The sequence below is a fragment of the Mesocricetus auratus genome, unplaced genomic scaffold, assembly GCF_017639785.1.
Source record: "Mesocricetus auratus isolate SY011 unplaced genomic scaffold, BCM_Maur_2.0 Super-Scaffold_100676, whole genome shotgun sequence".
Classification (NCBI taxonomy): domain Eukaryota; kingdom Metazoa; phylum Chordata; class Mammalia; order Rodentia; family Cricetidae; genus Mesocricetus; species Mesocricetus auratus.
The window spans coordinates 121,987,490-122,131,668 of NW_024429266.1; the positions used below are offsets into that span (position 1 = coordinate 121,987,490).

At 41.3% G+C, this 144,179-nt stretch overlaps 1 protein-coding gene across 1 annotated transcript; it reads right to left on the reverse strand.

Moving 5' to 3' along the window:
• Positions 1 to 5,807: 5,807 nt before the first annotated feature.
• Positions 5,808 to 96,149, reverse strand: Fam13a (family with sequence similarity 13 member A). The gene is given in 24 exon segments (XM_005076051.3): positions 5,808 to 7,957; positions 10,248 to 10,349; positions 11,154 to 11,350; positions 14,967 to 15,050; positions 16,838 to 16,933; positions 23,886 to 23,969; positions 24,656 to 24,876; positions 25,653 to 25,734; positions 26,351 to 26,489; positions 27,168 to 27,372; positions 35,387 to 35,534; positions 43,353 to 43,395; positions 44,523 to 44,599; positions 55,075 to 55,261; positions 59,409 to 59,585; positions 62,757 to 62,798; positions 76,109 to 76,150; positions 91,658 to 91,971; positions 95,539 to 95,635; positions 95,637 to 95,886; positions 95,889 to 95,951; positions 95,954 to 96,014; positions 96,017 to 96,085; positions 96,087 to 96,149. Coding segments are annotated over 24 exon segments (2,970 nt in total). The 3' UTR covers positions 5,808 to 7,830.
• Positions 96,150 to 144,179: the final 48,030 nt, after the last annotated feature.

Consider the following 144,179-nt stretch of genomic DNA (forward strand, 5'->3'; position numbering starts at 1 on the left):
GTTCAAGTCACTGTCAGAGTAGAGACCCGGGGCTTCTAAATTTCTGAGGTAACGGTAGTGGTGGGAATGGACAAGCATTGTGGAATATTTTAATCTGGAGTCTGCCTTGGTCCTGGCCTCAGCCAGGCATGGGCTCCATTCAGCTGGTTCTTGTTTCATATGGTGGAAAAGTGGGGGACCCCAAGCACTCTCCCCTACTCAGTCATGGCCACAGGCTGTGGAATTTAGCAGCTTGGCAAAAACGACAGCAACTCCTCCTCCTCCCTAGGGTACATTTAGTTTTAAGTTTAAAAATACACCTCGAGATAAACTTCAGGTCATCTAAGTCATCCAGAAATCGGCTCAAAGGTTATTCTTTGCCTTCATGCCAGACTCGAGCGTTTGTTTCCACACTGATATCAGTGGCTATCCCAGTTCATTCTTCTGATGTGTCTGAACACATCTGGACCTCCCAAAATGTTCTAGAGAGAAGTATAGTTAGAGGGTTTTCCCTGCCCTGTGAGGGAATTTAGCGAGGATTAATCCTTCTGAGAAAGCACCCGAGACGTTTGAGAATAGTGATAGTCACCATTTGTTTTTCTCCCAACAGAATAGGGTAACTGCTTCCATAAAATCTTGCTCATTCTCACATCCTGAAGTTGATCTCTGGTCTACACACACATGTATGTGTACACGCATGTACACATGCACACACATGCATGATCACACTCATACACATACACTTGTCCACACACACAACACACACACACGTACAGTGCTCACACACACTCAAACACATGAACACAGACCTGCACACACATTCCTGCACACAATTCTTACTTATCTTACTGGCACTGACCCGTACTTAAAGTGTTGGCGCCATATTCTATCTCTGACGCGTGCAAACATGGAATGAGAGAGAGGGAATGTGATGGGAGTGGGATGGAGAATGACCTTGGCAATCACAGTGCCTGCTCTGAAAGACTTCAGGGTGTGTTCCTGGACTATTAAAACACCCTTTATTTCAGTGTGGAGACAGCATTGAGCCTACAACAGCCTATAAAGCAAGTACTGTAACTCTTTACGCTTTTCCATATGAGGAAACAGAGCCTCTGGGAGGATAAATACTGTGCCCGGACCATTCAGTGGGGCCTTCAAGCACCTTCTTGGTTCTGGCTCTGGGTGTTTGGCCAGTGGGCCTTGTCTTGTTACGTGGGAGATTGGATTAGTTGTGGAACTGTTCATTTCTTTAGATGCACAGCATACAGTCTGCACCCACCTTAACATTGGCCAAGCCGTGTGGAACAAACCGAAAAGCATTAATACACAGCTGAATCCTGAGGCCCTTTCTGAGTTGCAACAGTCATCCCCGAAAGCCCTCACCAAGGTGGCAATCCAGTAGCCCAGCCACATGTTTGTCCAGAGAAACATTCTCTTTCCTGCGGCCACTCTCCCTACCCTCGCCATGCCTAAAATATATAGTGATGGTCAATGCAGTTAAAGAGAAATGTCGGTGTCTCAAAATGCCTTACCAAGTCTTTTTTTTTTAATTTTAGAAGCACTTTTATTTACATATCAATCCCCCCATTCTCTTGCCCTCCCAACCCACCCCCACCCACTCTTCACCCACTCCCCGAGGATAGTGTGGCCCTCCATGAGGATCATCAAAGTCCATCACATCATTTGGAGGAGGGCCTAGGTCCTCTTTGTTGTTTGTGGGCTGCAATGGTATCCTTCCATAGGGAATGGGCTCCCAAAGTCCATTTGTGCACTAGGCATAAACACTGGCTCCACTGTTAGAGGTCCCATAGACTGCCCAGGCCTCCTAGCTGACACGGATATTCAGAGGGCTTGATTCGGTCCAACGCTGGTTCCCCAGCTTTACGACTAGGGTCTCTGTGTCCTCGCTAGGTCAGGGTTTCTGTGGGTTTCTCCAGCACAGTCTTGGCTCCTTTGCTCATTCCAGCTCAGGATTCCAGGAGTCTGGCTAGTGACTGCCTTACCAACTCTTATGCAGAACGGCAGGCTGGGAAGGATGGTCTAAGGATTGATGCATATCTTTGAATGACTTTTGAGAAATCAAATTCAGCATGTAAAAGAAACCGAACTTCAGAATTCAACGTATGGTTTAAAGACACATAGGCTTCGCTGGGAGTCTGAGTCAAGGGATTTGTTTCTCACCATGTTTTGTGCCATGCTGCCCTCGTGATAAGCCTTGTTGCTGGAGAAGAAAGTGAGAACCAAGCTGTCAGCACCTCCAGGTCCTGCCAAATCCCTCCCCCGCCCCCTTCCACATGCCAGGGCTCTGAAATGCACTTGGGAATTTTGACTTGGCTTAGTGGGGCTATGATTCTACTGTGTAAGCTCAGCCTTGGCAAGCTGACCTAGTTTAGAGATTACACTGGTAAATTTTGTCTTACAAGACGCTGAATGCATTCCAGAAAAGCAATGATGAAGCCTCTGAGGTCTTGCATCCTTCCCCAGTGTGCCCTGCCACCACTTACGGGTCTCATTGCTACATTGTATTCAGGCTGCCAGCTCTACAGACCAGTGTAGGAGAGAAGCAAAAGTACTACGCGGCTGGGGCACAGGACAGGGTGCACATCTGAATGCATCTGGCACTTGACCAAGCTGTAGACCTGTGTGAATTTGAGTTCACAACTTTTCCTAATGCTGTGAGCCTTTAACACAGTTCCTTGTGTTGTGGTTATCACCAACAATAAATTGTTTTTATTGCTACTTCATAACTACAATCTTGCTACTGTTATGAATTACGATGTAAATGTCTGTGTTTTATGATGCTTTGGGGGTGATCCCTGTGAAAGGGTCAGGTTGTTCAACCCCAAGGGGTCTCGACCCATAGGTTGAGAACCATTGATTTAGATACCTTTTGTAAAGGTAATAAGGCAGAGAATGCTAGGACGCTTCCAGTATCCTATCCTGTTATGCCCTTTGTTCATGTGAACACACAGTGTCCTTCATTGTTATAAGTGTAACAGTGTGTGTACCACATATAACAACACATGCATGTACACACAAAGCAACATCAAAACTCTAGAAGGAAACAGGCTCACTAATTGCCACCTGCCACTTCTTCCACATTTATTACCTTGGACCCCTTGGCAGAAAAACTAAAGTACTCCAGGTTGACCTCAGTTTGGGAAGGTTGGAACTAAATAAATATCATCTCCGTACCCTGAAGTCACTCACTCTTGAGCAATAGGACAAAGTTCTTCCAACCTAAATAATTTTCAGTCGCTTGGAGTACATTCAAAAGGAGCAGTTTGAAGGCCACAAGCATAGCTTCTAGCACGGGAGTACTGTGTCCCTCAGCTACGGTGCTTGAGTCCTCTGCCTGCACTTGAGGCTAGACCCTTCGCGGAGCAGGCGCTGTGTGACACCTGGCCTGACAAGTGACTCTGAAGGCTGCAGTGTTTTTTCTCCAGTCATTTATTGTCCTTGTTTACTTTCAGAACAGTAAACGCCTGAAATACGGACCTAAGGTGGCCTCGGAGACCTCAGAAATGTACTTAACTAAAGAGAACTCTGCTTGAGGTCTTTGTTCCTGCATCCCTCAGTTCTGCTACGAACAGTTTCAAGGCAGCTGGTGCAGAGTGCAACCTGCCTTTCTGGTTTCTACTCGGACGACCACACATGTGCACAGTTGGCTTCACCTTGCAATGCCCTCCTTCTCTGGAGCAAAAACCTAATCCCCACGAGGGTTTGGCAGGGCTCAAGTGAGCCAGTGCTGGATCCTACGAGAAGGGAAAGGTCACACTCCACCTACAGCTCAGTCCTGTGGTGTTGACACAAACCCCAGAGTTTCCACAGTTAAAAAAAACTTCATTTCTTAATATAAAATGCAGTTGTAAAAATTGTACATAATGGCTTGCATTCAGTTTCTATTTTTCTTAAAGGACATTGGTAATTTAAGTAGTTTCTGCTGATATATTTTTTTTATAAATATTGCTTTGGGTCCATATCAGAAACCTTTTATCCAGTTCTGGTTATTTTCATGCTTTCAAATGGAGAGTTAGATCTGTCAACAAACTGATTTTTGAACCATGTACTTGACCATGGCTGACCCCATTCTGGGAAAGGTGAGACTTTTTAGAGTCATGAACCTTCAAAATAATATGAAATTGTAAATGTACATAGATATTTTTCCCTCTCACATACACATCTATGTGCATCTGCAATTCTGGCCTTGAACTATATCCACACGTGTTATGCTCATATGGCAGTGGCCAGTGACATGTTCAGTGTTGGGTATATACATATTACTCTTCTTTGGAATATTCCAGGTTGGCTAGAATGTCTAGCCATTCTGGTGTGCACAGTGTAAATATAGCAATTTGAAAAACATATTGACTAGTTTTTCAGTACATTTTAGGGTCAACAGGACAAAGTATGTCAATGGAGGAAATTAAAACCCATTCTAGCTTCTGCTAAACATACATGTGCTTTAGGGGAAATGTGGCCCCAACATTCAGGATACATTTTTGTCCCTCTTTACTGCTTTAATCAAGTGGACACTGAGAAGTTATCACATGGCACTGACCTCAGCACAGAGTCTACCTTGCCACACCAGGGGAAGAAAATTCTGGATGCAATACAGGTGTTGGGAAAAACATTGATGAAAACAAACAAAACTTAGACTTTAATTAGCTTTTCACAGAACCCTCTGTGGCACACATACGGTTGGCAACAGAAAAATACCATCTTACTCGAGTTTAGATCTGATTTGAAAACCAAGTTTAAATATGTAGCATTCCTTGTAAATGTGTGATGGCTGCTGCACCCTGGTTTCTTTACGGAAAGCCTCAGACAGACTAAAGGGTATGGTAACCATTTTTTGTTCTTTCCTTCTGAGTCTTTACCTCACAACAAATTCCAAGTTCAACCAGCTTACAGCTTAGTCAGCCCTCAGGGCTCTAAGACTCTAAGACTAATCCAGGACATTTCCTGATGTGTTTTGGAAGCAGGCACAAACTAGCTGGATTGGTCCTGGTCTAGGTAAGGAGAACAGAACCAGCCTGCAAGAGGCTTTTCCTGCTGTGTAAGTATTACATCAGAAAGAGACAGAGGGAAAATTGCTCTCTGCTATAGTCATGACTGATGGCAACTCTGTAGTGACTAATAATCTTGTGACTCAGAGCCACAACCAAGGGACAGAAACCTAGGATTCACAGTGAAGACTAGCAATAAACAAAACCAAACAGAACAAAAAACCCTAACTTTTTAATTTGAAATCTGACTTGATCTTTCATGGAGACCACTAAGCTTGTGGGAAAACATCTACAAAAGTTTTTAGAACTTCAAAGCAAATCTTTATCTGAATCATTGTACCACCATGTCTTAAAAAGTAAAGATGAAATGCTGTAATGACAGCATACTTAGCAATATAAAAACCCACTTCCATGTTTACTGCAGACTGTATACAAAAAAGCAAGTATTTACAAACATTACATGCCTTTGCCACCCCATTAGTCCTCGCGATCATATAGTCTAGCTTATTCTTACATAACCCTTGATATTTTTGTTGCTATGCACTAATATACATTCCTGTCCCCAAGAGAGCAAAGAGAATCCCTAGCCTACAGCATTCTGTTTGTGTGAAGCCAATTAAGATGCTGCCTCTGATGCTGGGAGCCGCAGAGCTGCAGAGACAGTTGCCATGGAAACAAACTTCCCCCACACTTCTAGCAGAGCCAGAAACCGCTGAGTAATGTGCCTGCAGAGAAGACCTGGTATAAACAGAGCTTTCACCTTCGTTCAGGCTCCATCTTATGAGGAAAACAGATAAGAAATTATGAAGGAAACCATGATATTCTATACATGATTTATTTTCCAATAACTTGGTATTTTATTGATCATATAAAACTGAATGGGAGCCCTGATAAGTCTTTTCATTCATTTACCTTTGGCGCAAACAATGGATTTCAAAACATCTAGTAGCTTCTCATTTATATGCATCTTAAGAAGAAAAATCTCTAGTGTATTTTTTTTTCAAAGCAGTACTTCTGAGCCCATGTGCTTTAAACATTCACTGGTACTGATTTGAGATATTCCACAGTTTACTTGGGAGAATAAGTATTTAAAAATTATAGACTAGATATGGATCTCTTTTTAAAAATACAATTTTTGGTCACGTGAATGATTGATGTTCATCTTTCAAAGATAGAAAACAGTCCTACATTTCATAATTTTATTTATGATACAGCTTCTGGAAATCATAGCAAATGTAAACAGCAGAGCAAAGAACATCAAACTACATTTTTATGTATACTGAAATTTGTAGGATTATGTACCATCTTTAATTGTGTGGAGAAAAACAGAGTATTTCCAACACATAGCTCATGCTTCTATGTGATTATTTGTAAAAGCAAAACTGAAGGAAGGAATTCTCCACCCCACTCCCATTACTGAAAGAGTCTCCAGAGCTACAGTGAGGAGAGCAGTTCTGAAAATCGTCTGACTGGAGAACCCCAGACCGGTTTTATCATTGCGACTGGTGATAAATTTTTCCATTCTCCTCCTTAACACTGCACCCTGTAGAAGGTGACTCTGGAAACAGAACACGGTCTCCCTGCTGCCTGCCCAGCCTGTGCTGCAGTCTTCCAGAGGCAAGGCTGCACATGCTTGCAAAACTAAGCCAGCATCTTCAGACAGACACAGTAGACAAAAAGAAAGAAGACATCATCGAGTGACAGCAAGCACACAGAGGAGATGAATGATTGGGTGTCTTAAGTTCCCTGGTCCCTCCAAAATGTCTAATATAGACAGCTTTGTGACATAGACTTTAGGGGGAAAAAAAGGAGCATCCAAATTGGCCACATACCATTTTGTTCATGTATCATCTTGAAAACTGTGATCTAGATTCTGCCTTCAAAATGAGCTGAGTTCCAAGGGCTACATCTTCTTACCCATCCATTTAGGGATTTTAGTGCAGGTTTACTTTCGTAGAAAAATTAAACTCTGGGAAGTCCAGGAGCCTGATACAGACTCCTCTCTCCCATGCTATTCCATACCTAGTCTAAAAATTAAGCAAGACCCCTTTGTTTGGCTAGTGCAACAACGAAATTGAGCCCCAAACAGGTTATCATAGGAACACTGGCCTCATTTTGTGTTCAACATCAATGTCTGAGACTGAAAAGTGCAGTCAGTGTCTTGAAGAGTTTTCAGGCTCTTCAGCTGTCACCTGATTTTAAAAGAGTATCTGCATAGCTACCTCTGTAGATGCGCTGTCCTTGGCATACACAAGTCTGAGGCAGCCGAGCGAGCGCATCAACGAAAAGTCTGCCCTGCCACCTCAGGCAGGCACAGCTTCCATCTACCTGAGAGCTAATGGGAAATGGATTGATGGGAGTGAATAAGTACAGCTTGGGGAAACGGCCAAGGCAGCAAATGGTATGCAATGCACGGTGTCACCATGTGGCGGGGCCAGTGAGAGCACAGGCCCCCACAACAAGCAGGCTCTGGGAGGGAAGTCCTGAGCTTGGGTTTGTCACAGTTTTAGAATGGCCTCGTATTTCTCAGTTGTCAGGGAAGAACAGCAAGTTAGCTGGAGATGGGGGTGTCTGATGGTGTGTCTTATCACTGCTCATGTCAGTGCCGCTCCTGCTGCAGTGTGTGTTGACATGCGTAGGAGACTTGACGCTCCCATTATAAAATTCCCAAGTCAGGTCACACTGTCATCTTCCAGGCAGGCAGTTTCTAAGGTAGACAATGGAAGCAGGAGCCAATCTGATGGTTCAGAGGCAGGAGATTGCCTGCTTTGCAGACACAGCTCCAAGGCTGCCTTCCAGAGCTGTCTTTCTTGGGAGAGCTGTCATCCGCACCGCCAGTCCTTCACATGGACTTGGAATCAGCATCTCTTTTGCTGATAAGTACCTCCAGCAGCCGTAACTTTGCCTTTATGTGCTTGTATTCGTTGTATTCCTCGGCCATTGGAGTACGGTCTTCCTTTTGGACATTTCTAGAGGCAACAAGGAGGGGTTGAGGATCACTTTCTACATGTTCTACAGGAGAGCATGCATCAGGAGTTAGCATTTGGAAACTTCATATTTTATCAACCTGCAGAATCACTGTTGATAATTGTGTCCTGGTACCTAGATGGGCTGGACTTAGACAAGGGAAAAGTGTTTTTTTCCTCTGGAGGTACCATGGCACTTGAGGGTCTATAAAGTTAATCTCGGATCTAATAGAAGATCATAAGCAACTAAGGCATGCAGGAGTTTTCTACTGATTAGAAATTAGTATGATTTCACAGTAATAGTTTAGTCAGAATAAACAGATTTTTGTTTGTTTGTTTTTTGGTTTTGTTTTTTGAGACAGTGTTTCTTTGTGTAATATCCCTAGCTGTTCTGGAACTTGCTCTCAGCCTTACAGAGCTCTACCTTCCTCTGCCTCTCAAGTACTAGGATTAAATATGTGCCTAGAAAACAGAAATATTTTATTCATTCTTCACTTTCTTAGGGTTTCTATTGCTGTGATAAAACACCATGACCAAAAGCAACTTGACAAGGAAAGGTTTTATTCAGCCCATCATGAAGGGGAGTCAGGTAGGAACCAAAGGCAGGAATCTAGAGGCAGGAAAGGAAGAAGAGGCCATGCATGGAGGACTGCGGCTTAGTGGCTTGCTCCTCATGACTTGCTCAACCTGATTTCTTATAACACCCAGGATCACCAGCCCAGGGGCAGCATGTCCATATTGGTCCAGACTCTCTCGTACCAATAATCAATCAAGGACATGCATTACAGTCTTGCTTAGAGGCCTGGTAGGGGCATTTCTCAGTTGAGGTTCTCCCTTCTCAAATAGCTCTAGCTTGTATCAAGTTGACATAAAACTAAACTACACAATTCTTAATACTTTCTCATTTTGTGTCTTTTATATAATGAGCCATTACATTTCTCTTGTTAAGGTTTATTTATTTTTATTTTACATGCATGAGTGTTTTTGCCTGTAGACATATATACACACATGAGTGTGCTTCTGGCATGTGCAGTACTCACAGGGGTCCAGAGAGGAAGCTGGATCCCCTACAACTGGAATCATGGATGAATATGAGCTGCCATGTGAGTGCTGGGAACCAGACCTGAGTCCTCTGCAAGGCAGCAACTGCTCTTAACTGCTTACTACATTTCCAATCAGTAATCTGCATACCCACCATTTGCAGATATGTCAAGAACAGTTAATATTCCTACTTAGAGACTTGCTTTTGGAATTCAGCAACTCGTCATGTAGTGCTAAGTCTTTACAGTTTACTAGGTAATTTTATATGCAAATTATAGGCACTAGTATGGGCTTAAAAGCTTACTCTGAGGTCCAACACAGTACTTTATATCCATGATCTGATACAACTCTCAGAACAACTTGACCAAAAGGAGCTACTGTCTACATCTTGTATGTTGTAGTCAGGACAGGCAGTGACGTTCCTGGAAGAGTAGCTGCTCCAACATAGCAGTCACTATGAAATATATGGAGAAAGTATTCAACCACCCATCATTACTTTTAACTTTATTACAGAGTAAAAATAGGCAAAGAGGACAGAAGGAGCCTTCCTTAACAAATGAAGCTGATTTTATTCCTGTCTGCCTTGCTTTGGTGAAGGATTCTAAATGGCTCCTTAGCCGAAGGAAGCGACAGAGGACTAAAATGAATACCTGCCACCCAGGCACCATCATGGAGGGTTTCTGTGTGTGGGGGGGTTCTCACTGTTGAGGTGTGAAGTAGGCTAGATGTTATGATATCATTAGGCACGCACAGCTCCAAATTTGAGTGATGATGAAATCAATTTCTACCATCCATTGTGGAAATAGCTTCCTTTTAGTTTTTGTAGTACCCTGAGTGAACCCAGCATTTTGTACAAAGTGAGCCATATCACCAGCCCAACTTTGGATTTTATACTGTGGTTGAGTCCCATTATCATTGTTCTCCCTCTTGTTTCCTGAGAAAAACAAACTCAACCCTGTCAGTGCGCAATTCAGCTCCAAGCTACTTGTTTTAGCTAAGAAGCAAATGTGACAGGCTTGTTTTGCATATCAGCTGACTCATTGTAGGTCATGTGCTCTGTTTGAGAGCATTTCTTCAAGTCACAGGTCTCACTGGTAATCTTTGAGGGTCCCTGACATAAATCTGAAGACCTGGTTACAGGGGGAATGTAGCAAAGTGCCTGCTTTGGAAACACTCCCCAGATGGGACCCAAGCAGAGGGCCTGGAATCTGGACCAGGTGATGGAAAAGGAGGGGTAGACACACACACATACCTTCCGTTTTGCTTGAAAAAATTGTCCTCAAAATCATGAAGTTTCTTTCGAATCATTTTCTTTTCTTCTCTCATTTCCTGAAGGTATTCCAAGAGTTCGGGTCTAAAAAGGAAGACAGATTTCAAAAAAATTAAAGATGAGTTGTTATACATGCATTGAGCGTGTGCTTGGATAGGAGTTGTGAAGGAAGAAAACAAAGCAATTTAAAAGTCATTGTGGGTGTTTTCTCTTGAATGCTCACATTCTGAAAGAAGGCGAGGCTCTAGGGGCTCCTGGGAGATCTTGCTACTCATGAAGTATTAGATCTTATGAAACCCTGCAGCACTTTGTGTGTGTGTGTGTGTGTGTGTGTGTGTGTGTGTGTGTGTGTGTGTGTGTCTGTGTCTGTGTCTGTGTATTTGGAAAGAACAAAGTGATGCTTGTACTCAGGGTTAAATGATGAGCTGTGGTGGACAGAGACACAGTGTCATTCGGAGATCTCCTGCTTGTTCAAGCAAGATCTCAGGACCTCCTCAAACAAGCTGGGACAACATACATGCAAAAGCTGATAAACGTACACAGTGTGATTTTCCTCCTTTCTCTCCCTCCCCTTCTCCCTTCCCAGCTCTCCCTTCCTCCTCCTCTTCTCTCTCCCTCCCTCCTGCCCCCCATCTCCCTCACCCTTCCCTTCCCAGAGTAAGGATGTGCTCTGCAGCTCCTTTACTAGGAATTCACTCCTTAGCCCTGGCTCGCCTCAAGCTCACTGACCCTTGTGTTTCAGGCACCGGGCCCATCTCTTTATTTTAAATCGTTACCTTTTGTGTTCACACGCACCCCAGGTAAGCCACTTGTGACTTTTTGGCCAGACTAACATTTATGTCATTATTTGCACTGAGTCACTCCAGTGCCACTGCCCAAACGACGTACATTGAAGCAGAGTGGAGGTTCGAAAGGCCTGAGTCCTGGCTGCATTTTGATGGCATTTTGTCATCCATTGGCGAAATAAATCCATCAGCATCATCTTCAAGTTGGTCCAGAAAGCATTGTGCGCTGCAGTCTGTTTTCAGAGTGACAGTGAAGTCTGGCTTTGTGGAGCTGTCGTCTTCTGACCCCTCCTCTTGTTCCTGGAGAAACACGGCAATCTCAACGAAACTCTGAGCATGTTCTGGAGTACATATCCATTACTTTTACAAGTGTCCCTCAGAAATCTCCTAATTAACTGCATTCACGTGGTTTCCACACCAAGACTGAGTGTGGAGGGCAAAGCTGGATGCAGCCAGACACTTTCCACCTCAACTATGCCTTGTCTCTCATCTCTGCTTGGCCCAAGGAAACAACGCTTCAGCGTTCTTTTCTATTTACATTGTTTTACAACTTCAGGCAACACTTGATTTTTAAATAGACAATTTTAACATTGCTTCTGGTAAATGGAAGTAACAGATCCCCCATGCCAGTTTTACAAAACTTAACTGAGGCAGCACACGCCCAGAACCTGTGAGGCACAGTTGGGAGGCAATACCCGTGAGCCTCCCTCTCCTCCTCCACCTCCCCTGGATGAGGAAGGTGAAGGAGAACAGACCCAGAAGCCCAGGCAGCACTTGGGCCTGTACACTGCTGCTTCCGAGCTTGGCCAAAAACTGTGTAGAACAAATGTCTGGTGAACAGTCTATCCATTCAGATGTAAAAGACAGCTGTGAATGAGCATTTTACAGCTGGATGGGGACACCAAGGAAAGCAACAAGTAAGAATGTAGGATTTCATTTCCCTGAAGTTCTACTAATGGGCTGGAGAGATGGCTCTGTGATGGTTCTTCCAGAGGACCAGGGTTCAATTCCTAGTACCGGCATCTCAGCTCACAACTGTCTGTAGTCTGTTACTTCAGTCACAGGCGATCCTTTGCCTTCTTCAGGCCTCTAAAGACCGACCACACACACACACACACAGACACACACACACACAGAGTGCACAGACATACATTCAGGTAAACACTCATATGCATAAAATAAAAGTAAATAAAATCTCAAAAGTCCCCCTAATTATATTCCAAAGTCTGGAGACAATTTTAAGTACTCTGATATTTTGTCAAACGAACATAACAAAACTACTCTCAGTGGCCTTGGAAAACCATGGGGAAAATTACATACCAAAAAAATGGATGTTGAAATGAACTCATAAATGAGATTAGTACAGTCTCCTAATCATGCATATTTGGGGAAAGAACCAGTTATCAATCCCCTAGCACTGGCTCCCTTAAACCAGTTTTCCTTTTTTTGATAGGACTGATGTGATATCTGGATTTTGATAAAGAACAAGGTACATAGATCCATCAAAAGGAAAGGTGCCTATCGAAGTTTCCGCCTAGGTACTACAACAGTGACATGAACCTGAAGGGAAAAGTTCATAGCAGGCTCTTTGTTTGAAGCCACCAGTCAACAATTATTAGTTATTTAGATGGTGACATCAAAGGGTGCAATTCCCACATGCATCAATGACAGAGTGGACAGGGACACCTGGTTTTCTAGATTACAGAATCTATATTTAGTTTCCTTCAAATAGCTTTAAGGCAACATAAAAAGCAGCTGGAAAGTTCAAGGTTCTATAAGGAGGTTAGGAAAAGAAAAATCTGGGTATGTAGTCAGTCAGAAACCAACCCACAGACAAGCATCATGAGATCACAGGATCTCTCAGGACAAAGGGAATCACAAAGAGGTGGGTCACAGACAGTAAATCTTAATGGTGTGATTATATTCCCTAGGTATTTGCAATACCTAGAGACATTTTGGGCTGTCATAACTAGAGAGGGGATGGTAGCAGCTTGTGGGAAACTTTCCACAGCAGTTATCTGATCCAGGGCTGAGAATCTGACCGGTGAGTGTCTAAAATGAGCTGGTGATAGATTGACAGGCTTTGGAGAATTGAAAGTAAAGTAAGGCCTGGCTCTTGGTCTACTGTCCTGGCTAAAACATCTCTAGGGTAAAACTAGCTCCGGGGAGACACAGAAAAACTGACCTGTGTGATACAGCAGAGTCAGTGGCTGAAGAAGGGCCTAAAACCCACATTCCACGAGGAGCAGTAAGAGCTTGGAGAAAAGGTGTTTAAGGAAAGGAGCAGGGTGGGAGGAAATGGCTTGTGACACTATATGTGTGAAGAGCTATAAAGGGAAGAAGTCATGTGTGTCTTCCCTGGTCTTCCAGGGGTAGGGGGCAAAGCTAAGTGTGTGTGTAGAATGCATTTAGCCATTACAACTACAAAACCATAAGTTTCACTGTGATTAGTTTACATTTATCAAAACAACACATTCTAAAATTACATGTTCCGTAACTGGATTCTATTTTGTCATTAGAGCTCATTAGAAAACAGGTGAGGTGCCAGATGCTCTTGTTACTCAGCTCATGGGACACTCAGCCTCATCCTCCCACTGCTCTGAAAGTGTCTGTCTTGAGAAGAGAACTCTATTCCATCATGTTTTAGAGGGATCCTGGAGTGGTCAGGAAAATTCTCTAGGGCTATTGTGGGCTGAAGATCTTCAGAACCTTCATAACTGAGCTGGTGCTATTGCATACAAGATAGTTTCTTCTGAAAAGCAAGTATAACCACAACTAGAGATAAGTTTTAAAGAAACAACTTAGACTTGGTCTTTTTTTATCTCCAAACACACTAAATTGTAAATTGTATTGGAACTACTATATGTTATCAAGAGCATGTTAATAACCATGTCTGATTAGAAAAAATGAACCAAAAGACAGCAGTATTTACAAAAGCAATGTAACCATTGGAAAATTACTTGTAATTTTGACCATGATGTGAGTCAGTGTGCAATAAGCCACAGACAAAATACTCTTCTAAAAACTTCGCTAAAGAATAAGAACGGATAGAGTGTCATTGTCCACGAGGAGCATCATTAAGATACCTACCATTTACTTAATGAGGCAATTACTAAGTGTCACATCTTGCATGTATTCAGGAGCATGTTTTTACCTGATATTAAGCCCATTGTAAGCTGCTAAGAAAAGCAAGCTAATTTTCATATACAAACTATCAAAATTTGCTCAATTACCAAGATTCAGTTCATCTGTAAAACTACCAGATGGACAAAGCTTGCTGCCTTTCATAGATATCAAAGCGTATTGTAAGAAAATAGCTATAATTTTAAAGATACAATATAGCCCCGATGTTCCAGTACTGCACTCATAATTCTGTTCTATTTAGTAATGTGATTATCAAGCACCATCTGCCTAATACATTAAAATTGGGTATTGTAGTGTGGGTTACCTTATCTCAAGCAAGGAAATGAAGTTTTCAATTGATCACCCTCAGTAGATTATTCTGAGATAATCATTCCTAACCACAGGAAATAAATGACCATTGTCACCTGAGAATGTCACAAAAATATGACAGGCAGGACTCTTAAAACTCACTTCTGCTTTGGGTTTACTTTTCCTCTTTGGCCCTAAGTAACTCCTAAAAAAAAGTGGTCATGATTTAAAAACAAAACAAAAAAAACAAGGTGAGACACAAAACAGTCTCTGTGACTGAAGTAAAAGCAAAACAGAACAAGTTAACAAAGAGGAGAACGGAAGAAAACTTCAGGAACCAGCAAGGCTATAGTAGAAGCAGACCATGAATGTTCACAATTGGCTCAGGTAGCTACTGATTTGTAGGGAATGCTACTAGGAACACTGCTCAAGGACTGTCACTCCAGTGGGGCTAGCAGGGTAGTGTTAGCACCAAGATCTTCACCTTTATCTCCTTGAAGAAGGAAGCAGTTTCGCCCTCGATAATTGGCTGCAGCAAAGGGCTTCTCCGTTTGCTGGAGGGGGAACCCTGTGATAGGCATTGACAAATGGGTTATATTATGAACAGCTTTTCCTTGCCTTATACCTATCAGACTATTTGATTATACACACCAGTATTCACTACTGTATTTTAACTACATTTTATAACCACTTCCCACCAACCCCCCCCCAAATACCTAATACAGTCAAAGTTTTTTTTTTGAAGCTCACAAATACAAATCACAGGACAGAGTACAGTAAGAATGTGCATGCTTTTTAAGCGAAACTCTCAGTAATCCCCCCAAGAAAAGCACTTACCCCCACACCCTCCTCCCTAGCCCCAGCAACTACACCTAACTGCAATTAGCAAAGGACAATAGTTCAAGGTCAAACAAGCACATGAAGGTCATTAAACTTCTCTGTTGTACATTCACTCTATTTAGGAACCCAAGTGTTCTTAACTGTGGAGAGACGATGGCTCCTTATATTAGGTCATTTTATTTGTTAGTTTATTCTGCAGGATAGTTGCAGAAGAGTAACACTCTTTAATTGCACCTGCCCAAAGTCTCTGGATTGCCTCCTATTCATAAAAACAAGTGCGCTATGAAGAGAAATGTGAGAGCACAATCTAGGTCCAGAAACAAAGAAATGAAAAATAAGATTTAATGAAGCACTAGATAACAGTAGCAGCTAAAGAGAGTAAGCCTTTTAGGATTACTTTCAAGCCAAGGTTGTGACAGCAGAAAAGGACACTGAATCATGAAATGCTTCTCTCAGAGATGGGCAGGCACTAATATCCCAACAATATCTAAGCAGGGGAGAGGACTCCCAGACTGGCTAAGGAAAAGTAGAGGTTGTCAGTGCTAAAATATTTCCCATAGCCAGAGATAAGCTGCTACTCTCCCTTGACAAGATGAAACCCAGAAGCCAACAGCAGTTATATCTCAGGATGCTGGCCATGGTAGGCAGCTTCCCAAGCACTAGCTTCCACCAGCCCTCTCTTTCCACTCCCTCTCCACCCTCATAACCTACAAAACAAGGACCTTCTCATTGAAGCTCTTTAGAGGTCCTCCTTGAGTCAAGTGTTTAGAGAGGGGTACCTCAGTGAATGGGGAGAGACAATACCAGACAGAAACTAGAGAGGCACTCTTTGGAATGAAGACCCTGGAGAAGGTCCATCCCTACCTCTTGTACTCTAAGGAATGGGTTTAGGTGCTGGCCCTATGAGTGCCAGAGGATGGTATATGCGATCAATTCTGTAAGGTAAGACATGGATCTAAATGGCTGGTTCAATTACTACAGCTTGATCTTTAATGAGAATGACAGTTAGGATGCTATACACAAAGGTGTGGTTCCTTCAATAGAAAGGGAGGGTTACACTCACAATAGTAGTATTGTTAGGGCATTGTATTGGTTAGTTTTTGTCAATTTAGCACAATCTAGGGTCACCTGAGAGGAAGTAGCTTCAGTTGAGAAAATGCTCCCATTTTGGTCAGGATCATATCTGTGAGGCATTTTCTTGATTAATGTGGGAGAGCCCAGCCTACTGTGGAAAGCACTATACTGAGGCAGGTGGTCCTAGATTATATAAGAAAGGAATAAGCAGTGTTCCCCCTTGGCCTCTGTATTAATTTCTGCCTCCAGGTTCCTTCCTTGAGTCCCTTCCCTTACTTTCCTTCGTGATAGACTATATAACTATAAACTAAAATAAACCCTTTCTTCCCCAAGTTGCTTTTCTGGTAATGTGTTCATCACAGCAGTAGTTGAAACCTAACAAAGAGAGCCCCCCTTAGCACAGCAAGGGACTGCTAGCAGAAAGAGAACAAATACACTCACAATGATGGGGACAGTGCTGGCCCTGGACAGGATCTGTTTGACCAGTCGGTACCTATCATACAGAGGCTTCATAATCTGACGCTCGGTCTTTGTCACCTGAAAAGCAAGGCCAGGACAAGTGAGAACCAGTTCCCAGGTCATGCTGTCCCTCGTCCCAACATGCTTTACACTTGTAGCCCAAAGATGATTCAATTTACAAACTTATTTAAACAGGATAACAATATTTAGTCAATAAATAAAAATACTGCAGATTTACACTGCAGATCAATGGAAAGCACCCCACTAGTATACTTTCTAGACCTTAATAATGTGCTATTTTCTTAGCCCACTATGGTAATTCTAAAACTGTTGTTGTGGTTTTAGAGGTGGATGTAGAGATGGCTCAGTAGTTAGAAGCACTAATTGCTCTTCCAGAGGACCTAGGTACAATTCCCAGCACTCAAATAGCAGTTCACACTCATCTGTAACCAGTTCCAGGGGATCCAATGCCCTCTTCTGGCCTCTGTGGGCTCCAGGTATGCATGCACATGGTGTACAAACATACACACAGGCAAATTACCCATACACATAAAAATAAGTAAATAAAATGTAACCCCCCAAAAAACAAAACAAAACAAAAAACTCCTTAAGGAGTGATGATGTGCGATGACTTAGCAGGTAAAGTGGCACATTTGCTAAGCCTGGTGACCTGAGTTTGACCTCCAGAATCAATATGGTAGAAGAACTGACTCCCATGAGCTGTCTTCTGACCTCTATATGCTGTGTTGTGCCTCCTCCCAATAAATAAGTAAATGTGAAAAATATTCAAGAAACTCAAGGTTCCAAATTTCCTACTGGGAGGTGCATTATCTGGGAGGTGCAAGGAAGAAGGCAAGTGTTTCTTTTATAATGCTTATCCCATGGAAGTCTAATAAACTTATTTGCATGCATTTCTTCCACACGAAACTGCTCCCTCTTAAAAGCATGATTCTGGCACAATCATGCTTTCAAGGAACTTTTGCTGCTGGAATCTATTGGATGATTCATTCTCATTTCCTTCATCTGGCACACTGCTCAAAATATCTACGCAACAAGAAGGAATCCAGTCCAGTTTCCTTGTATAGGATTTGAAACGCTTCGTCATTTATGACTTCCCCCCTCCCCACTATACTACAAACTCTGGAAATAGACTAGGTAATCTCATGCCTAATTCTCTGCCATTCCCTCTGCAAGGAAGGGGCTTTCTTCTTTGTTTGGAAGTAGCGGATCAGAAACCAACTCGGCATAGTCATCCTGAAAGAATGAGTCTGTCCTCCACAGCTCCATGTGTGCTGGCTGCTTTTATGTCATCTTAACACAAACCACAGTCATTTGGAAAGAGAGACCTCAGTTGAGGAAATGCCCTCACCAGACTGGCCTGTGGTGCATTTTCTTGACTGATGATTGATGTGGGAGGGCCAACTCAATGTGGGCAACGCCACCCCCCTGGGGCAGGTGGTCCCAGATGCTATAAGAAAGCAGGCTGAGGAAGCCAGGATGAGCAAGCAAGTAAGCAGCATTCCTCCAAGGCATCTGCATCAGCTCCTGTATCCAGGTTCCTGCCTTACTGGAGTTCTTGCCCTGACCATCCTTCATGACAGATAGTTATAAGATGAAATAAACCCTTTCCTCCCTAAGTTGCTTTTGGTACTGGTGTTTATCACAGCAATAGAAATCCTAAGACAACAAATCCTGTACTTAATGCCTCATAATTTCAAACCCTTTTACAATTTTGTTTTGTTTTCTTCTCTTTCAAGACGGGGTTTCTCTGTGTAACAGCCTCGGCTGTCCTGGAACTCACTTTGTAGACCAGGCTGGCCTCAAACTCACAGAGATCCACCTGCCTCTCTGCCTCCCACCAACACACCTGGATCACTTTTACATTCTATCATAATTGTTCATACATGTATCTTCTGGTCTACAATATAGCCTGTTGAATGTGGGAGCTTATGTTTTCATATCCTGAGTAGATATTTTAGTACTTCACCCAATGGAAACATTATATATATACACATATACCCCTTCAATGTTAGTGAATGACTACTTCAAACTTTTCTACGTATGCCCAATACATACGTATGCATGTATTTCCTTTGATACCTCCATGTACAATGAAGTAAAGTATATTTTTAGATTTGGTTGCTGGGCTTCTACATTCTTTTACTATTCCATGCATGAGAAATCAAGAGTTTCTCAGGTAGGGAATGGCATAAGAAATGCAGTTTTACCATTTCTCCCAGTCTTTGGAAGATTCAGTTTTACAGACACTTCCGGATTATGTGAATATGTTGTCCTATGTGACTTTTGTATCTGTCTTTCTCAACATGATCAGCAGTAAATCACTTTGGATAAATTTCATCAGCTAACAGGGCACTGCAAAACGTTATAGATTTCCTGCTGTTAGCAATAACAATAACAATAATATAATAATAATCTTTCATTTCACTTCTTTTTCAGTTTTAAAGGTTGTTGACATGCTTATAGGCTGTGCCATATGAAATGGAATTTTAAAGTCAGTCATTTCATTAAAAATGATTATCAGGACAGCAAGTCAACTCAGGAGTCATTTCACATGAAATAGCAGATCTTACTGTTACCACAACAAGGGATTACCCTTGAGTTATGACTGCAGGCAAGGGCAACATATTCTGGTGATCCATTTGGCACATGAGTGAAGTTATGGCCTGTTCATCACACTCCTCAGCATATACCAAACACACTGGCCATCGAAATTCTCTGTGCATCACTTTCTTGTGGGAAACTAAAGAGGTCAATTCAGAAAACAGATAATGACTCAAAAGTACTTGAAAATGACTTTAGGCCAAACATGCATATGCTATCTCTTTAAAACCCTTTCTCTACCTTTAAAGCCTTAGTTTACATTTAAGGAGTAGAGCTGAATGGCTTTGCAGTGTGTGGAAACGGAGTTCTCACTATGATGTATTTCTTCTGAAAAAGCAAAATAAACCTAGCCTGTGTGGTAGCACATGCCTTTAATTCTAGAACTCAGGAGGCAGAGGCAGGTGGATCTCTGTGAGTTCAAGACCAGCCTGGTCCACATAGCAAGTTCCAGGTCTACAAAGTGAGGCCCTGCCTTAAAACAAAACAAACAAACAATAAACACCAGACAAGAAGATCAGGGACACAGAAGCATCCCTATTCTGTCTTCAGTGTGACACAGAAACAGTTCTATTGTTCACTCATTACTCTGCTTTTGATCATGCTGTAAGAGCCAGGTGCTGTTTTAAAACCCAAAGGAGACACTTACCCAATAGCGGTTTACTTGTAACTAGAGGCAAGTTCTGGGTAGAAATAAAAAAGCTTGCACAGTCCAATGTGCCTGTCTTTCTGTTATGAGAGTTTTTCTCTTCAAGCAAAACTTTTCTACATTTGGCTAATGCTCTCTGGGTGTAAAGGTGAGTCGTAAAACAAGCGACATATTTACTTGGATGATAAAGACAAAATTAGAGCCGTAGAATCTTAGAGTTAGGCAAGTCTCGTTCTTTAGAGGCTAAAACTGAGCATGGCGGAGAGCAATGATTCCCCAAGGCACCAGAGCTTAGATGAGAACTGGATATACTGACTCCCAGCTCAGGTTTCTCTCTATTCACAAATATGTCAGTGCCAAACGAAGCAGGATCCAGCAGTGGGATAGTGGGCTCTTTGAACTGCTATACTCTGGACCCATTAATTTAGAAAGTGGCAACTCTTTTATAACTTAAGAATAGTAGGATGTCTGTGTAAAGATCAGAAAATCCAAAATAATGACTAACCAGAGGCTAGTGCTTATATATAAACTCATAATTTAAATTTTAACTTGACTGTGATCGTATGAAAGAAAATGACCCCAAAGTGAGTGGCACTATTAGGAGGTGTACTCATGCTGGAGGAAGTGTGTCACTGTGGGGACAAGGTTTGAGGTCTCTTTTCTCAAGCTTCATTCAGTGTGACAGTCAGTCAACTTCTTGTTGCCTCTGAGTCAAGATGTAGGACTCTTAGCTCCAGCACCATGTCTGCCTGCAAGCTGCCACGTTCGCTGCCATGATAATAATGGACTGAACCTCTGAAACTGTAATCATGCCATCCCAATTAAATATTTTCTTTATAAGGGTTGCTGGCTCCTGGTGTCTCTTTACAGCAATAAAAACCCTAACTCAGGTGTTGGCTATACTCAATGCTGTGCTAGTCAACATGTTTTTTGTTTGTTTGTTTTTGGTTTTACGAGACAGGGATTCTCTGTATTGTTTTGGAGGCTGTCGGTCTAGCCTGGCCTCAAACTCACAGAGATCCGCCTGCTTCTGCCTCCCGAGTGCTGGGATTAAAGTAGTCAACATGTTTTAAAGCACAAAGTTGAAATATACCAATGAGGGAAAGAATTGAGAAGAAGCCAGAAGCAGTGATCAAGCAACCTCTTCTCTCCCCCTGCAAATTTATCATGAACGGAGATATGTGGAGAGAGGACTTCAATTGTTTGTTATATTTTTCTGTGACATCACTTTTGAAGACATTCAACACTTGCTGTAAAGGACACACTTTAATAATAGCTCACAGGAAATGATAGGCCCACTTGTTTTTGCATGGTCCATCTACAGCATGCTCGGTTAAAGTAAACAGCTTTGCTGAGAGCTGTGGAGCACATGACTGGCTATTATCTTGATGGTCAACGCCTGTTAAATTGGAATCTGTAGACTTAGGAAAAAGCTACAGCGTTCTGAATGTCTACTTTATGAGATAAAAGGACTTGAAATGACAGTTTAGCATTGGGAATACATATACTTTTGTGTATTAGTGTTTGTGCTTTATTTTAAGAAATAAAAGTTTACTTTGATTTTCAGATTGGCCATCTATCAAGGGAAGTTTGCTTTTTTTTTTTTCCATGAGGAGGTTAGAGCATTGTGTCCCAGACAGAGGAAGAGAGATCGGGATCAGAGATAAATGACACGAATATTTGTTCTACAATTTGTTTTCTATCTTGTGAGATGCTTGAATCTTGATCTATCTGAAAGGGAATAAGGCAAGATAAAGAACTAATACTTTGTATTCTTAACAACAGACAGGCAAGACGAGTAGATGCTTTCCCTCACTGAGGTCATTCCCCATGAGAAGCAGGCAGGAGAGAAAAGAACACGTGATTGTACTAGCAGTGAGAACCGTATTTTACTATGCAACCCAAAAGCTGCTACTTCCCATCCTCTGTTTTGAGCTTACAGGTCAGTATACGCATAAATGTCTCCGTGTGTCTATAATCTCTTTTTCCTGCCACAACAGCCCATAACAGAGATCTATCAACCAAGTGCCAGGAGCTCAAGAGGTTAGTTACTTTAGCAGCCCCAGGTCTCTGCCAAGCTCAGTTCCTACAGTTCTGAGGTTCACTGTGTTTGCACTGTGAAATGAGGTGCAGATGGAATGAAAATCTTAAACTTAAAGCCACGAACAAAACAGCAGCAACAGCAACCAAAACCCCTCCACCACACGAGCTGGTGAGCCAACAGTGAGGTTTGATCTGCTTAGAATGCAGCTGCGTGCTGGTTCACTCAGGTGCGAGGCAGGGGCCAGGAAGCCCTTTGAAGGATTCTGTCAATATTCCAGCTAGAATCATTGCAAGGGAAAGATCTATGCAAAAGGAAAAAACAGTGTCACGAAGCCCCCTGGTGGCCACAAGCTCCACTCTAGGTGTTCTGAGCTTCAGAGGCAAAGGGGCTCTTCTCTGCTCACAACAGTTCACTTCCGCCTCTCATGGTCCCCAATACTCCAGCACAGAAGGACAAAATTTCACAATCTTTGAACTCTGGAGTACTTACTACTTGGTTCAGTGCCTTAAAAAAATCTGAAATCAAACTTGACTGAAACAAGAGCATTATCCCAGAGTTCTAGTATTTTTCCACTGCAGAAAATGGATTAAAAACAAAATCAACAACAAAAAACAACAACAAAACCTGATCTATATTGAGAGCTAAAATGCATGAAGCATGCATGGATACCTTTTGTGGATATCACTCTATGACAAGTTTTGTGCCGGTCACTGAGGATTAGGTTAACTATTAGGTAAACAGCACCCGGAATCCTCACCCCACAAAATCCATGATTGGAGGGATATTTCTGTGGTAGAGGGTTTGCCTGGCCCCTGAAGAACCTGGCTTAATTCTCTGCCATGTTTAAAAGGACGTTTAATATGTCATTCTAGAAGCTCTGTATTGAAGAGAGAGCTTCATTCAGAAGAAAAGATTAAATTTATTCCATTATCTCACTAAATTAGTAGTTAGGAAAGAGTGGATGAAGAGGCCTGTGTTTGTGGGCTTCATAAAAATCCATGACTCTAAACTTCCTTGTATCTGCCAGTAGGAATCGCTGTTGTTATAGCATTTTTTTCTTGTCAACTGTCTGACAAGAAAGTTATGAAGAACAGTGGACAACAACCATGTCTAAGTGCCCCAGGGAAGAGAGCAGAAGCTTGCCTCACTATGGTTTCCCTATAGCTAGCAAGAAACATCCAACACACTCTTGCTAAATACCGAGCCACCTCAGATGCTTTCTGATATGATAACAAGGCAAAGCCACAGTTTGGACTTTTGGTTCTACACATGGATGGAAATCCTTTATACAAGCTGGCTGTGTCCTGCAGTACAGAGTAACTATTTAATGACACACCATTCGAGTTAATCCCTTTATCATGTGACTGTGGAAGCTTAGAGTCACCTGCAGCTTACAGGGCTGACTTGGGCAGGAGGTCTCCTTACTTTACAATTTTATGCACTGTATACTCTATCCTACATCCTTTACCTCTCTTCCCTTTCAGTGGAATACTAACAACTTAAGTTTAGTTGCAGATTTATTTTTGTTGGAATTCAATTAAGTTCAAGATCTAATACTTAACAGACAGAACTCTATTGGCTAAACCTTTGAAACACTTAGAAAAAGAAAAAAGAAAAGGCATGTATTAGGGGCCCTATTTTCTGGATGGCACTAAATTGTAGAAACCCTCCAAAACCAGACAACCGACTGTCATGAAGAGGGTTGGTCCATCACATACCGGCCTCCCGTGGATGCTTTCGTAGTATAGAAGGGCTTTCTGTAGAGCCACTTTCTCGTTAGCAATCTGGTCCTTGGTCATATCCTGTGTAAACACAGAAGTAAGAAATGAAACATGGGAAAAACATTTGTGCATATTCTACCTTCTTCATTTTTTTCAAGTCCATCTAAAGGAAGGGTTAAAACGCTCTGTCCAAAGCTCACATAGTAATGAGAGCCTCTTGACCTCCCACGAGCAACGCAGAGTGCACAGCACCATGGTCATCAGCTACCGGGAATACCCACGTGGCAGGAAAGGCCGCCTGAAGACATAGACTGAGCTTAATGGATCCAGCAATAACTGCAGCTATAGGCTATATGCTCCTAAAGGGTTGTGAATAATCCTTCTACCAGTGAGTCAAGCCATCTATGAGCCTCAGTAAGTTCATTCTACAATAGAGTCAACAGAACAATCTGCTTTCAATTGGTAGACAGAAACCAAGGTACCCAGAGGTGAAACATTACAGCTTTTGTGTGCCTCTGTACATGTGTGGGAAGTTTGAAAAGGTATCATTGTCCTTGCAGGGATTCATGCGACATGCCCTGTGTCCCTTCTACCCGCCTTTCACCGGGCTTAATGTTGTCATGCCAGGGGAGAGCAGAGGAGAGGATATCCTGGTGGGAAAGTGAGCTGAGGAGAAGGTGAATGTGGTAAAGGTGTCAACACCAATCTGCATGATCCGTGTTCTCACTGTGTTGGCTGCACTGGCCACTCCCCTAACGGCATCACACCTTAATGTCCTCAGGACGGCTGGACTCCACTCTCTTCTCCTGGAGTCTCTTCTGAATACCTTCCAGCGTAGCTTCAACGCTGGGCCTGATGGCCTTATCCACCACTTCTTGCTTCTTCTCACCTTCTTTTTCTAGCTGGGAACCAAAGCTCTTGGGGAGTGTGTTGCTTCGTTGCCGTGTCCTGGGGGCGAGGTCCTCCTCAGAGATCTTTAGTTTTGACTCTAGGCAATTAGATTTGGAAACAGAGATACATGAGTATGAGGTTTGCTGAACCCAGATTGCTTTACCTGTCATGTGAATAACTGCTTAGCTATAACTTTTTTTTTTCAGAGAGTATTGAATTATAGAATAAGAGAAAATCCCAGGGTCCTCACATAAACCAAACTAAAAGGCTCTTCCTGGATCTTCAGAAATGTTTTCCAAACTCTAATTCCTGGGAAAGTATTAGCTTTTCATATCTGATTTTTGGCTACACAGGCTTGGGCTCTGATTTCAGAAATGGACAGTTTCAATGCATCCCCTTAGTGCATTTGGTGAGCTGATTGGAAACCAGACACTGACCAGCTTTTTCATCCAACCTACATGCCCCATTTTAGCCGCTCCATTTAGTTGTTTCTGTGACCCGCCCCTAAGTACAGCAAACCTTCTAAGGCAAAGGCCCTCGCCTGTTTCAGACTCATCCCTAGTGAGATGCTTTCTGGCACTCCAGCAAATGAATCTTTAGATTAAACGGGAGTTTTCAAAGTACTGATGTGAAACCATCCTTCTCGGAGAAGTGTGTGGAAATGAAGACATGTTGAGGGATTCATATCTGGTCTGGTCCGGCTTGGTTTGAGACTGTAAGAAGCATTGGGATGGTATCCCATAAGGGACGGGGAGAACTGGGAAGTGTCTTCAGGCCTGGGATACCCAACAGTGACACTCAGAGGACCCAAGGGGTTTGGCTCCTGCTTTACTGCACACCAGGCTATGCCAGTAGGTCCACAACTTCACCAACCTTTAAGCTGTTTCCGGAATTTGGCCAGGTCATTTGTCCACTTCAGAACCTCTGGGTTGGCTGCTTTATCACTGTGGGAGGGCTGAGAAAAGAAAGTCTAGAGTAAATACTTTACTGTTTATTTCTGATATTCCCACAGGTTTTCTGAAGGGCAAATTCCTAGATCTTTATGATCCTGGATTCCTGTGAGGTCCATTTCCCCTTTTCTACTATTTGTATGCCTCAGCTTATGAGGAGCATGGAGTAAAAGGTGGAGGAGTTTGTGGGCTTGTACTGCCACCATCATGAAAAACACCCTCTTGCCACTGGCTTGGGAAGCTAAGACAGGCCGATAGTGGAAGGAACCCACTTGGAAGAAACTGTAGAAGATAATCTTGAATCAAATTTTAGCTCAACAAATAAAATTCCCTTCCTTTATCAGCTTCTGGTACCTTCTGTATCAGTGGTTCTCAATCTTCCTAATGCTGCGACACTTTAATACAGTTCCTCACATGGTGGTGACCCAAGTGTAAACTTATTTCATTGTTACTTCATAACTGGGATTTTGTACTGTTATGAATCATGATGTAAATATCTGATATGCAGGATATCTGGTATGTGGTCCCCAAGCGGGGGGGGGGGTCACCCACAGGTTGAGAGCCACTGCTCTACATGCTGAAAGGGTGTGCTGGGGTGAGGAGAACCTATGGAGAACTCACTCTGTACTTCCTCTCCTCTTCAAACCTGTCCTCAAACTTGCGGATCTTCTTTTTAAGGGTCTGGATCCTTCGGGTGAGCTGCACAGGCGTCAGGTCCTCTTGCTCATCATCGTAGGACCCAAGGGAAGAACTTCTCCGCCTGTGAAGAGCATGGCCTGGGTTAGCAGCCCGGCGGACAACAAGCAGTTATGGGGAGGGGCTTTGGGGTGTGAGAGTCCATGGCACAGAGGAGTGAAAACATCCTCTCCCTCTTGATAAAACCAGGCGGATGGGTGCATTTGCTGACTTGGGGCTCCACATGTGCCACCCATTACATAGGTCTACATTTCTCTCACTCCCACTTACATTATCAGAGCAATCTGAAACTGGCTATAAGCCTGAATGTTAAATCTCACGGAACTTTAGGAAGGGGGCACTAGTTGGAATTAAAAAATGAGATCCGTTAGGACTGGAGAGATGGCTCAGAGGTTAAAAGCATTGGCTGCTCTTCCATAGGTCCTGAGTTCAATTCCCAGGAACCACATGGTGGTTCACAGCCATCTGTAATGAGATCTGGTGCCCTCTTCTGGCATGCAGGCATACAGCCAGGCAGAAAACTATACATAATATAAATACATCTTGTAAAAACAAACAAACAAAAATGAGATCTGCAGTTGGGCCACAGCTCATGTACTAGGATGGAGAATTTCAGATGTGTCTCTCCACAGGTTCCTGACTTAATTACTACAAAAGGGATAGCCATCCATGGACTTAGCCATTGCATCTGTTCCAATGTCACACGGCTGGTGAAGTTGCTCATCAACAGCAGACAACATACCTCATGAAGGAATGGGAATTGGGGGGAGAAGGAGGCACTTCTGTGTCATCCAGGTACTGCCTGCTCTGCCCATAGGCATAGAACCTGGGGGACAGCATGGGGTCACTGTCTTCATCTAGAAGCTGGTGAATCAGGCGCCCGGCCTGTGGGGAGAGGCGAGCTTCATCGGAGTCCACATTCTCTTGCTGCCAGGAAGGGATGGGCTCTGGAAAATAGACATGGTTTCAGAGGTGAACACTGTTCTGAAGAGCTTCATTACCCCAGGTTTCCTGAATGCTTTAGGTTACTACCCTCTGAGTGGCTTCTCACTTCAGAGCCACAGTCCAGAGTAGGCACCATGTCTAACTGAGATCACCACTCTAGCTCATGTCTACCATCTGCCTTAATCTCCATTCTTACCTCCTTTCAAGAAAAAACAGAATTTATTAGGGCAGCCTGTAAGGTGCATATCCAATTGTGTATAGTTTCAATTTCCCAAACAGATGAGTGAAACCTTTTCAATCAGGAGCACCACCAAAAGAGCAATGCGTGTCTGGGAGGGTTCACATACCCTATGGCAATTCTGACAACTAAGGAGCCATGTTAGACTTTTGGGATCCTATTTAATCAAGGTTTATAATCTCTGTGTGGGTCAATTGGTAAGCCCTCTCTTTGTGCCTTTGCCTAGCACATGGGATCAACATGCTTCTCCCTGTGCCTCTGTCTAGTACACAGGACTAGGTATGCTTCTTCCTGTGCCTTTCTACATAGTACATGGGATTAACATGCTTCTCTCTGTACCTCTGTCTAGGATTAGCATGGTTATCCATGTTCATTTCCACCTAGCATGCAGGATTAGCATGCTTTTCCCTGTGCTGTGTACTTGTAACTTCAGAATTTGATGCCTGGAACCCCCACGATGGAAGGAGAAAACCAACTCCCCAAGTTGTTCTCTAAGCTCCATATGCTCACTATACTCCCTGCCCCAGACAAAATAAATACATATTAAGAAAAGCTTCAAAACTGTATCTAAAAGATTTCAAAGTAGATATTGTATGGCATGCTGTTTTCCATGTGTAATACTCTCCATTATAAGTTTCAAATGCACTTGCCATTTGGTGATCCCCATAAGGCTAGTTAGTACTTGTCACGCCCTTAGATTCTGGGATTTCTAGAATTTGAATCAGAGAACACATAGCTGCCCCTTCAACCATGAAGCTTGAAGACATATGCAGCTATATGGAATAGATGTGCTTAAGCTTTGTATCTAGAAAGACAAGATTATAAATCCTAGAATGTCAGATCTAGATTAACTGAGTTCTTAAAACCTCTCAGCCCTGGTACATGTGTAAATTTACCCAGGGAAGCAGGTAGCAAGCGTCAAGATACAAATCACACCCCAGTATATTATAGACAGTGGATTTAAGTGAAGGTTCGGACATGACTGACAAACATGCACACGCATGTACATTACATGTATACACACCAGTGTTACACTTAAAAGCTGCCCAAATGCCTCAAGTGCCCCCATTTGTCATGTTTGAGAACTACTGATTCCAGGCTGCTGAGAGATAAGGCTACTGAGATTTGAAGAAATTAAGCACAAGCCCCTAGTCAATGGGAAGAGAGGGTCTGTCCTCTTTCAGTGGCTGCCTGAAACTCAGGAAGACATCACAGCAAAACAGGAAAGATACATATGCTTACCTAAAGTACTAAATCATAATGAACAAGGTTTAAAAAGTTTAAAGGAACTCAAGTTATCTTGGAACACAGATAACTATTTCGAAAAATAAAAATGTTCAAGGGGAAAAAAAGTCTAGCTTATTGGGGCAATGCATGTGGCTAGGCGTGGAGACAAACATCTCTTTCTTTGGACTAACGGTATCAGTCTGTGTCAGTTAAGTAGCAGGTCTAGGATGGAGCAGCTCTACCAACATAAGGATGAAAAGCACCAGGAAAGGAGAGAGCCAGGAAAAGTGAATCTCTGGAGGAAACGTAAACATTAGTATTACGTTGCTGAAGATGACACTGTTAAACTGACCAGATCGCATCTTCTATTTCCTAAGACATAAATCAACTCCGCGCAGACTGGGGGAGGGTTAAGTCGGCCTAATCAGCCATGCAGCTAGCCATAGCCTCTCCATGGAGGGAGAGCTTGAGGGAAGGGAAGGGAGAGCTGCTTGGGTGGGGGTGTGAAGCTTTGATATAACGAAGTATGGTGTTGACACTGGCATGAGAGCATGCTGGTTACTTTGACATTTTTATTCATCAAGAAAAAGAAATACCCTTTGAAAAGTCTTACTTTTGATCCTGTCACCCTCAATTTGAATTTTAATCCAGCAGAATACATTTTCTAAAACGAAAACATCTTTGAGTCTTCAACGATTCCATCTCTATGATCATGAATTCATTATAAACAGACTGAATTGAGAGTGGTGCTTGCCAGCCAACCCGAAGCCATCTATTCATTCTCATGTGTAACACAGCTTTATCTTGTGTCTCTGTCCTGGAGCAATAATTTCAATGACAAACAAAACGAATAAACAAACAAAAAACAAGCAAACAAATATGACCTTTCCTAGAATTACCAATGCTGAACAGGAAATAAGACAGCTGAGGAAATTCTAGCATTTCCCCACTAAAGCACATATGTAGGGTAGATTAATCCATTATTGAAAGATTAGAGATGGAAAGCCATTGTGAATTTCAGCTTTAACAAAACGAAGAGGAGCGTGGCACCATTGGTCTATAGGTAGGACGAAGTAGAGAGTTCCCCACTTCTACACATGGAACACTTCTACACATGTCTTCCTTTTCTCCCTCTCTACAGCCTCAGTTTAAAGGACCCCATTTAAGAAAGTCACAAACTGATGTAGTATGTACCTCATATACCAAAGAATCAATACAGCCAGTTCCACATTTTAGTCTGAAATGTTGCATTTTTACATTTGCTAATATTCACCCAACTAGGAAGCCAGGAAACTGGCCTGCGTAGGGTGAAGCATAGTATATGCAATTACATGGCTTTATATGATGGGAGATGACATTCTGTAAGTCTGTCTCTTATTGGTTGTTGAATAAAGCACTGTTGGCCAGTACGGAAGCAAGATAGGTAGGACTAGGAGTCAAGGAGGATTCTGGGAAAGTGAGACAGAGTCAGACACGATGTAGACCGACAGAGTAAGAGGTCCGGACCCTTTTCTCTGGTAAGAGAAATACTGAGATTGACAATTATGAGTTAAATACTTAAGTCAGAGCTAGCCAATAAGAAACAAATGGCCAATAGCTTCATAATTAATATAGTGTCCTGTATGTTATTTTGGGACTGCAACAGTGGCAGGGCCCAGGTGGCTGGCAAGGAAGACTACACTCTACATCTATAGAGAGCCAGTTTTGAGGATGTATCACCAGGCATTTCTAACAGCTGCTTGACAAGTGTTTTAGATTTAGTCAGTAACTCTAGAACATTGAAACAAGAATATTGCAAGAAAAGTATTCAAAGGGCAACAGAAAAGATGTAAGGCTTCACATTGGATTCTTCTCCCGCAGCAGGACATAAAATGAGCACATTTTCATTTTCAAATAAAAATCACTTCGGTACACTCACAATGAACTGCAGATATAATCATGACATTTTTTATTAAAAGTTGATTCATTCACATCATTTGACATCGTAGCAGGTCAACAGAAATAACAAATATAAAATCTGTGTTCCCGCTGTCTAAGTGATAAGAATAGGTTCTGAGGAGTTGTAATTTAGATGCCACAGTCCACAGGGTCATGGAGGGAAATCAACCCATCACAGGAAGGACTTCACCTCTGAGCAATGGCAGGGCACGAGACAGCTGCACCATGCTGGAGCCATTGGCTATATAAAAGAAACTGGCTATTGGAATGACTTATTTATAAGAAATCTGGACAAAACTAAGGGAGATGATGTTTTCCTGCTTCTTTTCCAACTAAGTTATTTAGAGCCATTAGTGCTTGGCACAATGTCACATAACTCTCTTCTCAGCTGTTCAAAGATGTGCTTGTACATTTGAGACAATGGAAGGATTACTTCCATTAATTCTTTTTAGTGTCCCAAAATGATAGTCTTACTAAATTGTCCAAAAAGTCTTGCAACTAGAAGATTTATAAGAAACTTTAGCAGTCAGCTCTATCAAGCCTAGGTTTAATTTTTAAGACTCATGCATCTGTTTTGCAAAGTTAAGAAGCAGGTCCCCAGTAGGTTTACTTAAATTATTGAACAGAATAGGGCTGACAACTTCAATCAACAAGAAAAATGCTTTTACACATAGTTTCTTTTGTTTGTTTTTTTCCAGACAGGGATTTTCTGTGTAGCCTTGGCTGCCTTAGATCAGGCTGGCCTCAAACTCACAGAAATCTGCCTGACTCTGCCACCCCAGTACTGGGATTAAAAGAGTGTGTCATCACTGCCCAGCTACACATAGTTTCTTAATCAGTTACTAATGTGCACCCTACTTGTCTTCTATTGCTCACACGCCTCAGGGAAAGCTATCATCAAGACCCTACCAGGTGCCCAGCTGCTCTCTCTTCAAGAGCAGCATTTCCCAATCCAGGATGTAGCTTAGTACAAATAAAGGAATTGAAGTTAGTGTGAATGGGCAACCTTTCGCAAATATGTCGAGGGACTTCCTAGTTTTTTTTTATTTTTCTTCCTTAAAAAATTATTATTTATTTTAGAATTTCATACAAAGTTACAAAGGATTTGCTGACTTCCCCCAAAAGTGTATTTACAGATATTTGTGGAAGAGAAAAGCAGTAATATTTACATTGGTTCCCATAGGATGTGAAAGACAGCAGATATTAGCTCATTTAATCCTTGCTAAACAATGGTTATATTGATTATGTATTATTATTTGCTGTTGTTGCACCTATTTAAGGACAATGGAATCAAGGCAAATGGAGACAGATTTTCTAATTTGCCCATAGAGCTGATCAAGCAACAGAGCCAGGATTTGAACCCAAGAGTTTGATTTTTATCTTCCTTATTTGATGGAATGTCTGATTAGCACAGCTTGGGTATGAGCTAGAAGTTAGGAGATGCTTGACTTTCTTAAATGTATGATGGGAGAGAGGTTCAACTGGATAACTTTAACAATCACTGGCTTCTCCATGATTCATTTAAATACCTTTTTGTAAGCATGGGTCGATTTGTTTTGGTTGTGTTTGTGTGTGCTGTGGTACATATGTGGAGGACAGAGGACAACTTTTGGGAGTTGGTTTTCTACTTCTACAGTGTACGTTCTGAGGACTGAGTCAGGTCATCAAACTTGGTGACAAGTGCCCTTACCCACTGAGCCATCTCGCCAGCCCCTCTTCATGACATTTCTAGAGAATCTCTCTCCAAAATTTTTGTCCATTGTAAATAATAAGTGAGAAAGCTAAGCATTCCCTGACATTTGAAAAATGTCTTGTTAGCAGTTAGTGGGGTGCACAGCTGTAATCCCAGCACTTGGAAGACTGAGATGAGAGGAACTTGAATTTAAGGCCAGCCTGTGCTATAGGGTCTCACTCTGTAGCACAGGCTTACCCCAAAGTTGTGTGGTGATTCTCCTGCCCCGTTTCCTCACAGTGGGATTATAAATGTGGGCTACCATTCTCAGGTCAAAGTGCTCTGTAAACCTAACTTCAGGGCAAATAAAGGATAGAAGTGTGTTTATACCTCATGTAAATCGACACACATGGGACTCAATAATATTTTAATCTCACAGTTCTAATTACCTTTCAAATCAGAACAGTGCCTTATTCTTTGTGTACTCACTTAACTTTAGAGAGTTGAAACCCTAACACCAGGTAGAATAACGACACGACAGATTACATAATGTCCCTTAAAATGTGAAGGCATGGTTGATTCCATGCCAACAAGCAGGAGATGGACCCTGTGTTCACCTTTCAAGGGTTACTTTCTGTAGACTACGGGATCTACTTACTGTTTCAATCTCTTTCGTTGTTCCCTTGATCCTAAGCTTAAGAACTTAAAAAAACATTATTTCCCAGGCTCACACCGCAAGGGCTCCCACCACAGCCTTCATGCCACCCTAAATCAGCTGACCCTTCCTGGCTCCACATCAGGCCAGGAGGCAGGCACGCAAATCCAGAGTGTCCCTCTATGTAGTGGCTTTGGGGTGTTGGTGGCTGAGTGTGGATATTGGTCTCTAATGGTGATCATTGCTTCCGTCTTTGTATGTCGTTGTCTTGCTTTTTGTGTGCACGATATAAACTGGTGTGAAGCTATTTGCTACTAAAAAAAACCTTTGCAATTCTTACTGAAGTTATAAATGAGATGATATCCTAGTCATCAAGTTTATTGTTGTCATCTAATCTGGATTTACACATTCGTTCCTTTATTTTGACTATACTTATGGCCATATTCCTGTTATAAAGCAATTTGGAAATTAAAATGCATAATTTAGAAAAGGTTACTGACAGCAATAAACAAGTAGCCAAAAATGACCTTGAAAAATAAACCCTAGTTAAAGGTGTAGAAGTTCAACAACAAATGCAAATGTAATGGGAAAAAAGGATAGTTGCAGCAATTTGCCAACACGTCTCATCCCCAAAGCAGTCTATAAAGAGTATTTTCCCAATAACCTGCCCAGTCTTCTAAGGAAGATATTGGTATTCTCTGCAGAAAAACTCTTTAAAGTAATGGAATGGTTTTTAAGAAATTCTTAATTGGCTTTTAACCACTCTGGAGGGCATGATCAGTTCATTTTATGCTATGTGTTTTGAGAAAGAAATTTAAATTTATGATTAACCAAGAGAAATAATAAAACCAAGTCCAGTCCATTTCAGGGGAGGAGCAGGAAGTAACTACAGCTCATTTAAATTCTGGTTCCAATTCTTTTTATTTAAGAGCTGTAAGATAGACTGTATTACTGAAACTCAAACACATTTATTTATTTTTGCTTTTGCTCTTATTTAGGCAACAGTGGCCACTCTAGGACTCTTAGGGGTAGAGAAGGTAGGTTGCTGTGAATTTATAGATTAAAAAGACATATGATTATTTCAAAGTGGGCAAAATTGAACGATAAACTAATTGATATCCAGAAATAGATTAGTTAAATTTAACATGAAGCAAATCAACCATGCCCTCTTTTGTTCTCTGAATGTTCTGAGTGGGGATGATGTGACAAAATTTCAAATCTGCTGCCTGATTATATGAAAATAACCAGAACGGGTTTCTTAGATTACAAGAGGGAAAGTGGGAATAAAACAGTCTGTTCTCTCATAAAGCCCTGCATGCCAGGACAATAACTAGGCCAACCTTTCACCATGTGGGCTTTTCAGATGGACTTTCGATCATTAGATGAAAAAGGAGGAGTGGGTGTGGATAGGGGACAGGGAATACAAACACTAGTGGGGCTGATTTTCATAGTTGTGACTCTCTGCTAAGCCATTAGGTTAAGTTACATTGCTGATCTGAAGCCAGGAACCCATTTCCCCCTGGCTGTGGCATTCAGAAACTCACTGTATAGAGAGAGCTCTGACATGCGTTTGAGTGGAGACAGAGGGATAAAGAAGGTAGAGCGATAGAACTTCTGGAGGGCCCTCTCTGACATAGTTTTCATAAAGCTAACTTCTTCCGCAAAGTAAGTGTCTAATGTTTTCACCAGAAGTCTCTGGTAAAACATATAAAACCGTGTCATGGGTTTTCAGCAAAGACGTGCTTTCATTCAGTGTTCTCACTAGCGTGTTAACCTGATTTCTTTTTTAATGCATACCTCAAAAGGTAGAAGAAAAGCAAAGTAAAACATTCTCCTTGAAAATCTGGAAGGTTTGCTGCAGGAAGTGAGGGATGTAGTGGGGTGACTGGTAGGTGGCGGGGGGAGGGGGGGCAGCTGAGGCACAAGGGGTAGTGGGTGAGGTAGTGTGTGTGTGTCTGCTTTTCTGCAGCAAACCACAAGCAGGGGCAGCACTCTTGGGGGGTCAAAATATACTGCAAGGTGACACTAGGACAAAGAGCATGCGTGTTTTCCTTTCTTGTATTGCAACTGCCCTTGGCAACACTAAACACAGTGCGTTCGTTCCTAGGCTGCCTGGTAAGGGATTTTCAGTCTTTTTTTTTTTTAAAATAGAAACCCAGTTTCTTCTGCAAGCATAGCTCTTAACTCTCATCCGCACAGGCAAGGTATGTGGCCACAAGGGTTGTATACGCTTGTCCATATTGCTTTTTCAGTGCAAAACCACCCAGAGGGCAGATGACCACCTACCTTCCCAGTTCTTCTCATCGCACAGTGCTGTCAGGTCCAACTGGGGCATTTCAGGGACAAAGCTCTCCTGCTGATCATCGGCATCTTGATTCCTCTGTTGTTTGGTGTCGGATAGACTGGGGTGCTCCTGAATCTTCATCGTGGGGCTCTGCAATAACAACACAATGTCCTCCAATGTCTGCTGTTCACCAAAATGCAAAAACACTTGCAGTGATTCCACGCCTTCCGAACGTAACCTCCCAAGCCACAGCTGCTAACACTTCCATCGCAGAAATAAAAACCAGGGCTTGATGCCCCCTGGGCACTATCTGGCTACTCTCACGCAAAAAGCCACGGTCCATCTGCCAGCTTTAACTTTTCTTTTTGGGGGGAGAGGCAAGAAGATTTCCTTACGCTGTTCCTCCAGATGACTTCAGGCAGCTGGCAGGTCTTGAGTGATTACTGACTGAGGCCAGGAAGGAGAAGGAGTTTATGTTTCTTAAAGGAGCATGGCCCACCAGATGGTAAACAACAACAAAAAGCTGGCCACGGTTGCTAAGGCTGTGGTGGCACCATGGTGTGTCTGGCAAGCACTGTCTTTGCAGCTTAGGTAAACATTCCTGCAAGGACAGGGGCAGAAGCTGGGGACACCATACTCCTCTGAGCCCTTGGGCTTAGATCAATTAAATGGGGTTGTTTTCTCCAGAGTGTGGGGAGAACAGACTATTTATGGAGGCGCTCTGGGTATTAAAGCATTGTTGCGCAAATTCTAATGGCACGGGTTTGGTGTTTCATCTCAGCTAGCAGTGAGGACTAGACCCTGAAAACAAGCCAAGATTACAGGGAGAACATTCTTCCCCTCCCAGTAAAAAGTAAGAGCCGGCAAGTTGGTGATTTGTAATTTATATCTTACAAATATGCAATTGTCGGTTGTTTTCTATTTATTTACCTACCTTGAGTACTGAAGCTGCATTTGGCTCTGCCATTGGCAGCCCCTACCCCTGGCTAGGACATCTGATGGGAGACAGAGATTTAAGCTAAACACTTCTTTAAACACTTAAATTAATTCTTTTGCATCAAAATTGTCTATTTAGCTTGTTCTCTTGGCATACTGTAAATTAAGTGAGTTTGTACCTTCCTGCTGTCTTGAAATCTCATATGACTGAACTTCAATAGTTTTACTTAAAAATGTACTTTTCAAGTAGCACAGATCTGTACAAAATATTTTCTTTGGGGTAAATGACAGTTTATTTTTAGTTATCCTATTATTAATTGAAGAAAAAACCCACGGACATCTGGAAATCTTAAGTGAAATCACTAGTGTAGGAGATGTTGTTAGCCTTAAAATAAAGAGCTAGTTAAGACTTTCGGCTCCTTTTAGTAGCTGTGCGACCCACTTTGAGATCACCAGGGGAATACTCACTGCTTTTTTACTATTCTGTTTCTACTGAGTGCAGCATGAAGACTGGAACTTTCTTCATATTGGGAACAAAACAAAGCTCCAACAAGGTCGTGGCGAGTAGCAGCATCACATGAAAACACCACAGCAACATTACACCCTAGGATAGTCTAAGCATGTTGTCTGTCTATTGGGAAACAGTCATATTAAAAAAATAATTTGTTCCTTGAGTTTAGCCTCAGTGGACCAAGGTTGAAAGGTTCAATCTGCCACTCAGCTTTTAGATATTTTAGGGACAATCAGTCAAAAGTTGTATGTGAACATGTAAGTTTGTGTGACTATAAGTGTATAACATAGAGAAATGGAACATTTATATAGTAAATAAGTATGTCTTAACAATCTTGTAAAGTTCTGTGATGATCTAAGAGATTACAATCAAAGCCTAAAGCCTACAACAGAAAAAGAAAGAGCTGGACAGATGCCACCATCCTGTCTGTTGTTATAAGACACCACACAAACACCATTGAGCAAAATGCCAGGCCCTCAAACTGCTAGTGAGGGGACTAGGAGACACAGCACGTATGACTGGATTTCAGGTAAAACACACTACATCAAAAGATGGGACACACTTATGCATCATGAAAAGAAAAAAATCAGCAAACAGAGCTGTTTGCCATTAATCAGCAGCAGCTGATGGGAAAGCGGCAGAAGGGGACCACATCACACAGAAGGAAAAGGTGGGTTAGCATGAAGGTAGGCGACACACGGCCAAAGTGAGAGAATGGGTTCTGAGGTGCCGCCCCCAAGGTTGAGAAGGGGGAAGGCAGAGGACCTAAGGGCTAGAAGCAGAGGCAAGGCTGAAAGGCCCCATATGCTGGGCTGAGCACAGCAGCATAATTAAGTGTTTGTTGCCCAACTCAGTGGTTAAGAGCATTGTTGCTCTTGTCGAAGACCCAGATTGCATTCTCCGCATCTACACGGTGGCTCCCACTGTCTGTAACTCCAGCTCAAGGGGATCTGAACTTCTCTGGCCTCCACAGGTACTTCACACACATAGTGCACAGACATACTTGTGGGCCAAAATACCCTTACACATCAAATAAAAATAAATAAGTCACTGAAAGTTTTAAGGACAAAAACATCATTATCTCCATGGGGATAAAACAAGGAAAGATAGTGACAGCGGATGAGATGTCTTACTTTCTACGGAGAGGACAGGGGATGGCCTCTTTTCCACCAAGATACACATGTACAGGTGTGAAGGAAGTGAAATGGGCTGCCACTGGGAACAACATTTCAGGAAGGTGGAAGTGAGCTTGTGAAACTTTGTTCAATGAGGCTTTGCTGCTTTGTATGTGGTTTAGGAATAGCAAGCAGCCACGGCATCTGAAACCCAGTAAGAACAGGCCACCCGGGTGGGCACCACTCAGTGCAGAGCAGGACATACATCCTGCATAGTGAGGCCTGGGTTAACTTAGAGTGATTCTTGGAGCAGCAGTGGGCGCTTCCCTCTGCCCTACACCTATCCCAGCTTGCGAGATCAAGGACATGCTTACACAGCAAACACGTTCTGTTTCGGTGGAACTCAGGCCTAACTTGGCTCTGCCCTGCTGGGCTCTCATCCATGCCTGAGGCTGTTGTTTCACATGTCCTCTGGTCTTAGCACCCTGAGATCTAATTCCTGGCCCAATTGGTCTAGGAAGCTCATGTGCTCTCCTGGCCTAGGGCTGCCCATTTGGCTACTGTACAGGAGTGGGCAGAGATGGTGTTGCTACTCAGTGGCTGCTTAGGCTCTGTAGCCATGAGCAAGCAGAGAAACTGCTCTTCCTTCCCGTGGGTACCTTGGTGGAGGCACCTCGCCAGGTGGGCCACACTCTCTAGGAAAGCTTACCATAGACACGGCAAATACTGCCTGTTTGCTTATCTGTTTCTCCCCTTTGATCATTTGGGTTATCAATGTCCAGGGAAGTCTCAAATATCAAAATATTTTTAGTTTAAACTTTTGTTATTTATATATCTAGTATCTTCAGTTAAAAATAAATTAATGGCAAATCGTCAACTCAGAAATCCTGCTATGATGTGGAAGACGTTGAGTCTCAAAATGCTGCCTCACATGAAAACACCATGAATCTTTGCTTAATGGAATAATGGGTGGCTCATGGAGGATCCAATATAGTAGACAGAGAGGGGTGGATTCCAGAGTCAGAGACCTGAGTTTAAATAGCAGCACTGCTTTGTCAAGACCTGTGAGCCAGCCTCTCCTAGTCTTAGCTTCCCTTCCTCTAACACTGGACTGAGCATCCTAAAGTTAGGAACAAATGGAAAACATGTACAAACAGATCATCCACAGTAAGGGTAAAGAGAGTTCTGTTTCTCCCCCTACTCCTGTCCCCATTCACTTGGTAAATGTTTATTCAGTGGGTAGCATGTTCTGGGCAACAGAATTCACAAGCGTATAAGGTGGAGAATTCTATGTGGAGGAGAAACAGTGAATGTCTGAGTGCTGGTGTCACAGAAGTTACAAAGGGAAAGGGAAGGCTGTCAGAGAGCCAATACAGACAGCCTGTCTCACTGGATCTTAGGTGACATTACATATACAGGTCCAGGCCATTCACTTAAGTCGAGACTTGCCCTTGGCCTGTTTTCTCTGCTCTGCCCCCTTCCTTGGCTTTTGGTGATAGGAGAATTTATGTGCCATCCCTTCTCTTTCCCTGTGCAGGATCTGGTTATGTAGGTGAGGACTTAGTATGATGAGAATACTAGAAGCTTCTGGACAATGCAGCTCTCCCAGGAAAAGCCAGTATTAACTAGCCACAGGAAACCACCAAGATTTACTGTTTGTCCAATAATAAAGGAGTGTAGACACAACACATCCCCAAGGTTTGAATGTGCCACAGGCTCCAATGGCTTGTGGTGAGCACTGATTGTCCTGTTTCTCAGGGTCAGGGAGAGCTTGGACTTGACATAGTGGGACATTCAACTCTCAATCTTGTATGGAAAGCCTCAATTTTTCCCCTTCTCCTCTTTATCTTTTCCTCCCTTTATTTACCTACTTTTTCAAAGCAGGAGGCAAAAAGGGGGAAATGGGCTTTTATGATGAATGTCCTGTTTGTTATCAGAGGCATGCCTCTAATCACTCTTAATCAGTGGGCTTAGAAGGCATAAAGAACATAAAAATATCTTGAAAGAATTTAACATTTCATTGACCTAGAATTCTGAAATAGAATTATCTCTTTCAGATAATGTACTGCTCTTCTACAGTTAATAATTCTTGCTTCTTTTATGTCCGTGGCAAAGAGACTCATAAGTTTATTGTTTGAATATTTCAGGTTTTATGTGAAGTGTAACATTTTCACAATAGAAAATTGCTTTGATTGGGGCTGGAAAGATGGCTCAGTGTTTAAGAGTGCTTACTATTCTTACAGAGACCCCAAGTTAAGTTCCCCGCATTCCCACCAAGCACTTCTCAGCTGCCTGTGATTCCAGCTCTCAGGGAAATCTGATGCATATATACCCACATGCAGATGTAGAATTAAAACGATAAAACTAAAACTTTAAGGAGAAATGCTTAGCTCACAGAAGGCTCCAATGTGTAGGGCACTCCCAGAGTAAACACAAGTCTGAATATGTATCTCAGTTAGACATTTTAGAAGGTGGACATGAATGGTATAGATGCTTTCTCTTTCAGCTACCTGTGCTTTTCAATGAGTTTCAGAAAAAAGAGTAAGTGTTCTAGGTTCCATGTGTCATAAAACACTTGCCACCTCTTCCATAAGTCACTTCCGTTCATACAGTCCAAGGGAGATATTTTATTAATGTGCCAACCTCTCCAAGGCCTGTCTGAAGAAACTCTATTTTCATTTGTAGCATTTTGAAGTGACTCAACTTTTTTTTTAATTGTTGTCATTAAATAAATTTTAATTCAAACCCCAGAAGAAGGGGTGTGTGATTCTTGGTGATCAGTACCTATCTGGAACTCTCAGAGACCCTCCTTTTGGATAAGTTTAGTTGCACAATTAAAACAAAAATTTAAAGAAGGTTATGATGGTTTTCAACACAGGCTTTGGTACAAGGTATGTTTAAAGCTGCCAAATGATAATTGAAAAAACAAAATCACTGTTGTGTCTGCATTTTGACATTAAGAAACAGACTTACAAGTTTCTGTCTACCTGTCTGTCCCAACAATAAGGAGAAGCTTAGAGGCTGAGGATGAGTGTCCCTCATTCTGACAGAACTCTAGTCCCCAAAACACCGTTCCAATATCATATTGAGCTGACAGTTTTCATAAAACCTCTTATTTGTTGTTTTCATTTGTTTGTTTTTCCAGATGGGTTTCTTTGTGTAGCTCTGGCTGCCTTGAATCTCACTCTATAGACCATGGCGGCCTTGAACTCTGAGATTTGCCTGCCTCTGCCTCCCAAATGCTGGGATTAAAGGCATGCGCCACCACAACCTGATCTAAAAGACTCTTAAAGGCCAGTGTTAGTGGGAACAAGATCTTCTTACTGGAAAATGAAATTGCAAAATGAATTCATTGTGGGCATACACATTCTGGCATCTCAACCTGATGCTAAAGGAGACTTGAAACAAAACAAATAATAGTTAATCAGAGTTCTAGAAAGGGGGAACAAAGTGTAGACTTTTCATCTCTGAGATGGAAATGCTACTATTGTTTCAGAAGTTTTAGGAAGTGATATATATGAAATCACAGCATACTGACACAAGGGAAAGTAAGTTAGAAATGGAAAAAAGTCCCCCATTATTTAATGGCTAGCAATTAAATATCCCATCAAAATAGATATAATTCCAATTATGTGAAGTGGTGTCTTTTTCTCCATTGGTGCAGCTATGATTGAGGTGACCTACAGAGCTTAACCTTGGTTTAAACTCACCATCTAATTTCTTCTTCTATCTGAAGTGTCATGACAGTGATATTTATTAATAGTGAATGCCCACAGAGTACCAGCAGCGAGCTGGTTGCAGATTGGTGCTACATATGCATGGCACATGTAAGAAGAGGACCTGGCACTCAGGAGAAGAATTTAAGATCTGCCCCAAAGATTGTGCTATGACCCAGAGACACAGGAAGGCCACTGTGAATTTGCACGCCATTTGAGATTATGATTTACTATCATGAAGTTCACTGACATGACTGTTCTACTCCATTTTATCCCAGAGCAGATAAGAAGACATCTCCAGGAGGCTGGCAAGCTTTAAGCATATGACCAGTGTCAAAGGACTTCCTGTGAATCAACAAGATGGCAGGGAAGAGAGGAGACATGCTCATTGGCACAGTCCCTAGCGACAAGGGAAGCATGTCAGCCTCTTGCTTTGGTCCTGTGGTTACTTGAGTTGAAAATCAGATATGAAGGAATTATCTCAGAAGCAGAAACTTCAAATCAAAAGAAAAAGAAGACACAGTCTCTACCTAGCTCATTTCTGAGGAGACAGTTTTGCTATGTAGCCAGACTATCATTCTTCCTGCATTAGCCTCCTGGGTGCTGGGAATACAGGTACGAGTCATGTCCAGCTCCCTATTGAGGCTGATGAAGAAGCATACATAACAAGACCTGAGTAGAAGAAATATAAGAAGTCTACAGCTTTAGTGGGGAGCGGGGTTCATTAATTTACAATGGTTTCACATGAGTGTGCACTTTCCTAAGGAGAGAGATACTATATTTTCAGATTCCTTTATTTTTCTGGTAGAGACAAAATCTAGGGCATTTTACATGCTAGATACATGATCTACCTCTCAGCTATACATTGACTTCCACCTGGTACAGCTTTTAGATTCTTAATCTGCTAGACTCAGAGCTCTTTGGGGGCGGTGACTCTGGCTGTCATTAAATACCCATTCCTAGCATAGAATATATGAATTTAATATGCAGAATTTAATAGACATTTTTGAATAATTATGTTAACAAATTAGGTCAGCCCTCAGCAAGTATTAAGAGCTACTCAGCTACAGAGACCATTCTCTCTATATTATTATTTTCTCCATAAACACTGAAATGGACACTAGAGTGGGAAGCATTGAATTAGAATATATAATATACATATGTGATTATAAAATTCAGGCACTAAATTGAAGGAAAAATGGGCACAGGAGACAATGAGCACGTGAATCAGTATGGTGTCACGAAGTCACCATGTGCAAAGGCAGGAAAATGAATGAAACTTGGGCAGACAGACATTGGGGAAGTGGAGTTTTCACTCCGTTTCTTACTGAATCTGAGACAATAGGGAACTTCGGTAAGTAACTTAATCTGAACTTATGCTCATTTGAAAATGAGCAAGGCAATCCTTGTGACAGATGAGTTAAAACTCACTGTGTATGCTTCATACACTTCAAGGATGCCTCAAGTCACAGAAGCATCAAATCAATCACTTAGTTTTTTTTAATAGAAAACCCAGGAAGTATCACTACCTATTATAATTTTTACAAGAAGTACAACAATCTACCCTCCATTCTAATCACAGTCCTGTCAATTACTTCACTGGTTCTAATCAACAGACTGGTAATATTTCCCAAACACTCTCAAGAACAAGAGCAAGGTCCCACCCGTTACACTTTTGTTAGCTACTTACCTCATAATGCTGAGTGTCTCCACTACCTCTTTCATTTTCTTTGCTATCAGCAACAACAAAAATACATAAATTGTCATTTATTTGATAATCTCTTTATCTACTCATTATAATCTTCTTTTAAAAGTGCCCAGAGTATCTCTAAACCAAATTCTTATAAAATTCAAAAAAAAATAGAACAGAAAATTAAGATTTAATACTCAGCTCTAATCTATGAGTATAGTCCCACATGTGGGCTCATAGCATTTTCATGACTACACGCACAAGCTCAAGACAGACAAAATCCCAACATAGGTGGGGGTTGTGTGGGGAGAAGGGTGTGGGGGGGCACGTGTCCCACCACTAGCTGAGGTGCTATTGGCATTTGATAACTTCTAGGGAAGGAAGAGTCAGTTTGATTTAAGGTGTGACCCACACTCCAGGGCAGTTCCCACACCCAAGAGTATTTAGACAACCCACTTGGGTTTGTCTGTCTTATTTTAAAAGGTGAACATGACGTTAGATGGGCAAGGGTGAGGGGTGGATCTAGAGAAGTTGGAGAAGAGGAATTGAATATGAGGAAAATAGATTTTATGAAAATTCAAATAATTAATACAAATATTATATCTTGGTTTTTCAAGTTAGGATCTGTCTGTGCAACTCTGGCTGTCCTAGAACTCAGTCTGTAGATCAGGCTGGCTCTGAGCTCAGAGATTCACCTGCCTCTGTCTCCTGAGGGTCAGGATTAAAGGTGTGCACCGCCACTACCTGGCAAACATTATATATATATATATTTTTTTTTTTGTTTGTTTTTTTGAGACAGGGTTTCTCTGTATTGTTTTGGAGGCTGTCGGTCCAGCCTGGCCTCGAACTCACAGAGATCCGCCTGCCTCTGCCTCCCGAGTGCTGGGATTAAAGGCGTGCCCCACCACCGCCCAGCACATTATATCTTAAAAATAATGAATGTAGAGGAAAAAAAACTATAAGAAACCACACAGGGATGTGATGATTAGCCATAATAATAGAGTTTGTATTTCAAATACTCTGTTTATAATAAATAGTGCTGGCCAAATACAATCCAAAGGAAGGTTTTAGTTCTACTGATGTTTTAGTTCTTTCAACTAACACTGCATTTAGTGAAAGAAATGTTTTCATGGCCTTGAAAGTAGAGTGACAAGAAAAATTTAAGATTACCTTTCATTGGCTCTCAGTTCAACAGCTTCAGGTCCTGGTCTTTCAAGCGACGATATGCAACTAAGATTTTCCATGGTCTGTAACACAACAAAAGTTGTTTGCTATGAGGGAAGGTGAGAAAAATTCAACAGCATATCCTCCTTTCTTTAAAATAGAAAACCAGGAAAAAATAGATATGGACACACTCTGTTAAAATGATGATTATTGCCACAAAGGTATATTGGGTCCTGTCATCCCTTTAACACAGACAGCAGATAGCGTTGTGGAAATGGTTGACTGAAACATCCACATTAGATAAAAAAGCTTTTATGGCTAAAGTGCAAAACTCAGGTTGCCAGAAAATCACGATGGTTTGGAAATACAACGGGATTGATCTTGAATCTAATCAGAACTGATGTAAGAGTCACTGCTCATTTAATATCCTTTTCTTTTTGGTCTTCCTTGTTGTTGCTTGAGACAGAGTCTCATGTAATACAGGATGCCCTTGAAGTGATCCTCATACCTCCATCTTGAAAGTGCTAGGATACAGTTGTGTGTCCTCACACCCAGCTTAATTTATTACTGCTATGGAATATAATGCTAACATGACCGTGAGTAAACAATAGGCAATAATGAGTAGAATGGTCTGATTATCAAGCAGTTTGGTCCAAAGGCCATCTGTTGGACTTGGCATGTAGCTCAGCAGTAGAGCAAGGCCCTGGATTCAATTGCCTGCTTAAAAAAAGAAGTGTTCTTTGAATTTCGCATCTGTTATTAGGGGAGTATAAACTAGTAAAACCATAATGGAAAACAGTCTAGAAGATTTTCAAAGAATTAAAAGTAGAACTATCATATGACCCAGCTATGCCATGACACAGGGCATATACCCAAAGCACTCCATATCCTACCACAGAGACACCTACACTTTCATGTTTATTGATGTATATTCAGTGATACAAAGACTCAAGGAGCTGGAGGGGGGCAGGGCACATGGTGTGTTCCTGGAGTATTGCAGGGGCTCAGAACAGCTGCTATTTCCAGCACAAAGCTCTAGGTATGCTCTGGGAGATTTCTTCTTCCTTCCAGCTCACAGGAGGAGGGAGCAAAGGGGAGATTTCACCAGTCAGGCCTGGAAGGCACATATATCACTTCTTACATCATCAGGGGAGGCAGGATATGTGCCATTACTGGGCACATGGCTGCTTCATGACTGGAAGGAAAGGGTGCCTATGGGAAGAGCTGGTGAGCTCTTCATGGTGCCTCTTTATGATATTGGTAGTTCATTGTGTATGTGTGCATGCCTGCATAGTGCACCCACGTATGATTCAGAGGATAACTCTATAGGGCTACTTTTCTCCTGTCATCTTTTGGGATCCAGGGGCCAAACACAAGTTGCCAGGCCATCCATACCTGTTGATCCATCCTGTTGGCCGTAGGCTGTGTATTTTAAGCACTAAAACATGAAATGTACAAAAGTGATAAAAAGGAATTTAAACCTGCCACTTATCCTTTACTAATGAGCCCATGTCACAATCTCCTTTCTTGAACTCAAGGTTGAACTCATAGACTTGTTTTGACTGGCAGTGCTACCATGACCTTCAGGGTGACACGTTTATTCAAAGGAAGTTTTCTGCCCTTGTCCTCCAAAAAGCTCTGTCAGCACGTACAGCTTTTGAAGACAAAGTCATTTTGTCCTCCAGTGTTTAAGGTTTTGACTCTAGTTTTCAATGACAACACTGGGCAGAGAGGGACTTAAAATAATTTCTAGTCGGAAGCTAGCTGTATCAAGGCATTTGTTTGTTTAGACTTAAAGGTTATATTCATAATTGTATCCAAGTTGAAAACATCCACAAAATGGAGTGGGGTTAAGAACCTACCTTTCCTATAGTATCTGACATTAACCTTCATAATAATTAGGAGGACAGACTGTAAGTAGGAACCGTATTTAGCATAGCAGATACTTCAGTCTGACTCAGAGAGTTTAATGTGTATCACAAGGCATGTTTGTAAGGATTTCCCTGCCGCTGTGAATGTGGCCAATGCTTTCCCTCACCGCTGCATCCCCTCTCCTAGACAGTGTCAAGATTTTCCTGCATCAGCATCCCAGGTACTGGGATTATAGGCATTACAGGCCTGTGCCACCATACTTAGCTATGGTTAAAGCCTTCTAAAAAATAATTCAGGAAACTGAGCACAGAATAGGTCATCCTAAAACAAAGACTGAGTGTGCTTTTACTTGCTTATTTGTAAGTTCAGTAGACTCAGTCTTGAAATTTTGACCTAAATTCTTTTGAACTAAAAATTTCTACATCAAAGATGCACAATTACTTGTGTCATGAAAATAAACAAAAGGCAACAAATTAAACAGCATTTATTCATCTACATTTTTTAACTTACTGTGCCAAAAATCCCTTTAGGAAAGAAATCTAACTAAGGTTCACAATAACCTCATCAGCTTACCAAAAGATCTCTGTAAAATAAACAGTAGAAAATAAGGTAAATAAGGTAAATGAATTATTTGCCATGGTTTGGCCTACTTGTCTAGAATTCTGAGTTGATATTCTTGATTCCATCAAGGAGTTGAAACAAAGGGAGACAGTACAATGTATGGTTAGGATGATGGTGTGGGTTAGGATCTTTGGCTTTAAATTCTGTCTCCATCAATTGCCAGCTGTGTCTCTTCCTGAATCTTATTCCTTTTATGGAAAATCACAGTGGCAACACCTCTGAAAGTGATTTACCTACAGGGATCACATGACATGCTAAGCTCTTTTTAAAAGACTGGTCCTTCCCTAAGGTATGATGAAAAAGGACTTCCTCTGATGGCCTCTCATATTCAAAATAAAGTCTTAAAGTTGCTCATAAAGCCTCAAGTGATGGGGGCTCCTCCTACATATCTGATATCATCATCTATCACACTCCCTTCTCAATCCAGACCCAACCACAGATGCTTATCTGCATCATCCATAAGAGAAGGCTGCTGCTCCTATGCCTGGATATGACTGTTCTAGGGATGCCAAGGGCTTATTCCCTCCCCTCGTAGGTCCCTGCATCAGTGTCATTTGCAATGAGTCCTGTCCTGCTGACCCTCTCTTCAGTATCAGTCTTTAGCCTCCCACTGTTTCTTCTCTTTGTCCTAATTTATTGCTTTGCATAGTTGGTAAGTTTTGCATCTGAATGTATTTATGTACCTGTCACCCATCTCATCCTCTGAGAACACGAACCTCAGTAGGCAGAATGTGTGTGCCTGTCCTGGCCACCATTTATGTCCTCAGTACCCACAGTAGTGCTTCTTGGAGGCTGTGTGACTATGTCAGTGTTTCACCGTGGCAGACATGTTCACATGTGGCACTGCATAGAAAACTTGGACAGGATCTCTTGCTGTATTATGCTCCACTCAAGATCAAGTTTGAAAGCACTGTCTGCATTGGGTGGGTGATTTTGTTTTGCAGCAGTCAATGGGATGGTCTAGTGGGGGCAGAGTGGAGGTGTGCAGACATGTTAGCTGACTGTTTTGACTCCAAACTAATTAGAAAAAGGTATCAGCCATGCAATGGCAAGACAAAGGGGAAAGGATTCAAAACAGTTTGTTTCCAAATGACCTTTTACTTTAATGTGCATGAGTGTGTGTGGCATGAGGCATAAGCTTGCCAAGATCTATATGTGAAGGCCAAAGGGCAACTTGCTGGAGTCAGTTCTTCACTTCCATCATGTAGGTCCCTGGAATTGAACTAAGATAGTCAGGCGTGGCAGCAAAATCATATTGCTGATCCAGGAATCAAGCTATTTTGAATACAGAACACTGCATTTGGCAATTAGAAAGTTGGAGGCAGGGCTGAAGATAAGGAAAAGGGAAGGGCTTAGAACAACTAAGGGGATGTGGCTGCATAAGAGGGACAGCCAAGGTGAAAGAGATCACAGAGAAGGAGGAGGGTTGGTTTTACCTTGTTGACTTCAGGTGCTATGTGAGGCAAACCTGATTTGGAAAGCATCTCTAGAGACCTGAGAAGATCATAGGAAAGGCTCTGACAGAGAGGTGTCAAGATTTGGGTCACACTTACATCCAAGCATGGCTTAGGAAGGTGAGCCAGTGAGTCTCCAGCAGAGGAGTAAACAGTCACTCTGAGAAGAGGACACAGAGAGATGGGTGTTGCAAAATGACCAAGAGACAAAAAGACCATGGGTCAAACACAGGGCGCAGCAGACCATGGCAGAAAGGTCTTAAAGGGTTAGTTCATAGCATAGAAAACTTTTCTGCAGAAAAGTGTGGGCAAAATTTGGCTACAGGGTTGGGTAGGTAAAGGACTACGGCAAAAAGCATAGATGGTTGAAGTATCTGAATTTAAACAGATGTGAGGCATGTGAGTATAGGGGCAATTTGAAGCTAAAATCATCATTGTGTCCCCTTTTAGTTATACTTTAGCACATGTATTTGCATTTAGTTCACAAAAAGCCAGAAGATATAATAATCTCCTTATTTTACATAAATAGTAACTAAAGCTTCCTAACATACCTGCCCACTCATGGCAACTTGTTTTAGCAGAGCTGGGGACTGAACCTTCAGCCTTTCGTGTGACAGCCAAGTGCTTTAGCACTGAGCCTTACTACCCTTCTCACTTGCCTTGCAATAAAACGATGAAGCTAAGACTGAAATTAAGATGTAACTAACAGCAAGACCCACTCTCCTCTTTTGAGACTCAACTGAGATTCCAGACATTAGGTGGCAGCTGTTCACAAAGGTGAGATCTAGTAGAGTTTGCTTGTAATTCTTTCAACGAAGTGTTTACTATAGAATTATATATTCTAATAGGATGTATTGAGAAAAGAAAGAAAAGAAATAATTATTTCTAGGAATACCATAATATTATGCAACTACTTTTAGGTAAACATTCTCTTTCAGTCTTTTTCCTAGGAATGAATTCTTAACACACACACACACACACACACACTACTCCACAGTTTACTTTTAATGAGGGACCCCATACTGGAACTGCTGCTCCCTCACTTATGATTTAGGTATTCAAGCACCTATAATTCATGCCTTTGTGTTTAGAATGAAGACAGTAATACTCTCCTATCTACTGGAAGGATTAAAATTATAAAGCACTTCAAATAAAGTATCAACAATTTCTGTTTTATTGGTCTTTGTGACCATAATTTCTAATACTTACATTGTATCTTACTGATTCCACATGCAGATATTACTTATTTCTTTATCATATATTTCTAAACAATAAAGTTGCTTCTAATTTTCCATGACTATGGATAGATTTATAATTAGAGTATTAACATACAAGTTTTCCTCCTATGTTTAGAAGGAAGAAGCATGAGTCAGTGATGACTTTCTAGTCAAACTGTTAGACTGTGTTCTAGAGAGAACATTTTGGGGGGATAAAGAGACTATTTTTCTAGGCCTATAGAGATGAGTTTATGAAAACTGTGTGTGTAAGAGATTGTGTGTGTGTGTGTGTGTGTGTGTGTGTGTGTGTGTGCAGGGCGGGGAGGTTGTTTAGCAAACTGACTTTCCAAAGGAGGTTCTGATATTGTTGTTTTGTTTTTTGCCCTATCAGCTAACATCAGAATTAGAACACAAACATAAGAAATCACTTGTCATTGATTCAGGTAAAAAAGTTAAGTGGCCTTAGACTTAAGATTTCTTTTAGATTAGAATAAGGGAATAGTTAAAACACAGCCCACTGTCTCAGCTCTTTAAATAAAGGGTTATTTTTTCTCCTGAAAGAAAGTAAGGGTACACATAGAGCTACAGCCAAAGAGGGAGGGAAATGGTCACCAGGGGACGATATGGAGCCGAATCAGAGCAACCTATAACTGACTGGCAGCTCACTGCCTCTACTTTCTGTGTCTTAGTGACCTGATCCCTAGACCCTAATGATCTCCATGTCATCACATCCCAGAGAAACCAAGGAAAAAGACCGGGAGTCCTGCTATGTAGACACCAAGCTTGAGAGGGCCTGGTGAGCTCTGCACACAGTTCTCCTCTTTGGTCTATCCGGGTCAGGCAAGCCTCTACAGTGCTTACCACCCGCAGTTGCTCTCTTCCGGTTTACTCTTGGGAATGGGTTCTGCTCTGCCAGTATTTCTCTTCTTACGAGAAACAGTGACTTCACCTTGTGAATTCCAATGGTCAGACCCAGTCCGTTCCTGGCCTCACCTCTGACCCCTTCTTCTTAAGATGCTCAGGTACCTGGTTCCTCAGACACCAAATGGGCCTCATTTTCCCTCTATTTCCTGGCTGTTGGTTATTAAGCCTCTTTTATGGGCTTATTTTCCCATTCTCTAAGTATTAGTGTGCCTTGATGTCTATTATCCGGGTCACTTTCTTACCCAGACTTCCCCCTGGTTATCTTTTTCAATGTGCTGTCTTTAAGAGTCTCTGACTCTGATGGCCATCACATGTGTCTCTAGCCCAGGAGCTTTGCCTGAACTCCAGGTCCAGAAAACCAATTGCCTTTCTGACAGCTCCTTTTCCATATGTATCAATCTTAAGACACCCCGAAGGCAACTTAGGGCATCATTCTTCAAGCTTCTGTCTTCTCCTCATAAATTGGCAGCGCCAATCTCCTGCAGGGCTGGTGTGCTGCCTCTAGTATCCTCACAGTTCAAGTCGTTAGCACAGACCAGGATTATGGCCAAAGCATCTCACTGCTTTTCAGGCTTCTGCCCTTGATCATGTGTGTTCACGTTCTATTTAGAAGTAACACCAAATTTAAGTAATCTACATCCCTGATCAAATACCACTCGACTGGCTTCTCATCTTGCCCAAGGTAAAGTCAATCCTCCTAATGATGTCTGAGAATCCAGTTAATCTGCTCTCCCATTCCCATGGCCTTTCAATCTGCGATCTTTTTTCTTTTCTTTTCTTTCTTTCTTTCTTTTTTTTTTTTTACCATAATGGGCTCTCCACAAGTCCTCGGACTTTCCAGATAAACCATCTGCTCGGGGTCTTTGCACCTGCAGTTTCATTTAGATGTCCTGTTTAATTATCTTTGGGTTTTATAAGCAAAGTCAAATTCGCAGGGAGGTCTTCTCTCACTACTGACAAAGAGAATTATGGTGATTAAAAACCAGAAGCTTGGCTTTATAGCTTGGAAAGAATATACTTTTTAGTCTGAATCCCCTTTTAAAAAAGGCGAGATTAGCCCATCAGCTTTTTCACTGGGAACAGTGTCTTGAGTGTGTGGAGTGGTGAGTGTGAAGAGACGTGGAAAGGAACACGCATTTCTTAAGATACATGTCTGAACTTCGTTTCAAACACTCTGCTGGGAGATCCTTGTCCCAGCTGGGATTACGTGTTCACCCTCTCTTCCAAAATTCCTGTTACCATCCCTTCCACTTTCTTCCCTGGGATTATCATGGTTTTACACTTAGTGCTTTACTTATTATTTTGATTTTTCCTCCCACTAGATTTTAAGCTTAATGAAAGTAGAAATTTTCCTTATTTTTTTGCATCTTGAAGAGCTAGGCTATCTTCTGGCATACAGAAGGGATCCAGTTACTTCCTTTTCCTTCTTTTAGACTTTGTAGAAAAACAAATACCCCCCCCCCAATCCCAAGTGTAAAAACCTTGAATTGGGATGGGGATTTGAACTTGGAGAAGTGAAGTTACGCACATACAAGACCGAGGGGAAACAGGACTCACTGTTGTGCTCTCTGCTCTTTGCACACTTTTGCCTTGAATGTCAGATTTTTAAATTTTGGAAGCACCTGGGAGGCAGAATCAGGAGGACCCCTGTGAGTTCCCGGCCAGCCTGGTTTTCAGGGCGGATTCCAGGCCAGCCAGAACTAGATAGTGAGACGCTGTTTCCAAAAAATATTTTTTAAAAAATGGGGGCTGAAGAGAAAGCTCATTTACTGCTCTTCCTGAGGACCTAGGTTCAAATCCTAGCAGTCACATCAGGCATCTCCCGACTGTCAGAAACTCCATCTCCAGGATGCCTCTGTACTCGTGTGCACACACCCACACTCAGAAGCACACATAGTTAAAAACAAGAAAAACAAAACTTTAAAATTCATGGAACAGGAAAACAGGCAAAGGTCTTTGAGAATAGCATGACTTTGTAGAGAAGCAAGTTTACCTGCCAAGTTTACTGGCAGGATTTAAATTATTAATTGCAGTGAAGTCCACTGAGCTCGTTTGTGTAAATGTGATATGCACAGTCCTTGAATGTAGAAGCCGGTGACTGGGGAGGGGCAAATTCTTTTACACACCAAAACCCAATCGCAACAAGGAATCTCCCATGGAAAATTTTCAACATTCAGACAGGTATCTTAAGAAATGAATGTTCCTCAGAGTCCCACAGCCAAACACTGGGAAGATCATGTCAGGAGTCCTGTGGAGAGAGGAGGAGGAAGGTTCCAGAGGAACCAGAGGGGTCAGGAACATCACAAGAACATGGCCCACACAATCAACGGACTGGTGCTTGTGGGGGCTCCCAGAGATCAGGGAGCATGTAGGGGTCTGGCCTAGTTCCTTTGCATATATATTGCAACTGAGTAGCTTGATGTCCAGTAGGAGTAGGGGGCTACCTCTGAGGTTTTTGCCTGCTTGTGAAAGTCTTTTCCTCCTATTGGGTTGCCTGCTCTTTTCTCAGGGGAGGTGGAGGGGACTGGTTCTGAGGAAGAAAGAGTGGGGAAGGGGAAGGCCGGTGGAGGGGAGGGAGGGAAAACTGCAGGTGGGATGTAATATATGAGAGAATAATAAAAAAAAACTGATAAAAGACCTTATTTCATCACACACACAAAAGAAGAAAGGAGAGAGAGAGAGGGGAGAGAGAGAGAGAGAGAGGGAGAGAGAGAGAGAGAGAGAGAGAGAGAGAGAGAGAGAGAGAGAGAGAGAGAGAGAGAGAGAGAGAGAGAGAGGAATGTTTCTTTCCCCATCTCTTCATAGTTACCGTGTAGCAAATTTACAATACTGTTTCCTGTGGGAAAGTTGAAGGGTTGAAAGCATGTCTTTAAAAAATGACTCAAACTAAGAAGTATATTCTTTCCAAGCTATAAAAGTCAAGCTTTTAATCACCATAAATCTCTTTGTCAGATAAGCCAATCATTGGGTTAAATAAAGATTTAATGAGCTTACTTCATTTAATTATTTACTCTTCAGGGGCTAGAGAGATGTTTCAGTGGTGATACATGTGCTTAACATATGTGAGGACTGGGTTAAATTCCTTGTCTGTATGTCATCTTTGTCTCTCTGTGTCTGTCTGTCTGTCTGTCTGTCTGTCACACACACATATTTTAAGAAAACTTGCTGCTCACTGACGTTAACATAGAGTTAATGTGCAGTGATTGTTCTGAGAGTGCTATTAGACATAAGTTTCTGTTGGGGGGAAGTCCTGTGCATTTGTCAATAAAGCACTGTTGGCCTATAGGGAATCAAGATAGGTGGGACTAGGAGTCCAGGAGGACTCTGGGAAGGAGAAACACAGGAGGGCAAGATGTAACAACATGGGGTAGGAAGCCCGGATACCTCTCCGGTAAGAGAAATACTTAGATTAACAATTATGGGGTAATTACTTAAGTCAGAGCTAGCCAGTAAGAAACAAGTAAGGCCAACAGCTTCATAATCAATATAGCCTCCTGTGTGTTTATTTGGGATTGATGCGGATCTGGAACCAGGCTGACGGGAAGGCTCCTCTCAAGGAAAAAGCTTTTCTTTACAAGTTTCCTCTTTGTATTACGCATGTTTTACTTAGGGGAAAACGTAGAATTTTTTTCTAAACACACATAGAAATTAACAATGGGAAAATATCCAATTTACAATTTTAGTAAATGTATAGAAACCCTAGCACGAAGCATTAAAACAGCTGAGAGACAAGGGAGGCGAATGAATCTACACAGACAGACACTCTATTTCCATCTTCACTGGGGACTCCAATTCTGTTACCCATTTATCTCAAGTGTTGTTGCTGTTAATTTTGTTTTACTAAAAGAAAAAAAAACAGCAAAAAGAAACCACAAGGCAGATTTGGGGTCTCATTTTTCAGAGAAACTGCAGCATAAATAAAAAGGAAGATGAATATTAAATAGCCATACTAATATTGCTACTGACTGAAAGAACTATAACATGCCTCAAAATTCTGGTCTGAGATAACTGTGTTGACCATTAATTCCTTTTTGCTTTTGATTAATAAGGGTTTAGGTTTGATACCAAGTAGGAAAATGTTTCTGAGGACAGCATGGCTGCCTCTCCAACCTTGCTTTGGGTTCATTCATTTTAAGCGTTCATATGGACAAGATTCAATAAGATGGAGGAAAATAAGGGAATGTGCTTTATGAAAACTTTTATTTACAAAAATGTAAAAATGCTTAAAAATTAGACTAAATGCCAGTTTAAACAACACCAAAGCATCATCTCTTGCTCTTTGGGCAGAAAGATGTATTTCTCTGTGTTAATCACTACATGTACTAAGGAGAAACAGAAATGCATGTACTTTCTGGGTTGGAGGTCTTCCTCAGAACTCCTATAATCTTGTGAAACTCCCTCTTTTTTTATTAAGGAAGAGAGATTTTTTTTACACGCTAAAGGAGAGAAGTTACTAAAATCCCCACTTACCAGGAGCCCATCCTGATTTTCACTGAGCTCTGTAAGCCTGGAACTGGATTTCTGACGCTTGGGTTTACTTCTTTCCTCGACATAATCACAAGTATCATCCGGGAATCTTTCTGCTTCCTGGCTGTTCAAAACACACTCATCACAGTTGTTGAAGCCATAGGGAATATTCTCCTTATTGATAAGTTCCCTGAATGAAAAAAAAAGCTTAATCTTATTTTAAAATGTGAAGGGGAAACTTTATAATATAGTCACTATATCATGTCACACAGGAATATCATTATCATGGGCTTGATTCATTTGTACTTCCAAAACATTAGTATTTTAAACACTTCTGTAAGATGTCTTCACAAAATTAATGACTTAGCAAAGTTTTATTTTAATCAATGTCATGAATTAAATAACTACCAGCAGAGCACTATGACTTGGTGAGGTGGGAATGATTGAGACTCTCATAGCATGGTGGAGTTAGTGCAATTTCCTCACCCTAAACCTGCATCTGGAAATAAATTAACTTGACAACCAAGAATAGATACCATGCTTCACTGTCAGCTCACCACACCCTCCAGTGAAAGATAGCATTAAATACTTATTCTTCAATCAATTCATACCCTTCGATTAAAATAGAACGAAACTTATGCATTTAAAACTGCTATCATATTTTCAGAGTTTTATCATCATTAGATATTTTTAGTGCTGTGTAATTTGGTCATTTTGGAATGTAGAATACATATATGTGTTAAAATTGTGTGAGGCTTTATGTACATTTATGAGGAACACCTTAAGGACAAACTGTTGTGGAATACTCCTTTACACTGTGTGAAGATGTGTCATTGTGATTGGCTTAAATAAAAAGCTGAATGGCCAATAGCTAGGTAGGAATATAGACAGGACTTCTAGAAAGAGAACTGCTTTCACTTAGAAATGGTGTCTCGCTTTTAAACAATAATAAAATAGAGGTAAATATGCATATTCTATTTACCTGGAAACCAGCAGATGCTTTAAACAAACAAATTAGATTGAAACTTTTTATATACTAAATATATTCCTTGAACATTTATGCTTAATGATAGCAAACAATTACTTGAGTTTGACTGTTTTATTTCCCTGTAAATTTGACAACAAATCATTTACACCAAAGTGAATGATTCATAGTCTTTGTCTCCCTTCAGTGATACTTATATAAAAAGTTACAATGGCCTCAATAAGACTCTTCTTACAACCAGACTATCACTGGCTGGGGACTGTTTAACTGTCACAGCTGTAAGTAATGAGACACAAGGTAACATAATAAAACAAATGGATTTCCCTAAAACACTTGGCACCTATTCCATGAGGCTCACAGTTTTGGGTACAGTATTAAGAGGTTTAGATTAATTGTGCCTTTTTGAAAAAGTAAAACCTGATGAAAATCTTAGCTAAACTTATTTAATCAGTTATAATTAAACCGTAGGAACAATACACTCCCTACATGCTATAATGACTAGCCTCAGTGTTCTAACAATCAATAAAATAATTATGGCTCCACTGGGGTTATCTGAGAGGACCAAACATTCTGAAGTCATTACAAGAAGGAGGAAGGCAAAAGAAAGTTCTGAGATTGGAGTATAGGTGCAGCTGGAAATTATGCAAAGCAAAAAACGTGAATCTGGGAAAAGACACAGCTGGCAGGGACAGCACAGGTGTGTGACTGAGAGGGTCAGGAGAGCCCGTCAGGAACTAAGGTGGCCATCAGAGACTACAGAATTCAGTAAAAGTTGAGTCAGGTAAAAATCACAGCTCTGGGAGCATGTGAGATAATGACCTTGTTCCTGGGTGTGTGCTGGAAGTTGTAGACTGTGGACTCAGCATATCAGGTGAGATAGGTAGATGCCTTTCAATTAGTTAGATAATGCAAGCAAAGAGAAAAAGGAAGGGACCAGGTGCCCAAGAGTGTTGTGGTAACTTCCATAGGGTACCCTAGAAAAACATAAATATTTGTGTCCCAAGACTCTTTTTCTCAGTTGTGGCCAGATCAACATAGGGGCTAGAATGCACAGTGATGGGGATGACAAAGGTGAAAAATTAAGGTTAGAGTCCCATGGGTAGTCCACAACTGATCAGTCAGTCTACAACTGATCAAAGTCCACCATTCCACGTTTTTTGCTGGTTCTCCTGATGTTGCTAATTGAAAACCGTCAAGATAACACACACAAGAAATATCTATGGACTTGAGAAACTAACTCCGCCAAGCTCTCGCAGAGGGAAATGTCAGCTTGTGGTTAACATTTCTTGGTCCCATCTGGCTGCTACTCATTGTTGACCTTACCACCCCAGCCTGCTACCTGCCACCATCATTGCTACCGCTAGTATCTTCTTGCTATGCCACCACATCCCTCTCCACAAATTCATCCACTGTCCAAAGAGAGAGGGTGGAAAGCAGGCTGTCATGAAACTTTAAAGACATTGAGGGTATTAACTATGCTAATGGATACACCGTACTTGTGGCATACTAAAACAGATCAAAGCACAAATGAATCACACTGCTGAATATTTTATATAAATCCATCAGTGGCTGATTTCAAATGTGAACATTACTGCTACTGGGTTTTTTTCTGTTTTCTAAGGAAACATTACTACTAGTTCTGATGGGGGGGTGTCCTTGTGTATGCTGTGAATATATGTTTTCCTTATTAGCTGATGAATAAAGCTGTTTCATCCAACGGACAGGAAGGACATTTAGGCAGGGCTACCAGACTAGAAGTCTGAGAAGAGGAATGGAGAGAGTGAGTCACCAGTGAGATGCCGTGAAGCTACTGGTAAGATAGGAAACCAGGGCATTCTCTGGTAAGTCGAGACCATGTGGAGATACATGGATCAATAGAAACGTGTTAATAATTAAGAGAGAGCTAGCCAATAAGAAGCCTGAGCTATCAGCCAAACTGTTTATAATTAATATAAGCCTCTGTATGTTTATTAGGGACTAAAGGGCTGTAGAATTGGGTGGGACAGAAACTTCTGTCTACAAGTTCTAACACAATTCTTAAAAAAACCCTCTGTGTCATTATTTATTTATTTTTGAGGCAGGGTTTTATATAGTCCAGACTAGCCTTAAAAAATCTCTGCATAGCCAAGATTGGTTTTGAAAATTCCTGATCCTCTAGCCTCTACCTCCCAAGTGCTGGTGTTAAAGGTGCGCGGCATCATTTCCCACGTAAAACTGTGTTTTAAAATAAAGTTTGTTTTGAATATTAAATTTGCTATGGATGCACAGCTTTTATACAAAATTAGTGCATGGTAATGATTAAATCTAGATGCAATAATCCTCCAAATGAGTTTTAGTTATGAAATCTTACAGTTACAAATCCAGTTTGGGCTGAAATTCTAACATAATTCTTAAACTAATGAATCCTTTCCTTGTAAAGTCAGTGGGTTAGATCATTCATGCTGCTGTCTGTGTGAATTTACCTGTTTACATAGCTCCTGAACACTTCCATGGTCTATATCAAGGGACTTACATAACTTATCTTCTGTGATTTTCTTTCAGCAAAAGAGAGGTTTTTCTTTTTTTTCATAAAGACTTTTCTTAGATTATGAGTCAGGGGCTATGGAACTAGGGTCAAATTTATTCTTCAATGCTTAATAATGAGGTCAAAATATTAACCACATAGTAAATGGAAACAAACTTGGAACATTCCAGGAAAACATAAATATAGTCAGTTAACAATAACTAATAATTTTCATTGGGAAGCTGCCTTGTGATTATTAATATGAATGGTGACTTGTATCCTCACTTTATTAAAGCCACTAATGGAGAATAAGCTCTTTGTAATACATGACATTTAAAATTTATGCTGCCAATATTAAAATTAAGTAATACACTAACATAGAACTTAAGCTTTTCTTCTTTTGATTAAAAAGCTCAACTTTTAAAAAAAGTACCAAAATATAAGCAAATGTTAGAGTTATTACAGGGATGCTCCAGTATTTAATAAAGGGAACTCTGTTGACTAAGAAGCTAACTTCATGTTGACTTAATAAATATACTTCATGTTGACTTAATAAATCAGCTTCATGTTAACTTGTATGGAAGAAAAAGCCTCTGGCAAAGATTTCTCTAACAAGTTATTTAATAGGAAGTTATGAAATATATAAATCAAGACATGGTTTCCCACAAAATACCAGATGTCTAGATGAAACAGAGATGCTAAGTCACAATTTAGAATGGCTGTAGTGAAAACTTGTAAAGTTTTAATCTAGATACTGAAATGAGAGGGGCAGGTGTGTCTGCAACATTAAGTGACTGACTTAAAAACAGAAAGAGAAGACTCAAGCAGTAAGAGCTGATGACAGCTTACTTGTCTTGACCATGCCAAACATCCTCCTGCTTTTTAAATTGATGCCCCCGATGCCTGGTGGGTGTGGAAGATGCTGATGATGGTCCAGTTTCTGAATCTTCTGAACTTGGATCTCCAGAGCTGTTGGCATCAAAAAGATGTTCTTCTACTGCTGACCTGATGGTTCTTTCTAAGAGTCTAGTTAAAAACAGACCAAGTTAGTGAAGCCATTGAGGTTACCAATGATTTCCTTTAGAATACGCCCATATTTCAGAAGTATCTCTGTTTCTCACTGAAGGCCTTTAGTACTTCATGAGCAAAGACAGAATGGTACGTTCATCTAAAATACTCATATATTGCATTTAAAAATTGAGTTAAATCACACCAGCTTGTTTGTCTCATTTTGTGAGTCTGTAATGACTGAAATGTTCAAAGCATATCTAGCAACAATTGTGAGGCAGCTGGGAAATAGGGCCCATTTAAGGTAAGGTAGAATTAGAAAAGTTGACACTATAGAGCAACAATTGAGTATCTTTACAAAGCATGATTCCTCCTGATTTCATACCAGTTCTGCAGAAGATGACAGTCTGACTTACAAGTAAACAGGCACAAGTATTTTAGAATATCTACTATACATCTAGAATCTCATTAAGATAAAGTTATATAGAGAGTAATACTGTTTGGGGGAGGGGAATTACAGCTCACTAGACAATTACAACCCAAAAGCATAGCATAACACTTCACATTTCTAATCAAACGGTGATTTATAAAATTGAAACTGGGTTCACACAAACACATCCCAAAATATGCTATTCATATAGGAAGGATAGATTTACTTTATTAAACCCGAGGGGGAAAAAGGTTAAGCATGAAGGGCCAAAACAGTGCACCGCGAGATACAAACACCGTTGTTTTGCCCATTGACACTGCTGTGTTCCTACTCTCACAAACACAGTCATTTTAGAGTGTCAGAATCTTCCAGTGTATCTAATAACCAATTGCCATCTCGTTTAAATTCTGAATAGGCTGATACGGGAAATTCTTGACTTACGCTTCTCAAAGCTCGTTTGTTTTTTCCCATTTAAAAGATTTAGTTTTTTTTTTAATACCTAGACTGAAAAGTACCTCTCTTTAAACAAAATGGTTTTTGCTTGTGTTGTTTTGAGACAGAATCTTACTCTGCAGCCCAGGCAAGTCTCAAACTTGCAATCTTATGAAACCACTAGCCTCAGTTTCACCCAACAGCCTTTAAGATCTTCAACTTTATTAAAATGTTATCAAAATTACTTTAAGACAAGGAACACGAATAGTCTAAGTGAGGGGGTCACTCCAACTTTCGCATTCTGTGCCCTGAGTGACTCGCTGGTGCAGAGAACATGAATAAATCAGCATCACATACAGAGCAATTTACATTGTTACCAATTGTACAGGGAGAGATTATCAGGTACAACAAGGGTTAGAACATGTCCATCTTGCTTCAAGTCTGGGATATTTAAAGCTGACAGAGCCTAAGAAAGTTAGTTCTGCCCTAGTCTGCTTCCTCAAACAATGGGGAGAATCCAAGTCCATCTTTTGAGGTTCCAGTTCTGTCCAGTTAGCACTTCTTCCTTTCTCTTTCTTTCCTCCATACCACACCTTCAACATAGATTAGTGCCTGTCGAAGATGTTATGAATAGACTTCACATGTCCCAGAAAAGAGACAGAGAGACAGAGAGAGAGACAGAGAGAGACACACACACACAGAGACAGAGAGAGAAAGAGACAGAGAGAGAGACAGAGAGAGATAGAGAGAGACACACAGAGAGAGACAGAGAGAGATAGAGAGAGAGACAGAGAGAGAGAGATGAGGTAGGGCTTGACCAAAAGGCCTTTGAGCCAGAGACCATTTATCTAGTGAAGTGAAGACTGTCTAGGTAGTGTATTAATATTCCTAACATGTTTCCTGGCACTGGGGAGATAACCATGAACTTGACAGAAAAGATTCTATGTTAACACAACTTGCATTTCTACAGGGCAGGGCAGAGGGAACAGTGCGGCAGTGTGCTGTCTGATTGTGGGGTCAGGAAGGGACTCCTGGGCAGGGCACAGTCAAGGTGAGGGTCTGTTACAGGAATCAGCTTGGGATATCTCAGCAACAGAAAGTCAAGTGACCAAGAGCGAAGAGGACAGAGAGGAGAGCAAGTGCAGAAAGGCCAGCCTGGGGCAGGGCAAAAAGCAGAGCTGTGCTTAGCCTGCGAGTCCCTGGAAGCCTCTGAGGGAGAAAGAATGTGCCAGACATAATACCCCCAGCACCGCCGCTGCTGTGCAGAGAAAGGATCTGGGGCCACCACAACTTTACTATCTTTTTTTAACATCCCTATAACAACGAAAATAAAAGGACTGCAAAAATCCTCAAAGGCAGGGCCAGGTTCATTCCCTGTGACACACTTAACACTGTGCTGGCCCGTTACATACTCAATAACTGTAATCTCAGGAAAATGAATACAGTGGGAGGAAAAGTCACGGCTAATGCTTTAGCTTTACTTACATTCTCCATGACAAGATGCCTCCAGGGAACAGAGACCGCTTTGCAAACACTAACTGAACCTGACATTGTTTCTATTGAAATAAACCTTAAAAAAGCTTAATAGTGCCAGGCATAGTAGCACACACATATGGGACACTAGCACTGTGAGTTAAAGGCCAGCCTGGGCTACATAGTAAAACTTAACGCGCACCTAGTATGCATAGTGAAAATAACAAAGAACCTAGTTAGTAACTTCAAATGGGGGAGGGTACTTTCTGGACACAAACAGCTTTAAAAAAATCACTGCTCGTTTCCTATCTTAATCTTTTGTTGTGCAATAATCTTTTTGTACACCATGAAGATGTATCACTCTCATTGGTTTAATAAAAAGCTGAACTTCCAATAGCTATGAGGTATTTCTAGGTAGACAGGACGCTGGGAGGAAGGGGGAGACATGAAGAGACATAGAGGAAGCAGCATGGGCAGTACAGAGTAAAGGTAGCCGAGCCACATAAAAGAACGTAGATGAAAAGATATGGGTTAATTTAAGTTATAAGGGCTAGTTACAAACAAGCTTTCATAATTATGTGATCTCCATGTAGTGATTTGGGAGTTGGCTGGTAGGACAGAGAAAGACTTTCTATAATCTTGCAATTCTATACATTAGAATTGCTTTAGGAGTGGGGATTGGGTGGGGGGCTGAGGGTCCTGGTAAGGGGTGGGGAAGGAGGGGAGGGAGAGGGAGCTGGGATTGACATGTGAAGCTAACTTACATAAAAAAGATTAAAAAAACAATTTTTAAAAAGCAAAAAAAAATGGGAAAAGACATAAAGAGCTATAAAATGTGAAAACAAATAACTTACTCTCCAGTTGTTGAAACATTGCTGACTGGGGACACATGAGCGCTGTGAAAAGAAGCAGAGAGAAAGGAATTCAGTTCGGCTAAATGGTCAGAGATGATGAACTAACATCTGAAGGGATGCCAGGACGGCAGAGTCAGCCAGGTCCCAAGGGAGCCTTGATGGTCACCAGCCAGGGCAGGGCACTCTTCCACTGTGTAACACAGAGGTGGCCTGTTTACTTCTTCCAACACTGGCCCCAGAAACCACCTGGTAGTTCTAAGCCCGATGCTGCAGTCAGGACTTGTGGCCTTCTCCTTTGTGGCCCTAATACGATGGCTGCTGACTGCCTGTCACCTGCTGTCCCAGGCCTGCAAACATAGGCACGTTTCTAAAACTGCTCAGAACTCATGGAGGTCAGAGGGGACAGAGAACAAGGAGCTGGCATTGATTCCTACATAACCGTTTCCAACTTGTCTTTCCCACAGGCACATTTTCCTCCCTATACTCTTCAGGATGGAAACTGTCAAGCTCTGTGATACTTCACTGTACCAAATGATTTAGCACATTTGGCTGAACTTTTATGAACTTCTTCTATTTTCTAAAAAGCCTTTTGGAATAATGAAAACAATTATTCCACATCACCCATCAGAGTCCCCTCCTGCCTGGGGGAACTCCATGCTCACAAAGTCAGGTGAGGGTTCATCTTCGCCTGCCTAAAAGTGTTTGTCAGTACTTCTCGAAGCCCTCCACCCCCAACCTCGGGCTTAGTCAAGATTTAAGTTTCTATTCCTAAAAAGAAAGTCAAACATTGATCAGATTGTCAAGTCTAACAAACTAGGTTTTATATAATGGCCTCTCCCTTTTCTCTTCCTACTTGGCAGAGTACACAGGAAGAAGATGAAAGTGACTAGAGATCATTACCATTGGTGTGTTTCAACCAACCTAAATGCTAATTCATCTTGTGTCATTTCAACACATTCATGATACATTCAGAGCCTTCATGCCAGGACCTGCCACTTGGAGGAGTCTATCCCTCACCACCACCACCACCACCACCACCACCACCACCACCACCACCACCACCACCACCACCACCACCACGTTAGGTGTGGAAATCCTCATCCCAGAGGGAGCCAATAGTTATATTAATCTCCAGATAGTTTTCATCAATTGAGGTGTAGTTCTAACTTATGCCCAAAGATAGGAAAAACCCCAAACCATTTCACTGTGCAAAAGAAAACTAAGAACAAATAAATATAAGTATGTTAAAAAGCCCTGAATACTCACTGTTTTTCAGATATTGTGCTAAATGCTTTTTGCATGTATTTCTCTCCCTTAGCTCATAGTGGACCTAGGAGGTGTGTTGTCTTTCCTGTCTTCTGTGAACAGACTAGACAGCCTGACCACTGCTCTGGAGGCGAGACACAGATGAGCACAGAGTTCAGAATCTGAACCTGAGCTCATTATCACGTACACTGGAGCATATTTGCACGTAGAGGTGAAGGCTTAGCATTTGACTTTGCCTTTTGGCCACAGTGCCTGTTGTCACAGTGGTTCCCAGGCTCTGTGGCCAACAAGAAACTCCTGCTGTCTCTGTCCTGAACTGGAACAGGCAGTCCTCCATGGGATATTTTGTGGTAGCCCTCCATAAACACAACACTGTATAATTAACTCCTATGCTCCTCAATACAGTTACACAATCTCCGTTTGGGGAGCCAGAATGGACTGAATAATGACTAGGAAAGACCCAGAAAAGCAAAGAGTCAGATGTGCTAAATGCTAAAGAACATTCCAAAGACAGGCCACCAACCAGTCTGGCTGCTGGCCCCAGGAGGAGATGTATTCCCTTTCCTCTCCATATACTTGGTTCTTTGTGCTGTTCTCTTCATCTATTAAAGTAGAGGATGCATTTGTTTGTTTGCTCTGTGGTGTTGGGGATAAAACAAATGGCCTGATCGTGCTAGGCATCGCCCTTCCACTGAGCTACTGTGCCAACTCCAGACTGGTATTTTTATGTTCCTTTGGTTTTTGTTTTGTTTTGTTTTGTCTCAGGGTAAGGAGAAGCAAATTGTGAGGAAGGAAAAGCCACCAAACCAGGTTGTGATATTTGTAACTCTCTAAATAGGTGCACTAGAGACGTAACATACACAGGACTGATCCATGCTCTTGTTAGCACAGGAGATACATTGGGTTTAAGGGAAGGAGGAATTAAGATCTGCATTACAGAATTGGGCAAAAGCTTGACCATCAAGTTACAGCTTTACTCAGACTACAGATTTCATGAACTTCCTAGTCACTCACATGCTATTGTTGGCCACTAAATGATACACTGAGTAGCAAGGTTCTTAATCCTTGCACTAAAATTCTTTAGAATTTCAATTACTTAGGTAATATCCACTTCCATCATTGTGAACAAATTAGTAAGGCCATAATATGGCAACCTTTTTGTTGTTTTTTTTTGTTTTTGAGTCAAGTTCTCTCTATGTAGCCTTGACTGTCCTAGAACTTGCTTTGTAGACCAGGTTGACTTCTAATACACAGAGGTCTGCCAGCCTCTGCCTCCAGAGTGCTGGGATCAAAGTCATGTGTCACCAAGCCTAGCTTATGCTAATCTTAGTGAATGAAAATAAGTTAAGATCTTCTTTGTAACTTAAAAGAAAAATGACTTGCACCATCCGAGTCAGTCATAGGGATTTCTCTTCAGGACACAAAAAATTGTATAAAACCAAATAGTTACATCATCTTCATTTTTGTTCTTTTTAATTTAGGTCAGATTTATGCTAATTTTATGCTTTTATTTTTTGAATGGAATACAGAATTTCTAGTTTATATAGCTTGTGCATGATTTTAAGGAACTTAAGGGAGGGCATATTTTCCATTGAGAATCAGAAAAGGTGAGGTTCTGGTCTTGGCTCTGGATGAAGCCATAGGCAGGCCACTGGTTAGCTAGGCTGCTTTGGGCTGGTGTTTTCACACAGACAATGAAAGGCTTGGCTAGGATCTGTTTAGCTCTAAAACTTAGTAACAGTCTCAGATTCAAGTTTCCTGTCCCCCAAATTTAAGTCATTATGAAAGATTAGAACTACGGTTAGTTAGTTTTATGACATAGTTAACAGCCAAGTAGTTTTATTACAAACCAAAGTGGCTGTGGTCAAGTATCCAGACACCTCTACAATTCCATGGGATGTGCTTAGCAGTCACCAATACAAAATCTATGAGAAAGTTTAACGACAGCAGCAAGGGCTGCCTTTAAAACTATAGTTCATTCAAGGAGGACATTTAAGACATTTATATAAACTGAAATGCATTTGAGCAATAAAGTTAAAGTATAACAAAATATTTTCCTTATTTCATGAAGCTTTTAAATTCTCTGTATTAAAACAGGAATTAACAAATTTATTCAAAGTCCTTAACTAAAACATTAAGAAAATTCCTTACGTATACATTATAAATGGGATATGAAAAGGTCCACTTCTGGACTTTTGATAGAGCAAATACTGGAAGCTGAAAGAAGTAAGCTCATGTGTAGCCCCAGCACTATAGTCAATTTCATTACCATGGCTGCTGTTAGTGATGATGTAGCTGCATGTTCTGTTGGTTCAATCATTTATTAACCTAGACTCTAAGCCTTGTGCTGATGGATGCTCTATAGCACACTTACATTCCTTTAGTGTTTTTCTGTTAGCAGAATCCAAACTACATTTTCTTAAGCCAATTATGCTTCGCAACATTGGTCTCTAGAACTTTCATGTGCTAAGGTGTGCACGTCTGTTGACAGGAGAGTCATTTTTTAGATCTCTTGGTTTGAGGAAAAAGAAAACACACACACACACACACACACACACACACACACACACACACACACACCACACCCCAAGAGCTTCAAATCTATGAAACTAGATAAAGATACTCTGAAAGGGTGTGTGCTGAGCATCCTCCCTATCCTTTTAGGTGGCATACCCAGTCCTAAGTACAGGCTGGTCATGAACTCATAGAGATCTGCCTACCTCTGCCTCCCAAATGCTGGGATGAAAGGCGTGTGCCACTATTCCTGGATCTTTTTGGGATTTTTTAAGTTCTCAGTTTTAGATACTTAGTGTATTTGTGCCTAAAAAGAAATTCAGAATTTTTTAGTTTTTATACTAGGCCATTATTAGGCAAAAGTGTTAAATGTAGCAGACAGGTCATATAAATACTGGGGCCATTTTAAGGATGGAAAACTGAAGTTCATTGAAGTTGACTTCACTCTCTGTAGTCTGACATCTTAGTGTCCCCACTAAAAGCGTGCACTATTCTCAAATCATCTGCTAAACCCAGAAAATTCTGGAAATGCACTTATTAATGGTTATTACATTAGAACATATTACCAAAATGCTTCAAAGGGTGAGATCTTTCACAAAGAGCAAGCAACAGCATGAATACTGTGGATACTGGAGACATTTGCACGGGCAGGTTTAGGATCTGTGTCTTTGTTCTCTTGCTGTGTCTCTTCGTAAATTTTGTCACTGATTTTTTTTGTATGCACAGCCTCTATGTTCACATGTACTGCAGAGTTTATATTTGTTAATATGAGAGTTTAGGTTTACATGCTTTGAAGCCATGCTGTTGACACATACTAGTTTGTATTGTTCACATCTGCATAGTACCTGGTCTGTTTGCTTTGTCCTTTGATGAGCCTCTCAAGGAGCAGGCTGAGTATAAGATTTCTCTTCAGTTTCCAATAATAATAATGGCTCCTTTCTTAGAATCCTTGAGTTTTCAGCTATAACCATCGCTTCTAATGTTACTTCTTTTGTAGTTTTAATTTTTATCCTTTTCTTTTTCATTCTGGAAGAACTTCTCAAATGTCCTCTTCATCATATACTTGACTTTTAAGTTTTAGTTTATGTTTTTGAAAATATAAAAGAGAATATCTATTTTATGTGTGTGTGTGCGTGTGTGTGTGTGTGTGTGTGTGTGTGTGTGTGCCCAAAAGTATGCACATGCATTACATAAATGCAGGAGCCCACAGAGGTAAGGTGGCGTGCTGGGAACTGAACCCAAGTACTCTACAAGAGCAGCAGCTACTCTTAACCACTGAGCCATCTCTCTGCCTTTTTTTGTTAAGAATTTCATACATGAGTACTGTATTTACATCTTTCCCATCCCTCTCTCTTCCCTTCCAACTCCTCCATGACTCAACCCCCTCTCAAGTTCATGACCTCTTCTTTTTAAATTTTAAAGATTTATTTTTTTATTTTATGTGTATGATGGTTTTGCCTGTAGGCACGTTTATATACTACATGTGTGCCTAGTGCCCATAGATGTCAGAAGAGGAAGTGGATCCTACAACTGGAGTCCTACTGACTCCATTTAGTGCTCCTACACTTGTTTAGGGCTGATCACTTGGGATTGGATAGCTCATCAGGAAGCTCAATCCTACAGAAAACCAATTCTTCCTTTCTCAGCAGCCATTGACTATCTGTAGCTATTCATTGAGGGGCCAGATCTTGTGAAATTTCCCCTGTCCACATTGGCATGTCAACTGAGGTCTTGTTTAGGCAATCATGCTGTTGAGATTTCATAGGCACAGCTTGGCCAGCCCGGCAAGATATCCCTGATAGTACTTTTATCGTGAGGGTAACCAACAGCTATCTCATAGGTCTTAAGATCCTGCTTAAGAGTAGAGAATTAATGCCTGGTACTGTAAACCTAGTCAATTCCCCAGGGCTGGGAAGTATTAGACTTAGAGAAGAATGTAATACCACCAATTTCCTAAACTGTATTATAAGTACTTATCTTACCCACAGGAAAGTATAGCCTTCACCCCTCAAAAAGCCTTTTTTTTTTTTGCAGGAATGGAGACTATTAGAGAGATCTATGTATCACGCTGATCACATGCTATAAGAAGTGACCATGGGATGCCCAGCTCCAGTTGATATATCTATGATAAAGCCACTACACCCAAGGCTCAAGAGAAATTATGGAAGAGGGTTAGAAAGACTGTAAGAGACAGAGAACCAGGGTATCTGCTAGATAGTGTCTTATACTTGATTTTTAAAAAATATCTGCTCTAAAGGGGTCAAGACTAGGTTGGAGAAACCCACAGAAACAGCTGACCTGAACAAGGGGAGTTCATGGTCCCCAGACTGACAGCTTGGAAACCAGCATAGGACCGAACCAGGCCCCCTGAACGTCCGTTAGGAGGCCTGGGCAGTCCATGGGGCCTCTGATAGTGGAACATTATTTATCCCTTGTGTACGAATGGATTCTAGGAGCCCATTTCCCATAGAGGGTTACTCTCTCATCCTAGCCACATGGGGGAGGACCTAGATCCTATCCCAAATGATGTGACAGACTTTGATGATCCCCCATGGAAAACCTCTCCCCCCTTGGGGAGCAGAAAGGGAATGGGATAGGGGCCGGTGGGGGGCAGGGGAAGAGGGGAGGGAGAGGGACTTGGGATTGATATGTAAAATAAGATCATTTTTAATTTAAATAAAAAATTTGACAAAACCAACAACAACAATAAAAAAGCCATAAAAAAGTGTCTGTGGGTGCTTCTCACAGTTTTTTAGTGCACTTGTAATGCAATTCAACTAACTAAAGTTATGTCAAGGTGTTTCTAGACCTCTTTGTCTTTCATTTCAGACTGAAACGTGTATTCCCAACAGATTCTTACTAACCTTTCAGAGGTTGGTCAGATCCTTGAGAATCTTTTCAAAAGCTTAAAAATATTACTTTTCAATAAAAAATTTGTTTTCATATCAAATTTTCAGGGGAGATCATCCTTTCCTTTAATGTGTAATTTTGTTTTGTAAATTCCAAATCATTTCTTGTGTTAAAGAGTTCTTAAGGAGCAGCAATGAATCAAGATGTCATTTCCAAATAACCTGGGTGTGTTGGTTAGTCCTTAGTTTATGACATAGTTCAAGAAGTTGTGGGCAAATGTCTCTGATGACTATAACCAGTGAACCAGTCTGCCCTAGGACAATGTGCTAAGCTTTCTCAGGCAGACTTGTTTGTTTGTTCCACGGTGTGGAAAATCACACACACAAAATTAGTTTGCTTTTGTGCAGTATATACTTTGAAGCACACACAAAATCCAATAATCCCCCATGCTTTGAGAACTTTTCCAAATGCTTTGGTTAAGTAGCCAACATCCCAGGGGTATCCTCTCTCCTTCTCATTGTTTTGTGTGCTAAGTACTCTGGTCTTTGAATAGATAGTGAAATTAAGACACTGGTGGTGACAGAGAGGTGAAAAGGAATGCACAATTCTGTTCTGATGACTTAAGTCTCTGCTCCATTTGGGGAATGCTGCTTGTTTTTCTGGTCAGTGAACCAGATAATAAAAGGACTCCAATTCTGCCTTCTCCCAAATGCTTTTTTTTTTTCCTTTTTCTGACTTTTCTGTCTTGACCAGAAGATGGAACATGGAGACTTGAAGGTGCACATTAATGGATAGTCTTTGACACCCTAGTTTTCCTTGAAGCACTGGCTCTAGGTTTATAGCTTTTCTAACATTCTTGGAATTTAAGAAGGAAACTGGGGGTAGCTACAAGTTTCTATTTTATTCCAATCTGAAGTTCCTGCAGAGAAAAGTCAATATGAAGCCATAGAGAAGGAGAACAAAATGACAAGAGATTTAGGCAGGATGGGTCATTTTTAATAAGGAAAAGTTTCCTTTGCTTTATCATGCCAAGGGAAAGCCAAGGGAGAGAAGTGTTAACATTTTATATGATTGATCTTTCTCAGTAGAGTCCAAACACAAACCTAATGTTTTCATTAACATTGAGAAAATGGAGTCTAGATCCTATACTTATCTCTTACTATGCAAAAAGTTTGAGCAACAATACTCATATATCAAGAACACAAGACCGAGTTTCTCAAAACTGTCCAACAGGATTACAGTTTCTCAACTTTGGTCATACTGATAGGTTGGTCTACAGCTAGGTCTGCACACGAAAATTTCCTATGACATGTTTCAAAGATAGACATCCAATTCTACATATTATTTAGATTCTTAGCCAGGGAACCAATATTTGAAGAGTTAGCCATGCTTCAAATCTATAGGGGTTGATATTATCAGAAACAGAAATTAACAATTATTGGTAAGGATGGAAAAATTGAAGCTCTAATCTGACTGCCTTTGTCTCCTGGGATTAAAGATGTACCACCACAGCTGGCTGATAAAGAGGAACTTTAGCAAAAAGTATCTTTTAAAGGCAAATTCAAACTAATAAAAACCCAAATTTAAAATTAAAGAAATATAATAAAAAAATCACAAACATGGAAATTATAGCATAGCATAATTTATTTAAGATGGTATCCCCTCTGCAAAAAAAAAAAAAAACTGTCTAGAGATGTTTTTAAAGTTTTCTATGTATAAAGACAGGAGTTGTATGCATCTTCCTGTTTATGGTAAACCCAGAGCTTTGTACTTTCCCCCACTGCACAACATATCCAGTCTCGGGTAAATTCTTAACTTGAATTTATTCAATGCTAAAGGTTTTCAATATTAACTCAGCACTTCAGAATTTTACCTAAAATGCCAGATCTAAGGCTCCAGCAATTAAAAATGGACAAAATCCTAAAGAATGATCTTGCATCCCAAAGAACTAACTGTGAACTGACTCTACCAGATGCTCTCTCAGGACAATTAGAAGACAGATGAAACCCTGAGACTGACGTAAGCAACTCTAACTCACTCGCTCAATAGAAATGCAGCTTCGGATGGTACCATGTTAAAACCTGGGCTGAAATCTAAAAACTGTCAACTCCAGAGCTCAAATGGAGATCAAAAAGGAAACTAGCAAGAACTGGGCCCTTGCCAGAAGGTAGGTTCAGTTTGCATATCAGAGAAACCATGTGGCTGGCGACAGCTCGGAAAGAAACCATGTGGCAGGCCTCGAAGCACACAGCTCAGACTCAGGTGAAGCCCAGGCCACACCTGCCGTCCAGGAATTTGTATGGGACTCAAGCGTAAAATCTGGTTGGACCGACACCAGGAGCTGGAAAGTAGGTGGGGTGGGAGCAGGGGGAGATGAGAAAGTGGAGGGGAAGAGCCCTGGTTCTGGTGGAAATCAGCTCTAGACGCCCAAAGCCAAGTTCGTAGACACTGAGAACCCAGACAAATGGAGACGTAACCGGCAGATCCCAGCCCGATCTGACCAGATGCCAGGAGGAAGAATGCAGACAGCAACAGGCATGGAAGAACATCAAGGAAGGGCACGTTGCCTTTGATGCTAATCTGATCAATTGAGTTGGGGGTTCCTGCTTTTGGATACCAGGCTAGAATCGGAAGGAGAACAGAGTGTGGGTGTGCTTGCCAAGAATGTACCCTGGGTAATGTGCACGGGCATGAGTTTGTTTGGTCGAGGGCTTACCGAAGTTCTGCTTCGCTTTCATTTCCCTAATTGTTTCATCAGAGCTGGTTAACCCCAAGGGAGCAATCTGGGGGGCAATGGCACCCACTATCCGAGCTACTGTGACTGCAACAAACTTGACACATGGTGGTAGCAGGTGGTGCTCTGCAGTTATTATTATTTCCTTCCGTTTCCAAGAAAGGCACGGGCTCTCTGCAGGGTTAGGCAGGCCAAAGGGGGACTGCAGTAGACACTGAACTGTTACCGCAGAAGGTATTTACTTAGACCCAGGGTATGCGCACTGGTGTCTACCAGTCTTGCTTTACTGCAGAACGGTCTGAAGTAACTGAAATGCCCAGGAGAGAAATACAGAGCACAGTCTGACTATGAAGAGAACTGCAAGTCACAGAGCGAGAAATTCCACCCCACTGCAGTGAAGCAAGATGATGAACGTGGGCCCCTTTCAATTTCCTGGTCCTGTTCGCTACCCTCTCCTCCAGGCAAACCTAGTCCCTGGGACCTCCATGTGTGCGGCTGCCCGCTTCCAGGCCCTTCATCCACGCTCTTGCCTCATCAGCTGAGCACCAGAGGTAGGTTTGTGATCTGCCTTGAGGGATCACCTACTCCCTTCCTTTGAAACCTGAGGACTGCTCTGCCCTACCTTCCTTCTGTGCTGACCCATTTCATTCTCTGTGAAGCTGCCCGCTCCCAGACTGCAGCCTCCTGAGTTGTCTATTCCGTTTTATGCTGATCTTCTAGAATTAAACCTACTACTGACCTTATTGATAGTTCTGCTTCAGCTGAGTATCTGTCTCAGCGGATATGACTCATCTGTGGTTGGTTCTTCCTCCCCTTAAGAAAAATCTAGCAAATCGACACCATCAAAATATAATCTGTAGCATGCAGTACTCAATATTACTATTTGGGAAAGTAGCGAGTTGCTCCCAATCCATTTTTTAATTTCTACAGACAAAATATTACTTTGAAGTAAAGAGATGAATATATATACATGTATATATATTATCATCTTAAAAAATCAGGGAGGACTTTGTGAGTGTTATAATAACTGTTTTGGGCAATTAATCAAAGCACTCAAATAATAAAATGATAAAAATGGAAGTTGTAGAAACATGAAAATATATTAAAAGAGCTGAGTATTATTTACTTTTATTAGACATAACACAAAAATGTGTACTCATTTATAAATTGTTCATCAGCAGACATGGCACATGTCCAGGTAAAAGTACCCAGCAATGATTAGCAATCACCTTTCTTTCTCCTACTTAAATACTTTATGACAGAATAGCAAGAAAGTCTGCCTTAAACTAGCCAGGCAAATGTTTATGGCGATGGCTTCATGTTTTCTCAGTAATTTCATATCAAGTGAGAATTTAAAAAAAGTTAACTTGTGCCAAACTAGTTCTTATATTATTTTTGAGACTATCATATAATGTTATTCAGAAAAGAAAAAAAAAACTACTCTTGGTAATCAGGTTACCAATTAAGGTTAATTGATTACTATTTGTGTTTCTGTGAAACAACAGCTTTATTTACTTTGAACTTCCATTATTTGAAATAGTGCCTGCTCCCAACTTTTCTTTTTTCTATTGTAGGAGTATGTATTTCTGAAATTTTATTTTTATTATTTTTGTTTATTTCTGTGTATGGGTGTATAATATCTTGCGCGTGCGCGTGTGTGTGTGTGTGTGTGTGAGAGAGAGAGAGAGAGAGAGAGAGAGAGAGAGAGAGAGAGAGAGAGAGAGAGAGAGAGAGAGAGAGAGAGAGAGAGAGAGAGAGAGAGAGAGAGAGAGAGAGAGAGAGAGAGAGAGAAAAGGCATCAGATCCCCCGATGAGGGAGTTATAGGAGGTTGTGAGCCACTTGATGTGGGGCATGGGAACTGAACTCAGGTACTCAGAAAGGGCAGCAAGGGCTCTTAACTGCTGAGGTATCCTTCTGCAAATTCATTCTTTATTCCTAATGTCCTCACATTTTAGTATTTATGACCATAATATTGAATAGAGCAAGTAGCTGCTTGCATTCAAAGTCCAGTAAATAAACTACGAACCTTCTTTTACCCTAATTTATTTTCTAAAAATTTTACTTTGGATTTATTTTATTTTATTTTGTGTTGGGTATTTTGCCTTCACGTATGTATGTTTGTGTCCAGTGCCTGGTGCCCTGGGAGGTCAGAAGTGGGTATCCAAGCCCCTGAAGCTGGACCACATTCTCTTGTAAACTATCGTATAGTTTGTGGACTCGGACTCAGGTCCTCTGGAAGAGCAGCCATTGCTCTTAACCACTGGGCCATATTTCCAGCCCCTTTATTTTACATTCATTCTACCAATCTAGATTTTTTTTTGACGGACAGTATGGAAAGTTAGTTTCATACTGCAAAACACCAGTATATATCTTGGAAGACATAAACCCATTTTCACCATCTACCTTAATATAGTAAACATTAAGATAAAATTCAACACTACTTAAAACGCAGATTGCTGTCAACCAGGGTAACAAAATTAAGATGGTTAGAAAAAGGCTGCTAATAGGTGGCATGATCCACTGATCCAGTCCTATGCTCTTGAAGCTTAACTTCCATTAATAGCCAGCAATCACTTGTTTGCATCACCACCCATGTTTACATATGATCTCAGAGTCACTAGACTCTAGGGTAACACCTCCATGCATCCACAGTGAATGTACAACTGAGATTGCCCATGATCAGAATGTGCAGATTCAGTTTGGATGAAACCAGGATTTAAACAGAAGACCCAAAAGCACTGGGGAAAACAGTTACTCAGCTGTGACCAGCATTCTGTGACACATTTCTAAATTATTGAAATAAAATCTAAATCTAACTCTGTGATGATTGCAACAAATTAGATTAAAAGTAAATAAATACTAAGTAAATAAACAAGTTACATATTATATATCCTGGCATTTCCTTTAAAAAGTAGACTTTAAGACAAGACTTTATGGAGCTCAACATTCTTAGTTTATATGGGTGTATGACAGTCTAGAACAGTGGTTCTCAATCTGTGTTCGCAACCCCTTTAGGGGTCAAACAACCCTTACACAGGCATCAAATTTGAGATATCCTGCATATCACATATTTACATTATGATTCATAATAGTAGCAAAATTGCAGTTATGAAGTAGCAATGAATAATTTTATGATTACAGGGTCACAGCATTAGGAAGGTTGAGAACCTCCAGTCTAGCATTTTGAAGTGGGAGGGTAGCTAGGAAAGAAATGCAATAAGGAAGACCTGGTTCTCAATCTCATCAGGTGGCTCACACAGAGAGCATAAGACATCCCAAAGACAGAGCAGGTATTCAGTTACAGGTGTGATTTCACCTAACTTCTGTCCTGAAGTTTGTTAGCTTGACCTGCTGTTACTAATAGTTGTTTTCTGGGCTTGTAAATGACAGAGACAACCCTGAGCTCCATAAACTTGCTGAGAACTTAGTTAATAGTTTCACTACTACACAGAAAATGAGCTAGTAGAATCCAAGGCTTCAAGGCTTCTTAAGGGTCCTGGGGACAGTATACACACACACACACACACACACACACACACACACACACACACACACACACACACACACACACACAGATTTCTGTGTGCCAGGACTAAGCCCAGGGCTTTGTGTATGTTAATGACATGTGGTAGGCTTTTTACTTAGGTTACTGCCTTAGTATCAGGCAGTTTGGGGAATTACATTCTGAATTTGAAATAAAAATGTCTCATTCTAGTCTTTTCAATTATATTAAACATTAAAAACAATATCACAAACACCACACAAAACCAAGTGTGGTAGTGCAGGCCTGTAATCTTAGAACACCAGAGGTAAAGGCAGGAGGATCAAAAGTTCAAAGTTATCTTCAGCTGCATAGTAAGCTCCAGGCTAATCCAGGATATAAGAGACTATCTCAAAGAATAGAAAAGAAAGCCCAAAGGAACTTTAACTCGTGTCTATGTCCTATAGTAGACTAGAATAAGACAAAACAAATAAATAATGAAATACCTCAGATAGAAAGGTGACAAAGGTCTTTCATCTTCCTGTGAGCTAAAAGAAAAACAAATTGCAGATTAATATAATTTCTATTAACAGAACGTGTAAATTTTACTAGAATTCTGTTCTACCAGTCACAAATTGTGACTGTTGATCTTGTAATTTATTCAAGTTAACAAAACACTCTCCCTGGGACCTAGCCAACATCCATTACTTCTTCAAAGAAGCTAAGTCTATCAGAGTACTCTCAGATAAGCCTAAAACAAAAGTAATTTATATCACATTTCAAGAAGCAGCTTTTTTACTAGATTGTCCAACAAGTTTTTCAAACACTCATATATTACACAAACCCCTACAAATCATTGCAGACACAATTATTTTACAGTTAATTGCAAAAGTAAATTAATGATGAACTATGTCTGTTGAGTGTGGACTACTTCAAGAATGATTTCCTAGCAGTGAAAGCACACCCATGAGGCAAATCTCATGATATTTGTTTTACTAGGGTTGTTCTACTAAGTATAACCTGATGTGGATACAGGAGGGGATGCAAAGAAAATTCTCAACAAAGTTCAAGTCCCTCAAACAGAATGGAAACAACAGGAAGTTTAATATAAAGGCATTTAATTTTTTTAAATGCGAAGTACACACTAGAATTTTCCTTAACAGATTTTTCTTCAAATAAACTTTTTTTTTAATTTTAAAAGCGTGAAGTGAGTCTCTCCTGCCTACTTGTTTTCTTAAGCATCATTCATGAAAATGGAATTTTTTGACTCAAGTGTCAATATTGACCTGGAAGTCAACAAGATCTTACTACAATGATGTGATCTCGCTCTCTCTCTGTCTCCCTCCCCTTACACTCTCTGCTTCCCTCCTTCTCTCCCTTCCTCCCCCTCTCTGTGTCTCTGTCTCTCTCTCTCTCTCTCTCTTACACACACACACACTTGTCCTAAGAACTGAAAAAAAGTTACAATCTAGCTAGAAAAGGGCATGTACCATTTGACACACTATTTTTCAATCTCCTATGATTTTTGCTCTGCCATTTTAATCTTGTTCAGCTGGTCTATTGCCAGTGTTGTTAATATTACCATTAATAGCATCTTAGTGTTTTATGCACACATGCATATACATACACACACAGGCATCAATTAGTTAAGAACTTTCTTCCCACTTGAGAGGTGATGGATCACTTCATTGTAGATTGATGTGGAAGGACTAAGGGTAATGCTGATACCATTCAGCTAGTATGCATAAGAGTAAGAGGGAACCACATCTGTGATACATTCAGGTTGGCTGCAATGAAACCATCTGGAGCAGTGGTTTTCCAGGCGCTAACCTCACACAAGAAACTTACATGTTTGACTTCAGATTCTTCCTAGAAAACATTTGGCAAAATGGGTTTGTTCTCTAATCAAGGACTCGATATCAAAGAGCTATTATGTCCAACATTGTGCCAATAAAGATACCAGTATAAGTTTGTGCTAATTTCCTGTTACAGGAGAGGAATATTGCCTCATGTTGCCAAGTGAGGGCTGCAAGTCTTTCTTAGATCAGAACCCCTTAACGCTAACATGAAACAAGCTACAGTGCGTTAACATGCTTAGCACAATGAATTTTGTGGCCATTAAATTAGTCATGTGTGTTTTTTTTAAGTGCTGAGAGTTTGCAAATTTCACATGAGAATAACACAATGGAGCTAAAATGTCAATCACAGAAAAACTCCCCTTTAAGGAAGTTTATGATTTTTTTTGAGTCACATTCTCAGCTGTGCTGGGCCATATTGCCAGATGGTACAGGGCTCTGAACAAGGCTGTCCCTGTGCCTTCCACTAACATTTTTTTTGGGTGACAGCTACACTTCTTTGTAGCAAACAGAAGTAGTGTCCCACACAAATAGAATAAGCCACTTCTTGGCTTTGGCTCCTCATAAAGATTCTCCCTGTATTGGCTCTTGCTCTCATTTATCCAGAAAAGTGAGTGCAAATTGGGGACATAACTCATCCTGGCAGTGTTGAGAAGAGGAGATAGAAAATGGTCAGGTAGGGCAGAGATCCCAAAGCAGCAGTTCATAGATGCCCTTGGTGGGGGATGGGGATGATAGTTTCCTGGCTCCTTTTCTTTTCCCCTTGGCTGGAAGCTGCACATGAGAATTTGACTGAAACTGGACAGAGGCACCGAACACCTCATGGCTGGGCCACCTGGACTGACTAGCTCATCCTCTCCTTATGCTTCAGCCCACTGTGTACCTTAAGTTCTTTAAAAAGATCTCTAGGCCGGGTGGTGCACGCCTTTAATCCCAGCATTCGGGAGGCAGAGGCAGGAGGATCTCTGTGAGTCTGAGGCCAGACTGATTTACTAAAGCTAGCTCCAGGACAGCTAGGGCTACACAGAAAAACCCTGTCTTGAACACCCCAAAAAGGTCCCCAGAACTCGCAGCTTGATGGTGTCCCACCCCCAGGGACCCTTCCTGCTACACAGGAGCTCTGTCTTCACTTTCTCTTAAGAGAATGTATAATAAACTTCTCCCTAAAACTTTCCCTCTGTGGTTCCCAAAATTCATTCTTTGCATTGTCTTGACAAGAATCAACCCAAATGCTACAGGCTTTGGCCCACTTTGGTAGCCACACTACTTTCTGGGATCCTGGCCTTTGAGAAAGACCCTGTTCTCCTCAAAGACACCCCAATATTCCCGCCTCACTAACGTTGATCAGTGGTGAGTATAACTTATTTTTACACCCCATACTGTCTTGGTTGTTTATTGTCTTCAACTGATTTTACTGCATCAAAATAATTTGTCATGAGCCAGGGAGGTGGCTTGGTTGTTTGAATGTCTGCCTAGCACTGGGATTAAAGGTACGGGCCACCATGACAGCTCACTAATATCTCTGGATGGAAAGACAGGCTCTGATGATAAGCAAACATCTTTTCAGGCGGTGATGGCACAAAGTAAATTCATCAATGAAGTACAAAGTCAGAAACTATACATTTAGGCTGTCATTTTGATCAGTTTTAAGTGTTCTAAAAAAGAAAAAGAAAGCACAGGAATTTAAGTAAAATGAAACAGACTTTATGTATTACATTTCATGAATAATTAGTATTGACCATAATAAAACCCATTCATGGAACAAAATTAATATGAAAGGAAAATGAGGGTAAATAAATCAAATTGGATAAATAGTGGACATATTTCTTCTTTTTCTTTTCTTAAAACTATTCTTGCTTGGGGCATAGTTATATGATTTTTGACAAAGGTATACAATTAAAACAACTAAAGCACTGATATTAAATCACTTAATGAAGAATAATTAGCTACTGCTGTGGAATATTTGTTTGCACTGACACTCCAGACTGTTAATAAAGTTAACCTTGAATAGGGGGCAGAATCAGAGACTAGTGGATTGGAATTAACCATAGAGGTATGGAGGATGCAAGTAGCCAGATAGAGAGACACACAGGAAGTATTAGGGAGGATTTGGAGATTTCGAAGGCTTTTTCCATATGGGAAGCGTAGAGACGCAGGGTCAGCTGACCATGACTCTGATCTTTGGATTGATCAGGTTTTAAGAAAAAAAAATATATCATCCAGGATAGTTCTTTTTAACAGCTTTGAGAAAAAAGAACCATTTCACAAAATTTAGAGCTCAAAATAGGAAACATTAGAAAGCTCATTATTTCTACATAGTTGTCAAAACAAATAGACTTTTGTTCCTGGCCCCAAACTATTTGGATAAAGTCTTGATGGATGCTCATTTTCTGACAATGTTAGTCATGTCCAAAGACAGTGAATGACTTAAGTTCTAAATTAAGTATAATCTTTTGCCTGAATTCTAAACTTAGGATTCTGATTCACTTTTAAGTTTTAAGAACAGGCACATACACCACTGTGGATGAAGAAGAGATCTGGGCTGTGAGATTGTGCCAGCGACAAACTTAAAACAGTTTGGGATTCATTTGCTTTCCTTTTGCTATTCATGTAACACAGTGGGACGTTTACTGTCCTCCCTCAGGTATGAGGTATGGGAGTCTCTAAAAACAACTGCTTGAGGGAAGAATGTTTAGCACAGACCGCCAAGAGGCCACATCTAAGAAGCTACAACCGAAGTGGCAATAGCTTAGATATCAGGGTGTTGGTAGAGTCTTCTGAACTCTCAATGTGCTTGGCATTGATAAGCTGTGTTCATAAACGGAACCTACCCTTGGAATCTGGCCATGAGCTTTGAGCTTTGGAACCACACAAGGTACTGCCTATGCAGATCACCATACAGCAAGCTAACTAGGAACAGAAAAATCATAGGGTTTTACCTGTGAAACAAACAAACCAAAAACCGGAAACAAACAAAAAATCCAATCAAAACCCAAACACTGTTGGAAGAACTCCAAGAATAAGGTTTCAATGCATCTCCAAACTGCCATGACATTCACTGTCTTTTCCAATGTTCTCACAATCCAATTAATTCTGCTTTCTAATCCTTTAAAGTGGCTGATTACTAAAAAATAACATAATTTGCATATTCATCTTCACTCTTTAAATGCAGCTACAATTAAGTTAAAGCAGATTTTTTATGTATAGATATTTTATATATTTTCTTTTTAAAATTTCTTCCTTTTTAAAATTTAAATTAGAAACAAGCTTGCTTTACATGTCAGTCCCAGCTCCCTCTCCCTTCCCTCCTCTCCTGCCCCCCACCCCGCCCCCATTCCCCCACCCAATCTCCATCTGTTCCCCAGGGAGGGTGAGGCCCTCCATGGAGGATCTCCAAAGTCTATCATTTCATCCAGGGCAGGGCCTAGGCCCTCCCCCAAAAGTCCAGGCTGAGAGAGCATCCCTCATTGTGGGATGGGCAGCCAAAGTCCATTTGTATGCCAGGGATAAATACTACCCAAGGCCCCACAGATTGCCTAGGCCTCCTCACTGACACCCACATTCGGGGGTGGGGTCTGGATCAGTCCCATCCTTTCCATGCAGCCATCAATCTTGTTCAGGTCAACTGTTTCTGTGGGTTAAACCAGCCCACTCTTAACCCTTTGCTCATCAGTTCTCCCTTTCTGTTAAAGCAGATTTTTAAAGTGTTTCTTGGATACTGAAAACCATAGCAAAATGGGCAAATGCAAAGGGTTGGGTTCTACTCTTTCTAGAAATGAGGAACACCATCTGTGAGGACATAAAGAAGAAAAAAGCGAAAGGCAAAAAGAGGAAACGAGGAAGTGAAAGCTGAGAGCTAAGCAAATCTCTCAGGATCTCAGATCTTCCCTCGGCTTGCTCGCTGGGCACCGCACAGAGTGCTGCTCCAGGGAAGTGATGCTAGTTCCCCTGTCCTGTCCTGAAGTGCCGCACGTACCTGAGTGGTCTCAGTTTGTCCACGCCTGGCCACTGACCACAAGCCATAACCATGTGAGGCGCCCTGTGTTGGCCTGTTGTTTAGGTTTTGGGGTTGGTCCCATTTGGGAACAGAAAACAAACAACATAAAGGCACACAAATCCCTGTGATTTCTAGAAAATGAGTGTAAAAGTTTTCAGTCAGCTTGTAGGTAATCGTTTGTGGCTGTAATTTGAGGAGCTAGCTATAATTCTTTCGTATATGCCCAACCGGCTTTACAGTTTTCCTCCTGTGTTTGTAACTAAGAATGCTACACATACAGCCCATAGAAACACAAGTTACCTTCCTTGAAGACAAACTGGCTTCCTCTGCCCAAGGAAGAAATGCAAACATGGAAGAGCCTAACCAACCTGAAAGATGTTATTTGTCTAGAAAAACAGAGAGACACAGCCACCTGCTAACTGGTTTGACACTGTGTTTTCTTGCAGAGTCCTGGGTTAAGACTTGTTTAACACACAAAATGAATGCTCACTCATGAACGCTCACTCATGTTACAGTATTTAGATTCCATTAACAAGCCAATGCCCTCTTCAAAGTTTATCCCTTTCCCTCATCTTTATTCAGTCACCAAACTCCATGCACTCTCCCTCCGAAAACCTTTCCATATCTCTTGCATCTAGACCTTCCAGCTTCTCTGCAACGCTCTTCCATAGTGGCATTACTCAGTCCCTGCTGGGCATGTCAGTTCACCCTGAGCCTGTTCTGCTTCCTATGGCATTTGGGGGTAAAATCCAAAAGCTGAAGTCCCCCTGCCTCAGCCCTCTATGCCGCTGCAGCAGTACTTCTCGGTACCCCTCTCCGTTTGAACAGTTGTTCCTCCTTTCCACCTGCATCTCTGGGCTCGGTGGATGCTCTGAGTCTCACCTCAAGGCCATCTGATCTGGGGCCCTGGAAGGGAGCCACTTCTTCATCTGTGTGAGAGTGCTGAATGCACGGGGGGGGGGGGCTCAAGCTGGTCTCACTGTGGGGATGTGTCTTTATCTAGTGTCCTGACGCCCAGAGAGGTACCTAACATACTGTGTGTGCCCAGGAAATGGCAGCTGAATAGAAATAGCGTCAAGATTTTGTGAGTGTTCACACAATGCTATAGTTAAATATTTTAAAGATGAAAAGTTTATGATTTGTGAGATCAGTTTAGATAATTAGAACATGTGAAGGAATCTGTATGTTAATTACTTTAAATGACTTTGTTCTTCTATATTCAAAAGCTAATGTGATTGCAACTATAGTCTGGATTTTCTTCCATACTTACCTAAGGAAAAGAAAATAATGTCTTTCCTCTGACTGCACAATTAGAGGCGCGAGTCCCGTCAGTACACCTGCAGTGTAAACACTACTCTGTGGTGTGTGCAGAACCCAGAAGAGGGTATGTTCAGGCAAGGTGATGTTTGAATATGGCCTTGCCAATGTTTGTTCTGGCTGGAGAACAGGAAGAGAAAGCTATTTGACCTCACTGAAAATCCAAAGGTTGTTTGAAACTTAAAGAAATCCTTTTTTTTTTATTACTTATTTTCAAGGCAGCTAGAAGATCTCATATGCTGTTGAGGCTTTGTATAGGAAAGTGATGGCCACTGATATTCTGTAATAATAACAGAAAGAGCCCCTCAGTGGGGTAGTAAATTAGAATGTAAAACTCAGGAGCAGCTTTCTTTGCAGCAGCTGAGCTTAGTTGACAGGAAAATATTCTTGGAGCATTAGTCATTAAGTTAAACTATACTCTCTTAACTCTAGTTACTGCAACAAAATAATAGGTATATATCCTCAGAGGGGAGAAAGCAAGAGTAACCTCTACCAATGTGTACTATTTTTACACACTTTCAACGACTTGTTAACAGAGTTTTTAGCAGGAACGTAAGCTCGCGAATGGTAATTCTGCATGTTGGAGTTTTGGGGACAATGATAGACATGCAGAAGGCACAGCCAGTCATCCATCCTCATCTCCCACTGCTCCTCCCTCGTGGGGAGGACTGCCTAGGTAACTGGAGACTCTGCTGTGATTCTGTCCTGGGTTCAAAGCCATGGTGAGCAGCTCGGGGGAGTGTGGGCTGCACACTGACCTGCGCAAGTGCTCATTTTCAAAGACTTCCTGAGTGCCTACTACTTTCTAGAACCACTGACAAGTACCAACGATGCACATGCTAGTATCATACGATGGCAACCCTCCCAGAATTCACAGACAGGAATAGACAACTACTGTTGACTGGAAAGCTCGCCACAGGCCAGGATTTTGTTTATACACACTGTCCCCTTCACTCCCCGGACATCCTCAGAGGAAAGTATTAGCAATCAGATGTTTCAGGTGAGATAAACATGTTCAAGGAAGGCTAATTAGCTGTGAAGGTGAGATGCTGCCAGCACAGTCTGTTTCTAACCCTTGGTCTCCGCAGCTCTGTGTAGTCTGGCAGGTTTGGTAAGATTTGGGAGATAAGCCATACTGAATTCCAAGGACCACACAGACATTATAAGGGAAAAGAGGATGGCTAGATGGAGAACTACTCAATAAGATGATAAGATAATGGGCTTTGGGGGTCCAAGGTGTGATGTGATTGTTCCATTGAGTACTGTGACCTAGGACAGTGGCGCCAATGGGAGAGGGACACCCAAGTTTTTGTTAAGCGAAGATGAAAGTAAGTGAAAGTAACTTAGAAAATCAGCACAGTGTGTGAGTGGTCTGTGCAGTGTGTGAGTATGAGTGGCCTATGCAGTGTGTGAGTAGTCTGTGCAGTGTGTGAGTGTGAGTGGTCTGTGCAGTGTGTGAGTGGTCTGTGCAGTGTGTGAGTGTGAGTGGTCTATGCAGTGTGTGAGTGTGTGAGTAGTCTGTGCAGTGTGTGAGTGTGAGTGGTCTGTGCAGTGTGTGAGTGTGAGTGGTCTGTGCAGTGTGTGAGTGTGAGTGGTCTGTGCAGTGTGAGTGGTCTGTGCAGTGTGTGAGTGTGAGTGGTCTGTGCAGTGTGTGAGTGTGAGTGGTCTGTGCAGTGTGTGAGTGTGAGTGTGAGTGGTCTGTGCAGTGTGAGTGTGTGAGTGGTCTGTGCAGTGTGAGTGTGTGAGTGGTCTGTGCAGTGTGTGAGTGTGAGTGGTCTGTGCAGTGTGTGAGTGTGAGTGGTCTGTGCAGTGTGTGAGTGTGAGTGGTCTGTGCAGTGTGTGAGTGTGTGAGTGGTCGGTTCTGACCAGAGTCCGACTTCCAGTTTTGGCTCAGGGGTTATTTTCATCTTGACAATGCAGTAATACTCTGTTGCATCTTCACTTTGCTGACTGCCTTTGCAAAATCATTTGTGTTGTGCTTTTAGTGCTGTTCATGTGATGGGATTTGAGAAAATCTATCCAGGCCTTCCAGTTAGTTGTTGGTAAAGCCAAGTTTCTCCTGAAACTGAGCCCTTAAGAGTCTTAGTTCCACTTAACTCTCAACTCCTCACATTCTCTATTTCTACTGAATTACAGGTACTCTAATATAAAACACAGTCTTCCGAGGCTTCCATTTATCTTGTTTTTAACTACAGTTACAGTTCACCATGCCCACTTTGCCACCCCCACATCTTTCTCAAGCTGAGACTAAACAACTTGGCTTTGAGGAGATTGGCTGAGAAGTGATTATTTTGTTCCTGGGATCCAGTATTTTATGGTTTGTCAATAACAATTAAAAATCTGTAGTTGATGAAGGAAACCAAACTGGTTTTAGTGTGTAATCTCAAGGTGACAATGTGGACTTTAGAGGGAATATTAAATATGAAGATATGCAGGCTAATTCATACAAGAAAAACACAGAGCTCAAGAGAGTCACTTAAAACTTTTAAAGTGTATGAGCTTATACTTGGTCCCAACAAAGTTCATCTACATTTTATGCATAAAATGAGCGCTGTAACCTCCTCCAGTGTCTCCCTATCAGGTTGTGCGCTCTGAAAATACTTCATGCAATTTGGAATTAGAAATCTTGTTTCGATGTGCCTATTGACAATGAATGAAGCCCGAATGTAACACAGCTCTTGAGTCTCCCGGTCTGCAGCTGATTGCTCAGGTTGATGGCAAAGCATCTCTCCCAGCATAAAACAGTGTTGCTGTACTATGAATGAGAGGATCTAAGTGCCCCACATTAAAACACAGCCAATGAGAAATAATTCCAAATGGCCAGCCATAAAACAAGTTTACCCATTATCACCTATAACACAGAAAGAACTAGAGGACAACTTCAGATTTTGATAAACGTAATACTTCTGCTTTTTCCTAAATCAACAGTTATAATAGTTGTAGTAAGTGAACTAAAAATGACTTCCTTATTTCTCAGGTAAAACACTGGAGTATTCTAATAGAGGTAACCTTCCAAATTGCTTTTCCTTTTTAGTATATATGTATATAATGACTAACCAAATACATTATTTGCAATATTTTGGCATAAGAAAATGTCTATCATTTGTAATGGAAACCCTTTGAAATTACATGGAGAACAGTGTTCCGATGTTTCCACAAATATTGCCTGTGGTCTCCAATTCAAGTGTTTAGTTGGTACTTACTCCATGCCTACACAGGGGGATCATCTCTGGCCACAGAGGTACTTTCAATCTCTGGCATAGTGAGTATCTATCTCACAGATTTGGGAACAAGGTGAGCATGCCACTTCTCTTTATTGGTTAGTGGATTTATCTTTTGGATAACAACATCTTCCTCTTAACTCCATTGTTAATCCCTCCCCTCATGATCATCAACTTTGTATATAAATGGTTTATATTTCCATACCTGGGTAGAGATTTTACATGTATTTTTATGTACTTGATTAGGCAACTATTTTGTTTCTAGGGGTTTAACTTTAGCAACATGAGAAATGAAAGAAATTTAGACAACCCCCAAGGATCACTTTGGCTCTAAAGTTGAGACCATATTTTCAAAATTCTCCAAAGTTCTTTGTGCACATGACTAAAATTCATTATACAAATGTATAAAACTGAAAAACAGTAAAAGGAAATAAAAAGTATTTAAACATTAATAGAAAAAGGAGGAAAAGTCCATGAACTAAGGGATGGGATACTGAAATTTGATATGCCCATAAGTCAGAATATTATTCAGCCATAATGAGGAAGTGAGACCTGGCACCTGTCATAATGTGGATAGAATTTGAAAACACCATAGGAAGAGAAAGAAGCCAGTCAGAAGACGTTACATGTGATATAATCACAGCATTCTGCTTGTAAATCCAGAGAAGACAGGTCCACAGAAACAGAAAGGCTATTAGAGGTCACCTAGCCTGAGGATGAGGCTAAAAGCTAAACACCGGGGCTCTTTCTAGGTGATGAAGTGTCTACAATTGATGCACAATTCTGCAAATAGGCTGAATGCTATAAAATCTCGTGCTTCAAATGGGTAAACTGTATGACATGCAAGTGGTATATCAATAAACCCAACTGAAAGTTATTTTTAATCCCCTTAATGTTTTTTCTAGTTCTTCTTAAAGGAAGACTAGGTAGTGCATTTAGATGTTTCTATATAATGCGGACTTTATTTGGCAGCTGATTCTCATTGTCACATGCAAATATATGTGCACAGGAATGAAACAGGGTGAAAAGGTTTTGTGTCTCAAAGCATTTAGCTTTATGTTATTTGTGTGTGTGTGTGTGAAAGACAGACAGAGAGAGAGAGAGAGAGAGAGAGAGAGAGAGAGAGAGAGAGAGAGAGAGAGAGAGAGAGAGAGAGAGTTTCTGCATCCTTACTGCTGTGGGACAGCAGAACTGGTGTCTTAATTACTTCATGACCACTATAGTGTTTGATAATAAAGAAAACACTAAACAATGTTATAAGTTTTGTTTGAACAGGCAAAACTGAAAAGAATACCTCTCATAAGGCCACACATGATGTTACATGTGCTGTGTGGCAGTGTTGGGCAGTATAGAGTTTTTTTCAGTTAAGCTGGATGGTCATGGTTTCTCAGGATTTGCCTGTCTTTGTCACCCAGTACTGGGGTCACATGTACACACAGTCATGTTTCGCTTTATCATGAGGGGGATAACTCAGGTCCTTGTACTTGCACAACTTCAAGCACTAAATGCCTGACACCTTCACCTTCTTAGGGCTCCTTGAAACTGAGTAGTACCCTTTCTTTAGTTCAGATTACTGTTTGTTTCTTTTATATTTTTGAGACAAGGTCAAAAGTTCTTACTATTATCTCTGGCTGTCCTGGAGCTCACTATGTAGACCAGGCTAGCCTGAAATCACAGAGATCATCCTTGCTTTACCTTCCAAGTGCTAGGGCTAAAGACATGTACCCCTATGTCTGGCCAAATTACCTTCTTTACATGAGTGACTGGCAAACATTTCTGCTCTACAGGTAAGGAAGGCACCACACAGTGAAAACAGAGTCCATAGAGGTCTTGTTTCCTTTTAAGGTTGTCACTACCAAAAAAGGAACACATTGCTAATAAAGAGTAAATTCAGAAATACTACCCACATAGGTCTGAAGTGGGGTAGCTTTTAACTCCTTATATTGTGGTGGCAGGCAGGGGGCTGTGAGTAATACCAACCAAGAAGTGAGGCATCACCTCAACAAGCAGCAGAGGGCTCTCTAACACCACACAGCAGCCCAGGAGTGTCCACGTGACCTAGGTTTTCACCAGTGATTGCAGATATCATCCCATTGTCAATGTGGATGTGTTTGCTGAAGGATGCTTTTAAGAGCAACATGGACAGGCCAGATAAATTCTTCTGACAGGAAGCTTCACTGAAATTTTAGCCATTAGACCATCAGTACATGCTAATTAATCAATTTGCTTTAATTCTTCTTTGAAGTCCACTGAATTTGGAGTTACCACGTGTTACCATCACATAATTAATATTGTAATTTTCTGGATAAAATGATGAAAAAGAAGTTTACATAGATATTATCAACCTCTGCTTCTCACTTAGTAAATTAACACAGACATGAACGGGACATTTTCCTGAACTTGCAGATGCCAGTACGTTTAAAAATTAATCACTAGCCCCCATAGCTATGTCTTCCACATTATCCTGTGTGGAGGTAAACTTAGTTAGGGGCTATTAGAAAGTGAATGTAGCCAATCAAAGTACTGCTCCGACTGAGTTTTGTTGCGATCTACGATAAAGTCTGTGTGTCCTGGTCTGCTACTGTAGGCCTATCTGCAGAACTATCTCTGTAGAGATCCTCACTTACAAAGTCATGTGCTGCAGGGAAAGCAACACCAATAGAATACAATCAGCTGACCTGGGAGATGACAAAATCCAGTCTCATTAGTCACCACAGGCAAAAGTCTTACTTTCTTTACAATTCTTAACACACTTCTTCACCTTAATTTCTCCCTTTATATTATTTAATTCAGGGACTCGTTTCAGATACAGAAAAGCTATAAAGCATGCTGTTTTATTATGAAATGTAAGAATGATGTAAATATTTTAGAATTCTTACACATAACTGGGGATGAGGTCGCAGGCAAGTGGAGTTTACTTATCAGTTCTTAATCACCCGTAACTCCAGCTCCAGGGGATCTGATGACCTTTTCTGACCTCTAAAGGCTTATGCATACCTCCTCACTGACATGATTAAAATTGAAATAAAATCTGTAAAAAGTAAAAATATGAGATCATTTGATTATTTTATATTACTTAATAAGACTCCATTTTTAATTTAAGTCATTTGAAGGGAGCTGTTAGAAATGTTCACTTTAAAAAGGAACAGAACTTCAACACATAGCCTCTGCAAAGTTTGCACTGAAGTCAAGCCTATGTGGAAAGTTCACAGACAACACAAGACTGGAAAGAGGACCAAAGTGTTTTAAATCATTCTAACTTTCTAACTTTATGTGCACTCTCATCTCAGTGGAGATTAGCAGTAACAAAATATCTTCTACACCTTTGCACAGTATGTGAAGAAAGGCTAAAAAGTCATCTGTGAAAATTATAAGTTAGGTAGACATTACAGAACATGTGTACCCTCTAATAACATCAGACACGTAGATGAGGTCGAATAAAACACAGGGTAAAACGTATCCATCTGGGTGCATCTGTTATTACCCTAATCATGCTGTGTATTACAGAATTTACCACAAGGCATTGCAATTGTCTGGTGATCTTTCTGCATCCTTATTGCTGTGGGACAGTAGAATTGGTGTCTTAATTACTTCATGATCAGTGGCAGGACAATAGTGTTTGGTCAGAGAGAAAACATTAAACAGTATTTTAAGTTTTGTTTGAACAGGCAAAACTGAAAAGAATAAGTCTCATAAGGCCATAATATTAAATATGCTATGTGGCAATGTTGGGCAGTATAGTGTCAGATTCCTACACGAACCAGCTGTCAATGGCTTTCTACAAGCTATAATCATTAACTAAAATTTGCACCAGTATTTTCAATGCAAATATTCGGCATGAATTTCTTTACTTGTTGTTTAAAGCTTAGTCAGTCAGTCAGTTTCTAGCACTCTGGTACTCTGAAACACGGTGGGATTCTGCAGGATGGGATCCTCAGCAATGGTTATCATTTCTGTAACAAACACAGAGTATAACAGCCAAAGATGTTGGGCCAAGAGCCGAAGAAACACTCTCTGCATAAATGTTTACACTCACAAGGGACCTTTGTGCAGAAAGCCCCATCATATACCTGGCCATTTCCTTCAGGAAGTTTATAAAAAAAACCACAGGCATAAACTGGAAGTGAAAATTGCCAGGGAATCAATCAGACCAAGCCCCTGAACTTGGAAGTCTTCGACTACACAGGGAGCTGGTAAGCAGCTACTGGAGGACAAAAGTCATGACTCAGCATGCTTGAATGCAAATTTAGGTAGCCCTAGGTTCACTATAGTGACCAACAATGTAAAACGATTTTCAGGAAAGCACATTGCTCTTCTTGGTCTTCATAGCAGGCATTCTATTGGCAAGCAGCTACAACAGGGTTTAGTAACAGCGGTACGTTTTATCTAAAACACAACCCGTGTAGAACTCCTCAGGACTGTCATCTTTAAAGGGACAGAAGTTTCCAACTTTGAAACTGGACATCATTAAAACCCCAAAAAGTGTACACTAGTTTTGTTCTCTTAAAAATTTCAAGCATGTGGACTTTGCTGCTAAATTACTATAGAAACATAGATTCCTCTATACAGCACTTCCTCCTATATTAAAGTATCACTTCTCTGGAAAGGAACTTGGAACACCACATCAAGGTCCTACTGCAGTGGACATATCAGGAGAGCAAAAGAAAAATGACCATGTTATCTCTCACCACAATCAGTATGTAGGAACCTTCTTACCATAAAAAACAAACAAAAAATTTCATCATGTTTCTGCTGTTAAAGCACAAACAAGATAGCTGTGGCATGATTTTTTAAAAGAAAAATTCAATTGTCTAGGTTTTCTTCTCAACAAATTGTCCCTATTTGATTTTTGAAAATACCATTTTACATAGAAAATTGTAATCGAAACATATGAAGTCAAATGTCGCTGTACATAAAGTAATTGCAACTAAAGTGTGACCATCTGATTAGCAAAAGTAAGTTTTTAAACCATGAACTGTGACCTTGAGCAACTCAGACTTTCTGTGGTGACAGAGCTCTGGCTTCATTTTGGTAGCTTCCAGCAACACTCCAGGATACACCAGCTATGTGCTTCCCAACAGGCAGGGCTGTTTACAGATGCGTTCTTTACTTCCGCCGGACTCAGAGACCCCTAATCACAATCCCCAACAGCAGGGGCAGAATCCTGTACTCAATGACTCTTACACAGCAGGTTTTTGTTTGTTTGTTTGTTTTTTCCAGGGTCATTTGGGTAAAATAAATCTACCTAGAATTATTCAAGGTAGATTTCTTCCCATGATTATAATTTACTTGAAGAGAGAAAGCCCTTGCCTAGAGAACAGATAATCAGATACATCTATTGAGCCCACTGAAGTGATCTCACAGCCGGGAGAGCCGAGAAGCTCATTCCGTTCTAACGCAAACCTGCTTAGCTTCGAGTTGCAGAGGTATTATCTTAAATACACTTCCTTTAAAAGAAGGATATAAGTGAACTCAATAATCATAACTAGCTGGACAAAAGTGTCAGTGAAAGAGCAGTGCGTTATTTAAATGTTTGTGTCTGGTCTCAGGAAAAAGCACAGTGAAGACCAGACTGCAAGGTTTGCAGTCTGTTACTAATGATGCCTAGCACTGGCCAAGTACACTGCTCAGAAAATACCAAACAGCATAAGCAGCGAACACTACCTTCGCAGCGGCATGATTTCACAAGCCATCCTCGTGTGAGAGTCTGCACGGGATCCCCCAGTGTCTTCCAGCCAAGCCCGGCGTGCAGGACCCGCGGAGCCCACAACCTGCTGCAGCTGACGCTGCCTCTCCACCTCCAGCTGCAGGCAAGGATATTTATCGGCTGCCTCCACATTTACACTGCAGTCCACTTTGACCTTTTGTTCCAGTGAAGCAGCTGAAACCCGGAGCCAATCAGAGGAGGAGCAGCGGAGTGTGAAAGGCTGCTCCTCCTCCTGCTGCTCCTCCCGCTCCTGCTCCTCCCGCTCCTCCTCCTGTCCCCACCCCGCTCTGCTCGGCTCCTCAGTGGGCTTGGCAAGCCCCAGTAACCTGAAACTTTTCCTCTGAGAGGTTTTCAGACAAGCTTGTCAGTCTGTGAAGAGCAACCAATAACTGCAGCGGAACTCAGTCGTGCATGGTTCAACGTGCAAGGACAGCAAGGAAATGCATTGTCAAGGACAGGCAGCGTCTCTAAACTAAGCATTTTCGTGACCCAAGGGAAGAGTTGAACTTCAACTTGTTTTTCTAAAAATAAAAATAAAATAAAATACCCAAACACTAATCAGCGAAGGCCTCAGAGTTTTCCGGAAGGAAGGCATACCCGGACCCTTGCCCTACCCCCATTTTCTTCCCCAGATGCTTGTTTACACTGGGCTGTGAGCAGTCTCTGGTGACGTCACTCAAGGAGAGGAGGACACAGAGCCCTAACGGGGCTCAGGTTCTCAAGAGATCAAAATGTCTACTTGCATGGCCCTTGAGTTTGTTCTTTGTACATTTCACTCATGAATCGAATGTAGCTATTTGCAAATGATTTTTCTATCCAAAATATCAACTGTACTTTGGAGAGACTTGTTTCTTATTCTATTCTTCTTCCATTTTTTACAGCTAATCCAAAGCCAGTTTTTCCGCAAGTTCCAAATGTTTGTTAATTATTACTTTTTATAATTCTTAAAATTTGTGTTTTATAAGTATGTATGTTTTCCTTCATATACATATGTGCCCCACATGTGTGACCCTTGTCTGAAGAGGCCAGAAGGGGGCATGGGATGCTCTGGAACTGGAGTTACAGATGCCTGTGAGTGGCCATGTGGGTGTGGGGAACCAAACCTGGGTCCTCCACAGTAGAAGCAAGTGTTCTTAACTGCAGAGCCATCTCTCCAGTTCCTCTTATTTCTTCAGGAGCACTAGTGGGCTATTTCTAAGAAAATAATTGCAATTCACAGGGGTGGCGGTTTGAATAGGTATGGCCCCCACAGACACATGTGTTTAAATGTTTGGCACTGCTACAAGGTACTGCCAAGTTGGAGTAGCTATGGCCTTGTTAGAGGAAGTGTGTCACTATGGGGCACACTTTGAGGTCTCTTATGCTCAAGCTATGCCTAGTATGGGACTCAGTTCACTTCCTGTGATGTAGAACTCTACAGCTACCTCTCCAGCACCATGTCTGCCTGTGTGCTGCTAAGTTTCCTGCCATGACAATAATGGACTGAACCTCTGAAACTATAAAGTAGCACCAATTAAATGATTCCTTTATAAGAATTTCCGTGGTCATGGTGTCTTTTCACATAAAAAGAAACCCTAAGACAATAGGTTTCATAAAATGCAAGAAAATACCATAAATACACTATGTATAATTTATTTCACATTATGGAAGTTTAAAGAATTGTAACACAGTCATGATTACTACTTTTAGCAGCAGAAATAACAGAGACTCAGTTAATGACATTTGAAAATGGTTCCAGCTTAGAGAGACTCTGATGGTTTTTTGCATTTTTTACAGAGTACTCACAAAATTAAAATCATCACTACAATCTCTTTTTGATAATGCATTTGCAATTATTTTTTGCTTTTAAATTATCAGGTCTATTCCCAGAACCAACTTCATTGTCAATACCATCATCTTTTTGAATTCTCTTGATGTCTTAGTTTTCTATTGCTGTGAAGACACACAATAATGTCCAGGGCAATTTATAAAAGAAAGTATTTAATAGGGGACTTGCTTACAGAATGTAGTCTATGGCTGTCATGGTGGGGAGCATGACAGCAGGCATGGAACAGTAGCTAAGAGCTTATATCTTATTTGCAAGTTAGAGGGTAGGGAAAGGTGGGGTGGGGAAGAGAGAGAGAGTGTGAGAGACTAGTCCTAGTGTGGGCTTTTTAAAATACCAAAACCACCTCCACTAACACACCTACTTCAACAAGGCCACACATCTCAATCCTTCCCAAACAATTCCACCAACAGGGAACCAAGCATTCAAATATATGAGCCTATGGGGGTATTCTCATCCAAATCACCACGCCTCTTTTTTTTTTTTTTTTTGGCTTTTCGAGACAGGGTTTCTCTGTATTGTTTTGGAAGCTGTCCTGGAACTCACTCTGTAGACCAGGCTGGTCTCGAACTCACAGAGATTTGCCTGCCTCTGCCTCCTGAGTGCTGGGATTAACACCACGCCTCTTTTAATCATGAAACATGACTAGCTAGGGTGCAGAAGGAAATAGCACGGCTGTGAGAAGTACTCTCCTAGAAAGAGTGTTTTATAGTCAGTCAGAATGTTACTTTTATATTTGTCCTTGGCATTTAAGAGGATAGTCCTGTTTTTCTCAGTTTCAGGTAGGCACTTTAATATTTAACTGAGACAAGGTCATGTCCTATATCTGGGCAATCTTTTCTCTCTCTCCCTTTTTTTATCAAGAAGACATTCATTAGTGAGAAACAGTTGTCTAAATAATATCTCATATGGGTAAGTATAATGTCTGAGGACTGAAGTCCCTTGAACTGTTAAACATACTTCTCATCTTATTCCTGGTTATACTTTCCTGCTTGGTGTTAAAGACCAGGTAAGTGACCCAAATTAATAATTTTCTTTTTAAAGTCAAGGCCAGTTGAGTATCTGGTCCTCAGGGATTACTTTGGGCTTGGGAGGAATCTCTGGCTCTTCTGGTCTTTCTTTTGCTGCTTAGCCATCTAAGGGTCATCAGTCAAAGGTCTCACTTGACCATTGTTTCACTTGGAAGTGTGAAGGGAATATTTTCTCTTTGCTGACCCTACTCTTTGTAGACTGAACACTGTAAGAGTGCACTTAGTGGTGTCTCCATGGCCTCCCTGAACAAGAGAAAAGGTGACTTGCCATAATCTTTTGAGAGATGCTCCACAGTCCACTGGGATTAAGCTGACCTTGGAGGGTGAAGGGGGAAAATATTAATCCCTTTGACTATATCAGTGGAGGACTCCAAGTATGTGTATTGAACACCAAGGTTAGTTATACCCGTCTACTATTTTTCATTGCTGTGCAGTATCTAGATAAAGCACGAGCAGGAATCAAGTGTGTTTAAAAAACCTTGATTAGACATACATTGTCTCTATCCTATCTGTCTCATCTTTTAAAAAATAAAAATCTTAGAAACTTTTTCTAATTTACAGAATGTCAACAAAACAGTTGCAATTTTTCTCTTGCAATTACAGAGTGGTTTTCAGTTAACAGAACAATTATCTTCATATAAGCTACATCAGAGACAACTGAAGATTAAAAAAAAAACCAAAAACAAAAAACTACCGTCCCCATATATAACTAATTTGGGCACCAAGAGCCCGATTTAAATTTCTATGCCGATTTAGAACCCCAAGACTGTACCAGGCAAGGTTAGTGGCTACTGAAAATACCACCATGACAGGGCTATCTGAGGACACATTCCGTGGTGTATTAACTATACAAAAAAGACATTGTACAGTTTAAAAACAAATCTTACACAGCCTTACATTTCATTTTTTTCTTTAAAAGGAGAGAGTTGTGTACAGGGGAGTTAAATCCTTTATAGACAAAAAAAACTGCACTAGAACCAACTTATTCATCATCTTCTTCCTCTTCTTCCTCATCCTCTTCACCCTCCTCCTCATCTTCCTCTTCCTTCTTTTTCTTGTTCTTTTCTGCCTTGACCACCCCTTTTCGCTGTATGGGGTTTCCCTTTAGCTCTGTAAGCAGCAGTATCCTCTCCGTGCTTCTTCAGCGTGGCAGCCTTCCTTCCATCGGGCTGCTTGTGGTCCGCGGCAGTGCTGTTCCGCATCTCTCCCGGTTTCTGTGCAACATCACCAATGGACAAGCCAGGGTGTTCTCCTTTGATGTTGGGGCGATACTCAGAATAGAACAAGAAGGACGAAGGAGGCCTCTAGGGTGCATTGGGGTCCTTGAACTCTTTTTGGTCTCCCCTTTTGGGGGAATGCAGGTTTTCATTTCTCTTTCATAACGAGTCTAGTCAGCTTTGCCATGTTTTCAAATTTCCCATTTTCTTTAGCAGACATGGTTTTATATCTTTCTGAGTATATTTCTTCAAGAACTCTCAGAAGCTAACCGAAGCATCCAGGGCCTTCTTCTTGTGTTCCTCCCAGCAAGTTTTGCACAAAGAATGCATGTGAGGACATTTTGCCTCTCGGCTTCTTAGGATCTCCTTTGCCCATGCTTAGTTGATTTTTGTCCGCGAGGCAAAGAGCTGCCCAGTGCCCGTCTGGCTCCTGCTTGCCCCGTGCTGTCTCTATGGACCTCAATGTACTGCAATGGCTGTCATGTCTCATGTTTTGCATATCCTAAATAACTTACTCAGACCCTTGTAACTTACATAAGCTTTCTAGCCATTCCTTCCATTTTGTTTTTAAAAAAATCTAGCCATTTTAATCTTCAGACATTAAGAATATTTTTATATCCTAGTATCTTCCTTTTTAAAAACACCATGAGTCATGGTAACGCCAACAAATAAATTCACCATCTGTGAGAATTTGGGGGGGGGGAAATTAAGCAATGCCGAAAGGCTTCAATGACAAACCAAAGTTCTGATTTTTACCAAAGCCTATCCCAGGGCACCAGTGAATGTGTAAGGTTTAGTTACAGAGCACAGGTAGGGAGTTCCTTGCAGGTGAGACCCAATGCCAGCCACACTGCAAAGTCTTCAACCGATACTGCTGGTGGCTCTCCCATGACGGCATAGGTGGAGTCTCTTTCCCTTAGCCTCTTTAGCCTATATATTCTGATTCCTCCCCAAGACCTCCAAGCCATGTGCAATGAAGGCACAGCTGCAAGCGAGCTGGGAGGATTGGTTGGCTACTTAGGTGAGGGTACAACGACCCTGTCCTTCTGTGAGGGAACAGTTACAATCAGCAAGTTCTGATGTTTCGGATTTTTCAAGAAAGCACTGCTGAACTCACACAGACGGCAGTTGCTCCGCTCGGAAGATAGTGCTGTGCAAAATCTCCTTAATTAAACAAAGCTGAATTCAAGCTCCATATACGGGATAATGCAATGTGCTAGTTTTCTATCAACTTGACAGAAGCTGCACTTATTTGTAAGGAGGGAATCTCAGTGGAGAAAATGCTGCCATAAGACCCAGCGGTAAGGCATGTCTGAGTTAGTAATGGAATGGGATAGGGCCCAGCCTCTTGGGGGTGGGACTCTCCCTGGGCTGGTGGTTCTGGATGAGCAAGCAGGTAAGAAGCACTCCTCCATGGCATCTGCATCGCTCCTGATTCCAGGGTCCTGCCCTGTTTGAATTCTTGTCTTCACTTCCTTTGATGTTGGACACAGTGTGTTGTGGAAGTGTAAGCCAAATAAGCTCTTTCCTCCGCAGCTTGCCTTTTCCTCATGGTGTTTAATCTGCAATACAAACTCTAAGGCATATGATGAGTTAGGATTACCTGTCCATTTATAAAAATTTACATTTTAGCAAGAGTTTTGATACATTATCAAACTAATCTTGGCATGAAGGAAATAGCCTCTGAAAATAGCAAAAGACAGAGAAGAAATCGCTCACATAGAGCCACATGGCTATCTTGTAATTATAGTGTTAGGTTATAGACATCCATTCCCCCATTTAAACCAGGATAGATTAGTGAACAGATCATGGCTAGAAAGCCATTTTCTCTCCTTCTAGTCCAACCTTGAAATCTAATAAGGGTTTCTGTTGGGACCCAATAAAGGTCACTCTCGATTCCCTTAATTCTCAAAGGCTAAGGGGGCTAACCTTTTCTTATTTTGTAGTTTTACAGTCTGCTTTCACATATATTTTCTGCTGAACTGCCTCCTAACACCATTTGTCCAGCAGTGGTATCACGTAGTGGTTAGTAGTTGTTTTCTTAGTATCTGCTCACATCTGTACTTAGTGATTACAAGCCTTTCAAGTTTCACTATTTGTACATGATAACTTTTTTTTCGTGTTATTTTGAAGGCATTGCTCATGATGGTCAGTAATTATGCATAGCCTTTCCTTCCTTTACTACCAAATATGCTTAACCACACTCCTCGTTTGTATTCCTAACATCTAACTCTCTCTGCTCAGGGCTCCATAGGGAGGCAGCAGGGGACAGTCTGCTGTCCTCCCTAAATTCTCAAAGACTGCAACTCCTCCTAAAGGCCTCTCTACTTGGGCCCCTCAGTCTTGGGTCCTCTGCCTTTTTACCTAACTCTCTGATCAGCTTCCACTGTTCCAACACCAATGGCATGCAATGCAGATTTTAAAAGCCTGTGGTAGGCTTATTCCCATTTTTCTGAGGAATCTCCATACTGATCTTCAAAGTGACTGTACAAGTTGGCATTCCCACCAGCAGTGGAGGAGTGTTCCCCTCTCTCCACATCCTCTCCAGCATAAACTGTCATTGGTGTTTTTGATTTTAGCCATTCTGACAGGAGTAAGATGGTATCTCAGAGTTGTTTTGATTTGCATTTCCCTGATTGCTAGGGATGTTGAGCACTTTCTTAAGTGTATCTCAGCCATTTTAGACTCCTCTATTGAAAATTCTCTATTTAGTTGTGTAGCCCACTTTTTAATTGGATCCTTTGGTTTTTTAGAGACTTGCTTCTTGAATTCTTTATAAATTTTGGAGATCAGCTCTCTGTCAGATGTGAGGTTGGTGAATATCTTTTCCCATTTTGTGGGCTGCTTTTTTGTCTTGTTGATTGTGTCCTTTGCCTTACAGAAGCTTCTCAGTTTCAGAAGGTCCCATTTATTAATTGTCAATCTCACTGTCTGTGCTACTGATGTTATGTTCAGAAAGCAGTCTCCTGTACCAATTCGTTCAAGGGTACTTCCCACTTTCTCTTCTAAGTGTCTCAGTGTGGCTGGATTTATGTTGAGGTCTTTGATCCATTTGGACTTAAGTTTTGTGCATGGCGATAAACATGGATCGATCTGCATTCTTCTACATGCCAGTCTCCAATTATGCCAGCACCATTTGTTGAAGATGCTTTCTTTTTTCCATTGTATACTTTTAGCTTCTTTGTCGAAGATCAGATGTTCATAATGTATGGGTTAATATCAGGGTGTTCAATTAGATTCCATTGGTCTACCTGTCTATTTTTGTGCCAATACCAAGCTGTTTTCAGGACTATAGCTCTATAATAGAGCTTGAGGTCAGGGATGGTGATGCCTCCGGACGTTGCCTTGTTGAACAGCGTTGTTTTGGCTATCCTGGGTCTTTTGTTTTTCCATACAAAATTGATTATTGTTCTTTCAAGGTCTGTGAAGAATTGTGCTGGTATTTTAATGGGGATTGCATTGATCTATAGATTGCTTTTGGCAGGACTGCCATTTTTACTACATTGATCCTACCTATCCAAGAGCATGGGAGATCCTTCCATTTTCTGATGTCTTCTTTCTTTCTTTAAAGACTCAAAGTTCTTGTGATACAGATCTTTCACTTGTTTAGAGTTACCCCAAGGTATTTTATGTTGTTTGTGGCAATTGTAAAGGGTGATGTTTCTCTGATTTCTTTTTCAGCCCTTTTATCATCTGTATATATTAGGGCTACACAGCAATTCCACTCTTAGGCATATATCCAAAAGATGCACATTCATACAACAAGAACATCTGTTCTACTATGTTCATAGCAGCATTATTTGTAATAGCCAGAATTTGGAAGAAACCTAGATGCCCCTCAACGGAAGAGTGGATAGAAAAAATGTGGTACATTTACACAATGGAGTACTATTCAGCAGAAAAAAACAATGGAATCCTGAAATTTTCAGGCAAATGGATGGCACTAGAAGAAACCATCCTGAGTAAGGTAACCAAGTCACAAAAAGACAAACATGGTATGTACTCTTTCATATATGGATTTTAGATATAGATCTGGGGAGTTCCAGCCTACAATCCCACAGCCAGAGAGTTTGGGAAACAGGACCTTCATCCAATGGCTGATGGAAGCAGAGGCAGACTCCCACAGCTAAACACTGAGCTGAATTCAAGGAACCCAGTGACAGAAAGGGAGGACTGATGATCAAACGGGTTAAGACTGGGCTGGTTTAACCCCCTGAAACAGCTGACCTGACAACGGTTAGTTATTGAATCCCAGACTTATGGCTGGGAATCCAGCATGGTCAAGACCCCTGAATGTAGGTGTCAGTGAGGAGGCCTAGGCAATCTATTGGGCCTTGGGTAGTAGATCTGTATTTATCCCTGGCATACAAATGGACTTTGGGTGCCCATCCAACAATGAGAGATGCACTCTCAGCCTGGACTCTTCGGGGAGGGTCTAGGCCCTGCCCTGGATGAAATGACAGACTATGGACACCCCCATGGAGGGCCTCACATTCCCTGGGGAAATGAGGGGATATTGAGGGGTTGGTGGGAGGGCGCGGGAGGAGGGGAGGGAAAGGGAAAGGGACCTGAGATTGACATGTGAAGCAACCTTGTTTCTAATTTAAATTTAAATTTAAAAAAAATTTAAAAAAGCACTTCTTGGTTCTAGAGTGAGTTCACTAGAACCTTCTACCCTTTCACCCTTATAAGTCTGCTTCCTAGCAGACTAGTGCCAGACTGCTAAATAATGCAAAAGAAACCCATGGTCTGCTGGCAGCTAGTTAGACTAGAGACTCATGCTGTGCTGTGGCTCTTCCCCTGTGACACAATCTCCATGCTTTCTCACACACTAACCTCTTCATAATTGAGAAACTTAAGCAGGAACAAATGCCACTGGTCTTGGCTCCATTTATGCCCTACTCCTGTCTTAGCACAGCTTGTCCCAGAAGACACCACTCATCATAGCTCCTCTGGGGGCAGAGACAAATAAAAAGAGAAAGACAATGGGGGGAATAGGAGAGGCACTTGGCATCTCTTTTATCTCTTTCATCTGGGTATTGCATCTTAGCACTTTCTCCTGGAAGAAGTCTGGTGTCTACTATACTCTAAATCTGCCATTTTCAATTAGAATAAGCAATCTCCTAGGCCACCAAGTCTCTGGCACTGCATTTACATCCCCATCTTCCCATAGACACATGATCTTCTGGCATTTCTGAATAGTATTTCTGGGGATTTCCCAAAATTCCCTGATAACCACTGTCCACTCACTTCATTTGTTTTTCCTTCTCGTTTACCTTTGCCTCAAGCCCAGCATAATTTGGTATAGTCAATAAACTCGGCCCTGGAATTCTGCCCCTAGGGATTGGATTCTGGCCTCATTGCTGTCCCTGTAGGTTCTACAAGCTTGTGGGGGGAGGGTTGTCTTGAAGCTGTGAGATTGCTTGAGGAAGCAGTGCGGTGAAACAGGAGGGCAATGCAATATGGGATATAATATATTTATTTTCATACAAGCTGGGGGGACAGAAAGCGTGGCAGGCTTCCAGAGGAAAAGAGAGCTTCCTTTTCTCTTTCACTTCCTTTTCTCCTCACCTGTGCTAAATTTCCCTATCTCCGCCTTTATGGGCAGGAAGAGTTTTGTGGGCTCACCCTACATTGGGTCACACATGTAAAGCACACACATTAATGTGGGGCAGAGAAGTGCAACCATTCAAGCCCTCCTACTTACTGCCTGATCTCCAGCGAGAATTCTCCTCCTTTTGCACCTTATCAGTATTACTGTTCTGAGTCATATTAAAGCCACAACCATCTTAACTCCTCCATATAAACAAACCCCAGAGAGCCTGACTTCATTAGGCATTCTGTGTCATTGGTCCCAATACCATCACCTTTCTTCCTTTCTTCACAGGATCTCCAATGCCTACATTCCCTCATCAGACTAAACAGCTTACTCCTTCTGCTGCTGAAGACAGCGCACAACAACCTCTTACTTAAAGCCCAGTGCTTTCAATTTGGCATTTAGAAGTCTCCGCTGATCAGTTTTCTTTCAGTTCAGCTCTCTATACCTCCTCAGGAAATGCTTCAGTTAAACCTGGTCATTATTTTCAAATTTGGTCTGAACTTTTCTACCTAAACACTTGTTGGCGATGTGCCTTTAGTCGGGACCACCCTTCCATTCTGCTTCCTCTTCTGGAACAATCTTTCGGTTCCATTCTCTCTTAGAAAATGTCTACTCATACTTCATGCATAGCTCAGTTAGAAGTCTCTTGAGCCTCTGAACTCATTTAGCCCATTGCAATGATATCTGCACTTTCCCCACAGTGTTTTGTAAATCTTTGGCTCTACATATCATCTTTGTTTCAGAAAGACTGACAAGAGCTCTTATCTTTTCTGGAGCCTTTACTCAGGAAGTGCTGAGCGAATGGTGGGTAATCAAGTCTTCAAGATAGTCTAAAGCTTAATTCCTTTGGTTAGATTTAAGTTATCAGACAGTGTTAATATCTGCATCTGAGCATTTTCTTTGTAATTATCACTTAACATAAGCTAAAAAAATCCCTTAGGACAATCAGTAACGGAGAAGAAATACAGTAACTGAGCTCCATCTTGTAGCTTTGTGACAGAGATGAATTGTAAGATGGTGTGTGAAACCTTTGAATGTTCTCAAGAACCTTCACCACCCAACTTCCTCTAAACTGCCTGGTTGCTCCTCCACACTTTACATGGCTGGAAAATTTCCTTTTTATTTTTCAAAGATTTTAGCAGGTTCCAAGTATTTGGTAATATCTGCGTTTGTCCCTGTGCTATCAAGATCAACAATTGTTCCAACAATGATGTGACTACATTTGCTTTAATTTCAACTTCAATTAAAAACAACCAAGGAGCCAGGAACATTTCTTGGCTACATTAGTTTGTTTTCACTTATCGTTTCAGAATCAGACTGATCAGTTTCTATGATGTAGTGATATATTATAATAAGTTATTTTATTGTCAGTTTGGTAAAGATTTTCCTCAGGGAGAGTTGTTCCTCACACACATTTTAAAATTCATCTTTGAACAATGCCCTCCACACAGTGTTTATAAATAAACAAATTTGACATGAGATTAAAATATAATCCTAAACTGAGATTTTTGAGGTACATACAACTTGGGTAATTTAGAAGCTGTGGGTGGCCTTATGACACTAGTTCTCTCTATTTGTATTGGAACAGTAATGGGTTTGGGAACTTATCACAGGGCAGTATCATCATAACCATCATCATCATCGCTGTTATTAACAAAATGTTAAGAAAAGATGGATGGGAAAAGGAGCTTGGAGGGTGGTAAATAGAATGCACTGAGAACTTATGCTGTGCTCATTGTAATAGGTGTAGAAATGAAGTATTCCTGTTAGCACTCAGTTAGCGAGTGGCTGACATGAGCTCAGTATTTGAATGACAACTTTTACATCTTTCCAACATTACATAGCATTTCAAAACAGTCAAATACTAAACTTACCGACACACACCTCTCCGTCCACTCATCCAGCTATCTATCTACACATTATCAAACAACTATAGGAAATAATGGATCTTCACTTCTGATTTGAAATTCATATGTAGTTGATTGTATAGATAATATATCAAATAAACGTCATACAGTCGTATAGTGACTGGCCCGATATAAAGGCATCCACAGGACTACAGGTGACCTCTTCTGCTACTGTGAGTTAACATTGTGTTCTCTCTGTGTGTGTATGTGTGTACACACATTCAATTACACATATTTGTGCTCAAGTATGGGTGTGTACATGTGAGTACATGTGCCCTCGGAAGACAAAAGTGTAGGATTCTCATGAAGCTAGAGTTATGAGCTTCGTAATATGAGTGCTGTGAATAAAACTTTGGTCACCTGCAAAAGTAGTAAGAATTAACTGATGGCAATCTCTCCAGCTCCATTTGTACTTATTTTCATTTTAGAAAATGTTATTACCCTTTTAAACATTACTGTATAGAACTGTCAGATGGCCTGTGACTTGTTTTTTTAATAAATAAACTATTGTATTTCTTGAAGTATTACGATACATCCAAGCAGGCCTGCTGGGCTTTCGGATGGCTCACAGGGTTCATTTATTTAGATTCTAAAGTCCCAAAGGAGCTGACAATGAGCAGAGGAGCAGATAGCTGCTCCAGAGGTCTGCTCTAGAGACCTGGGCACCCAGCGAGGCTGTCTCCACACTCCATGTGGCAGCTGACTAGCTAGTCTCATCACTGCCATTGAGGAGAGAGGGGTTCAAAACAGAAGGAATAAGGACTGCCAGCAAATCATTGTGGGTAAAGCAGTGTAGCCACACAGAAGGAGAGAATGTGAGCACCAGTGGGAGTGCACAAAAGCTTAAAGAGAGACAGACAGACAGACACAGAGAGACAGAGACAGTACAAGAGCAAGAGCGAGAGAGCGAACACACCATGGTGAAGTGAGGCCATGTTCTTAATAAGAAGTATCTGCCAGACTTCAAGAGTTCAGAGGCCTTGACTATTGGTCAAGGCTGTGGGAAGTGGACTGGGGAGACAGATCAATTACAGGTGACTTCCTGAGAAGCGTGCTACAAATTCTTGGAAAGATATGTTCTTCCCAACTAGGGGTGCAGAACGGAGCCAGGGTGGGGACAATGATGTAATTTACAACTACTTATTCCTTTGGTGTCCCCACAGATTTAATGCATTTTATCTTTGGATGTGCAGGAAGATGCTGAAAATGTGATTCTTGGTTTGAGGAGAAGGCTAAATTGGAGAATAATTTTCTTGGAAACAATGGACTAGGAGAGCATCTCCATGGCCAAACTTCCTTGACAGAGTGAAACATCAGCCCTTCATGTCACACCTTTGAAAGTATTTGAAGAGCTTACTATAAAGAGACAGAAATGGAAAATCTTAACCCCCCCATTCCAGTTTCTGAGTGTTCATCCCTGGATGCTGAGGTGCTAGACCAAGAAATACTTGGATGGTCCAGCCTTAGAGATGCATTAGACTCTGTGCCCAGAAGGATTTGCAGCAGAAAGAAAAAGGCCGTGTTGGAATGAAAGCAAAAGGATGACACTCCCTGAACTCCCACCTTCCAAAGACATGAAAGCTTTCCATAAAAGCAAACAAACAAACAGAGGAGAATGAAAGAGAAAGCCAAGGAGAAACATGGTGGCTAGTGTAGCACCGGCAAGGTGGAAGGTTCTAGAAAGTTCTGAGGCGTGAGAGAGAAGAGAATAAAAATAACAAGAGGCAGCAAAGAAAATAGTGATGTGTTCAGAAGCTTCCTCCTTCAGACACAGGGCAACCTGTGAAGAAATTGGTGAGCTAGGTCACCAAAAACCGCCTTTCACTCCCATACAGATGAATGACACAGACAGCATCTTAAGACAGGAGGAGAATCAGGAAGTCATGTCTGAACTTCAAAGGTGTCTTCCATATCTTGCCCGGACAAGTAAGAGATGTACTACCTTCAAGCCATTCAAAATGCCCGAAGGAAAGGAAAGAACACTCAAAGAAACAGCTAGCAGGCTATGGAAAATACTAGCACAGGACGGACACAGTCTAAATACATGCAGTGAATGTGAAATCCAAAGGCCTGCCCCCCGTGCCTGTGTCTCCTGGGTTCTACAGCGCACATGACACCCAGTGGCCCCCTCTGTGCCCACAACTCCTGTGTACTACAGTGGGCATGAAAATCAGTGGCCCGCTTTTGTGCCCATGCTTCCTACACTCTGTTGTGAGCTGCAGACATGGCTTGCCAAAGCAAGCTGCTCTCTATACCCGGCATGGAGAGAACCCCTTCTCCAGACTCCCTTTACCTACGTGCTTTGGCATCCCTGAGAGCTGTGCATGGGAATTTTCTGAATACCATTTACCTACATTTTTGAAGTTAATAATGAGCCTCAGCACATTTAGGCCTTAATCAGATGTGTTGTAGGTGTTTCTTCAGACATCAGTTGGCCTTAGCTCAGACTAGAATTTCAAGGCTTAGTGTCAGTACAATGTTTCTCTACTTCACCATATCCACTCCTGCCTTGCATGTATATATTTTAAAGGAGAAAATGAAGGTACTTAAATCCTGGAAAAGCAAACAAACAAACAAAAAACACAAGGGATGCATTAACAGCATTTAAAAATAAATTCCTTGAGACAACTTACATAATTGTTCCCCCGCTTTCTGGGAAAAATCCAGTTTTGCCAGACGGAACCTCAGTCAGTGAGCATTGCCAACAAATAAATGCTCCAAGCACAGTTTTTCTTGGAACGGCACTCCTTGGACATGATACTCCACATCTCCCCTGAGTCCAGATGATGGTGACTCCGTCCTCACAGGGTAAGTTATGGCCCGCACAGCAGCTGCTGCCACACCTGAGACTGCTTCTTCAAGTTCCCAGGGACCTTCACCCTGTTAAATGATATTTCTGCCAGGAGAGGAAGCCTGGGCATGGCTTCTGCACTGTTCAGTGCAGTATGGTAAGGGGGGTGGTGGTGGTGGTATTGGCTCTGTGCCCACATAGCTAGATAGCTCCTGCATGTTTCTGAGTCATGAGATGTTGTACACAAGCATAAAATCTCAAGGCCAACGTGCTGCCTAATAAAATAATTAATTTTAACACAAAGCACAGTGTTTTGTTCTGAAACAATCAGATACATGAAAAAGCAAACATCCATTTTAAAGGAAAATAAGGGGAAGTAATAGTTACTTGTGATACCAAGGGTACTTTACATGAAAGAGATCATAGTACCAGTCTTTAAATGTTCAATCTCTAGTTCGTTTTAAATGATCTGATTTTTAAAACATAACTTTTAAGTCATAAGAAAATTGGGCCCAGTGTATGTGTCCTTTTAGTGCTATTTATTAACAGAGCATTTAGATTTCACAAGTAAATAATGCCTTGTTTTCATTGAATTTTAGTGAGCAAATATGTAAAGCAGAAAAAAAATTCAGGTGATTAGAAAAGAAGCTGGGCTTATAAATAAATAGAACTGTCTATAACCATCCGGGAGCCTTCATCCTGTGACTGATGGAAGCAGAGGCAAACACACAATTAATCACTGAACTGAACCCAAGGAACCCAGTGACAGAGAGAGAGGAGTGATGAGCAAATTGGCAAAGAATGGGCTGGCAAAACCAGCAGAGACAGCTGATCTGAACAGGGGAGAGCTCTTGGACCCCAGACCGACAGTGGGGAGGCCAGCATGGGACTGATCTGGACCCCCCAAATGTGAGTGTCAGTGAGAAGGCCTGGACAACCTATGGGGCCCTGAGTTGTGGATCAGTGTCTATCCCTGGAATACTAACAGTCATCATGTGCCTATAGCACAAAGAGGGATGCTCTCTCAGCCTGGACTCTTAGGGGAGTGCCTGGTCCCTACCCAGAGTAAAATGACAGACTCTAGATATCCCCTATGTGGAAGGATTTGGCAATAGGGTGGCAGGGAGGGGAGGAAGAGGAGTGCGGGAGGAGGGGAGGGAGAGGGAACTGGGATTGACATGTAAAACAAGCTATTTAAAATTAAAATAAAAAATGATTAAAAAAATAAATAGAACTAATGAAGCCACTGGCTATTCATCTAGGCATTAATGTTAATTCATTATTAAAATAAAGAGAACATAGTAAATATTTTAGTATATATCACAACATCAGATTTTTATACCTTAAACATAAAAAACAAATAGAAAAAAACTACATTGAAAAGTAACTCTGCAAACATCTAGTTCACGAAGACAACTAAAAACCATAACCAATTCAGTTAACACAACCCAGTACCTCCTAGACTCTTGAACTCCAAAATACTTTACTATGCAACAGACACACAGTATGGAATGCGGTCAAACTGGGCAGGAAAGAGTGAGTACTTCCTCAAGAAGAAAGCTTGAATGAGACCCCATTCCTTTTACCTTTGTTGTGGAATATCCATTCTCTTCCTTTTGACTTTTATTTTCTCCCTATTTATCTTCTTATTGCTTAACCTTCCCATTCAAGCATTTATTTTTTTGAATTAGCTTTTCGATGTTTGATCTTTCTCCCTCTGTGTCTAGATTGTAGAGAACTGACCTTCTTAACATTAACACTAACCAAAATCTCTGATTTCTCTTCACCACCTATGAATAAAATCCAAACTCTGTATCATCTCAGCAGGACACCATCTCCCTCATAAGACCTCAGGCGCACCATGCTCTGGACTTTCACCATGTTTTGCTCAGGCATCTTTTCTGGCTCTGCACACTCCCCAACCCACACCTCTCATGTAAAAGCAACAATAAAATCTAGCATCCCCAGCTTCTCTCACGGGACCCATTCAGGTTCCCCATTTAGACACTAAACCTCATTAAGTCTTGATTAAGTCATAGTTGAAGCCCAAATGGAGTTCCTCAGAAGCATTCCATCTGTCCATTAACGTGATCACTCCAGTTGATGAGAACGGCCATCCCCTCCTTGGAACATTTGTTTTATCCAATTTAAAACAAAAATTTTCCTTTCATCTTGTACATTTTACAGTATGTGTTCACTGAAGAAATGTTGAAAAACAGACAAGATGATAAAGGTCAAACACATCCCTACCACTAATATTAACAGTATGTAGACTCTGTGACTGCTGACTTAAAAACAAAGCCAAGTATTGTTACAAAAGATAGGACAGTGTGAATACATTTAACACTACTGAACTACCTACTTGGAAGAGGTTATAGTGGTCAATTTAAGTTATTTTGCTATCATTTCCAAAAAGATGAGTACATGCTGTGTGTACTACATTGCAACAAACCTCATGATGCATGATCCTTTGAGGTTTTAATCTTCTGCAGTATCTTTCTGCTATACTAGAGAGCAGCCATTCATAAACTCCTGTCCAAGTGCTCAGGAAACCTCTAGAGTAAGAGCTGTTTGTCACAGATGTGCTAGGTGACTATCTGCAGAGTTCACACTGACTTGCCTTAGGAATGTGCAGTGGGACTTTCCAAAGGTTATAAGGTGATGGATGCCACAGCAGATTTAATGTCTTCTGCATAATTAGCTAATAAAGAGTCCTGCAAAAATATCAAACATGTTCGCTTCCTTTTGGAAAATAGTTTACAAAACTATTCTTCAAATTAAAGTAGCTATTTTCATTTAAAAATAGGATCAACATGTATTTAAAATAATTTGGATTTTAGTTCTAATACAGTAAATATCAATATACAAAACAGAAACAAAATTATTTGTGTTTTCAATAATGTTAACAAATATGCCAACTGATCATCAAACAAAACTACTGTTATTTAGTAAATTATAAATTATTATAGTTGATTTGATGATTCCATACTGCTGAAAATGAAGGATGGGGGAGAATGCTAACACTAAAATATTGAATATTCACTAAATTAGTTAAATTTAATTTAACACTGAAAGAGCTCCAAGTTTGAGGCTCCAGGAGAAGAAAAAGCAACTACAAGTGAGAGTAAGCACTCATGTTTGCTGATACTAGAGGGAAGCTAGAAAAGTGTGGTGGTATAGGAGGTAGTTGGGTGGGTTTCCAGTACCAGGCATGGTACACCTCTTCTTGAATGGGTCTTCAGTTCAACTGGAGAACTGTTGGTTACCACAAAGGTATGTGTGTCACTACTGCACCCGTAGGGTTATTGTGCCATGCTAGCAATTTGATGTGGTCCATAGGTGCCGTAGCTGGGTGGGACTCTTGGTTGCTTCTTTCCTTTGGAAGACTGCATGGTACATTCTGGTATCATGAAAGTTAGTCCTTAGGAACAGGGCATTCAAGTCAGTTCCATCCTAGGAGCTTCTGGGACCTGTGTCTGAAATGCATGGGGGTCTCCAGTAACAGGGACTTGACTTCCACCTCTGAGGGTGACCAAGGGAAACAGCAATAGGCTTTATGTTTTGGGAGTCTTTTAGATTTCATGTTGGGTATTGGGATTTTTGTTAGGTGATCTTTGGCTCTTGGAGGAAACATTTTTGGCCCAGATAAGAAAAGTTCACTATAACTATACACATACATTTATACACCAAATTATGTGCATTATAGGTTTTTTGATAAATAGTTAATAGCATGATGCCTCATGGCTTTTTTTAGTCATCCATACTATTATTTTTACCTACCTCCTCCTGTATTTCACTCCCTCATCCTTCCCAAGGGAGCCCCCACCCCTTTCCCTTTCCTTCCAGCAGATCAATTGTATCCTGTTATTCCCCCTTCCTCTCCTACTCCCCTCTTCTGTGTTTATCTCCCTAAGGAGACCCTTTCTCCCTATTTCCCTGGTCAGAATACTTGTACCTTCCCATTCCTCTATTTCTCACAACAATCACCCCACTTCCCTGAAATGCTGGCCCCCTTTTATGTTCCTGGTTTCTGTAGTGACTACAGGAAATATTCACATCTGAAAATTTGGAGACTGGAGCCTTTAATAAGATAGAACATTTGTCTTTTCTGTGTCTGGGTTATTTCACTCAATATCATTCTTTCCATTTCCATTTATTTACCTCAAAAGCCATGCTTTCATCTTTCTTTAATGCTGGATACTATTATATAATGTATATGTGCCACACATTCATTTGTCAGCTGTAGAACATTTAGGTTGCTTCCATTTCCTAGCCATTGTGAATAGAACAGCCATGAACACGCCTGGGCAAGTATCTATAGAGTATGTGAAGTCCTTTGGGTATATGTCAAGTATCCAGGTCATATTGTAAATCCATTTTTAAGTGAGAATTCTCCACACTGATTTCTGTAGTGGCTGTATCAGTTTGCAATTCTACCAACAGGGAGTGAGAGCTCCCCTTTTCCTACATTCCCTCCAGAATTTTTTTGTTGGTGTTCCATTGTTGTTTGTCATTCTGACTGGGGTAGAATAAAAATCTCAAAGTTGGTTTGATTTGCGTTTCCATAATTGCTAGTGATGGTGAACACTTTTTGAAATGTCTCCTAGAAATCATTTTTTTTCTTCTTTTGAGAACTTGGTTCAGGTCCCAGGACCATTGTTTTTTTTTTAATGGATCATTAAAAAAACTCTTTGCTTTTTGAGTGCTTTGTATATTCTGAATATTAAATCTCTGTCAGGTATATAGTTGGCAAATATTCTTTCCCATTATATGGACTTCCTCTTCACCCAGTTGATTGCTTCTTTTGCTGTGTAGAAACATTTTAATTTCATGAGGTCTTGCTTATCAATTGTTGGCCTTAATTTGGGGGCAAATGGAGTTTTATTCCTGTAGCTTCAACACTCCTATTCATATTTCTAAATCCTTTCCTCAGTTATACCATGTAGGGTACTACCTATGTTTTTAGCAGTTTCTAGTTTATGTCTTTTATAAAACTGGAGTTACTTTTGTCTGCAAGGTACAGGTCTATCTTATTTCATTCTTCTGTGGATGAATATCCAGTTTTACCAAGAACATTTGTTGAAGATACTTTCTTTTCTCTACTTCATGCTTTTGGCGTCTTTGTCAAGTATTAAATGACTGAAATTATGTGTTTTCACATTTTTGTCTTCAATTTTTGATCCATTGGTCTACATATCTGTTTTGTTCCAGTAATACATTGTTTTTATTACTCTGGTTCTATAATATATCTTAAAGCCTGGAATGGCAATTCCTCTAGCATTGTTCTTTTTGTTGAATATTTTTTTGTTTGGGGTGTTTTGTGGTTCCATATACACTTTAGCATAGTTTGTTCTATTTCTGCAAAGAATGAGATAAGGATTTTAATTGATATATTACACTGAATCTGTAAACAGCTTTTGGTGGACCCATAATTTTTACAATGTTAATTCTACCAATTCATGAACATGGATGTCTTTGCAGTTTTTTAGTGCCTTTATCTCTTAGCGCTTTAAAGTTTTCAATATAGAGATCATTCACTTCCTTAGTTAGATTTATTCCTACATATTTTATTTTCTTTGAGGCTATTATGAATGGGAGTGTGTCCATAATTTCCTTCTTTGTATGTTTGTTTTTATAAAGAATGGTTATTGATTTTTGCTAGTTGACTCTGTATCTTGCCACATTTCTGAATGTTTTTATTATTTCTGGAAACTTTCTTATAGATTTTTTGTATCTCTGATTTATAGTGTCATATCATTGTCAGATAGGGATAGTTTGATCCCCTCCCCCATTTGTATCCTTTTGAGATCCTTCTCTTGCCTTATTGCTATAGTTAGCAATTTGAACAGTGTTGAAAAAGACTGAAGAGAGTGCACATCCTTATTTTGTTTCCAAATTCCATGTAATTGCTTCAAGCTTTTATCTGTTGAGAATGATGTTGGCTATGTTTTTCTCATATACAACTTCTATTATGTTCCCTGTAGCTTTTAATTCTCTAAGATTTTTGTCTTAGAAGGCACATTGAATTTTGTAACAGGTTTTTAAAGTATTTATTGAGATGATCATGTGATTTTCATCTTTATATCCACTGATGTGGTTTATTACATTTATTGACTTGAGTATGTTGAAAAATCCCTGCATTTCAGGAATAAATCTAACTTGGTCATGTTGTATGGTTTTTCATTTCTGTTTGCATGTATTTTATTGAGTATTTTTGAGTCTATGATCATTAGGATATTGGCCTAATTTTTTTAATGGTTTTGTCTCTATCAACTCAGGCAGTCTGTGTCTTTTGATGGGAGAAATTGATGACTCTAGTTTTCTTTATTTTTTCTCTTTTTTAGTGTGCGTGTGTTTTGTGTATGTGTTATGTGTGTTGTATGTGTGTGTGTGGTGTGGTTGGTGTGTGTTTGTATGTTGTGTATGCTATGTGTGTTTGTGTGAGTTGTGTGTGTTGGGTGTGTTTGTGTGGTGTGGGTGTGTTTGCGTTTGTGTGTGTGCTGTGTGTGTGTGTGTGTGTGTGCGCGCGTGCTTGCACACATGTGCACACGTGTCTTTACCCGGTTGGGTATTAGAATGGTATTGGCCTCACAGAAGGAGTCTGAGAATGGTATTGGCCTCACAGAAGGAGTCTGAGAGTGCTCCTTCTGTTTTAAGGACTGACTAGATTTTCCTTGACTTGCAGAATGCTACTGTGCATCCATCTGGTCCATGTGGTCCTGGGCTTTCTTAGTTGGAAGGCTTTTTATTACTTCTTCAGTCTTCTCATTTCTTATGGCTTAGTTGAATTCTTCTTCAATTGCTTTTGGAGATTTGGCAAGAATCTAGAAAATCATCCATTTTTTTTAGATTTTCCTGCTTTGTGGAGTACAGGTTTTAAAAATATCCCCTTATAATATGAACAATTTTTAGTATCTATTGTAATATTAATGTCTATTAATGTCTGACTCTGCTAACTTGGGTCCTTGCTTGATTTAGTTTGACGTTTGTTGTATTTTTTCTTTCGTTTTTTGACACAGCCTTTCTCTGTAGCTTTGGACCCTGTCCTAGAACTCACTCTGTAGACTAGACTGGACTCAAACTAACAGAGATTACCTGTCTCTGCCTCCCGAGTGCTGGGATGAAAGGTGTGTGCCACCACCGCCCAGTTTTGGCTTGAAGTCTGTTTTGTCAGGTATTAGAGTAGCGATGCCTGTTTGCTTTCTGGTCCCATTGGACTGGAGCACTTTTGTCCATCCTTTTACTCTAAGACAATGCCTGTCTTTAAAACTAAGACGAGTTTCTTTTCTTAAACTATATATCTTTTATTTTTGAGAATTCAACACCCTTTCACAATGACATATGATATCCACCCCATTCCCCTTCTCCAAATTTCCCTATATCCCACCAACATGCCACTAACACTTTGATTTCTTCATCATTATTATGGTTTATACTTATATATTTCTTCTTTTCTCATATATTGCATCCTGGTCCCAGTCCCTGCTTTTCCTCCCCCAAGTCTCTCCCCTGACCTTGCCTCTTCTCTCCAGACCCATCCTTCCTTCTTGTCTCAGAAAAGAGCAGGCCTCCCAAGAACATCAACCTAACACGGCATAACATGCTACAAAAAATACTGAGCACATACTATCATATCATGGCTGTACAAAGCAACCCTGTAGGAGGAAGAAGTCTTGCAAGTATGCAAAAGAGTCAGAGACTGCCCCAGCTCTCACTGTTAGGAATTCCGCAAGAACGCCAAGCTATTCAGCCATAATATATATGCAGAGGAACTAAGTTAGACTCCTACATGTTCCCTGATCCCTGTGCGCCCTCATGAGTCCTGCTCAATTGGTTCTGTGAGCTGTGTTCTCATGGTGTCCCTACTCCTCTGGTTCCTCCAAGCATCCTCCCCCTCATCATCAGGACTCCCTGAGCTCAACCTAATATTTGGCTATGGAACTCTGCATCTGCTCTCAACAGTTGTTGGATGAAGTCTCTCTGGTCTCTTTGATTCTGCTAGGCTCTGGTTCCAGAACACCTGCAGGCAGGGCACACTGTAGGCTGAAGGTTTTGTGTCTGGGTTGATGTCCCAGTCCCTCGACTTGAGGTCTTGCCTGGTTACAGAAGATGGCCAGTTCGGGTTCCCTGTCCCCATTGCAAGAGTCTTTGCTAGGGCTACTCTCTTAGTTTCCATGGAGTTTCCATTGTACTAGCTTTCAACATTTCTCCCAATTCTAGGAATTTCTCCCAGTATTTCCCCCTACCCCAACTTGATGCTTCCTATTCCCTATCTAACCCATCCTCAGTCCACCAGAGAAATCTATTCTATTTCTCCTTCCCAGGGAGATCCTTGCATTCTTTCCTTGATCCCTCCTTGTTACTTACCCTCTATTGCTATGAGAACCATAGCATGACTATCTTCTGCTTTACAGCTAATAAACACATATAAGTAAGTACATACTATTCTTGTCTTTCTGGGTCTGAGTTACATAACTGACAATAATTTTTTTCAAGTTCCATCCATTTGCCTGCAAATTTCATGATGTCATTGTCTTTAACAGCTGACTAATATTTTACTATGAAAATGTACCACATTTTATTTATTAATGGATGAGGGACATCGAGGTTGTTTCCTGCTTCTGTCTATTATGAACAAAGCTACTATAAACATAGTTGAGCAAGTGTCCTTGTGGTAGGATTGAGTGTCCTTTGGGTATATGCCCAGGAGTGATATGACTGGGTCTTGAGGTAGATTGCCTTCCAATTTTCTGAGGTACTGCCATATTGAATTCCAAAGTGGCTATACGAGTTTGCACTCCCACCAGCAGTGGAGGAGTGTTCTCCTTGCTTCACATCCTCACCAACAGGAGCTGCCACTTGTGTTTTTGATCATAGCCATTCTGACAGGTACAAGATGGAATACCTAAATCATTTTAATTTGCATTTCCCTGGTGGCTAATAATGTTGAGTATTTTTTTTTTGCTTCTTGGTCTTTAGCAATTCCTATGTTTGGAATTCTCTATTTAGATGTGTACTCCATTTTTTAAATTGCATTATTTAATTTGTTGATGTCTAGTTTCTTGAGTTCTTCATTTATTTTGGATATTATCCCTTTAGCAGATGTGGAATTAGTGAAAATCTCCTCCCATTTTGTGGGCTGCTTTTTTCCCCTTACCGACAGTGTCCTTTGCAGAAGCTTTTGTTGTTATTGTTGTTTCATGAGGTCCCGTCTCTTACTTGTTGATTAGAGTCTGCACTATTGGTGCTCTGTTCAGGAAGTTGTCTCCTGTGCCAATGCTTTCAAGGCTATTCCTCGCTTTATCTTCTCTTAGGTTCAGTGTACCTGGGTTTATGTTGAGGTTTTTGATCCACCTGAACTTGAGTTTTCTACAGGGTAATACATATGGATCTACTTACATTCTTCTATGTGCCAGTATCCAGTTATACCATCACCATTTGTTGAGGATGCTTTCTTTTTTTCCATTGTATATTTCTGGCTTCATTATAAAAAATCATGTGACCATAGGTGTATGTATTTATGTCTGAGTCGTTGATTCAATTAAATCGATCAACCTGTACTCAATAGTAGAGCTTGAAATCAGGGATGATAATACCTCCAGAAGTTTTTTATTGTATAGGATCGTTTTAGCTATACTGTGTTTTTGTTTGTTTTTCTATATTGAGTATTGTTTTATCAAGGTCTCTAAAGAATTATGTTGGAATTTTGATGGGTTGTGTTAAATCTGCAGGTTGTTTTTGATAAGATGGCTGTTTTTAATGTTGATTCTACCTATCTATGAGCATGGAAGATTTTCTCTTCTTCTGTTATCTTCTTCAGACACATACAGGTCTTTTCATTTGCTTGGTTAGAGTTACTCGATGATATTTTATATTATTTGTGGCTATTGTAAAGGATGTTGTTTCTCTGATTCTTTCTCAGACCACTTGTCATTTGTATATATGAAAGCTACTGATTTTTTTAGTTTATCCAGCTGCTTCACTCAAGGTGTTTATCAGCAATAGGAGTTCCCTGATAGAATTGTTTATATATGCTATCATGTCATCTACAAAGAGCAATGCTTTGACTTCCTTCCTTCCCAATTTGCGTCTCCTTGATCTTCTTTAGTTGTCTATTGCTCTAGCTAGAACTTCAAATAGATATGTGTAACTGAATAATAAAAACCCAGAGACATATATTGTTGAAGCTCAGAAAAGCAAAGCAGCCAAGCCACCTAAGAACTCTTACTTCTACCAATACTCAGATGGAAGTGATGATCCACCAAACCTCATATTGCATCTCCAGACTGCACTGCTTCTCACCAAATCTCAGACTGCTCCTGAGATTTCACTGAGCTCTTTATATTCTCTGTAGTGCTTGGGCTAAAGTCATGAGCCCTATTTCTCTTTTAGATTGACTCACTCTCATGTAGCCCAGGGTGGCATTGAACTCATAGAACCATCTGCTTCTGTCTTTTGAGTTCTGGGATGCAAGGTGTGTGACATCACTGCCCAGCTTCTGTGGCTGTAGCTAGCTTTACATTCTGATCTCCCAGCAAGCTTTGTTAGATCATCAGCAATGTATCACCTAAACAGTATATCACGACAGATATGTCTAGAGTGGACAGCCTTATCTTGTTCCTGATTTTAGTGGAATTGCTTTGAGTTTCTCTTCATTTATTTTGATCTTGGCTATAGACTTGCTGTAAATTTCCCAGAATTCTCCTTGCCTCCTAGTCCTCCCTGTCTTCCTGCCTCATTGGCCAAATGGTGTTTCATTCATCAAGCAATAAGAGAAACATATATACAGAAGGATATTCCCCCATAAGTTTTGTGTTAGGAATTTTTTAGATTTTGTAGCTTCTTTACTGATGAATCTATTTCTTCTACTATACCTCTAATGCCTGAGATTCTCTCTTCCATTTCTTGTATTCTGTTGGTGATGCTTGCATCTATAGTTCCTGTTCATTTACCCAGATTTTTCATTTCAATATTCTCTCAGTTTATGTTTTCTTTATTGCTTCTATTTTGATTCTCAGGTCTTGAGCAGCTTCTTTCACCTGTTTATTCATCTATTCTTGGCTTTCTTGGCATTGTTTAAGGGATTTATTGATTTCCTCTAATTTTTTGTCTAGTCCTTGATTTCTTTAAGGGACTTTTTTCATTTCTTCTGTAAGGACCTCTAATCATCCTTATAAAATCATTTTAAGGTCGTTCCCTTGTGCTTTAGCTGTGTTGGAGTATTCAGGTCTTGCTAGGGTCTTATGGGGCCATACTGTTCTGGATGTTGTTGACAGCATTCCCACACTAGCCTTTAGGCATCTTCATTTGGGGTGATTACAGGTCTAGATGCTGATTTCTGAATTTGTCTTTGTTGGATATGTGATTTGTTCCTTGGTTTCTGTTTTCTCTTTGGTCTTCTTGTCTTTGTTGTCTGGATTTCTGGTAGCGAATGTGCCCTCTGATATAGTACAGAGTCTCTGTCCAAGCTGAGGGCTAGCCTTCTGGTGGCAATCCTGAAGTTTGGTGTACCAGGGCATCTCTGTTCTTTTGACTGGTGTGGCCTGCTTCTGTCATTCTGACTGGTGTGTCCTGTAACTGAGCAGTAGAAGTCATCCAGAGTTTGGGACAAGGGCCTGGCTATTGGACAGGTGGTGAGGTGGAAGGGGGTGGTTAGTGGACTAAGTCTTTGGGAAATGTATCAAGGGAGTGGGGCCATTCAGCTATCAGATAGTTCACTCACCTTTTCTTGTTGGTCGATGTGTTTCTTGTAGGCAGCAGATAGGTGGATTTTGCTTATTGATCCTTTCAGTTGGTCTGCGTCTTTTGATTGGGGAACCGAGGCTACTGATATTTAAAGTTGTTAGTGAAATGTGTGTGCTAGTTGTAGTGCTTGTGCTGTCAATTTTTTGTGTTTTTGTTTGTATTACCAGTGGTATTTTGTGTTTTAATAATTATGGCTTTGTATTTGTCTCCACATTCTCTCTGCTATGCTCATTCCTTTCTTCAGCCCAATGTTTCTTATATTTTCCTTAAGTTTGGTTTATTTGATATATATATAAAAGTAATTCATTCATTCAGCAAATAGTTTTCCTGGATATTTTAATTTAGGTTGGCTGTCATAGTCTTTTAGAATTAGAATGCATTGTTTCTGGCTCTTCTTGCTTTCAATATTCCATTGAGAAATCAGCTGTTACTCTGATAAAATTCTCTTTATATGTGACTTGTGGATTTCGTTTTCTTCTCTTAAAGTTTTCAATATATTTCACTTGTAATGTATGCTTAGTGTTTTAACTATTACATAACATGATAATTTTCTTTTCTGGTCTTTTCTATTTGGTGTCCTTCTTGTGTTTGTATGGGTGTTCCTTTCCTTTAGTGAGGGGAAGTTTTCTCCTGTGATCTTGTTGAAGATCTGAGATCTGGTCTATGCCATTGGCTTAGGATTCTTCTCCTTCATTGTTTTAATCAGTGTTTGATTGTTGTGAAGAGACACCTTTCTCACAGCAACTGTTATGAAAGAAAGCATTTAATTGGAGGTTTGTTTACAGTTTCAGAGGTTCAGTCCACCATCATCAGGATTAATTGAGCATGGAAGGGCACAGCCATAGTCATTTCTATGCATCACCAGGTGTATAGAGCAGGGTTGCTCTGGGTTACTACTTCCCAAGGACTACAAGTTGGAAGTAACCACATACATTTCTCATATTTTAGAGTCAGAATCCAGTGTCTGAGAAGCCAATGAGATACAGAGATAAAGCAGTGGTGACTTGCTCTGGCAGAACAATGTAAATCCAAATGAGACTCATGTAATGTTGTCACAACAACAGTGACTAAGTTGGCAGCAGTACGGAATATGCCAATGGCTCCTGTCACAGAGGTGAAGGAAAACACAGGAGTGCTTCAGTGACTCACAGAAAAACACACAAAAGGATAAAGCACCTGGAGGTAGAAGACTGGCAAGACATAATTGTAAGGTTATCAGAAGACTATAGTCAAACCAAGCCAGTCAGCTAAACAGGCCATCTTGGAGAAGTTGCCTAACTTCATAAACATAGGTCAGCACACTGACCTCAGAACCATGGCTTCCTCACCCAATGTCACTCTTCAGACCAAGCATTCTTTCTGTTTTTACTGAGCTATCTGACAAAGCTCAGAGCTCAGAGATGACAGAACAGTAGAGCTCAAAGAAGTTATTACATTGTTTAGAGAGAATATCAAGATACAATCTGATAGATGATTGGATCTTGGCAGCAGGGGGCAGAGATGTCTGAAGCAAACTCATTCCTGGGAAGCATAGGGTATGTGGTGTCTATAATACGGAGGAAGAGTAGGAAGCAATTGCTCCCCAGTGGTTCATGTGTTGTTCAGAACTGGTTATGTCTACAGCGCATACGGGTTGGGAGACTGTCAGTAGGGGCTCCTAGAAGGAAGTTAGGTGGTGGTGTGTGCCATGGAGGGAGATACTGGGACTGTTGCTCATTGCTTCGGGTTTCCTGAGATGAGTGCACATTTCCTACTGCGCTGTGCAAACAAAGGCTCAAAAATGCTGCCGTGAAAGCATGGGCGGAAACCTTTGAAATTAACCTCCCTTCCTTTTCAGTCTGTTATCTTGGGTAATTGGTCACAGCAGCAGAGTGTGTTAGGGGAAAGAGGGCTGGAAAGATGGGTAGAGGATAAGAAGTCTCATGTAGGCTAATACATGCAAACAATATACATAGTGCTGATGAGGAGTGGGCTACTTAAACTCCTGGGTCTGCAGAGGTAGAGGGAGTGGGAAAGTACATTCTGGAATTGGCTGCTTATAGGAGGATAGCAGGTCTGAGGGGCAGGGAAAGGTTTACTCTCTGAGGGAGACATTTGCTCGTCAGAGTCATCGGTCAGTCAGAGTGATGACAGTCCTCTGAAAACACCACGTGTAGAGTCAGAAGCAAAAGACAGACTCATGGAAAGTTAATGGAGTAAGATGATGAAAGGGGGGGGGATACAGTAATTATCTAGCTGCAAGGTGACAGAGGCCTGAATTAGGCCTAAGGTCACGAGGAGGAAATGGGAAAAGGATGTTGGAGACACCTCAAAGGAAATACGAGTAGGCTTTCAGGACAGGTGATAAGAATGGTGTGAGGCCAGTAGCTGGGAGAATTCTGGGCGAGGTCGCCAGGGAGTAAATGCCAAGGTGGAGGTGGCCCCAGACTGGAGATCTGCAGCTGAGCTGAGATCCCAGACACTGAAAGGATCCTGTGTCAGAAGATGGGCAGCATGCAGCAGGACCTCAGTGGCTGAGGCAGGAGGCTTGGAGAGCACTGAAATCAGGGTGGAAAGAAAAGGGAAGGGCTGCGACATGAGTGGAAGGAAGGAGCTGAGCCAGAGAGCTTTTAGTGCCCACGGAACCCTGGAAGCTGTCAGTGCGGATAAAGGGTTTTTAAGAAAAGTACAATAAGGCACGGTTTTTTACACATCTGAACTATGTGAGGGTGTTTCGGGACTGTTATTTACAGATTTTTTTAAATGTAATTTTCTCTGTACAGTGTGATATCTTTATGTAAGAGTCAAGAACAAAACTTTTCTTAGCTGTTCAATGCCTTCAGATGTCTGACCTTGAAGGGAAAACACAAGCTTCTGTTGGAGCTAAGGGCGCTTTCCTAAGCCACCCAGCTTATTTTAATCCTGTAAAGCAGTGGCCAACCCTGTGTTTATGAGCAGTGGTCTCAGAGTGTGTGTGTGTGTGTGTGTGCACTTGTGAACTCTCACCATCTAACAATCTAACAGCTTCTCTTCCTGTTTCTGTGTCCCTCTGGAACGCTCACCACCTCAGTAAGATTTGATTATAGCCCATGAAGGTTTGTACTGGAAGTCCTCCAGGGTGAGAAGACAAAGAGCCTTTCTCCCTCTCCCACAGGAGTTACCTCTCAGAGGCACCTGCCCTTCCTCCCTGTTACACCCCATGTGGGGACAAATTCATAACAAAGACACCTGCACCTGCAGCTCGCAATGCTTACAGCAACGCTGGCATTTCAGCCATCTTCAAGGGAGTTCCTCTTGGTAGAGTTTGAAATGGTCTTCTCCTTGACACAGCAGTGAACACCTTCAGTCTAGTTTCTGTGGTAACGTCCTCCCACCTCACTAAGGCCTTGCTTAGTGAGGACTGTGATGACCCTGCTTTGCTTCAGAAGTGCCAATTGTCCAGTGAGTGGTGCTACATGGGGAGGGAGCCAAAGCAAGCCTGCTGCTCTTCCCGAGGACCTGGGTTTTATCCCCAGCATCCATCCTCTGTAGCTCCAGCCTCACGAGATCCGACACGCCCTTCTGGCCTCTACTGGCAATAGGCATATGTGTGGTGCGCAGGCATACATGCCGGCAAAACACGCATACACATAAAATAGATAAAGATTAAAATAAAAACTATGCCATTCATTCTCCTGTGGATTTTAGTAGCACCTTTATTACACAACAATTCTTTTTATGTCAATGTATCTTTATTATATGCCATTTTTAAATAAAAATCACTTTATGGTACTGAACCCACAAGTAAAATCAAACTTGATTAAGGTGGCCAATCAATCAAACAGTTGCTCAGCCCCCCACTCTCTCTACTTTGTACAGTTAAAATGGCCATTGGGAAGCAAGGAAGTGTTGCTTAAGGCTTTACACTTTCATTCTATATTACATTGTATATTTATTTATTTAATGTGTGTGTGTGTATATGCTTGAGTGTGTGTATGCCCGAGTGTGTGTATGTGCACCACATGTGGATAGGGGTTAATAGAGTCCAAAAGAGGGCACTGGATCTGCTGGACCTGTAGTTACAGGTGATTGTTCACTGTCCTTTGGGGGCTGGGAATGTTTAATCTCCCAATCAGATGTTCAGCTGTCATTTTGTTTTGTTTTGTTTTGTTTACCAAGGCAAGGTCTCCTTATGTAGCTCTAGCTTGTCTGGAACTCTGTGCAGACTAGTCTGACCCAGAGCTCACAGAGACCCAACTACTCTGCTTTCCCAGTCTTATGATTCATCTAAAATATGGAAACCTCTCTCATTGAAAGCTGATTTCTCTCAGGTATGTTGTACTAGAGATAGAAAGCTACCACACCCTCAGCATTCTAACTCCAGATAGTAGGAATCCATAGCGGCTTTTAACATCCTCGTGACCTGCATGTCCTTACAGATTGTCTCTAGGGACACACTCATCTTTGTTTATCTCAAATCAACTACTCACCCAGCCAGCCTTAGTTAAAAGTCTTTTCCAGGGAGGTGGAGCTATAACTAAGAGGTTAAGAATTATTGTAGCTCTTGTAGAGGACCAGGGTTCAGTTCCCAGGACCTACATGGTGGTTCACAACCATCCTAACTCCAGTTGCAAGGGATCTGATGACCTCTTCTGACCTCCACAGGCCCTACAGGCAAAATCCACACATGAAAAAAGAGAAATAATCTAAAAAGAAAAGCAAACAATGGCAGTGTCCTCTAGCCCCTGTCCTTCTGTATGGTGTGTGCCTTCCTTTGCCTCTCACGACAACACAATGAGAATTGTATCTTAAGTTTCTCTAGGGGAGCACTTGAGCCTTTTTGTTTTGTTTCATCTTTGAGACAGTGTGTCACCGTGTATCCCCAGCTGACCTGGGAATTGTTCTATATAGGAGGCTGGCCTTGAACTCACAGAAATCTGCTTGTCTCTGTTTCCTGAATGCTAGGATTAATGTTGTGCACCATCACAAAGGTTTTACCAGCATCCAATTTCACAGTGCCTGGTATGTGATGGGTACCTAGCAAACATATTTTGGACAGCAATCATTGAATATTTATTCTTCTGTCTCCCCAAGTAACAGGCTTCTTTTTTTTTTTTTTTACAAATGGCACATAATTACATTTCAGCAAAGATTGATGTTTATTAGAAAAAGAAGCATTGTCATTGCTTCCACACTTTGCCTCCTCCACTATAACCTGCACACTGATGGAAGACTCTCTTACTTGACACATCAGTTCTCTCCAGCACCAATCACACCCCTATCCGGCTCACACTCTCTTGCTTCCTGCTACCCATGGGGTGAGGATCAGCTTCTCACACCCCATCTCCTTTTCATCTGTTATAATGTAGTCCCCTCATCCTCACAGATCCGGTTCATCCCTCATGTTTCAGTCTAGGCCTCCTGTAGTAAGATGATCATCATGTTAGTCTTTCATTAACCTGCTGTAATTTCTTGATACTCTGAAAGTGGAAATCCCATTCGCAGGGTCTGTCTTCTGCCATGTTTCCTCATTGATTTTTTGCCACCAGCATGCCAGCTTCACAAACACGGAGATCTGATGAGTTTTGTCCACCGTGGTAACATCTGCTGTAAAGCAGTTCTAGGAACCAGAGCGTGACTGTCAAGAGTATCAGTTTTAGTAAATGGAGGACTAAGTGCAGAAGTCAAGGTTCTAGTTGACCCGATTTCTTTCTTTCTTCTAGCTTTATCTGGGCTACTATCCCACAGCATTCCACTTCATAACTGGACCTAGTCAAAGTATTCTGGTCTTTTTCTTCCTATTTAAATTGTCATTATCTTTCAAGACTCAGCTCAGATTTCAGCTTTTCTTTAAGGCAACCCAAGGCAGACGCTCTTTGTCTTAGTTAGGGATTTTATTGCTGTGAAGAGACACCATGACCATGGCAACTCTTATGAAGGAAGAATATTGAATTGGGGTGGTTTACATTTTTCAGAGGTTTAGTTCATTATCATCATGGTGTGACATGGTGGCATGTAGGCAGACATGGTGCTGGAGAAGGAGTTGAGAGTCCTACATCTTAGCTCACAGGCAACAGGAAGTGGATTGAGACACTGGGCAAGAACATATATGAGACCCAAAGTCCGCCTCCACAGTAACTTCCTCTACACTTTCTCTAACAAGATCACACCTCCTAATAGTGCCTCCACACTCCTTAAATCCTGCTACCTACTGACTTAGTGTCTGAACATTTTTAATCTCTAAGAAGGCTAATACTCAGATGGGCTTTTCTTCATTTAGAAGTCCATTATAAATTATCACAAAAGATGATTTTTTCTCTATGTATGCAGGTATATGTGCACATTTGTGTGTGCGTGTGGAAGCCAAAGAATAAACCTGGCTGCCATTCCTCAGGAACCAACAACTGTATTTTTTTGGGACATGGTGTTTCCTTGGTCTGGGGCTTACAATTTGGCTAAGCTGGCTGATTGGTGAGCCCACAGATCTGCCTGTCTCTACCTCCCAGACTGTGGATAAAGAAACACACTGCTGTGCCCAGTTATGTGCAAGAGTGAGGGGGATCCAAACTCAAATCTCCATACTTGCAGAGCAAATACCTGACCAGTTGGTCAATTTCTCCATCCCCATATTCATGTGCTAGAAAATAATGAACACCCCACTTACTTATTTCAAAACAGAAAATTGTTCACACTTTCCTTCAAGCACGTCGGAGAAATTGTAATGTGTAATATCACGGGCCCCAACAATATTTACATCTAGTGTGTTGAAGTTTTTTCCAGTGATGAGTCTGATTTCTGCTTTCAGTTGTACCTAATATTTTACTGAACATTTTATTTTTCATAGAAAATCCAAAAATGAATGCTTTAATGAATGCTTCAGGGCTGGAGAGATGGCTCAGCTGTTAAAGGTTAGACTCACAACCAAAATGAATGCTTCGACTTCTAGCTATAAACTTAGTGTAGCTTTGCTAATTAAATGTTTTTCAATAAACAAGAACAAAATAATAACCCTCAATCTCTTATATGTTAGAATTATTAGAAACCCTCAATATATACAGTAGCTTCTAAGCATTTGGATATTTTCACTCCTTTACCTCTATGCCACCATTGGATGTATTGTTCATTACAATATCTAGACACATGGGTGGGTGTATCAGAGCACTTGATTAGATCCGTACCATGAAGATAGAGAAAACTTGACCACCTGAAGTCACATCATCCAAGCAGTCTTCTTTTTACAACTTAGCTGCAGACTGATCTCAAGGATGCTGTCACATAGCTCTAGGTACAGAATACTGACACACTCTTGGATCTGAAAAATCAAATTAGAAAAATTGTTAATAATCTAATGCATTGATAGCATCCTAGAAAAATATCATGTTAGGCTCAGAACTTAAAATACACACAGATTTATAATATGGTTAAATGGCACAGACAACAGAGACAACAGGGGGTGCTGACATCTCCTAAGGGAACTTTCAGACTGTATGTAGGCTATCCCCCCCAGTATTCTGACACAGTCTTTCTCATGTTGATTCCCCCTTAGAATATTCACTGAGAGGTGATGATAGTGTATCAGACTGGTAACCTGGGGTGAAGGAGTGAAGACACAAATGGAAAGAACTGGGAAGAAAAGGCTATGCTAGAGTTGGGATCTGGAATGTTCCCCCCAAAGGCCCATCCTCCAAAGGCTTGTATCTCAAGCATTTTGCTCAGTAAAGGCTGATTGACATAAGCTTATGTGGAACAAAGGTCAAGAAATACAATGCTGTCCACAGGCAATGCCCCAGATGTTTGTGGATAGTGTCAATCACTGCGTTCTTCCTCTTTTCCACTCAGGGCTCACTGACCTCTAATTTCTGGGATCTAGTGATCCTCCTGTCTCAGTGTTCCAGTTAGATGAGATCGTGAGTAACTACAACTGGGCCCAGCTTGGAATTCTCTTTGACTCTGCAGAGTATGGTCTCATCGACTTCTAAGCTAGGTAATACCTAGAGAAAACGCTAGCTTTTAAAATTTCTGCAGCCATGAGTGACATACACATATCTCAAACAAACACCAGGCTTGCTGGATTTCCAGATGAACCTGAACTTATGCTCATGCATAAGAAATGCCCTCAGCTTTCTGAGTTTGGAATGGAAAGAGTTCCATTTCTTTTCCTAAAAACGTATTGAAAACCACAATTGTAGGCAAAATCCAGACATTCGGATCAAATGTGCTTACAGCCCTGGGAGCACCTTCCTGTCTCTGAGACTGAGTTTGAGCCTCACTTCACATACATAGCCACCCAGCCAGCACTGGACGTTCAGTCCCCACATAAAGTTAAAGGCTGATGAGGTCGTGGATTCCTTCCAATGGGGTCCTAGCTGACATTTTGTTTCCTTATTGTTATTCACCTACTTTTGAACACTGCAAAGTGCCTGTGAGAAACACTTGGCTGTAAGAATTTGGACACTGGCTGTCTGAGATAAAGATCAGGTATGTGTACAGCTAAAACACAAACAATCCCAGGAACTTGAAAAGGAGTACATTCCACACATGTCTTTGCAGGCATACAGTAAATCTAATTATAGCACTTGAACTACTTCAGAGTCTAAAGTGTTACAGCCACAGAAACAAAAACAATTGTCCTTTGAGAGTGTAGCTAGAAAACATTCTGTCATGTTCTGATGCCACTACTGTTTAGGCAGGTGTCACTGAACACCCAGTTCTGCTTATTTTGTCAGGTGTGCTGCCAGGAATTTTACACAAATTCACCCATTTCATTTGACAGTAAAAAAGACATCGTTTCAAAGACAAGGACACCCGGGGCAGGAAGAGTAGGAAATCTTTGTTCTCCCTGGTCTCCATCTCGGAGCTTCATGGTACTCTACACGTTTGGTTACCTGTTACATAGCTGTATTGGAAGAGGAGATGGTGTTTCTGTTTGCGTATGTGTGTAGGTGCCCATGCACATGTATGCACAGACATATGTGGGACCAGAGGCCAACCTCAGATGCTGTTCCTCGGGAGCCGTCCTTATTTATTTGTTTGTTTCTTTACCCATTTATTTATTTATTGTTCTTTGAGTCTGGGCCTCTCACTATCCAGGTAAAGCTGTCTGTCCGGCCACAGAGCCCCAGGGATTCACAGTGCTGAGGTTACAGGTACATACCACCACACCCAACTCTCCCCTACACCCCATAAATCAGTTGCAGGTCCTTGGGAGGTAAATGTTTTCAAACTGAGATATCTATCTCTCCAGGCCAGAAATGGCAGTTTTGGACATAGTATGCTGCCCAACCCCAAGTGAGAACTGTCATTTTCCTCCCTTGTCTCTTCTACGGTCTCCCATTCTCTCTTACTCACTTGTCGCCTGTCCTTAGACCGTTCCTTTCTTTATCTCTCTGACAGTCTAAGAATACAACCTCACTTTATTTTTGTTTATTAGTACGATGAAAACTTTACTAATGTTTTATAATTGGGATAAAAATTAAAGTCTATGAAAACAAAGTAGAGTCACGACACAGGGCACTGATTTACCCTGATCATTTAATGCGATCAAAACCCAAAGAGCTAAGAATGCACCTCGCACTTAACGTGCACCGCCCTTGCTTGAATTTGTAAGTGACAGACAGTGAGTCCGTGCCTCATGGGGCAATGGAGTAAATAGCAATGTGGTTGCCCCAAGGAATGGAAGTGTTAGAACAGGCGCAGAAGCATTGGCGAGTCAGCTGGAGCGATGTCTGCAACAACCACCCAGCAAGCTGTCATGTGGCAGTACTAGCAAATCGTTTTTATATTTATGTATTGACTGGTTTCTTTCAAGACTGTGTTTTTTTTCTTACTGTGTATCTCTGGCTGTCCTGGAACTCACTCTGTAGACCAGGCTGACCTCAAACTCACAGAGATCCGCCTGCCTCTGCCTCCCAAATGCTGGGATTGAAGGCATGTGCCACCAACCCTGGCAACAAATCACTTCTCACAGCTGTGCTTATGCTTATATCTAAGATCCTCAAGGAACTGAGCAGCAGAGTGCCTGTGTCCTGAAACGGTAGCCTCCAGAATGTTCTTTCTTGGACTTTGAAGCCATCAACAGGTATTACAGAGATTGCTAAAAGTGAAAAAAATTAGACTACACCCACTCAAGTGGTGTAAGGAGGATGAGTCAGATGAGTTTCAACTCTGAGATTTGATAAACAGAACTCCTGCATTTCTTCCTTTTCTCTGCTCCCACTACTCACACAGAAGACAACATCTCTCACCCATTTTTCCAGGGAGAAATGTGAGGTAACAAGAGAATCAGAAAAGCCATTTAGCCTGAATTAAAATAATGGATGATTCTTACCGGGGAAACTAAAAACCAAATCCATAGAACTATCCAAAACCAGAAAACAAAACTTTCATTTTTGCTCTAAAATGTTTCCCTTACCTCTCCAGAGGCAAAGCTGCTCATAGAGTGGCTGCAACTGTCCCCAGAGGTCACATGCCATTTCTGACCAGACCAGACAGGTGTTAGCTAGTTAATGGTCTGTATTTTTCTTTCTGTGAGAACTTCCAACACATGTTAGAGAATTTTGGGGGCCATGGACTTCTTGACCTTTCCTTCTATTGTAAAAATGGGTCAGTGATAAGTAAAGTTATAACAAAGTTGATGGTCAACTATGAACTTCAGCATAAAATCAATTCAATCTTGTTGGAAAATTTATTCATGAAAAGTTTATAACTTTTCAATTAAAATCATCTTGAAAAAAGCACCGAGTTCCAGCTTCACAGTGTGTGCAGTTAGAAGAGTGTCCATACGGAGGGCTCCTCTAACCGTACCCCGCCTCTGTTTGTTCAGCACGACAGCACAGACATTGCTCTGTCTCATTCACTTGTACAGCCCTGCTTTCTAGACCAGCGTTCAGCAAGCAGCAGGTGGCTGTTAGATACTTGTATAGAGAATAAATGAGTGAGTGAGTCACCAGGCAAAGCAAACTTAATAACGCCTTTCCTCTGAGAAATACAGACATTTTTATAGGCAATTCTTACCATAAAGCACACTAATTTTATGTGTAAGTTTCTTGGTCTTAGAAGTTTCATTTATATTTGATCTAAAATATGATCTGTTAGCTTACACCAAAAACAAATGTATAAGAATCTCATGTTAAAATCCATTCTTGTGTTTACTAATCGAAAAACAAGATAACAAACAAAAACAAAAACGACAACAAAAAAAAAACCCTGTTTAACCAATACCTAGGGCAGAAAAATGAGAAGAATGTGAATTTGTAGTATATTTTGGAAGGACCACAATCCAGGAGAGCACATTTGCCCTCTACCTGGTCTACAGGCACCTTCTGTTCTGGGCATGTGTTCCTGGAAGTCCCAGCTCTCAGAGCTCCTCACAGGTGAGTAGGGTGAGGCGGCCCATCAATACGGACAGAAGTCTGCTTTGTACTTTAGAGAGATGTTTGTTCAGTCTCTTAACTTCAAAGCTTCCCTCCAGAAAAACATGAAGCAAAAAGCCATGATTTGACCCAAGTGGTCTTAGAATCTAGACATAATACTTTAACCAATTTTGATTCCGTTAGTAACACAAAAATTTGTTCTTAGTTCATTGTGTATCCCAATTTGTACTGGAGATTATATAACATTCAACTATCACTAGTTGAGAGACTGAGAAGATGCAGGGAGATGGGATCTGAGTACTAGTTAAGGGAGAAGTCACTGAACCCAGGTAGACACTCAGGAGGAGCTGGTGGGCTGAACCATAGCTGTTGGGGATTAAGAAGTTTCCCAAGTTGATTCTCTTCTAAGTCTCATGTAATAAATCTGAGAATAAAAAATAAAAATTGCTAGAATATGCATGCAACTGACGCAAAGTTCTAAATTGTCAGGAAATAAACCCTTTTCTCTTTGAATTTAATATACATTTGTGAAGATGTATATTAAATTTAAAAAGTAAGTAAAAAAACTGAATTGTTAAACCCAGATGGTCATACAAAGCTTCATATTTATGAGTGAAAATATAGGTAGAAACCTAAGAGACAGCTGATTATTGAAACCATTCCATTTTACAGATGGAGGAAAGGGAACATTTACAGGGATATCAGAGGGAAGTTAGGGGATATGACCAAAAGCATTCTTCTTATAGAAATAAAATCCATGGGCCCAGAGAACTAAAATAATTTGTCTAAGTTATGCTGTGAGATAACAGGAAGTTGATCATATAATCCCCCTTTCCTCGCTGAAGGGAGGGTAGCAAACTCCAAAATGTACTGCAAATGGAGGGCTCTGTGCTGCACTGTGGGGTTGTTTGGCCGGCCTGGGGGAGCATATGGCTGATTGCATGACAGCCACAGCTGATACCAGGAAGGCACAGTGGGACAGTTCAGAGTGAGAAGGGAGGGCTCCTGGGACTCTAGTAACCCAGTGAAGCCTTATTCAGCAGCCCAGGCCTGACAAGCAGGGTCTACTTGAAAGAAAGAATTTTCTATTTCTTAAAAAAGACTAGTGCTGTTTGGGGATGGGTTATGATGTGTAGAAGAAAGACTAATCCTAACCAATGTAAGCTTTTGCTTAAGTAGCATCCTTCCATGCTGACACTGTGTGATAGACCTGATTTTTGCTTCACCTGATTTTATTGATGACCACTGAAGCCATAGCACATGAGACACTGTGGATTTACTTGTGCTGTCTTTTATCACTAACCAGATATGGGCTTCAGTTTACTATTGCAAAGGTCACATGAGATTGGCTCAAAGAAGCACACGTCTAGCCTTAAGGGTCGTGCATCTGTCCACTGGTTGTTTAGAACCCCACAGTGGTACTCAGTTGCCAGGGAACGTAGGGCATACGGCCATAAGCACCAGCCAGAAGTTTCATTTTTTAGTGCCTAGTTAGAGAAGGAGATTGGCTCTTGGGAAGCTCCCAGTAATGTTGACCACAAGTTTGTAAAGAAATAAAAGGAGTGTCCTAGAAGGGAGCCTTAGATGAGGAGGAAGGCCCTGGGCATAATTTGCTGTGAATGAGTCTGAGGGAAAGAAAGGAGGTCACCACACTGAAGCCACATGAACCCCATGAATGAGAAGGGTGGCAGGAGTTGGGCCAGAGCCTCAGGAGGTCTGTGTCAAGGTGGCCAGTATGCTTCATATGCTTCTTAATGACTTTTGCTTTTCTCTCGAGGAAGACAAAACTCTAGGATGTTGAACAGAGATGCTGTGACTTTCATTGTAAAAAGAGCTTAGAATTTAGAGAGTTAGTATTTTGGAAGGCCAGCTAACAATGAACTGAAATAAGTGGTGGTAGCTTTGACCAGAGAAGTGAGAAGAAAGTCTGGATATATCTTAAAAGTGAGAGCCATGGGCCCTGATCCTGGACTGATTTGTGGTACCGTGCAGGTGAGAGTAAAGGATCGCTGTACTGTGTAAGGATGCACCTGGCATTATGCAGGAAGCAGAGACAGCAGGAAGTGCGGGTGATGGTACAGGAATGAGGAACTTTGCTTTGGTTATAGTGATGGTTAATCATCATTGTTAGCTTGACTGGATTTAAAGCCACCTCAGAGACACATAACTGTGAGCATCTGTGAAGGAATTTCTAGAGAGATTTAACTGGGAAGGGAAAACCTACTCTGAATGTATGTGGTACTATTCCAGGAGCTGGGGTCCCAGAAGGAACGCAACAGAGAAGAGACACACTGATGAGTTCCAACTTTCCTTTCTCTGCTTCAAGATCCACTCAGATGTTAATATTAGCTGAATGCTGCTGCCATGCCTTTCTGACCACAACGGACTCTACTTTCTCAAACCACACATCAAAATAAATCTTTCTTTCCCTAAGTTGCTCTCTATCAAACATCTTGTCATAGAAACAAGGTAAGTAACCAATCTTGACATGCTAAGCAAGTGAGATTGTATTTGGTTGCATGTCTGCCTGGCATGTGCTAGGATCTGGGCTTGATGTTCACGCTAAAAGAAGAGTGGACAGGCTTGAACTAGGAAAGCATGAATGTAGGAGCCAGTCATATGTAGATGGCATTTAAAGACAAAGTCAGTGAGGGACAGGAAAGAGAGTAAGATGGCTGGGAAAGCAACAGAGAGCATTATATCTCAGTCAACTGAAGTTTTTCTGACCAGTTTATAATGGAGAGAATTCCAGTACAATAGGCAAAGTTGGCTGTGAGGCACCTACACAGAGACAACGCGACTTCCACTACAGATATTTAAAATAAGAATGTTTAAAATAGCAAAGAACTGTGCTTAAGATCTGGGTATACATGGCCTTCGAGTAGAGCCTGACTTTTATTACTGTTCCCCCAGTCTTTTCAAAATTACAAGAGATCTTATAGACAGGACTACAAACTTCCTTTGCAGAAAAAAAAACATGTTATCCCCTTTGTGCAATCCATGTGCCCTATGGCTTTGCCTTATCAGTCAGTAATCCTTGGTGGTGGTCCTTGGATTCCCTGCCATTTTATTTATTAAAGAAAGAAGAAAAGAGAAAAAAAAGTTCTTTAGCAACCTTCTGTAGTGTGGCTCCAGAAGCCATTAAAATCATTTATATGACCACTGCTAAGTAAGCATGGTTCTCTATTTTTTCTTTTGTGTTGTGGACAGTTTCTCATGGAGCCCTGGATGGCCTTGAACTTACTATGTGTCCAACGTTGACCTTGAACTTTTTTTTATTTTAATTTTAAATAGCTTGTTTTACATGTCAATCCCAGTTCCCTCTCCCTCCCCTCCTCCCGCACTCCCCTTCCTCCCCTCCCTCCCACCCTATTGCCAAATCCTTCCCCATAGGGGATATCCAGAGTCTGTCATTTTACTCTTGGTAGGGTCCAGGCACTCCCCTAAGAGTCCAGGCTGAGAGAGCATCTCTCTTTGTGCTATACGCACACGAAGACAGTTTGTATACCAGGGATAGACACTGATCCACAGCTCAGGGCCCCATAGGTTGCCCAGACCTTCTCACTGACACTCACATTTGGGGGGTCCAGATCAGTCCCATGCTGGCCTCCCCACTGTCGCTCTGGGGTCCAAGAGCTCTCCCCTGTTCAGATCAGCTGTCTCTGCTGGTTTTGCTAGCCCATTCTTTGCCAATTTACTCATCACTTCTCTCTCTCTGTCACTGGGTTCCTTGGGTTCAGCTCAGTGATTAATTGTGTGTTTGCCTCTGCTTCCATCAGTCACAGGATGAAGGCTCCTGGATGGTTATAGACATCAAGTTCATTATCAGGAATGGGCATTCGAGGTGGTCCCTCCACTATTGCTTAGCTTGCCAATTGGTGTTGTCCCTTTAGATCACTCGAGGTCACTCTGGTGCCTGATCTGTCTTCGAACCTATGATTCCCTCTTCCCCCTATTCTACCCCCACCCCCTCAACTTCCTGTTCCCCCATGACCAACTCCCTTCCTCTTCACCCCTCTCTTCTTCCCAGGTCCCACTCCCCCCACCCTCGCCGTGTTCCTCATCCATTCAGAGGATCTTGTCTCCATCCTCTTCTCTTGGGTACTATGCATATATGCATATCTTTTAGGTTCTTTCCTGTATTCCCAGACTCTCTATCTGTGGAAGTGTAGACTGGCACTATCCTGATCCATGTCTAAAATCCATATATGAGTGAGTACATACCATGTTTGTCTTTTTGCGACTGGGTTACCTCACTCAGGATGGTTTCTTCCAGTGCTATCCATTTCCCTGCGAATTTCAAGATTCCATTGTTTTTTTCTGCTGAGTAATACTCCATTGTGTAAATGTACCACATTTTCTCTATCCACTCTTCAGTTGAGGGGCATCTAGGTTGCTTCCAGGTTCTGGCTATTACAAACAATGCTGCTATGAACATAGTGGAGCAGATGCCCTTGTTGTATGAACCTGCCTCATTTGGATAAATGCCTAAGAGTGGAATTGCTGGGTCTAGTGGTAGATTAATTCCCATTTTCCTGAGGAATCTCCATACTGATTTCCAAAGAGGCTGTATGAGTTGGCACTCCCACCAGCAGTGGAGGAGTGTTCCTCTCTCTCCACATCCTCTCCAGCATAAATTGTCTTCGGTGTTTTTGATTCTAGCCATTCTGACAGGAGTAAGATGGTATCTCAGAGTTGTTTTGATTTGCATTTCCCTGATGGCTAAGGATGTTGAGCACTTTCTTAAGTGTCTCTTGGCCATTTTAGCCTCCTCTACTGAGAATTCTCTATTTAGCTCTGTACCCCACCTTTCAAGTGGATCCTTAGGTGTTTTGGAGACTTGTTTCTTGAGTTCTTTGTAAATTTTGGAGATTAGCCCTCTGTCAGATGTAGGGTTAGTGAATATCTTTTCCCATTCTGTGGCCTGCCTGTTTGTCTTTTTGACTGTGTCCTTTGCCTTACAGAAGCTTTTTAGTTTCAGAAGGTCCCATTTGTTAATTGTCGATCTCAGTGCCTGTGCCACTGGTGTTATGTTTAGGAAGTGGTCTCCTGTACCAACTCGTTGAAGAGTATCTCCCACTTTCTCTTCTAAAAGTTTCAGTGTGGCTGGATTTATGTTGAGATCTTTGATCCATTTGGACTTAAGTTTTGTACAAGGCGATAAACCTGGATCTATCTGCAGTCTTCTGCATACCAGTACCCAGTTATGCCAGCACCATTTGTTGAAGATGCTTTCTTTTTTCCATTGTACAGTTTTAGCTTCTTTGTCAAAAATCAAGTGCTCATAGGTGTGTGGGTTAAAATTAGGGCTTTCAATTCGGTTCCATTGGTCTACCTGCCTATTTTTGTGCCAATACCAAGCTGTTTTCAGGACTATAGCTCTATAATAGAGCTTGAAGTCAGGTATGGTGATGCCTCCTGAAGTTCCTTTATTGTATAGGGATGTTTTGGCTATCCTGGGCCTTTTGTTTTTCCATATAAAGTTGATTAATGTTCTTTCCAGGTCCTTGAAGAATTGTGATGGAATTTTGATAGGGATTGCATTGAATCTATAGAGTGCTTTTGGCAAGATTGCCATTTTTATTATGTTGATCCTACCAATCCAAGAGCATGGGAGATCTTTCCATTTTCTGGTATCTTCTTTGATTTCTTTCTTTAAAGACACAAAGTTCTTGATATACAGGTCTTTCACTTCCTTGGTTAACATTATCCCCAGATATTTGATGCTGTTTTTGGCTATTGTAAAAGGTGATGTTTCTCTGATTTCTTTCTCAGTCACTTCATCATCTGTATATAATAGGGCCACTGATTTTTTGAATTTACCTTGTATCCTGCCACATTGCTGAAGGTGTTTATCAGCTCTAGGAGTAACCTTGCAGAGTTTTTTGGGTCACTTAAGTAAACTATCATATCATCTGCAAATAGTGAAAGTTTGACTTCTTCTTTTCCTATTTGTATCCCCTTTATCTCCTTTTGTTGTCTTATTGCTGTAGCTAGAACTTCAAGTACAATATTGAAGAGATATGGAGAGAGTGGACAACCTTGTCTTGTTCCTGATTTTAGAGGAATTGCTTTGAGTTTCTCTCCATTTAGTTTGATGTTAGCTGTTGGTTTACTGTATATTGCTTTTATTATATTCAGGTACGTTCCTGTTATCCCTGATCTCTCTAGGACCTTTATCATGAAGGGGTGCTGGATTTTGTCAAAGGCTTTTTCAGCATCTAGTGAGATGATCATGTGGTTTTTCTTTCGCAGATTGTTAATATGGTGGATTACATTGATAGATTTTCTAATGTTGAACCATCCCTGCATTCCTGGAATGAAGCCTACTTGATCATGGTGGATGATTTTTCTGATGTGTTCTTGAATCCGGTTTGCGAGTATTTTATTGAGTATTTTTGCATCAATGTTCATGAGGGAAATTGGTCTATAGTTCTCTTTCTTAGTTGTGTCTTTGTGTGGCTTGGGTATCAAGGTAATTGTAGCCTCGTAGAAAGAGTTTGGCAGTAAGCCTCCTGCTTCTATTGTGTGGAATACTTTGAGGAGTATTGGAATTAGCTCTTTCCTGAGGGCTAACATGACAGGCGTGAGCCACCATACCTGATATACATAGTGCTGAGGCTGGAAGCCAGGGCTTCGTGTACACTCTGCAGGAACTCTACTAATGGAGTGACTTCCACAGCCCAAGCACAATGGGCTGTCTCTGTCTCTTGAGAAACTCACATCTACACTTGGCTATGTACTATCTTTTCCCTGAGCACTTCTCTTTCTATTAACTCCTGCAGTAAATTTACATTAAATCTCCCTCTCTGCTCACCCCATTCTTTAACTATACAGCTCTGGCTGCCCTGCAGTTCTCTATGTAGATCAGGCTTCCCTTAAATTCCTAGAGCCTCATCTGCCTTTGCCTCCAAGGCTGAGATCAAAGGCATGTACATTACTCCTGGCCTTCAAACTGCTCCTTAATAAATTCTAACGACAGTTCATATTAACACATTCTGAAATTCTTTTCTCTGGGGACCCTAGGAATTCTGGCTTTCCCTGAGTGGGGAATCTCTGAAGAAGAGAACTACTCAGGCAGTGGGTGATGCTATGTCTTGGCTCCCACTCCAGCACTTAGGGAGGGAATGTTTATAGAGACAGGAAGATGAATAATAACAGAGCCCAGAGCACTCCAAAGTGTATAAGTAAGAGATGTTTGGAGACATGAGACCTAGCTAGGGAAACAGAAGAATAGATGGGAGATAGAGAAAAACAGGAAAGAATCCTGAAGAATAAATGGAATGAATTTCAACAAAAAGCAACGTCAAACACATGTCAATGTAAAGACTTGTATGTGAACACTGTAGAACATTATACAAACTTGCCCACCCTAGAAATGATCTGCATACCTAGGTTGAACATGTCCTGAAAAAGCATGACAAAAAATACACACATACTGAATATTTTCAGCCCTAAAAATAAACAAACTATGAATGCAGAGTTCATCACAGACAAGTCTACAAAATAGTGTGCTAAGTGAAAAACTGAAGGACACATGTCATGATTCCATTTGCAGAAACTGGAACATGCAAATTAAGAGAGACACACTTAGACTTGAGGCTACCTGGTGTGAGTATGATGGTTAATTTCATAGTCAGTTGATGCGATTGGGAACCACACATCTGGGTATGTCTATGAGGAGGGTTCCTGACAGTTTTAACTTTGGAAGGAAGACTCAACTGAACTCTGAGCTGCCCCATCCCATCGGATAGAGTCTTGAACTGAAGAAAAAGGAGGTAGAGGCTGAGCATCGGCACCCATCTTTCTCTGCACCCTCATATGGGAAGCAATATCACAAGGTGATTCAAACTCCTATGGCCATGAATTCTCCATCATTATAGGTTATTCCCCTAAACTGCCAACCAAAGAAAACCCTTCCTTTCTTACACCGATTTGTCAGAAATTTTGCCACATTAAAGAGTAATACAACATACTTGGGAAGTATCTGCAAATCCAAGTGGGATTTCTTTTAGGGTGAGAAAATGTTCTACAATTATATCTAAAGATGAAAACTGCACAACTTTGTGAACATGCAAAAAATAACAGAATTTTAACTTTATAAGGATAAAGTTTCTATTTTATAAATCATAGCCCAGGAAAGCTGCTATTAAAAATGTAAAAAATTGCAGTGGGTGAAATAATCCTTCTGTACACTGTGTATTACTCTCATTGGTTAATAAAGAAACTTACTGGCCAATAGCTGAACAGGAGAAGGCTAGGTGGGAGAGTCAAACTAAGAATGCTGGGAGGAAGAGGGGTGGAGTCTGGAGTTGACAGCAGAGAAACACAGAGAAGCAGGACGGACATGCCATACTAAGAAAAGGTATGAAGCCACACGACAAAGCATAGATAAGAAATACAGTTTAATTTAAATGTAAGAGTTAGTTAGTAACAAGCCTGGACTATTGGCCAGGCATTTGAAATTAACATTAAGTCTCTGTGTTGGTTACTTGGGAACTGGTGTGTGGGAAAGAAAGGTCTGCTTCTAAAGTGATCCCACGTCTAATGCTGCTGCCAAAGACGAAAGTGAAGACCTGAGCCCTGAGTCTGGCAGTGCTGCTCCCTTCTATGGCAGAATTAGAATGGGCTCCAGAAAAACAAGAGAAGAAGAAGGAAAACCAGTAAAGTCATCCAATGCCATCTGAGCAGTTCTTTGAAGAAAGGACTGATTTCTAGACTGTGGAGTCAAAGGGAGGATTTTTCTGCTTTTTCCTTTCTTTTTTATAAACTGAGAAGCAAGGCAGTGTATTGTATGCCAATAGGGATGAGTTGGTAGAAGGAAGAGGAAGGGATAGGAAAGACTGAGGACACAGTGACCTCAGTAGATCAGAGGGGAGGGAGCCATCCCTGAAAATGAGGCAGGGGCCAGCACAGTCCATGCCTGTGCCGGGTACACGGAAGAAGAGAAAACCATGGATGGCAGGAAGTGGCAGTGAGGTGAGGCCTGACTCCCTTGAAGTTTCAGTAAAACAGGAAGCAAGATCACCATGCTCTAGCATCAAGGGGTTCAGAAAGGGATGGGATGGTCTAGAGCTGAAGGGAAAGGTGACAGCTGTTCACCTGGGACAAAACATGGAGGCTTATGGAAGACAGCAGGAGGACTGCATGAGACAGTCACCCTTGTGACCTGAGCTCATCCGTGAGGGCTTCTCAGGTGCTCTCAGCTGCTGAGGCAGGCTTAGGGTAGCTGGAGATTGTGGCTTCCTTATCCTGGCCGTCAAGGCCTGTTTACATGTTCTTGTGACAGTGAGCTATCTGGGAATGGGAGCTCTTCATTTTTGTCTCCCCTGCATGAAAGAGGTAATTATTGAATGGTCAATGCTGTAAGTTTAGTGTAAGAATGAATTGGTTAGTTAGCTAGGTGTGCATTGCCTTTGCTTCTTTAAACATAGCTGATAAAGAATGGGTTTACTTACAAACTGCGGCATAAAGCTAGAATCAGCTTTTGCTTAAAAGAAGCAAAATGACATGACCAAAACATAACTACATACATACCTTTTTTTCTGGGCACTAATTTAAAAAGTTCATTGAAACATCAACCAGACATAAAAACATCTTTTAGAATAATATCCGTGTGGTTTAAAAATGAATACCTTAATCTTCTCAGTAGAACCACAGAGGGCAAGGTTGTCTACATTTTTCCCAAAGTGAGAGTTTTCTTCCCAGGGTGAGAAAAAGCTCAGGGTCCACGCAGCTGATTTGTCACACAGGTAATAGCTAAGCTGCTTCTCTGGGAACCTTCTGAACCCATCCTTTTATCTATGGAGCAGTAGTTACTACCCAGTATATCTGGCTGCCATTCAACTGTGGTTCTAAGATAAGTCTATTAGGGAAAGTACCTGGTGGTGGTGGTGGTGGCAGTGGGGTAATTAATGCGACACCACTTCTCAAGGATACTATCCTGTCCCTGAAATGCCTTCTGAGGGCACAGGTCCCACCTTACTGCTGTCTGGCTGCACTTGTTAGGATGTTATGTGGACATGACTGGCCCAAAAGATGATAAAAAGACAAGACAAATGCTACCTATTTGTAATCCAAGCTTTCTTTGTAATGTTAGTTTTACTTTAAGCAAGGAAAGTTGACCAAACACTTTGTTTTCCTTTTGCCAAACTGAAGCTAAACAGCCCGGGGCCACAAAGCCCACTGGGAAATGCAGAGCCTGGAGTCTCAGGGTCTCCACTAAGGAGGCCTCCTCTACCACAGATGAGTACTGACAGTAAAGGCATGGCTTTATATACCTTTGGGGAATGTACATTCTTAGTAGACTGGAAGGCATTTCACTGACAAAAATAAACGAATACTTCATAACATACTCATCTTAGGGAAGACACCTAGTGTAGCCAGTGATTTGAGGGAGTCCCTCAATTCATCTGGGACTCAAATGCCTTAATCTCTTTAAAAAATGCATAAGACTTATAAATTGTTGGGAAGATTAGTGGAATAATTCATGTATCACTACTGCCTGGAATAGACTTGGCATATGATAAATGATAAAGTAGAAACTGTTAGCTTTAATAGTTCATAAAAATAATGACTGTAGAACTTGGGAGAAGACATGTCATTATTCCTATACTATCCTGATGATTTAAATTTAAATATCATTCTCTGAATTTAGCAATTGATTTAATATGCTTATACTAAATGACAATGTTTTGTGCTAATCTATAACAAATGATGCTAGCTACAGTCTTGTGGAACTGGCTGATCTAGCAAGGATACACGTACCTGAACTCCTGTCTCCAATGCAAGTAGAGATTAACAACATTTAATTCTTCTGTGCTTACTGCATAGTGGGCTAATGTTTAAACATTAGATTTTTTCTCACTTTCAATAAAACATAGTAACTATGAAATAGGTATTAAAAATTTATCTTATATGAAAGAACAAATATAAAGAGAGTCTAAGGAGCTTGTTCAAAGGTACCCAGCTAATAAGTAATCAGTTTAGAATGTGAACAGCGACAATAATTTCAGAGGTAGAAACTCCTACGTCACACTGTCACTGGTGTTTTGAAAAATATTCAATAGCAACAGGTGTTTACTGAGCACATACTGCCTGTGAGTCACTAAAGATATGGAAAAAATCAACCTGGTTTCTATACTCTGGGGCCTATAGCCTAATGGGGAAGAAGACAGATGCTAACTACATCACGAGAGGAACAAAACAGATAAACGTGATATTTGTTTTTAAAATTACAGGCATTAAGAAATGCTTATGAGTACAGTTGTTTGGAAATATCTGTAAGTTCTGCCATAGAAAACATTACAGAAATTACAAATAACTTAACAACAGGAAATCTGAAACAACCATGTATAGAAGGGAATGGGAGGTGGTAGAAGGAGTTGAGACTGGAGAACTGGGTGGTAGTCCACCAACTATAGGTAATGTAGACTGTGCTAAACGATTATCTGGGCCACAAAGCATTTTGTAGCAATTACTTCATCCATGATGTGAAGGGAAGAGAAGGGTGACATCAGTGAGTTTCCTGGGTGGGAAGTACTCTAAACACTAATCTTAGTCAACACACTAGGCCACCAGAAATTATACACTTACTTCATCTTCCAACCCTGATACCCACTAAATACAAATGTTTCCTACTAATGATTGGCAAGTGTTGGTTGCCTCTGTAATCCCCACATCCTTCTTGTGTCTCAATGTCCTAAATGTAGACCTCCATAGAGATCCCAGGGTGACTCCTCCTGTGACCACAGAGGTGAATCAAGTAACCTATGTGTTCTAGTTTGGTTTCTCTTGCTGTCATAAACACTGTAACCAACAGTAACTTGGGGGAAAAGAGGGATTATTTGGTATGCATGTCCTGATTGCAGCTCATCACTGAAGGAGCAAGGGCAGGAACTCAAGTAGGAGTGGGTGGCAGAGGCTGTGGAGGAAAACTGCTTACTGCCTGATTTTTATGGCTTGCTCAGCTTGTCTTATAACCACAGGGCCACCTGCCCAGAGGTGGTGACACCCACAGTGGACTAGGCCTTCCCTCATCAATCATCAATCAACAAATTGCTCCACGAACATGCCTCGAGGCCAATCTGATGGGGGCAGTTTTCAACTGAGGTCTCTCTTTTCAGTCTGCTCTTGTTTGTGTCAAGTTGACAAAAACTAACGAGCAATGAAGTGTCTTTGCACACTGTCTGCTATCCGCGACAGCTGCTCAGGTACCTGCACCTAGCGAGTCCTCCTGGGAAAGGCTGGACCACTGATTCCTTCTATCCCACTTCTCATGATATGCTGGGACAGAGCTCTTTGTAGGTGGCTTGAAACTCTGCATGCATTGAGTGGAGGCACTCACTTGTTCTGTCCTAAGTTTTCACGCCTGTGTGCATAACAACCAGCTGTAGAAGAAAAGATAATCTTTTTACTTCTGTTTCATTTTATTTTTAAAGTTTTTATTACACACCTTTCATACAATATATTTTGAGCATATTCTTCCCTTTACCCAACTCCTTCCAGATTTCCCCCTCCTCCTTACCCACCCAACTTCATATACCACCACATCCAGTTCTAGGTGGTGCTGAGAATCAAACCCAAAGCCTTGTGGATGCTAGGGAATCTCTCCAAGCCATGAACTACACCCTCATCCCTAAACTATAGCATTTTAATAACATGAACCAGAAGAAGGCTAAGCTATATATTTTTTCTTTTTCTTGAGTATACAACTGAGGATAAGAATAAAATAAAGTCGTATTTAAGAAGCTATAAAAGTAGAAACTGGACTATGACATGATAATAGAGTTAGAGAAACCAAATTATCCATTCTTTGAACAAACCATCTATGCTAGCAGTATGCCAGACTCACAGAACAGCCAGATATGACCACAGATTAAGGAAATATATACTGAATCCCCGCCACCATACACTTCAGACACTAATCTCCCAAGGCCTATCTGAAGCCTCCTGGCATGCTTCTACCTGACTGGAAGCCGTCACTTCTCTGTGTTCATGTTGGTTTCATACCTTTGGCTACTTCTTGGTCTACCTTTCAGTTATGTTTAACCAATCAGGAGCAAAGGCTTCTTTATCTAACAGCACTCAGAGGCAGAGAAACAGTATTTCCCTCTGCAGCGATGGACAGTCTATGCTCGACACATGTTGTGAAATATTCAAGTTCTGCAAGTGTGAGGTTTGCCTCCTGCAGCACAGCTTGTCCCAGCTGGAGTCACCCAGGCTCCTCTGAATCACTAGTCGGTATAAGGACAGAGCACAGAAAGTGCCAGACTTTGCTGTTCCTGTGACTAGCGCACTGTCCAGATCTGACCCAGCAGTCTTACGCCGTCAGCCAACACCCATGAACAGAGGCACGCTAACACATCAGCCTTATGTATGTAGCAACGTCTCAGAGTCTTTTAGTTCTCAGTTCCTGGTATTCTGTCATGGTAGCAGCCGACAGCCACCTGGACTAGAAGAGGACTTAACCTAAGATGAAGTCGACACAGAATTCAAAACAAAGCAGTGGGACGTTGTGGTATTTCCAGGATTTCAGACATTTGAGCCAGTACGTCCCCTTTGCTGTTAGTATGGAATAACGAAATCAAAGGTATTCATGACGGTTTTATGTAGAATTATGTTTTTCGCTTGAAAATATATCTGACTTAAACACAACTCAGACTAACTTTGGAGTAATCACACGCTTCTTTGGCTGCATATCAAAGCAACAGGACTGTGGATTTAAAGGTCATTGGCTAAGTTAAGTGTTTGGCAGAAGTAGTGTATAAACAAGGTCATGTTCCGTCATGGCAAACACAAAAGAAAGCTAGTAAAACCTTCTGAGTTTCTGGTGTGTGAAAAAGACAGCTGTTGATATATCCGTGAAATGAACTTCACTATCTCGTTGTAAGTAGCCTCACAGGCCCAACGGAAAAATAAAATCTTTAAAAAAGAATCCAAGAATTCTTCAGCTCGCCACTGGAACTCACTGTGCAATCAGAGGATGAGGACTTTAAGCTCCAGGGAGTGGAAAGCAGTCTGGAGATTGTGTTTAATCATCAGAGGACAATGGTTGAATGAATCATGATTACTTAGGAAGACCTCAATCAAAAAGACGAGAAAGTGCAGTTCTAAGAGTTTTGGGTTCATAAAGCCAAAGGAGAAATGGCTGAGTGGCAAACTGAGTGGTTAAGGAAACTCCTCACCCCCCTCATCATCCTGGCCTTTGCATTTCTTCCACCCAGCTGGTGCAGGGTGGCATCCTTTGTGGTGAACTGGAGAACCAAAGTGAAGTGCATGTCAGAGTTCTGGGCCACGCAGCCCTGTTGAAGTGACCGGACAGGCGTGCGGAAACCCTGGGTGTAAGCCAGCTGCTTGTGCAAGTTACAATCTAAACTTGTGATTGGTGTTCTGAAGTTTCATGGGACCTCAGTCCTTAGTCTGTGGGTTTCTGCTAACTCTGGGCAGTAACTTTCAGAAGTGAGGTAAGTTCAGAACACCTAGCTAGTATAATCTGGCAAGGCTTGTTCAGTGTGCCAGCTGCTAGGTGTGCAAGCATCCCTAGCTCTGAGGTGAACACTCATTTGAAGGACTTTTTGCTCAGTCTTGCAATTCATGAATGAACTCCTTTCTGTTTTATTTCTCCAAAAGGCTGCACACGGCACATGCATCCAAAGTAAGTTTGTCCTCTTTCCAGCTTTCCCAATAAATTCCATTTTCTTTTGCTTTTGCCTAGAGGAAGCAGGATCAACCTATTCATATATGGAGGTTCACCTCTCCATGCATTCTCGACATTTACCAAGTTTCATAGTATTTGCTTATCTCCTCTCCCAATTGTTATTTTGGATTTTCCATTTTAAATCCATTTTCTTTGTTGCTAGAGGTTGTCTGATCTTATTATCTGGTTAAAGTTATTCATCAGGTTTCCATTTCCAATAGCCTATAGTTTACAGTCTCTAACTGAATAAGGAGTCATACAGTTTCTGCAGATTCCCCACTTTCCATTTACCCAGACTCATGATGATACACTATAAATAACTAACATGATGTTCTC